The 109,364-nt window shown below is 46.1% G+C and overlaps 5 protein-coding genes and 1 long non-coding RNA gene across 10 annotated transcripts; 5 read left to right on the top strand and 1 right to left on the bottom strand.

Annotated features, from left to right (window-relative positions):
* Positions 1–2,849: 2,849 nt before the first annotated feature.
* On the bottom strand, positions 2,850–4,633 carry LOC111837642 (uncharacterized). 2 transcript variants are annotated; one of them, XR_002836698.2, is made up of 3 exons: positions 4,335–4,633; positions 4,127–4,209; positions 2,850–3,956 (listed from the first exon to the last, which is right to left on the bottom strand). It is a non-coding gene; the product is annotated as an uncharacterized lncRNA (long non-coding RNA). The 2 variants fall into 2 exon arrangements; XR_011991856.1 differs by having other exon boundaries at positions 2,850–3,598.
* A 2,497-nt stretch (positions 4,634–7,130) lies between these two features.
* LOC111837653 (C-type lectin domain family 4 member E-like) lies at positions 7,131–11,430 on the top strand. Its single transcript, XM_023799893.2, has 6 exons — positions 7,131–7,249; positions 7,591–7,692; positions 8,305–8,466; positions 8,750–8,892; positions 9,240–9,346; positions 10,636–11,430. The coding sequence occupies exons 1-6, from the start codon at positions 7,168–7,170 to the stop codon at positions 10,784–10,786; spliced, it is 747 nt and encodes a 248-aa protein (XP_023655661.1). The 5' UTR covers positions 7,131–7,167; the 3' UTR covers positions 10,787–11,430.
* Positions 11,431–30,874: 19,444 nt separating this feature from the next.
* LOC111843699 (uncharacterized) lies at positions 30,875–47,209 on the top strand. 2 transcript variants are annotated; one of them, XM_072712802.1, is made up of 6 exons: positions 30,875–30,981; positions 31,332–31,433; positions 37,349–37,651; positions 38,009–38,151; positions 44,977–45,083; positions 45,415–47,209. In XM_072712802.1, exons 1-6 carry the CDS (start codon positions 30,900–30,902, stop codon positions 45,596–45,598), a joined length of 921 nt encoding a protein of 306 aa, XP_072568903.1. In that variant the 5' UTR covers positions 30,875–30,899; the 3' UTR covers positions 45,599–47,209. The 2 variants fall into 2 exon arrangements, with proteins under 2 accessions (XP_072568903.1, XP_023667250.2); XM_023811482.2 differs by lacking the exon at positions 45,415–47,209 and having other exon boundaries at positions 44,977–45,110.
* A 9,167-nt stretch (positions 47,210–56,376) lies between these two features.
* Positions 56,377–63,757, top strand: LOC111856956 (CD209 antigen-like protein C). Of its 3 annotated transcripts, none has more exons than XM_072712800.1 (6): positions 56,377–56,505; positions 56,856–56,957; positions 60,796–61,017; positions 61,496–61,638; positions 62,454–62,560; positions 62,991–63,757. In XM_072712800.1, exons 1-6 carry the CDS (start codon positions 56,424–56,426, stop codon positions 63,091–63,093), a joined length of 759 nt encoding a protein of 252 aa, XP_072568901.1. In that variant the 5' UTR covers positions 56,377–56,423; the 3' UTR covers positions 63,094–63,757. The 3 variants fall into 3 exon arrangements, with proteins under 3 accessions (XP_072568901.1, XP_072568900.1, XP_072568902.1); XM_072712799.1 differs by having other exon boundaries at positions 62,900–63,757; XM_072712801.1 differs by lacking the exon at positions 56,377–56,505 and adding an exon at positions 56,644–56,691 and having other exon boundaries at positions 62,900–63,757.
* A 3,223-nt stretch (positions 63,758–66,980) lies between these two features.
* On the top strand, positions 66,981–91,237 carry LOC140590819 (uncharacterized). The gene is made up of 6 exons (XM_072711857.1): positions 66,981–67,105; positions 67,462–67,563; positions 70,626–70,847; positions 78,689–78,831; positions 89,630–89,736; positions 90,066–91,237. The coding sequence occupies exons 1-6, from the start codon at positions 67,024–67,026 to the stop codon at positions 90,211–90,213; spliced, it is 804 nt and encodes a 267-aa protein (XP_072567958.1). The 5' UTR covers positions 66,981–67,023; the 3' UTR covers positions 90,214–91,237.
* A 3,909-nt stretch (positions 91,238–95,146) lies between these two features.
* Positions 95,147–104,548, top strand: LOC111856977 (uncharacterized). The gene is made up of 6 exons (XM_072712798.1): positions 95,147–95,248; positions 95,603–95,704; positions 100,424–100,687; positions 101,152–101,294; positions 103,324–103,430; positions 103,770–104,548. Exons 1-6 carry the CDS (start codon positions 95,176–95,178, stop codon positions 103,924–103,926), a joined length of 846 nt encoding a protein of 281 aa, XP_072568899.1. The 5' UTR covers positions 95,147–95,175; the 3' UTR covers positions 103,927–104,548.
* Positions 104,549–109,364: the final 4,816 nt, after the last annotated feature.

The raw sequence follows: 109,364 nt of genomic DNA, 5'->3' as shown, positions 1-109,364 counted from the left end.
TCATTTCTCACGTTTTTTTAAATGCTGGATGTTAGAGCTACTCTTCTTCAGCAGATCCTCCTCTTATCAATCAATCCCCAGCCCGCAGTCATTGCCACTTCCCAGACTAAATAAATGACTGTATACAATCATAGACAGAAATTAATCTTCAAAGACAAGAAAAGCAGTGTAAGTATATGTTTTACCTCCTGCTTAATGTGTAAACTCTGAGGCTCTTAAAGAGCACAGAGACCAACTGCGACTATCATTCGCCACGTGAGGAGCTGGAACACACTGACTTTCAGTGACGTCTCACACACAAATCGGTCTTTAATAACTATTTTGCGCTATTAATTACTTAAACATATAACATATAAGGCAGTTGACACCTGTTAGTCACATCAAACTGTAAGACATAATAACTCTATTAGATGAGTTTAATGGTCCAGATGGAAACTTCATCTATTGTAGTGGCCAAAAAGTGAAATTTTCTGTGCGTGTGTGGTGTGACTTTCCCTGTCAAAAAAAGTGAGAAAAGCAAAACATACTAATTTAGGTGGATGTATATCAAACAATCATGCAACACAACCAATGTTACAAATATACATTTCTTTAGTGCAATTTCTGTTTTTTTGTCCAAAGTTTAACTCCAATTAATTTTAAGTTTAATGATATTGGGTGTAACATTTGAGTTGGCAGAGCACAGACTGCGCTGAGCCGGAGGACAGTCAATGAGCACTTTCAGATGTAATACAGCTCAACATACATTTTTATTGGTGACGGACTAAATGACGCCTCATAAACCATTTGCTGTAGAGAGGTGCAGTAAAAGTACACTGTACACTGTAATTTTATTCAGCCTGCATGAACCAAAGTATGCAGCAGTTCAAAAACATAAAATACATGTGTTTATTTGTCAATGTAGAAAATGTGGATGGAATCACAGAATCTAGACAGATAAAAAGGAATTTACAGTAAAGTGTGAAATATCATGGTTCTAATTAAATCATTTGTCATGTACACTACTCACAATAAGTTAGGGATATTGTGAGAGACTTAGTGGATGTCATACATACGGTGTTTGTTTCACTTCAGACATTTTTGGGATAGGGAGGCAATTGTATTGGGGTGATAGACACACCTCATTTTGTGTTTTCCATGTAATGGTCTCATTGTGTACAGGTGTGCCTTAAATTGGGGCCAATACCAAAAGACAACCCTTTTCAATGTGGCATCAATTTCAACATTCTGTGGGTATAAAAAGCTGGAATTGTCAGTAAGTCATTCCAAGTTCATCATTCAAACAGCCATGAACACACGACGTCACTTAACGGACGAGCAGCGCCACCTGGCCATGGCGCGCCTTCGGGTCGGTGGCAGGCAGTCAGATGTTGCTCGTGAACTTGGTGTGTCTCAAAGTGTCATCAGCAGACTTGCATCAAGACACAGAACTACTGGCAGAGTTCATGACAGACAAAGGAGTGGAGCCCCACGAGTGACAGACCGCGGCGATGACCAGTACCTAAGGACCTATGCACTCAGGCATCGTTATGCAACCTCAGAGACTTCATAGAACCCATCATCATCCCCCAATTCCGCCAGCACACCCCCAACTTTCTGTTCATGGATGATAATGCTCCACCACATCGTGGCAGAATTGTCACAGCTCGACTTCAGGAGGTTGGAGTGCCTCATATGGTATGGCCATCAATGTCCCCTGACCTGAACCCCACAGAGCACGTCTGGGACCAGTTGAAGCACAGACTGAATGATCGTACCCCACCCCACGTGATGTTGCCTCAGAACAACATCATGAGGCTAGTGAGGAGCATGAGACGTCGCTGTCAAGCTGTCATTGCGGCAAATGGTGGAAACACCCGCTACTGACATTGTCAATTGTTGTTATTTGGGGCTGTCCCTGTTATTGTCTAAATTTTTGGGGTAATAAATATTAAACTAATGAAAATGGTGTTTCTTCTCATACATTAATAGTAATATCAAAGGGAACTTTTACTTATTTCATTAAAATTCAGAGCAAATAGGAAAAGCACTCATGTAAATAACAATATCCCTAACTTATTGTGAGTAGTGTGTATGTGGACTCAGGTGGCATTCAGCAGTGATACTCCACCAGACCAGCAGAGGGCAGATGTACTGCATGAAACACCAACACAAACAGTGTAGTGAAATGGATAAACATTATAAACGGTTTTAAAGTTGTTAGTATAGACTTGGGCAGTATTAAGGCAATATGGTTTATCGCGGCATTTTCAAATTTGAAATACTTAGGACGAAATTAGCCGGGACCCCCCCCCCACACCAATGAATTTTATTGGCAGGATTTCAAAATGCCTGAATTGTGCATTTGAAAATACCATATGGGGAGGCATGGTGGTGCAGTGGTTAGCGCTGTTGCCTCACACCCCTGGGACCTGGGTTCGAGTCTCCGCCTGGGTCACATATGTGTGGGATTTGCATGTTCTCCTCATGTCGTCGTGGGGTTTCCTCCAGGTACTCCAGTTTCCCTCCAAAGACATGCTGAGGCTAGTTGGCGTTGCTAAATTGCCCTTAGGTGTCCATGTGTGAGTGAATGGTGTGCGAGTGTGCCCTGCAATGGGCTGGCCCCCCATCCTGGGTTATTCCCTGCCTCGTGCCCGTTGCTTCTGGGATAGGTCTTGGTCTCAAGACCAATTTTTTGTGGTCTCAGTCCTGTCTTGGTCTCGACTCAAATTGGTTTTGGTCTTGTCTTGGTCTCGACTCTATTTGGTCTCGGTCTTGGTCTCGGACATAGCGGTCTCGATGGGATGGGGAAAAAAAGAGAAAACAGCACATCCTCACAGAACAGTATCATTATTTATTACGCGCCTCAATTCAAATGCAACCAGTCAGATGCATCTATTTTAAAAACGTTACATTTTATACCTTTTCTCAAGGGACACTGCCAGTGCTTCACAGTCCACACACATCATACACATCGCATCATAGCGAATTCGGCAAAGAAATGTCCGAAAATGTCCGCAAAGTCTATAGCATAGTTATAATTCAAATAAATTACGTATTTTACATTGATTAGAAAGCACAGAGTCTTGGAGGTGCAAGTCAATCTGGAGGCTCATTCTCTTCAATTCAAAGCAAAGGATCATTACATAGCTGTATTCATAGCTTACCCGAGGCCTCTCTCCCTGGTATAAGAGACTTAATATGAACATCTTTCTGGTACATCCCATCTCTTTCCCTTGACGAGGTCTGATAAAATGGTTATAGGAGAGGATTGCTGAGAATATTATTTTCCATCAGGCCTCGTAACTATGACAAATCTGGGAGATTTAAAATGAGAGACATATGGACATATGGACAATATAATTGAAAAGATAACATGAATTTGATTTAACGAGTAATGACACTTTACAGCAATGCCTTTTTTCTCTACAGTTGATCTGAGTAATGTGATGTCAATTCTAGCCCTAGTCTGTTTTCGGTCTTGGTCTTGGTCTCGCATTAGTGTGTCTTGGTCTTTGACTTGGTCTTGGTACCCTCAAGTCTCGGCAGTGTCTTGGTCTTGATACCCTCCGGTCTCGGCAATGTCTTGGTCTCGGTTTAGGTGGTCTTGACTACAACACTACCAAAAACACAGGTGGGAAAATTTTGTATGAATTGGCCTTTATGCTCCCCCCAGGTTTGTCAGAAGTCCACGATAATTTCTTTCTTCTTATTGATGCTGAGCAGCAGATTATGGGCCTTGCACCACTCCAGCAGCTCGCTTGCCCCCTGTGTGTGTGCAGACTGGTCTCCATCGCTTATGAGGCCCATCATGGTGGTGTGGTCTGCATACTTTATGATGTGGTTAGAGGTGGTCCTGGCAGAGCAGTCTGATGTCAGCAGTGTGAAGATTGGGGGTCTGAGGCAGCAGTGTGAAGAGTGGGGGTCTGAGGCAGCAGTGTGAAGAGTGGGGGTCTGAGGCAGCAGCCTGGCAGGTCCTACAGGAAGCAGCACCCCAAAAGCCAGAATACTTAACATAACTGTGTACTTAACATGCTTCACAGGTATTGGGAGTTCAGAAGGACGACCCCCAAGTCAAGTCTGTTTGTTCACAGAGTGTCACATGTAATACAAAATATCTACATGGAGTGTAGGCAAGTATTCTAACCCCATAGTTCTTTATTTCCAGGGCTGGTTACGAATCGTTGCCATCTTCTTGTGCCGGAAGTCCTGACTAGCAGAAGCTGGATTCTGTTATGTAAGCAAATGCATTGTGTTTTTATCACAGAAACAATGGCTATTTGGAAGATTCTAACAATTTTCCATTTGAATGGACTTCAGGGTACAAATCAGCAGGTTAGAGACATGTACTGTACCTATGACTGGCAGAATGATCATATCACTGTCGGCCCTTCAGCAAGACCCTTAACCCCAACTGGTCCACAGATGCTGGCTGACCTGCTCTCTCATGCTCACCTGTACGTCAACTTGGATAAAAGTCTGTTAAATAAATTAATGTAATGCTCTACTCCTTATGTTTTGTAGTGCTTATATATCAACATATTAAGGGTGTCACGTTTTCGATTTTAAATCAAAATCGATCGAAATTCATGCTCAATCTCGATTATCGAATCAAAAAATGGAATCGTCGATGCTGCCACGCCCCCATGTCACGTCAGCTTGCCTTGCCAAGTGAAAAAAAAAAAAAACACGCTTGTTGAAGTGCTGCGAGTCAACCTAACAGCTACAACAAACAGCCAAAAGATAGCATGACAACTGCAGACGAACAGACAAAATGCAACAATTCCTGTAACAACTGATAATGCAAAGAACATTGTCAATGCCTCACATGCAGCTGGATTGTCTCCACACATTGGATGTTTTGCCCACACTGTGAATCTGGCCTCCCAGAAGGGTTTGGGAGTAAAACAGATTTCCCGTCTTTTGGGCAGAGTCAGGAGGGTGGTCACTTTTTTCCACAGAAGCACCACTGCAGCAGCCGTCTTAAAGTCAAAACAAAACATGCTTCAGCTTCCTCCTCACACGCTGGTTCAAGATGTCAATACAAGGTGGAACTCCAGCTATGACATGATCACATGCTATTTAGAGCAACAAGCTGCTATCTATTCTGCACTTGCAGAAAAAGACATAAAAAAAATGCTAAAGACCTTATCACCCTCTCTGATCAAGATGTGACTGTTCTGGAAGATGTATGTCAGGTACTGAAGCCCCTGAAACAACCTTGATGAGTTCCGAATAGCAGCCTACTGTGTCTATGGTCATGCCCCTACAACACACCATCCTGGCATCTTTGAAACACAGTGACACAGATTCAACGATTGTAAAGGATGTTAAATCTGCTATAGAGGCAAATTTTAAAGAGAGGTATTCAGACCCAAGACTTCAACAGTTCCTGAATGAGAGCACTGCCTTGGATCCTAGGTTTAAAACTTTACCCCACCTGGATGACATATCTCGGAATGAGATCTTCAATTGTCTGGAGGAGAAAATCTTGCAAGAGCATTCCACACAGGTATGTGATGCTAATAGGCTAATGTGATTAAGTTAAAGTAGTTTGTTTTTTGTATTTACATAATTTCACATTCATAATATTTCATGAATAGGACTAATCACAATATCCTTTCTGTTTGTTGTTGTCACACTTAAATATAATTTCTGCCTGTTTATTACCTTAAACAACAGTGTTTTGTGTGTGACTATTTCAATCTCATGCCTCAGGAGAAGGATCCAGCCAAAACCCTGCTGAGGATACAGTCACTGTAGCAACCAGTGGAGGCAGCCCCCCAACAAAGAGAACAGCACTCAGTGAACTGTTTGGTGATTTTTTCAGCACAGCCTCCACTGCATCATCATCAAAAACCAAACCATTGCCTGATGTTGTAAAAGACGAGACCAGCTATACAAAATGGTTAAAGTAATTTCTGTGGATTCAAATCCACTGAAATGGTGGAAAGATAATGAGAACCAGTACCCAAATTTGTCCAAGCTTGCCAAACGTTATCTTGCTGTACAAGCAACAAGTGTGGCAAGTGAACGAGTGTTCTCATCAGCTGGGGACATTGTGACATCACAAAGAGCGGCCCTCTCCACAGAGAATGTGGACATTCTCATTTTCTTAAAGAAGAACATGAAACAAAAAAAAAAAAACATCTGCCCATATTCATGTATGTAAATAGTTAATATTTTTGACAGTATTTTTGCAATATTTTTAGCAGTTCTCTTTTCATATTCCTCTTTAACAAGAACTTGAAACTGCAATTTTTTTTTTGTGAACTTGAATGTCATCATCTGTGAAGAAAACTGCAGTTACAAAAGAGAAATTAGATGGCAGGTTATTTTGTATAAGTTTCCAATTGACTGAAGATATAAGTTATTGTTACATTATATTGTTAATAAACATTTTAAATTTGACAATGTAGTGTGTGTGTCACACCAGCGACAGCGAGCGACCACGCCCCCCTTAGCTAAGCCACACCTCCCTTCGTTATATAAACCCCGCACGACCGTCGTTCAGTGCGAGGTATTGTATTATGCAACTTCCGAGCAATTCTCTCCTTTGTCTGTGTTCCAGCTCCGATCCGCCCGACTCTTCTTGCCCCCACTTCCCGCACTGCCTGCTCCGTCCCACTCCGATCTGACTAGCCCTGATTTTCCCTCGTGTTCTCTCCCGGTGTCTCCCATCTACGTCTTCGGACTGACTCCCCGGCTCCACGACCTCCCTGCACTCGACCAAACTACTCCTACGGCTATTCCTCTTGCTTTGGTATTTTGTGTTGGACTGATTTCGGTTTTGACCCTGCTTGTCTTTCGATCTCCCCTGGGGACTGCCCCGAATAAAGACTGTCAAGCTCTACCAGAGAGTCGTGGTGTTACAGTGTGGTAAATTGCGAACAAAGGTCAGATATTATTATATTATTATATAGTGTGTGCCGTAAGGCACAGAAACTACAGAACTTCTAATGAGCAAGATATGCAAATATCCACAATGCAAATATTCTAATCAGCCGAAAGTGCAACATTAGAGACCATGGAGTGGTGGCATCTGCCAACAGTGAATAAAAAATGGGTGTTTGTTTCACTTCACAGTTACTTTTTTTTGCCAACCGATAAAATGACGTATAGCACAAAAACCTCAGTAGATACAACACAGACACAGAGAGCACAGTGAGGAAGCCAGGAGCTGCAGCCATGTTCAAGGAGAACATCTATGCAAACACGAGCAACACTACTGACCAGATCAGGAAGAGGAGCAACACAACTCAATGTCCAGGTAAAGAGATAAAAGCAAATAAAGCAATAAGGGGGATGATTTAATGCACCTTCATACAATCAGATAAACTGAAATAGACACTTTAGAACTAGAAAAGTTACTAAACTCACTTCCATATGGATGATAAAAGTATTAGATTCGACACCAACAAGGTGGAAGCCAAGTGAGTGTGTATGAAGGTAAGCTAGTCATGCCTGCTAGGTTCTTAAGAAAATGTTCAGTCTGAAGTGAAACACACCATCTATCAGGAAACACAGCGGCATCGATCACTGTGGAAGTGTGTCTCTGATGCCTTGTGTTTTCCAGTGAGCCTCAGCAATGTAGCTGTTTGTGTTTCCCAGGATCTGAGTCTGCAGGGAGACGAGACCACAGACCGGCTGTAGTGTGTCTGGGGCTGCTGTGTTTCCTGCTGCTGACGGCCCTCATAGTGCTGGTTGTTTACCGTGAGTCTGTTAATACTGTGATATTACTGCTAGTGTCCATCAGCTGGGTGAGTTAGGTCACTGTCTGTCTGCTGTGAGTCTGGTAATACTGTGATATTACTGCTAGAGTACGTCAGGTAGGTGAGTTAGGTCACAGTCTGTTTACTGTGAGTTTGTCAGTTCTGTGATATTAGTGCTAGTGTCTGTTAGCTGGATGAGTTAGATCACTGTCTGTCTACTGTGAGTCTGTTAATACTGTGATATTACTGCTAGTGTCCGTTAGCTGGATGAGTTAGTTCACTGTCTGTCTACTGTGAGTCTGGTAATACTGTGATATTACTGCTACTGTCCATCAGGTAGGTGAATTAGGTCACTGTCTGTTTACTGTGAGTTTGTCAGTACTGTGATATTAGTGCTAGTGTCCATCAGCTGGATGCGTTAGTTCACTGTCTGTCTACTGTGAGTCTGGTAATACTGTGATATTACTGCTAGTGTCCATCGGCTGGGTGAGTTAGGTCACTGTCTGTCTGTTGTGAATCTTTTTACTGTGTTATATTTACTAGTTTCAGTTAGGAGAGTTAGGCCATTGATCAGTTTGAATGTTTCAGTAAAATGGTCTATTTTTCCTGACAGATAGCAGAGTTATTCACCAGGCAGAGACACAGCACAACAACCTGAGAAAAGAGAGAGACCAGCTACTGCTGAATTACAGCCTGCAGACTGCAGAGAGAGACCAGCTACTGCTCAATTACAGCCTGCAGACTGCAGAAAGAGAGTTTGATGAATACAAAAAGAGTGAGTGCAGTTTCTTTGCCTTAGATAACTAAATTTAAACCGAAGGGGAGACAAATAAAAGTAATGTGTTTAAACATCTTAAAAGAACAACAAATATGTCTAACCTTAACTCAGTGTGTGTGTGTGTGTGTATGTGTGTGTGCGTGTGTGTGTGTGTGCGTGTGTGTTTGTGTGCGTGCGTGCATGTAAACATACATATGCTATGACTTATCTGAGGTTCTCAGCAAACCCATACTGACAGTCACAGCCATCTTTAAGACCAAGCTGTGTCTCTGGACCGCAGATCATGTCTGTCCATCTGGCTGGAGGAGACTCAGCACAAGCTGCTACTACATTTCCACTGAGAAGAAGAACTGGAATGACAGCCGACAGGCCTGTATGCAGTCAGGAGCCGACCTGGCGATCATCAGCTGCAGAGAGGAGCAGGTGAGATATATATATACATTTAAACGGTATATATACTGTTACTACATTGTTGTCTATACAATCTGTGGTATATTATAATAAGGTGTAATGTAAATGTTAGTCACTTCAATGTCGTGCATTGTAATAAAACAGAAAATGCAGTTGCAAGCCAGGAGAAGGTCCATTTGTTATTTGTCCATAACTTCTGCTCTTGAAGTGATTTGCCGCTGGCTGTCCAATTAGCTACCAGGACAAACCAGAGGCAGAGAATCGCAGTCATTTACAGTCCAAGGTCACCTTTACTTTCTCAAAATAAATAACTTTCATAAAGGGAACTTTCACTAATTGTAATATTTCTTAAACTTCAGATCTTTCTTGAAGGTCTGTCTGGATATTTCTGGATTGGTCTCAGTGAGAGAGAGAGAGAAGGAACCTGGAAATGGGTGGATGGAACAACATTTCCTGTAGATGAAGGGTAAGACCAGCCTGAGCACAATTACAGAGAGACGTAGAGAGAAAGGCCAGGATCAGCATAAGTACACAGACAGACAGTGAATGATCTCATTCATCAATCTTACAGCGAGACTGACTGGAGAAGAATTAACTGAATAGTTTGGTACTTTAAATCCTTCTGCACACAGCTGTTACACTGTACAGTGCTAACTGGTATAGCCAGTCCCCGGGTGAAGAATGACTGACTTACAGACAGCTTGTACTTACAACCTGGCTGCCATAAGGCCTATAAAAAATTTGGGTTAAATGGAGTGGTGTGTAATATAGAATACATGCACTGCTTTGTCACACTCATGCAAACATCCGCTCATCCGCTCGCCTGTCCTGCCAGTCCAGCCCGGCTTGCCAGTCCTGGCCGCGGCTCCGGCTGCACCGCCTGCCGCCACGCCCCCTGCTTTGCCTGAGCCTCCACCCTCAGGGACCTCCCTCTTGACTCCCTCGCCCTTGCCCCGACAAGGCCGACACCCCCCAGGACCTCGCCTTTCGGTGTCCTGGAAGGGACGGGGACATAGGCTCGCCCGTTTGGCCCCTGGCTGTGGCTAGGTGGCTGCCTGCGGGTCCTCCGGCTAGGGGGCGGCGGTCTCCGCCGGGTCCCCCCCTGGTTCCTCGGTGCCGGTCCTCAGTCCCGCCTCCGGCTCCGTGTCGGCCGCCTCCGGGCTCCCCTGCTAAGGCTTGGCGTCGGACGGCGCCTTAGCTTGTCTTTTGTATTTAGTCCGAGTCTCAGTCAGTCTTCCCCAGATCCGTCATTGTATTGTTTCAATGTTTGTGCCTGTCAGCCATCCCGTCGTTAATAAACCCCGTCTGTCCGTATTTACGGCTCCATTCGCCTGCTTTCCGGCTCGCCTGATCCCAATCGTGACACTATGTTGTTAAAATAGGCAGATGTGATAAAGTAAATGCTTTTTAACTTGAAAGTAACCAGGGATGAATATACATTTAGTTCTTCCACATGCATTATATTTATGTTAAATTTTGAAAATTAATTAGAGTGAAAATAATTCACTGTACATTACGATGCTAACTTGGAGTAATCTAATGTAATGTCACAAATTACATTTTAGAGCATGTATTCCATAATCTGCAATGGAATACATTTTAAAAGTCAGCTTCCCAGCAATGTACACAGTACAGCAGTATAATATCTACACCACCCCACGCTAAGTAACACTTCTAATGAATAATGTTACCTACTGAAAAATAAGTTTCTTATATGATAAACTCAGGTAACCATTAACACTGCACTGTCTCTAGGTACTGGGCATCAAAGCAGCCTGATAACTTCAAGGGAAAAGAAGACTGTGTGGAGTTCAGTACCGCAAATTCTGTTCCTTTTCAGAGGTGGAACGACCGTCCATGTGATGATGTTATACAATGGATTTGTGAATCCGTAACCAAGTGTTAACCCACAAATTGAGAGTCTCTCCATCACTCACTGTTATTATAGATTGACAGTCAGGGTGAAATGTTTATTTTCATTGCTGTCGAGAAGAAGTAGGTTAATCTCAGCTCTTCTGCAGCAAGAAGAAAAGTTTTTTTTAAATGTTTTCCGTTATATCCTATAATACTCATGCTTTTTATTCAAATTTAATATTGTAGATCATGGTTTGAGTGATTATTCATATTATTCATATGTTGCCATTGTCATTTATATTTTTTTAGAACTTTTTATACTCACTTAACCCTTTACCTGCTGCACCGACCTCTTATTGTGTAGCATCCTCTTCTGCTTCTACATGCAGTTTATCATATGACAGCTCACAGGTTCAGAGACGCCTTTCTGCACGTTACTGCTGTACTGAGCGGTTATTTCTGTGCTGAGCTGTGACCTTCCTCTTAGCATTAATGAGTTGACTCTTAGTCATTTTTTACTTTTTATAACTTTACCCCCAGTTTCTCTTCTTCTTTTTTGTAACAGAAGCTTGGGGCTTACAGCCAATCAACATGTCAACAACCAACACCTTCTGTTTCCCCCCACCCCTACATAAACACCCACCCGCATTTGGTACACAGCTCTCTTTTTTTCTCTGTGCAACATCCGGTCCATATATAAACTACATTTAATCAGTTTTGTTCCTCACATGGTTGTAAATTGCATAATAAATGAAATAAAATAAAATAAAATAACAACCTAAATAACCTCTGTCTCTTTCCTGACAAAACCACAGTCAGAGATATTGTGCCAAAGTCTGGGTCACATTAAGTCCAGCTGTTCTCCTTTGTCCTTCCTCATTAACACAGTGTACCTACTTCCACGCATCTATCTCCCATAATACAGGGTGGGATGTGTCTCAGCAGGTTAGGTCTCTGTTCCTGTCATTGGAAGTTCCCTGGTTCCAGTCCAGTCCTCAGCAGAATAGTTACATCTGCATTGGATCCTTGACTAAGGCCCTTAACCCTGAAAAAAATGCTCAAGGGACCTTCAAACCCAAGTTTGACCCTCAACTATACATACAGGGTCATGCATAAGTCTTCCCCCTGAGGCCATTCCACATGCTGTCATTGTCACGCCCTCCCTACCTGCCCCCCCCTGTTTAATTAACCTCCTTTGGAAGATCAGCGATGACCCCTGATGTCTGGGGTGAAAGTTGCCCTCTTAATCATCCACTCAATCTAACTGCTGAATTCCCCCCTGCCCCTTTACCCCCCTAGCTACTGTATGTTGAGCAGAATGGCTGCTGTCACATCATCACATCACATGGCCCGCTTCAGTCACCTTAGGAAGTGAAGACACTGCTGAGCCTTCTTGGTGATGGAGGTTGTGTTGGTGGTCCAGGTGAGGTCATCTGAGATCTGAACTCCCAGAAACTTGTTGTTCTTAACAGCCACCGTGGAGCCGTTGATGCTGAGTGGTGTGTGGATGTGGGTGGAGCAGGATTCCCTGAAGCCGATGATCATCTCTTTAGTCTTGGCCACGTTCAGTGACTGGTTGTTCTCACTGCACCAGACAGCCTGGTGTAGAACATCTTCTCTGTATACTGACTTGTCGTTGTGGCTGATGAGCCCCACCACAGTCGTGTCGTCTGCAAACTTGATGATGTGCTTAGAGCTGTGTGTGGCAACTGGCAATGAAGTCGTGCGTCAGCAGTGGGAACAATAGTGGACAGAGAATGCAGCCCTGAGGAGCTCTGATGGTGCTGGAAATGTCAGGCCTCTCTGACAGAAAGTCCAGTATTTTTTTATATTTAGTGATTAATTGTCATTGTTCACACACCACAGCACATAGTGCACAACAACAAAACGTGCCCTCTGCATTTAACCCATATGTAACATAGCAGGGGGCAGCTAATTCAGCACCCGGGGAGCAGTGCTTGGGGGCGGTACCTTGCTCAGGGTACCTCAGTGGTGCCTTGCTGGTTGGGGATTTGAACCTATAATCTTTCAACTACAAGCACAAGTCCCTAACCATTAAGCCACCACTGCCCAATTGCTATCCAGTTGCAGAGAGAGGTGCTCAGTACCAGCTCACTCGGTTTCATGTACAGTCTTTGGGGGGATGATGGTGTTGCATGCAAGACTAACGTCTATGAACAGCATTCTAATGTAAGTGTCTCTCTTGACCAGGTGAGATAGGGAGAGGTGAAGGGCAGCAGATATGGTGTCTTCAGTCGACCTGATTGGCCGATTTGCGAATTGTAGTGGGTCCAGTGAGTGGGGGAGGTTGATTTTGACCTGTGTCATGATGAGTCTCTCAAAGCATTTCATGACGATGGGGGTTAGAGTGAAGTGCGGTAGTCATTCAGGCAGCTTACTGAAGACACACACATCCCCCCATCTACGTACCTGCACATCCCCCAACATACATACAAGGTCTTTGTCAAAAGTAAAACGGCCAACACCAATTAAGTGGTGATCAGAAAAAGCACACAGAGCTATACGTGCCGTTAAAACTTTATTCCGTCTAAACTTTGACACATAAATCCTGTCTAGCCTAGCAGCACTAACCCTGCCAGCTGATACTTTTACCCTGGTGAATTGAAGCCACCCCCTCATGCTTCTCCTGCCACACATCTATCAAGCCCCGCTCCTTCACCACCCAACGCAAAGCCACCCTGCAGACGCCATAGAAGGCTCCTCCCCAGTCCTATCTATAGTGAAATCCGTGGTACAGTTCCAGTCACCCCCGACCACAACATAAACATCACAACCATACCGTTGCAGAGCAGCATCCAACTCTCGAAAAAATTGCAATCGATCTGTCCCACAAGTCTAATTTACCAATCCTGTCCTGGTTATAGACAGTCCATCACAGGGCATAAGGCGGGGCTACACCTCCATCACAAAAATAAAAGCAGACCCCCCAATTGTGGCCTCAACCAGCAGCAATCTGCCCTGCATCACCTCCTACATTTTCACACTTCTCAACCTCACCCTCTCAGAAAATAAAATGGAAACTCCAGCACTCACACAAGTGCCATGGCTCACAAAACTCTCACCCGTCCACCATAACCAAAAATCCACCTCAATATCCCTATCGCTATGAGTTTCCTGCAAACACAGAACATCTATCTTATGTAGCTTCACAAATTCAGCCATCGCCGCTTGCTTGTCCTTATCCCTCCCATCATGTATGTTTAAAGTCTCTATGACTAGCTTCTAACCCTGAAGGTCCCTGTTCCATTTGAGCCAGCTAAACTCCCTCTCCACCACTCCCCACCGCCTCAACTGGGACAAAACAGCCTCTTCTGGCGAATGTCTTCACACTCAAAACATCTTAGACTACCCGTACTGGCATATAACATATACGACCCACCCTCCTGGAGCACCCAAAAGGAAACGTCTAATGCAGGATCGTTCAAAATCATAATCACTTGCCTCCTAAAAGACACCACATGTTTCAGCGCCGGAGACTTACAGTTTAAAGGAAGTTTCCTAAAATCCCCGATGATTCTGCCAAAACGAGAAAGCTCCCGTGCAATACAAAAGGCGATACATTCAAAACCGTAATTTTCACAGATGGCGATACCAGCGGTACGATCGCAACATAACCACCCCGCACCATGACTCCATTCTCAATCAACCGATCGACCAAAATCATATCCCTCAAAAACACCACAACTGCCTTATTCATATGCAACGCTGAAACAATATTGTCACAACCCACTTGCTCACCTACACCCAACAACACGTCCTCCACAGACACCTCGGGATCAGTCTCACACCTGATCCCGTGCCGCAGGGGAGATCCCTGTCTCGCACCCATCTGAGCGGGACGCCATCATAAGAAATTAATAAACAGACAATCGCGCATAACATAGAAACTCACCAATCTCCGGAATATACAAAAGAAACCGAAACCAAAAGTTAGACGGATCACACAGAACTTTCGCACTAGCTACATGTGGCTACCGCACACTCTCACACGCCCCGCCCACTCCCAGCAGTCACTCCAACAGAGAGAGAGAGAGAGGAGGAACCTGCAAATGGCTGGATGGAAGAACAATTCCTGTAGAGAAAGAGTAAGACCAGCCTGAGCACAATTACAGAGAGATGTAGAGAGAAAGGCCAGGATCAGCATAAGTACACAGACAGTGATATGGTGGGTTAGGACACTATGGCTGTGCCTGGAAGGTTGTGGTTCAAATCACAAAGTTGGGACCTGAGCAAGACCCTAACCCCAGTTGCTCCAGTTGATTGAACCTGCTGTCTCAAAAGAAAATGCGCTTCAGAAGCCTTAGGAAGTGAAGACTGCTGAGCCTTCTTGGTGATGGAGGTTGTGTTGGTGGTCCAGGTGAGGTCATGTGAGATGTGAACTCCCAGAAACTTGTTGTTCTTAACAGCCACCGTGAAGCCGTTGATGCTGAGTGGTGTGTGGATGTGGATGTGGATGTGGGTGTGGATGTGGATGTGGGTGGAGCAGAATTTCCTGAAGCTGACGATAATCTCTTTAGTTTTGTCCACCTTCAGTGACTGGTTGTTCTCACAGCACCAGACATCCCGCTGCTGAACCACATCTCTGTATGCTGACTCATCGTTGTGGCTGATTGACTGACCCTGCCGTCTCAAAAGAAAATGCACTTTGTTTTTGATAAAATCATCTGAAAGTGTCTCATCTGAGGGTGAACACTAAATGTGTTGAGTAGAAGATTAAGCAAAAGTGGGGATGGGAGGATAGAAGGAGGGGTAGGGAGAGAGTGATGGTGAGGAGGTGTGTGTCTATGTTTTATGTGTAATAAAGGGTCTTGGAGTGAGAGAGAGAGACAGAGAGAGAATATAAAAGTGATAAAGAGGGGAGGGGTGGGCTAAATGAAAGATGATGGAGAGAGGTCAAGGAAGAGAGAGATGAAAAAGAGATGCAGAGGAGGAGGGACCTAGGGGGCCTTTTCCAGCTTCACCAAGGGGTTTGTTTTGAGGATGTGGGCTGTAAAGGCTGCACTGTGTGTCCTGCTTCCCATCGTAACTAGAGTGTAACGCATCGATCAGTGGAAGACATACGGTGCATCTGTTTGACCCCTGGAAGATGGAGAGAGTGTGTGGGTGGAGCAGGACAGTGCTGAAAGGCGGGAATGCAGCTCGCAGGCTGGTTTATGAACACTGGTCCGGGGTCTTAGTTTATCATGGCTGAATTACCACCAGCAGGGTCTCGCATTGGCTCACAGAGCTGTCTGTCAAGAGCCTGAAGGAAAGCTCCGCCCCTCCTCATAGCGCATATTCATAGATCCCTCCTTGGCTGCAGCAGCCAATCCTAAACACTGACTTAATATTATACTTCTTATAGCACCGCACCTTCAGGGCGGAGAGTTTGATTACTGCTGAGGGACACTGTGCCTAGAAGCTTGTATTCATGCTGCATTTGGTCATGGTTGGTGCTGCATACAGCAGTGATACTTCACCAGACCAGCAGAGGGCAGATCCATCCATCCATTGTCCAACCCGCTTATCCTACTGGGTCGCGGGGGGTCCAGAGCCTATCCCGGAAGCAACGGGCACGAGGCAGGGAACAACCCTGGATGGGGGGCCAGCCCATCGTAGGGCACACTCACACACCATTCACTCACACATGCACACCAAAGGGAAACCCCACGACAACACGGGGAGAACATGCAAACTCCACACACATGTGACCCAGGTGGAGACTCGAACCCAGGTCCCAGAGGTGCGAGGCAACAGTGCTAACCACTGCATCGCCATGCCGCCCCCAGAGGGCAAATGTACTGCAAAAAACACTAATACAAGAAGGGTAGTGAAACAGGTAAAATTTCATAAGGTAATATGGCATAACGTGACATTTTCAAATCTGTAATCAGCATAATACGGCATACAGTGGTATTTTGAAATCCTTACAACAATATTAGCCAGACCCCCCAGACGGGTTTTATCTAAAAAGATTTCAAAATGCGGGAATAGTTTCGCTTTTCAAAATACTGTAAACAGCACAATACAGTCTGGACAGTATAAATAATCAGGATAATAAAAATGTAAACATTAGATATGGGGATAACTCCGCACCTCGTGCAGCTATTCCTCCTCTACTATTTCTTGCTTGACCTTTGCTCTGTGAAAGTCGGTGCTGCCACCTACAGTAACACCTAGTTAATTATCTTGCAAATGCGCAGTCGACGTGCACAGATGCACATGATCCCTGCTGGACAAAAAAATGGGGACTACACATATGCCATCTGCAGCTGCCTGGTGCAAATCGCGGATGATGAAATTAGCATTACATCACCCTGAGTGTGACCAATAGCGACATGACAAAGTGTAGTATTAATTGGCCTTTATGCTCTCCCTGGGTTTGTCAGACGTCCACAATCATTTCCTTCATCTTGTTGATGCTGAGCAGCAGATTGTGGGCCTTGCACCACTCCAGCAGCTCGCTCACCCCCTGTGTGTGTGCAGACTGGTCTCCATCGCTTATGAGGCCCATCATGGCGGTGTGGTCTGCATACTTTATGATGTGGTTAGAGGTGGTGCTGGCAGAGCAGTCTGCTGTCAGCAGTGTGAAGAGTGGGGGTCTGAGGCAACTTATCTGCACTAAACGAGACACTGAAGGGGCAAAGCAAGGCTAACCTACGGCTAACCCAAAATACAGGGTGGGCACGCTCCTCCTAACCTGGGGTGTTTAGACAAACAAGAATGCTACGGGCAATGTAGGTGTTTAGTTTTTAAATCGGCATAAGGTTATTAGAATAAGATGTAGAGTGGTCAAAGCTAGCGGGCAATTTAACCAGGCAATCAGGAAGTGTTAGTAAATGAAACAATTTTAAATTAACACTTATTACTGAATCAAACAATCACGAAACATAGAATGCTAACAGCAGCTAGCAGGACGATGGCACAGTGCCAGTCACAGCCAGAATGCTCATCCGGCTCCTCTGATAACCAGTAACTCCCATTTCGTTGGTTAAAGCACGCTGGGACGGGTTCAAGCAACATACCTTGGTGCCGCGATCAGGAAATCCTGTAAATGGCGGATGAATAAAGAAGAAAAAAGGAAACAAAGACCGGAACCCAACATGCCGTATGACACCCCCAGACCCCTGAGCAAGAACCTTAACTGCAATTGGTCAAAAGATGCTGGCTGACCTGCTCTCTCATACTCACCTGTACATCTACTTGGGTAAAAGTGTCTGTTACATAAACTCATGTAATGCTCCTCTGCTCCTTATATTTCACAGTGTTAATATATCAACATATGATGTAAAACAAGATATTAAAATTTAAGGCAATATAGGGTGGCCTCTTACATTTGCATTTACTTCATTTAACAGATGCTATTGTCCAAAACGGCGTACAAGTCAGACAATTAGCTCATTACAGACATACAGCTGTCTAGGAGCCACGAGGCATAAGTGCGGCTGGGCTGAGCTTCTGATGGATGCCCAGGTACAGTGTGTGCTGTACGGCACAGGAACTACAGAACTTATAATGAGCAAGAACCCACAATGCAGCTATTCTAATCAGCAGAAAGTGCAACATAAACTTGAAGTTGGGGCTTCTTAAAAGTATGAAAAAAAATGTGAATACCTGTTACACTTCACAGTTTCTTTTTTATCCAACCATCCATCCATCCATCCATCCATTCATCCTTCATCTACCACTTTTCTGGGTCGGGTCGCGGGGGCAGCAGTCTCAGTAGGGAAACCCAGACTTCCCTCTCCCCAGCCACTTCATCCAGCTCCTCTGGGGGAATCCCGAGGCTTTCCCAGGCCAGCCGGGAGACATAGTCTCTCCAGCGTGTCCTGGGTCTTCCCTAGGGCCTCCTCCCAGTGGGACATGCCCGGAACACCTCACCAGGGAGGCAGTGTGTATCGTGTGTGTGTGTGTGTGTGTGTGACTTATCTGGGTTTTTGAACAAACATAATGGCAGTCACGGCCATCTTCACAGGAAGGCTGTATCTTTGGACCTCAGGTTACACCTGTCCATTGGGTTAGAGGAGATTCAAATGCAGCTGTTACTACATTTCCACTTAGGAGAAGACCTGGAGTGACAGCCGACAGGCCTGTATGCAGTCAGGAGTCGACCTGGCGATCATCAGCAGCAGAGAGGAGCAGCTGAGACAAATACAGAGTTTAACAGCATTTATGTTTGTGTGAGTGTATGTGTGCTGTGGTAAAAATTCATGACACTTAGTCAGTGCTTTATAGTATGACGTCATTTTATTGCTGAGCTCAGGGAACAACCACTTCGATGACATCTCCGTGGTAATGCTCAAAGAACTTTCTGGTCAACATAACTTTTATTGGTGTACACAGACAGTTCGCACCCCCTCCTCAGAACCAGGTGATACGGGTTCGGGTAGGGCACTCATCTTGCAAGCATGTACACTTCACATGATCAGCATGCTGCAGGCCTGGGACATGTGGGGGGGTCTTCACTTTGCATGGCCTCTGTCTTTGTGGTGTTCCTGCCATTTCTGCTAAGTGTGTCGACGATCACACCTTTGTCCCCCAGTCTGCATTTACTGTGTTCTAAAACACGAGTGCAACACTTAGCTCAAACCTCAATTCAAGTGTCAGCTATCTGTCACCCAGGCGTTCTTGCAAGAATATGAAAAAAATGCATTCCAAAAGCAGTTTATCTAAAAGCTAGTTATAAAAAAAATACCTTATGGTCAATTTTCCTCTCACAGTGCCCTGTGATGGACTTGCATTCCACCTAAGGTGTAGCCCTGCCTTATGCCCTGTGATGGACTGGCATCCCATCCAAGGTGTAGCCCCACTTTATGCCCCGTGATGGACTGGCATCCTACCCAAAGTGTAGCCTCTACACAGCCCTGCACATCCCTCTAACATACACACACATCCCCCCACCTATGTGCCTGCACATCCCCCAACATACATACCCATACATTCCCCCACATACGCGCCTGCACTTCCCCCAACTTACATACACACATCCCTCTCTACATGCGTCATGCACATCCCCCAATATAGATATGCACATACACTTGTGCCATGCACATCGCCCTACAGATGCACTCCCTTAGTGCATATCTGTCTTTTTTCTCAATGGAAAATCAGGTCAACATATAAATTCCATTCTAACATTTTTGGTCCTTACATGATTGTTAGCCATCTGAAATTACCAAAGGAAATACATGAAAGTAAACAAGTAGAAAAAATAAAGTAGACAAGTAATTGGAAATGTTTACATTAATAAATATGTTTTACAGACGAAGGTCACTAAATTTCATAAATGGAACTTTCATTTTAATATTTCAAACTTTGTTCAAGGTCTATCTTGAGATTTCTGGATGAGAGAGAGAGAAAGAGAGAGAGAGAGATAAGGAAGCTGCAAAACACTGAGAAAGAGGAAGAGTAAGACCAGCCTGAGCACAACTGCAGAGAGATGTAGAGAGAAAGGCTAAGATCAGCATAAGTACACACAGTCATATGGTGGGTTAGGACATTATGGCTGTGCTTGGAAGGTTGTGGTTCAAATCACAAAGTTGGGACCTAAGCAAGACTCTTAACCTCAGGAATTGACCGACCCTCCATCCATCCATCCATCCATTAACTTCCGCTTATCCGAGGTTGGGTCGCGGGGGCAGCAATCTCAGCAGGGAAACCCAGACTGCCCGCTCCCCGGCCACTTCCTCCAGCTTCTCTGGGGGAATCCCGAGGCGTTCCCAGGCCAGCCGAGAGACATAGTCCCTCCAGCGTGTCCTGGGTCTTCCCTGGGGCCTCCTCCCGGTGGGACATGCCCGGAACACCTCACCAGGGAGGTGTCCAGGAGGCATCCTAAGCAGATGCCCGAGCCACCTCATCTGGCTCCTCTCAATGCGGAGGAGCAGCGGCTCTACTCTGAGTCCCTCCCGAATGACCGAGCTCCTCACCCTATCTCTAAGGGAGAGCCCAGCCACCCTGCGGAGAAAATTCATTTCGGCCGCTTGCACTCGCGACCTCGTTCTTTCGGTCACTACCCACAGCTCGTGACCATAGGTGAGGGTAGGAACGTAGATCGTCTTGTAAATCGAGAGCTTTGCCTTTTGGCTCAGCTCCTTCTTCACCACGACAGACCGATGCAGTGCCCGCATCACTGCTGACGCCGCACCGATCCGCCTGTCGATCTCCCGCTCCATCCTTCCCTCACTCGTGAATAAGACCCTGAGATGCTTAAACTCCTCCACTTGAGGAAGGACCTCCTCCCCGACTTGGAGAGAGCACTCCACCCTTTTCCGGCTGAGGACCATGGTCTCGGATTTGGAGGTGCTGATTTTCATTCCAGCCGCTTCACACTCGGCTGCGAACTGTTCCAGTGAGAGCCGAAGGTCACGGTCTGATGAGGCCAACAGAACCACATCATCTGCAAAAAGCAGAGACCTAATCCTGAGGTCACCAAACCGGACACCCTCAACGCCCTGGCTGAGCCTAGAAATTCTGTGGGCGTTGGCGCCGCGCATCCGGGCGCGTCGTGCTGGATGCCCGCTGCCCTGTTGCATTACCACCTATTCCCCCACAGCCCCCTACAGCCCACACCCACCTACACCACACTCCATATAGGTACTGGGGGGTGATCAGCTAGTCACCCCCCATCTCTATTAATTCCACTTTAGACACCTGTTACGTCCCGGTCTAGGGACGGGGCGTAAACAGCGATATGGTTCGGGAAAAGGGGAACAGGGAGTCGGGAGGTAGAGGAGAAGGAGGTGAGGGAATAATCAACACCCAAGGCGATGAAGATGATAACACTGTGTATTTCAGGGGGAAAAGGTGAACTTCAGGAGTGACACCGGCCAAAACAATAAACAAAATCCAGTGAATTAACTAACCGCGTACCGACGAACTTCCCTAACCAAAAACAAAAAGTGAAACAAAAGACAAACGCTATCCTAACCCTCGCTAATCACAAAACAGGGACAAAAACGCCGTACACGCAGAAAACAAATGGCAGTCACTCCCTACAACCTTTATCCCCATACACACACACATACAAAAAAAAGAACATATATATATATAACACAAGCAACCAAAACCAATCCGAAATCCTAAGAATAGTCGATAATCAGGCAATAGTCAAAACACGGGTAAATCAATCCAAGCCGAGCAACCAAAATCAAATCGAAAACCAAAAGCGCGAAAGTCGAAAGCCAAAACGGGTCGTAACAGTAAATCCAAAAATACAATAGCAAAAGGCAAAGCAAATACAAATTATGAGCAAGAGCTGGGAGATGGGGTGTGCAGGCGTCTTTTATAATCCGGGGCTGTAGAGGCGGGAAACGGGAATGAAGCGATGATAACCAGTAGATCCAGTTTTGGCACGGCTTGTGTAGAGAGATGGAAAATGCGGAACCGGAATCAGCAACTTGATGGAATGGGATCTGATGGAGAGATGGACTGGACACACACACACACAGACGTAACACACCACACCCACAACACCACACTGCATCACACAGAGGGAAGGGGGGGCGGGGGGGTGACTAGCCACACACCCCCCTCTGTATTATTTTAATTGCACTTCAGACATACATCCATGTCACACCACTCTTTCACATAGGGCATTGGAGGGTGGGGGGAGCTGTGCAGGTCCTGGGTCGGCTGCTGTGGCAGCCCACAGCTGGACAGCGCGACTCCCTTCCCCTCTATTTTAACTCCACTTTAGACATTGAGGGCCTGTGGGGGCTGGGGGGGGGAGGACCGCAGCTCTGGGCGTACATGTCTGTGTGTGTATCTGGTGAGTGTGTGCGTGTGGGCGTGCGTGTCTGTGCGTGTATCTGGTGAGTGTGTGCGTGTGGGCGTGCGTGTCTGTGCGTGTATCTGGTGAGTGTGTGCGTGTGGACGTGCGTGTCTGTGTGTGTATCTGGTGAGTGTGTGCGTGTGGACGTGCGTGTCTGTGCGTGTATCTGGTGAGTGTGTGGGCGTGCGTGTCTGTGTGTGTATCTGGTGAGTGTGTGCGTGTGGACGTGCGTGTCTGTGTGTGTATCTGGTGAGTGTGTGCGTGTGGACGTGCGTGTCTGTGTGTGTATCTGGTGAGTGTGTGCGTGTGGACGTGCGTGTCTGTGCGTGTATCTGGTGAGTGTGTGCGTGTGGGCGTGCGTGTCTGTGTGTGTATCTGGTGAGTGTGTGCGTGTGGACGTGCGTGTCTGTGTGTGTATCTGGTGAGTGTCTGCGTGTGGGCGTGCGTGTCTGTGCGTGTATCTGGTGAGTGTGGGCGTGCGTGTCTGTGTGTGTATCTGGTGAGGGGGTGCTTGTGGGCATGCGTGTCTGTGTGTGTATCTGGTGTGTGTGGGCGTGCGTGTCTATGTGTGTATCTGGTGAGTGTGTGCGTGTGGGCGTGCGTGTCTGTGTGTGTATCTGGTGAGGGGGTGCTTGTGGGCGTGCGTGTCTGTGCGTGTATCTGGTGAGTGTGTGCGTGTGGACGTGCGTGTCTGTGTGTGTATCTGGTGAGTGTGTGCGTGTGGACGTGCGTGTCTGTGTGTGTATCTGGTGAGTGTGTGCGTGTGGACGTGCGTGTCTGTGTGTGTATCTGGTGAGTGTGTGCGTGTGGGCGTGCGTGTCTGTGTGTGTATCTGGTGAGTGTGTGCGTGTGGGCGTGCGTGTCTGTGTGTGTATCTGGTGTGTGTGGGCGTGCGTGTCTATGTCTGTATCTGGTGAGTGTGTGCGTGTGGCTGTGCTTGTCTGTGTGTGTATCTGGTGAGTGTGTGCGTGTGGACGTGCGTCTCTGTGTGTGTATCTGGTGAGTGTCTGCGTGTGGGCGTGCGTGTCTGTGCGTGTATCTGGTGAGTGTGTGCGTGCGTGTCTGTGTGTGTATCTGGTGAGGGGGTGCTTGTGGGCGTGCGTGTCTGTGTGTGTATCTGGTGTGTGTGGGCGTGCGTGTCTATGTGTGTATCTGGTGAGTGTGTGCGTGTGGGCGTGCGTGTCTGTGTGTGTATCTGGTGAGGGGGTGCTTGTGGGCGTGCGTGTCTGTGCGTGTATCTGGTGAGTGTGTGCGTGTCGACGTGCGTGTCTGTATGTGTATCTGGTGAGTGTGTGCGTGCGTGTCTGTGTGTGTATCTGGTGGGGGGGTGCTTGTGGGCATGTGTGTCTGTGCGTGTATCTGGTGAGTGTGTGCGTGTGGGCGTGCGTGTCTGTGCGTGTATCTGGTGAGTGTGTGCGTGTGGGCGTGCGTGTCTGTGCGTGTATCTGGTGAGGGTGTGCGTGTGGGCGTGCGTGTCTGTGTGTGTATCTGGTGAGTGTGTGCGTGTGGGCGTGCGTGTCTGTGCGTGTATCTGGTGAGTGTGTGTGCGTGCGTGTCTGTGTGTGTATCTGGTGAGTGTGTGCGTGTGGGCGTGCGTGTCTGTGTGTGTATCTGGTGAGTGTGTGCGTGTGGACGTGCGTGTCTGTGTGTGTATCTGGTGAGTGTGTGCGTGTGGACGTGCGTGTCTGTGTGTGTATCTGGTGAGTGTGTGCGTGTGGGCGTGCGTGTCTGTGTGTGTATCTGGTGAGTGTCTGCGTGTGGACGTGCGTGTCTGTGTGTGTATCTGGTGAGTGTGTGCGTGTGGGCGTGCGTGTCTGTGTGTGTATCTGGTGAGTGTGTGCGTGCGTGTCTGTGTGTGTATCTGGTGAGTGTGTGCGTGTGGACGTGCGTCTCTGTGTGTGTATATGGTGAGTGTGTGCGTGTGGGCGTGCGTGTCTGTGTGTGTTTCTGGTGAGTGTGTGCGTGTGGACGTGCGTGTCTGTGTGTGTATCTGGTGAGTGTGTGCGTGTGTGTCTGTGTGTGTATCTGGTGAGTGTGTGCGTGTGGACGTGCGTGTCTGTGTGTGTATCTGGTGAGTGTGTGCGTGTGTGTCTGTGTGTGTATCTGGTGAGTGTGTGCGTGTGGACGTGCGTGTCTGTGTGTGTATCTGGTGTGTGTGGGCGTGCGTGTCTGTGCGTGTATTTGGTGAGTGTGTGCGTGTGGGCGTGCGTGTCTGTGTGTGTATCTGGTGAGTGTCTGCGTGTGGGCGTGCGTGTCTGTGCGTGTATCTGGTGAGTGTGGGCGTGCGTGTCTGTGTGTGTATCTGGTGAGGGGGTGCTTGTGGGCGTGCGTGTCTGTGTGTGTATCTGGTGTGTGTGGGCGTGCGTGTCTATGTGTGTATCTGGTGAGTGTGTGCGTGTGGGCGTGCGTGTCTGTGTGTGTATCTGGTGAGGGGGTGCTTGTGGGCGTGCGTGTCTGTGCGTGTATCTGGTGAGTGTGTGCGTGTCGACGTGCGTGTCTGTGTGTGTATCTGGTGAGTGTGTGCGTGCGTGTCTGTGTGTGTATCTGGTGAGTGTGTGCGTGTGGGCGTGCGTCTCTGTGTGTGTATCTGGTGAGTGTGTGCATGTGGGCGTGCGTGTCTGTGGGTGTATCTGGTGAGTGTGTGCGTGTGGACGTGCGTGTCTGTGTGTGTATCTGGTGGGGGGGTGCTTGTGGGCGTGTGTGTCTGTGCGTGTATCTGGTGAGTGTGTGCGTGTGGGCGTGCGTGTCTGTGTGTGTATCTGGTGAGTGTGTGCGTGTGGGCGTGCGTGTCTGTGCGTGTATCTGGTGAGGGTGTGCGTGTGGGCGTGCGTGTCTGTGTGTGTATCTGGTGAGTGTGTGCGTGTGGGCGTGCGTGTCTGTGCGTGTATCTGGTGAGTGTGTGCGTGCGTGTCTGTGTGTGTATCTGGTGAGTGTGTGTGTGTGGGCGTGCGTGTCTGTGTGTGTATCTGGTGAGTGTGTGGGTGTGCGTGTCTGTGTGTGTATCTGGTGAGTGTGTGTATGTGGGCGTGCGTGTCTGTGTGTGTATCTGGTGAGTGTGTGGGTGTGCGTGTCTGTGTGTGTATCTGGTGAGTGTGTGGGTGTGCGTGTCTGTGTGTGTATCTGGTGAGTGTGTGCTTGTGGGCGTGCGTGTCTGTGCGTGTATCTGGTGAGTGTGTGCGTGTCGACGTGCATGTCTGTGTGTGTATCTGGTGAGTGTGTGGCGGGGGCGGCGGGCGCCGGCGGGTGGGCTCGGGGGGGGTCGGCTGCATCTGGGGGGGTGCTGTCGGTCTCCGGCGGGGTGCCCGCTCGCCTGCGATCTGGGGGGGTGGGGAACATACTCTGGGCCGTCCACTGGGCAAGTCCAGGGCATCTGCGGCCGGACCTCAAAGACGAGCAGGTGTGACTGGGAGTGTGTGTCTGAGTGTGTGTATGCATGCATGGATCTGTGTGTCTGCAGGTTTGTCCTGGTACGGGGAGCACATGGATGATGGGGCGGTGTGGGGGCGGCAGTGAGGGGACTTGGGGGAGGGAGGGTGCGGGGGCTGGGGAGGGAGGGTTGGGATCTGGGCTTGGGGGAGGGCGGGTCAGGGGCGGGTGTGCTTGGTGGCTCTCGGGGCGTCCCCCTGGTCCCCCGGGTGGGGGTCTTGGGGGGGGGCGGGTCTCCCCGGGGCTGGCGGGGCCCCCGCGGGGTGTGCGGGTGGTCCGGGGTCCGGGCTCTGTCCGTGCCAGCGTGGCCGGCCTCCCGGGGGGGGGCCGTGGGGTTCCTGGCTCATGCTCGCCGGTGGGGGGCGCCCGGTGCCTCCTTCCCTGCCTTCCTTGGGTGGGCGCGCAGCAGTCCGGTGGCGGGGGCCCGGGTACCTGGCCGCTGTGGGGCGGCTGGGTCCATGACCCGTCGGGGCTCTCCCGGCCGTCTGGGAGCCCCAGGGCGGTGTTGTTGTGGCCTCGCACACACACTGGGAATCATTCCATGTTAACCTGCACACTCATACATACACTCACAACACACAAACATACACACATACACATATGCGTACACACAGATATACACGTATGCATACACACACACATACACGTATGCGTACACACACACACATACACGTACATATGCACACACACACACATACACACACTTTCATATCAACACACATACACTTAGAATGCACACACACACAGACATGCGCGCACACACACACACACACACACACACACACAAGAGAGCCTAGGGCTCTCTTCCCCTATTTTATCCATAAAGTTTATGAACAGAATTGGTGATAAAGGGCAGCCCTGGCGGAGTCCAACCCTCATCGGGAACGAGTCCGACTTACTGCCGAAAATGCGGACCAAGCTCTGACACCGGTTGTACAGGGACCGAACAGCCCTTATAAGGCAGCCCGGCACCACATACTCCCGGAGCACTCCCCACAGGACTCCCCGAGGGACAAAGCACATGTAGACTGGTTGGGCAAACTCCCACGCACCCTCCAGGACCCTGCCGAGAATATAGAGCTGGTCCACTGTTCCACGGCCAGGGCGAAAACCACACTGCTCCTCCTGAATCCAAGGTTCGACTATCCGACGGACCCTCCTCTCCAGCACCCCCGAATAGACCTTACCAGGGAAGCTGAGGAGTGTGATCCCCCTATAGTTGGAACACACCCTCCAGTCCCCCTTCTTAAAGATGGGAAGCATCACCCCGGTCTGCCAATCCAGAGGCACCGCCCCCCGATGTCCACGCGATGCCGCAGATGCGTGTCAACCAGGACAGCCCTGCAACATCCAGAGCCTTAAGGAACTCCAGGTGGATCTCATCCACACCCGGGGCCCAGCCACCGACGAGCTTTTTAACCACCTCAGCGACTTCTGCCCCAGAGATAGTCGAGTCCACCCCCAAGTCCCCAGACTCTGCTTCCTCATTGGAAGGCGTGTCGTTGGGATTGAGGAGGTCTTCGAAGTACACCTTCCACCGACCCACAACATCCCGAGCTGAGGTCAGCAGGGCACCATCCCCACCATAAACCGTGTTGATGCTGCACCGCTTTCCTGCCCTGAGACGCCGGATGGTGGACCAGAATCTCCTTGAAGCCGTCCGGAAGTCGTTCTCCATGGCCTCGCCAAACTCCTCCCATACCCGAGTTTTTGCCTCAGCGACCGCCGAAGCCGCATTCCGCTTGGCCCGCCGGTACTCATAAGCTGCTTCCAGAGTCCCACAGGCCAAAAAGGCCCGATAGGACTCCTTCTTCAGCTTGACGGCATCCCTCACCGCCGGTGTCCACCAACGGGTTCGGGGATTGCCGCCGTGACAAGCACCGACCACCTTATGGCCACAGCTCCGGTTAGCCGTCTCCACAATGGAGGCACGGAACATGGCCCATTTGGACTACATGTCCTCCCCCGGGACATGGGCGAAGTTCTGCCGGAGGTAGGAGTTGAAACTCCCTCTGACAGGGGATTCCGCCAGACGTTCCCAGCAGACCCGCACTATACGCTTGGATCTGCCAGGTCTGACCGACTTCCTCCCCCACCAGCGAAGCCAACCCACCACCAGGTAGTGATCGGTTGACAGCTCCGCCCCTCTCCTCACCCGAGTGTCCAATACATGCGGCCGCAAGTCCGATGACACGACCACAAAGTTGATCATCGAACTGCGGCCTAGGGTGACCTGGTGCTAAGTGCACATATGGACACCCTTATGCTTGAACATGGTGTTCATTATGGACAATCTGTGACGAGCACCGAAGTTCAACAACAAAACACCACTCGGGTTCAGATCGGTGGGGGTGTTCCTCCCAATCACGCCCCTCCAGGTCTCACTGTCATTGCCCACGTGAGCATTGAAGTCCCCCAGCAGAACAAGAGAGTCAGTCCCCGTGGAGGAGTGCTCTCCAATACCCCTTCCAAGGACTCCAAAAAGGGTGGGTATTCTGAACTGCCGTTTGTACATAAGCGCAAACAACAGTCAGGACTCGTCCCCCCACTCGAAGGCGAAGGGAGGCTACCCTCTCGTCCACCACGGTAAATCCCAATGTACAAGCGCCCAACCAGGGGGCAATAAGTATGCCCACCCCAGCTCGGCGCCTCTCCCCGTGAGCAACTCCAGAGTGGAAGAGGGTCCAACCCCCTTTGAGGAGACTGGTTCCAGAGCCCCAGCCATGCGTCGAGGTGAGCCCGACTACATCTAGTCGGAACCTCACAGCCTTGCGCACCAGCTCAGGCTCCTTCCCCACCAGAGAGGTGACATTCCATGTCCCTAGAGCTAACTTCTGCAGCCGAGGATCAGACTGCCAAGGTCCCCGCCTTCAGCCACTGCCTAACTCACACTGCACCCGACCCCTATGGCCCCTCCTACAGGTGGTGAGCCCATTGGAAGGGGGACCCACGTGCCTTGTTTGGGCTGTGCCCGACCAGGCCCCATGGGTGCAGGCCTAGCCACCAGGCGCTCGCCATCGAGCCCCACCCCCAGGCCTGGCTCCAGGGGGGGGGCCCAGTGACCCGTGTCCGGGCAAGGGAAAACGTGGATCCAATATTTTGTTCATCATTAAGGGTCTTGTGACCCGCACTTCGTCTGGTTCCTCGCCCATGACTTGTTTGCCTTGGGTGACCCTACCAGGAGCATAAAGCCCCAGGCAACTTAGCACCTGGGATCATTGGAACACGCATCACGATAAGGTTTCGGCTCCAGGAAAGGTTGACCGACCCTGCCGTCTCAAAAGAAAATGCACTTTGTTTTTGATAAAATCATCTGAAATTGTCTCATCTGAGTGTGAACACTAAATGTGTTGAGTAGAAGATTAATCAATAGTGGGAATGGGAGGATAGAAGGAGGGGTAGGGAGAGAGTGATGGTGAGGAGGCGTGTGTCTATGTGTTTATGTGTAATATTGGGTCTTGGACCAAGAGACAGAGAGAGCGAGAAGATAAAAGCAATAAAGAGAGGAGGGACTGGCTAAATGAAAGATGGGGTTGAGGTCAAGGAAGAGAGAGATGAAAAAGAGATGGAGAGGAGGAGGGACCTAGGGGGCCTTTTCCAGCTTCACCAAGGGGTTTGTTTTGAGGATGTGGGCTGTAAAGGCTGCACTGTGTGTCCTGCTTCCCATCGTAACTAGAGTGTAACGCATCGATCAGTGGAAGACATACGGTGCATCCGTTTGACCCCTGGAAGATGGAGAGAGTGTGTGGGTGGAACAGGACAGTGCTGAAAGGCGAGAATGGCGGTGTGGTCTGTATACTTTATGATGTGGTTAGAGGTGGTGCTGGCAGAGCAGTCTGATGTCAGCAGTGTGAAGAGTGGGGGTCTGAGGCAGCAGTGTGAAGAGTGGGGGTCTGAGGCAGCAGTGTGAAGAGTGGGGGTCTGAGGCAGCAGTGTGAAGAGTGGGGGTCTGAGGCAGCAGCCTGGCAGGTCCTACAGGAAGCAGCACCCCAAAGGCCAGAATACTTAACATAACTGTGTACTTAACATGCTTCACAGGCACTGGGGGTTTATACTGTGTTCGGAAGGACGACCCCCAAGTCAGGCGTTAAGTCTGTTTGTTCACAAAGTGTCACATGTAATGTAAAATATCTACAAAGAGTGCAGGCTAGTATTCTAGCCCTATTGTTGGGGCTGATTACGAATTGTCGCCATTTTCTTGACATGCAGAAGCTGGATTCTGCTATGTAAGCAAATGCATTGTGTTTTGTCTTTTTTGAAGATTCTAACAATTCTCCATTTGAATTAACTTCGGGGTACAAGTCAGCAGGCTACAGACATGTACCTTTGACTGGCAGAGTGATCATATCACTGTCGGACCTTCAGCAAGACCCTTAACCCCAACTGGTCCACAGATGCTGGCTGATCTGCTCTCTCGTACTCACCTGTACATCAATTTGGATAAAATTGTCTGTTAAATAAATTAATGTAATACTCTACTCCTTATGTTTGCAATGCTTATATATCAACATATGATGTAAAACAAGATATTAAAATTTAAGGCAATATAGGGTGGCCTCTTACATTTGCATTTACTTCATTTAACAGACGCTATTGTCCAAAGCGGCGTACAAGTCAGACAATTAGCTCATTACAGACATACGGCCAGGAGCCACGAGGCATAAGTGCGGCTGGGCTGAGCTTCTGATGGATGCCCAGGTACAGTGTGTGCTGTACGGCACAGGAACTACAGAACTTATAATGAGCAAGAACCCACAATGCAGCTATTCTAATCAGCAGAAAGTGCAACATTAGTAGCATTCAGATACTATGGAGTAGTGACTTCTTACAGCAATGAAAAAAATTAGCAAGCTTGTTTCAGTTCACAGTTACTTTTTTAGCCAACCGCTAAAGTTACATATAGCATGAAAAACCCAGTAGACACAACACAGACACAGAGAACACAGTGAGGAAGCTGGGAGCTGCAACCATGTCCAAGGAGAATATCTATGCAAACATCAGCAACACTTCTGACCAGATCAGGAAGAGGAGCAACGCAACTCAATGTCCAGGTAAAGAGATAAAAGCAAATTAAGCAATAAGGGCAATGATTTACATTCCCCATTCCTGATTCAGAAAGCCAGATTAACTGATAGAGACACTTTAGAGCTAGAAAAGTTACTAAACTTACTTCCATATGACTCATAAACCATATGGATCTGCACAGACAAGGTGGAAGCCAAGGAGCATGTATGAAGGTAAGCTAGTCATGCCAGAAAAAGTTTCTTCTGAAAATGTTCAGTCTGAAGTGAAACGCACCATCTATCAGGAAACACAGCGGCATCGATCACTGTGGAAGTGTGTCTCTGATGCCTTGTGTTTTCCAGTGAGCCTCAGCAATGTAGGTGTTTGTGTTTCCCAGGATCTGAGTCTGCAGGGAGACGAGACCACAGACCGGCTGTAGTGTGTCTGGGGCTGCTGTGTTTCCTGCTGCTGACGGCCCTCATAGTGCTGGCTGTTTACTGTGAGTCTGTTAATACTGTTAATATGAAACAATTATTGTTTTCTCCAGAAAATCAAGACCACTTAGTTTAAGTTAATTTAAAATTTTATTTTGATAACAACAAACTGTATATTATTATAGGGCTTTAGATAATGGACGCCGGCTTTTCAGCATTATTTTCGCCCACAATTCGATAAGCAAATTAGCAGTATGCCTAAAATGTTAATGGGATGCGTATTGTGACGCCCAAAACTTAGTAATCTATATAAATTTGCCGTATCCTTGTTCTTATTAAATTTGGTTAGCGGAGAACGCCACCTGTAACTGGTTTGGTAAATCATGGAAGTGATAAGCAATGAAGTCAAGAAAACGACAACAGAGCAACCATGTCTGTCAAAAGAGGAGATATTGTGGATAAACAAAGTGAAAAGATGTTGGTGGTGTGGCGCTAATTTGCTGATTAAAGTCTGACACGTTTTTTCTTTTTTTTTTTGTAAATATAGTTTTCATTTTAATTTTAGCCTAAACATTTTGCCAAAGAATTATTAGATGGAGATTATAAGGTAGCAGACAGACAACTTTATGGCTTTAATGATGAGTGTATTTAGCAACTATAAGGACAAAAATATTAAAATTACAGCAGCGTAGTAGAAGAGTCTGCTTTGTTGATTGGCCTGTCTGCAGTCAAGACCTGTCACCCATTCAAAATATGTGCAATTTACAGTGTTTGGGTCGCTAGTGACCCAGCACTTTTTTGCAAAGTAAATGGCAATAAATTTATTTATATGCTAACATGGCATGCACTGGGAACGGCATCCGCACTGACCCTAACATGGCATGCACTGGGAACGGCATCCGCACTGACCCTAACATGGCATGCACTGGGAACAGCATCCACACTGACCCTAACATGGCATGCACTGGGAACAGCATCCGCACTGACCCTAACATGGCATGCACTGGGAACAGCATCCACACTGACCCTAACATGGCATGCACTGGGAACAGCATCCACACTGACCCTAACATGGCATGCACTGGGAACGGCATCCGCACTGACCCTAACATGGCATGCACTGGGAACGGCATCCGCACTGACCCTAACATGGCATGCACTGGGAACGGCATCCGCACTGACCCTAACATGGCATGCACTGGGAACGGCATCCGCACTGACCCTAACATGGCATGCACTGGGAACGGCATCCACACTGACCCTAACATGGCATGCACTGGGAACGGCATCCGCACTGACCCTAACATGGCATGCACTGGGAACGGCATCCGCACTGACCCTAACATGGCATGCACTGGGAACGGCATCCGCACTGACCCTAACATGGCATGCACTGGGAACGGCATCCGCACTGACCCTAACATGGCATGCACTGGGATCATCATCCGCACTGACCCTAACATGGCATGCACTGGGAACAGCATCCGCACTGACCCTAACATGGCATGCACTGGGAACAGCATCCACACTGACCCTAACATGGCATGCACTGGGATCATCATCCGCACTGACCCTAACATGGCATGCACTGGGAACGGCATCCGCACTGACCCTAACATGGCATGCACTGGGATCATCATCCGCACTGACCCTAACATGGCATGCACTGGGAACAGCATCCACACTGACCCACTATATTGCCAGAAGTATTGGGACACCTGCCTTTACACACACGAACCTTAATGACATCCATCCCATTCTTAATACACAGGCTTTAATATGGAGCTGGCCCACCCTTTGCAGCTATAACAGCTTCAGCTCTTCTGGGAAGGCTGTTCATAAGGTTTAGGAGTCTGTTCATGGGAATTTTTTACCATTCTTCCAGGAGAGCATTCGTGAGGTCAGGCACTGATGTTGAACATGAAAGCCTGGCTTACATTCTCTGCTTGAATTCATCCCTAAGGTGTTCTATGTAGTTCTAGAGTCCAGCTCTACAGTCCAGTGGCAGCGTGCTTTACACCACTGCATCTGACGCTGTTCACTGCACTCGGTGATGTAAGGCCTGGATGCAGCTGCTCGGCCATGGAAACCCATTCCATGAAGTTCTCTATGTTGTGTCTTGCACTTGCCTACAGTAAATGAGAATTAATTCCCAGAGCCAAGGTTCGAACAAACAGGTTCCTTTTATTAGTTTTGCAATAAAACAGAGGTAACAATTAACTAGTTCTCGCTTCTCGGCACCCCATTAATCTCGTATTTTCTGTTGGCGGGCAACCCTATATATCACGCCATTTCAACCAATTACCAAACAGGTCAGAGGTCAACAAATTAACAGTTTTTTGTATTTAAAAATATCCCCCTCCTTTTATTTTAATCTTGTGTGTGTGTATATACATACACCACACTCTACACACTGTTCTTGAGCTAATCTGAAGGCCACATGAAGTTTAGAGGTCTGTAGCTGTTGACTCTGCAGACAGTTGGCGACTTCTGCACACTGTGCACCTCAGCATGCGTTGTCCCCACTCTGTGATATTGCATGGCCTACCACGTCATGGCTGAGTTGCTGTTAGACCCGATTGCTTCCACTTTGTTGTAATACCACTAACAGTTGACCGTGGAATATTTAGTAGCGAGGAAATTTCACGAATGGACTTATTGCACAGGTGGCATCCTATCATGGTACCACGCTTGAATTCACTGAGCTCCTGAGAGTGACCCATTCTTTCACAAATGTTTGTAGAAGCAGTCTGCGTGTCAAGGTGCTTGATTTTATACACCTGTGGCTATGGAAGTGATTGGAACACCTGAATTCAATGATTTGGAGGGGTGTCCCAATACTTTTGGCAATATACTGTAGTGTATGTACATAAGGGTGAAACATATGAATATAAATAAATACAAAATTCTTAAAAATTACAGGGTTAGAATCCTTTGGAGTGAGACACAGCCACACTTTTAGGCATTTTCAGGATTGCCAACTTTCATGCATCTGGTATGACATTTCATCTAGTATGACGATTTCAGACTCACAAGCTTACGCAAGAAATCTGATGGCAAATCTATATTATTCCATTATAAACCTAAAAAATTAGCTACATCAAAAGTGTTTGTGTAGTTTGCAAACCCTACAGACTATTTACAAGATAGTAAAACTTACATGTAAGTGTGTGTGCATGTGTGTGCAGATTTCTTGAAAACCTCATGCCAGGCAGCTAACCAAACGCTGCTGACCTTATGCACAAAAAAAAGTTCATTCCGTGATTGTGACTCCAGTTTTTCTCTACTTGACTGATGCAATATTTGCACATTAATGAACACTGTTTGCATATATCTTTGTTGTTTTCTGTTACATAATTGCACATATTATTGAACTACTCACAACGAAATTACACATCTTTCACTCCTTCTAACTTGCACTTTTTTGAAGATACTGTTATTATTTAAATATCTGTCTGGTTCAAAATGTCATATTGAACGGTAATACTTGCACATACCATCGAAACACCACATGTAACTAATTTGCACATTTTCCATGTCTACTTAGGTTTAGAGTTTATAGTTTTATCTTCTCTACTTAGGTTTATAGTTAATATTTCTATGCTGTATTTATTGTATTTATATATGCAAAATCTATGTGCCTTTTGTTCTGTGTACTATGTAAAACTGGAGCCACGTCGTCCCATTTCTCTGTATACTTGTATATAGCAGAGATGACAATAAACTACACTTTGACTTAACCAAAGTTGGCAACCCTGCTTCGTAAGCGTGTTTAAAGTAGCTACTAGCTAACATTAGCCATCTGCTTTCATCTGGACAAGGGAGGTGCAGTGATACTTCTGTTGACTGAGCAAATATTTCATTCGCTCAGACATTTAAGTGGCACCGGAATCTGCATTGAAATAGGGTCCACTACAACTATGATCCACTGCAGCGCAGAATGACTCAAAAACCCTGAAATGTCTCTGTTAACCCATTTCAGGCAGTTTTGGTGCATTCCATTTGCCCTCGGAACTCGTATTCTCAGTCGGATTCCGAGTTTTGAAGATGGAAGTAACGACATGCGTGCTCCCGTTTCTCGGAGATTTGAGAAATATCTCGGAGCAGCACAGCTCATTTAATGAGCACATTTGTGGCTCATTAAATCGGTTGCACACACTATACCATCCAACTTATCTGTGGACGTATTGCTACAGAGTTTTATACGTAAAGCACCGCGTGTAATGTGTTAACAACTGATATTGCTAACAATGGAAATTAACCGGGCTAGAATTGGATTTCATGATTAGTCTGATTATTTGTCGGATTTATGGTAGTTCGGGCTAATTGCAAGTGAACGAAGATAAAGACCATTTAAACTGAGGTACCTTAAATCCTAAAAGTTGTCCCGCTAAGCAAAAAATCTTGCTTTTTGATATGGGTCCATGGTATTCTGTGGCAGATGGAATGCATCCGACTTGCGTTCAAGATGTTCAATAAACATGTTAAGTGCATATATATTCCCTTTTTTCTTGAGTCTGTTTGCTCATGCAAAATGAAATGCGATTAATATAGATTAAAAATGAAGGCTATTTAATCGTGATTAATCGAAATTAATCCACAGCAACCCTGTGATTAATCTGATTAAAAATTTTAATCGTAGCACTAATATATACACTCACCTAAAGGATTATTAGGAACACCTGTTCAATTTCTCATTAATGCAATTATCTAATCAACACATCACATGGCAGTTGCTTCAATGCATTTAAGGGTGTGGTCCTGGTCAAGACAATCTCCTGAACTCCAAACTGAATGTCAGAATGGGAAAGAAAGGTGATTTAAGCAATTTTGAGCGTGGCATGGTTGTTGGTGCCAGACGGGCCGGTCTGAGTATTTCACAATCTGCTCAGTTACTGTGATTTTCACGCACAACCATTTCTAGGGTTTACAAAAAATGGTGTGCAAAGGGAAAAACATCCAGTATGCGTCAGTCCTGTGGGCGAAAATGCCTTGTTGATGCTAGAGGTCAGAGGAGAATGGGCCGACTGATTCAAGCTGATAGAAGAGCAACTTTGACTGAAATAACCACTCGTTACAACCAAGGTATGCAGCAAAGCATTTGTGAAGCCACAACACGCACAACCTTGAGGCGGATGGGCTACAACAGCAGAAGACCCCACCGGGTACCACTCATCTCCACTACAAATTGAAAAAAGAGGCTACAATTTGCACAAGCTCACCAAAATTGGACAGTTGAAGACTGGAAAAATGTTGCCTGGTCTGATGAGTCTCGATTTCTGTTGAGACATTCAAATGGTCAGAATGGTCAGAGTCAGAATTTGGCATAAACAGAATGAGAACATGGATCCATCATGCCTTGTTACCACTGTGCAGGCTGGTGGTGGTGGTGTAATGGTGTGGGGGATGTTTTCTTGGCACACTTTAGGCCCCTTAGTGCCAATTGGGCATCATTTAAATGCCACGGCCTACCTGAGCATTGATTCTGACCATGTCCATCCCTTTATGACCACCATGTACCCATCCTCTGATGGCTACTTCCAGCAGGATAATGCACCATGTCACAAAGCTCGAATCATTTCAAATTGGTTTCTTGAACATGACAATGAGTTCACTGTACTAAAATGGCCCCCAGAGTCACCAGATCTCAACCCAATAGAGCATCTTTGGGATGTGGTGGAACGGGAGCTTCGTGCCCTGGATGTGCATCCCACAAATCTCCATCAACTGCAAGATGCTATCCTATCAATATGGGCCAACATTTCTAAAGAATGCTTTCAGCACCTTGTTGAATCAATGCCAAGTAGAATTAAGGCAGTTCTGAAGGGGTCAAACACTGTATTAGTATGGTGTTCCTAATAATCCTTTAGGTGAGTTTATATATATACATATTTGTACACCTCTACTATTCATACAGCTGGGTGAGTTCACCATCTGTTTACTCTGTCTACTCCCCATAATGATTTATTTTTCCTGACAGACAGAAGAGTAATTCATCATGCAGAGACAGAGCACAGCACCCTGCAAAAAGAGAGAGACCAGCTGCTGCTGAATTACAGCCTGCAGACAACAGAGAGAGACCAGCTTCTGCTTAATTACAGCCTGCAGACTGCAGAGAGAGACCAGCTACTGCTCAGATACAGCCTGCAGACTGCAGAGAGAGACCAGTTACTGCTCAATTATAGCCTGCTGACTGCAGCGAGAGACCAGTTACTGTTCAATTTCAGCCTGCAGACTACAGAGAGAGACCAGCTACTGCTGAAGTATAAATACTGCAACAAGAGTGAGTACAGTTTAATTAAATAAAATATGTAAATGTAAATCGCCCTGCGATGGGCTGGCCCCCCGTCCAGGGTTGTTCCCTGCCTCGTGCCCATTGCTTCCGGGATAGGCTCCGGACCCCCCGCAACCCAGTAGGATAAGTGGGTTGGACAATGGATGGATGGATGGATGTAAATGTAAATCCAGGGGAGACAATACACAATGATGCACTTAGATATCCTAAAAGAACAAAAGTATATTTAATCTTTACTTTGTGTGTGTGTTTGCACATACATAAGCTGTGACATATCAGGGTTTTTGAACAAACATAATGACATCACATCCATCTTCAAGGCCAGGATGTGTCTTTGGACCACAGGTTACACCTGTCCATTGGGTTGGAGGAGATTCAAATGCAGCTGTTACTACATTTCCACTGAGAAGAAGACCTGGAGCGACAGCCGACAGGCCTGTATGCAGTTAGGAACCGACCTGGCGATCATCAGCAGCAGAGAGGAGCAGGTGAAATAAATATAGTGTTTAAGGGCATTTATGTTTGTGTGTGTGTGCACTGTAATCCCGGATTAAAGAGTTTACTAGAAATTTGCGTGTATACCCGTTCCCCTTAAACCACTTTAGTTTTAACACATTCTGAAACTAAACATATTAAGTTGTATTGACATGGACAATCATTAGTTTTTACTAAAAATGATTAGTTCACTTAACTAATTTTCTTTGCATCCCCAAGTTATTTGAAATAACCATAAGAACATAAGAAATTTACAAACGAGAGGAGGCCATTCGGCCCATCAAGCTTAACTAATAGCTCAGAGTTGTTAAAATCTTATCTAGCTCTGATTTAAAGGAACCCATGGTTTTAGCTTCCGCTACACTAGCAGGAAGACTATTCCATACTCTAACTACACGCTGTGTAAAGAAGTGCTTCCTCAAATTTCTTTTAAAATGTTCTCCCGCTAATTTCCACTTATGGCCACGAGTTCTAGTATTTATACTAATATTGAAATAGTCATTTGGCTGAACAGCATCCAGACCCTTTAGAATCTTATAGACCTGAATCATATCCCCCCTTAGTCTCCTTTGCTCAAGGCTAAACAGATTCAGATTTAGTTCCGCTAACCTCTCCTCATAAGACTCCTCTTAAGCTAAACTTACATACACATTGTATTTATCACTACTTATATTCATTTGTTAATATAAATAATGTGGTTTCTTCAAATGTAATACCATTTTTTGTAACAAATGCTTTAAACAAAATTGTATGGAAGAAAAGCAATGAAACATTTAAATATTCAGAAAAACATTTATTTTTTCACAAAATATTGCAAGATAATATTCTGCAGTATTGCACAACCCAAAAAAAAAAAACAACAAACTTGTTTCTAAACAATTGCATATTTGCAAGAGGCACAGCAAAAATTATTTGTATGGCAAAGGCCTCCTTTAAGAACACCAAACTGTATAACAACCTACATTCAACACCTTGACTTTGGCCACATCTGAAAGTGACTGAAAATGATAAAATTATGGCTGTTCACAGCATACTTGACACACTTCTTTATATTTTAAGCTGGTTTTTCAGTGTTTGTAGCCTTGGTTTCAGTTCACTCTGACCCAACATGAGAACAACCTGTTGGATGAACTGAAAATTGAGCTTCATAAACTTGGGGTAGTTTAGATACAGTATTTACACTTACACTGCATCTTCACAAGAAACCTGCAAAACAGAAAATGAGCCAACTATTAGCTCAAGCTGCAATTACAAATCACTGTGTTAACACCCGACTAATATTACCATGATAGCCCTGCTAACGGTCGTGTCCTTTGCAAAGTTACATTAACAGTATTGATATAAATGCAAGAATCACCTCTGATACCAAACACGGGTTAACCGTGATAGCCCGCCAGCCTGCGGTTAGCATTAGCTACAAGCTCATACAATCATGCACGTTATTGTAAACACTGACTGAACCGACAGATAACCGTCTTCTTAAGACATAGCTGAGGTTAGCGTTTAGCTAAGTCCTTATCTGCACTGATCTTATGCGTCTATTAAGTCTCTATTAAGATATCAAATTTAACACTCACCAGCTTTCTTCTGATTCCCGCCCAGACAAACTCCAGTGCTCACTCCTCAGCTCCTCAGCGCGGTTCGTGAACACATGACTCGAGACACGTTTTTTTTTTTAAAAACGTAATATGTTGAGTTATCTTTGCTAATCATGATTATTGCACTGCACAAAGTTGAAAAGTATTACATACAGCTTATTCTGGTTTAGTAATTAGACACTCTTTTAACAAAACATGAAAGAATAATTAATCATTACTAAATAGTTTATGTTGAAACAAAATCCGAGTTTAAAGTGTGTGTGTGTGTGTGTGTGCCCTTTGATGGACTGGCATCCCATCCAAGGTGGTACAGTATAATAAGAGGGTGTAATGTAAATGTTAGTCACTTCATTCTAGTACATTTGGGAGCTCTGGGGAGGTCGCTGGCGTGCTGTGTCGCCACTTTCCTGCCGTTTTTCCCTGCTGTTCTTATACAGTTTTGCCTAAATACTGAATCATTCCTATAATCTGTAATCCGTTACCTGCTGCACTGTTCGTCTTACCTGCCGTTGCCATAAGTATTCACTTACCCTCCGGAAACTCTGGGCATGTCGATTGACTACTCCGCTGCACATCTCGTGAGTCTGAATACATACAGCCGACCAGCGTGTATGTCTATTATCAAGGAGCTTGGACTTCTATGCCGACCTCGTTACATCCATAGAAGCTCCCGGAGAAAGTTTTTCTACTACCATCACTCCAACCACGTTGCCTCAGGAATCCCGGCTCTCTGGTCGCCAACCAGCACGCGCTGCACACGTCATCAGAACACTGTTGCATGTGATCTATGTAACATGGATACTGCTGTGAGACGGCTACCCTCTGGGCTTGGCCAAAAACCTGGAGCACATCGGATCCACAGAGTGGATCTGACTGTGCTACAGACGCTACAACAATTTGCTGCCTCTTCTTTGGTCAGAGTTGAGCTTTTTAATACACAGTCCTTGTCAAACAAAGCATCCTTCATACAGGATCACATTATTGAAAAGTAATTAGATCTCCTGTGCCTTACTGAAACATGGAGCCTGGAGTATTCTTATCTCTAAATGAAGCCTGCCCCCCTGGTTACTTTTACATCAAGAGGGCACGCAGCACTGGACGTGGTGGTGGTCTTGCTGTCATACATCGTCAGGACCTGGAATTCTTCTCCTTTCCGTTACCTGTGTTGTAATCATTTGAATGCGTTGCGTTCAAATGTAAGAATCCTCTGTCATTAACCATCTTTCTCATCTATTGTCCACCTAAAATTAACTCAGCTTTCTTTCCAGAATTTCAGGACTTTCTCAGTACACCCTGCACAATCTCTGCCAACATTCTGATACTTAGAGATCTAAACATTCATGTTGTACTCGACAGTCTAAATCTGCAGCAACATGTTGATGCTCCCACTCATTCTAGGAGGCACATGCTTGATCTGATGATAACCAACTCTGTTCCGACCACAAACCTGCAAGTATGTGACCTTGGGCTGTCAGACCACAAAGCCATTTTCATGGAGTTGCCTCTTTCCTGCTCATCCCACTGCAAAGCGAAGCGGCAAATCCACTTTAGATCTATGAAGAACATTGATCCTGATGCCCTGGCTCTGGACCTACAACGTGTATTGTCTGGCTCTGCTGCTCTTTACACAGTGACAGAAACAGTTTACAAGTCTCTGTCAAGCCTTCTTGACTGCCACGCTCCCACCAGGACCCGTACAGTCACCTTCTCACGCTCAGCACCCTGGTACACTACTGAGCTTCGGAGGATGAAGTCAGTCAGACGTGTCCTCGAATGACGTTGCAAGGCCTCAGAGTTGACTGTACACAAGCAGGCCTTTAGGGAACATCAGAAGGCCTATGCTGAATCGCTTAAAGACGCACGGTCCCAGTTCTATTCCAACACCATCAACAGCAATCCTGGCAATTCCAAACAGCAAATTTACCATGCCGACCGACTCACTGCAAGAGCCTATCAGTCCTCTCAGCTACCTCTCCACTGCCATACAGCAGGAGGTTGAGGCTATCATCACAAAGATGAAACCATCTTCAGTCTGGTTTTCGTCAAGGCCACAGCACAGACACAGCACTGGTAAGGGTGACAAATGACTTGTTGATGACAGCTGATGCTGGCTCTCCTTCCCTTCTTATTCTTCTGGATTTGTCCGCCGCTTTTGACACTGTCGACCACAACATCCTATTGCACCGGTTACATGCCACCATTGGCCTCTCTGACTGCGCTTATAATTGGTTCTTCTCCTATCTCTCAGGGAGAACCAAGTATGTTGCCCTGGGAAAAGCTACATCTGATTCCCACAATGTTATTTTTGGTGTCCCCCAAGGCTCGGTGCTAGGACCGACTCTCTTCACCTTATACCTGCTTCCCCTCGGTCACATTATCACCAGACATGGTTTATCTTTCCACGGTTATGCTGATGACATGCTGATAAAGGCATGTGGAGATAAAGTTGTGGATGAAGCTTAACTTTCTTCAGCTTAACACCTCCAAGACGGAGGCCATTATAGTCAGCACTCTGCACCAGGTTCACACTTCCACCATCACTAGTATCACTTTCTCTAATCAAGATATTCCACTATCCTCGGTTATCACCAATCTTGGTGTAAAAATGGACCCCCACCTCACTTATGAACCCCACATCCAACAGATATGTAAGACCTCATTCTTTCATCTCAAAAACATTTCCAAACAGTCATCAAGAAGTGGACAAAATATGGGACAGCAGTGACGTTTCAGAGACTGGGACGTCCCTCCAAAATTGATATAACGACAAGAGGAAAACTGGTCAGGGAGGCTGCCAAGAGGCCTACAGCAACACTGAGGGAGCTGCAGGAATTTCTACATGTGACAACAATCTCCCATGTTCTCCATATGTCTGGACTGAGGGGTAGAGTTGCAAGATGGAAGCCTTTTCTTACAAAGAGAAACATCCAGGCCCAGCTAAATTTAGCAAAAAATTATATCAAGTCTCCCTAAAGCATGTGGGAAAATGTGTTATGGTCTGATGAAACCAAGGTTGATCTTTTTGGCCACAATTCCAAAAGGTACGTTTGCCGCAAAAACAACACTGTACATCACCAAAGAACATCATACCCACGGTGAGGCACGGTGGGGGCAGCATCATGCTCTGGGGTTGTTTTCCTTCAGCTGGAACTGAGGCCTTAGTCAAGGTGACAAGGGAATTATGAACAGTTTCAAATACCAGTCATTTTTGGCCCAAAACCTTCAGGTATCTGCTAGAAAGCTGAAGATGAAGAGGAATTTCACATTTCAGCACAACAATGACCCCAAGCATACAACCAAATCAGCAGAAGAATGGCTTCACCAGAAGAAAACTAAAGCTTTGGAACGGCCCAGTCAGAGCCCAGAGCTGAATCCAGCTGAGAACCTGAGGGGTGACCTGAAGAGGGCTGTGTACAGGAGATGCCCTCACAATCTGACAGTCTGAGAACCTGAGGGGTGACCTGAAGAGGGCTGTGTACAGGAGATGCCCTCACAATCTGACAGTCTGAGAACCTGAGGGGTGACCTGAAGAGGGCTGTGTACAGGAGATGCCCTCACAATCTGACAGTCTGAGAACCTGAGGGGTGGCCTGAAGAGGGCTGTGTACAGGAGATGCCCTCGCAATCTGGCAGTGTGAGAACCTGAGGGGTGACCTGAAGAGGGCTGTGTACAGGAGATGCCCTCGCAATCTGACAGTCCGAGAACCTGAGGGGTGACCTGAAGAGGGCTGTGTACAGGAGATGCCCTCGCAATCTGACAGTCCGAGAACCTGAGGGGTGGCCTGAAGAGGGCTGTGTACAGGAGATGCCCTCGCAATCTGACAGTCCGAGAACCTGAGGGGTGGCCTGAAGAGGGCTGTGTACAGGAGATGCCCTCGCAATCTGACAGTCCGAGAACCTGAGGGGTGGCCTGAAGAGGGCTGTGTACAGGAGATGCCCTCGCAATCTGACAGTCCGAGAACCTGAGGGGTGGCCTGAAGAGGACTGTGTACAGGAGATGCCCTCGCAATCTGACAGTCCGAGAACCTGAGGGGTGGCCTGAAGAGGGCTGTGTACAGGAGATGCCCTCGCAATCTGACAGTCCGAGAACCTGAGGGGTGGCCTGAAGAGGGCTGTGTACAGGAGATGCCCTCGCAATCTGACAGTCCGAGAACCTGAGGGGTGACCTGAAGAGGGCTGTGTACAGGAGATGCCCTCGCAATCTGACAGTCCGAGAACCTGAGGGGTGACCTGAAGAGGGCTGTGTACAGGAGATGCCCTCGCAATCTGACAGTCCGAGAACCTGAGGGGTGACCTGAAGAGGGCTGTGTACAGTAGATGCCCTCGCAATCTGACAGTCCGAGAACCTGAGGGGTGACCTGAAGAGGGCTGTGTACAGGAGATGCCCTCGCAATCTGACAGTCCGAGAACCTGAGGGGTGGCCTGAAGAGGGCTGTGTACAGGAGATGCCCTCGCAATCTGACAGTCTGAGAACCTGAGGGGTGACCTGAAGAGGGCTGTGTACGGGAGATGCCCTCACAATCTGACAGTGTGAGAACCTGAGGGGTGACCTGAAGAGGGCTGTGTACGGGAGATGCCCTCGCAATCTGACAGTGTGAGAGATCGGTTATATCCTGGGCGCCGATGTGTCAATCATAGAACGCAAGGGCCTCTATGCTTTATATTTATTTTAGTTGTAACCTTCAAAAAAAGTTGACAGAAGTCATTTGTAGGCTTCTTCTACAAAAGATTTTTTTCGCTCTCTAATTTTGATTGCATGCCTTCTTCAAATTTCTTGTTCAAACTATTTATTTAGTGAGGTGGCATAGCTTTCACTGATGATATACTGTATGATTAAAATACATTTCTTCTATTCATGTTAGAATAACTATTTGGATAAGTTGTGACTTTGTATATTACAAAAACGTCTCTTGTTGTAATGTCATTTTGATTGCCACTGCAAATGTTTGTCACTTCATTCTAGCACATTATGAATAGTTAACAAACAGAAAATTTAGCTATTAATGCAGACTATAAGATGCTAGAAACTCACCTGTACGATATTGTTCAAAACATCTTCTTGCCTTGAACTACCTTGCCTCTGGCTGTCCAATAAGCTACCATGACAAACCAGAGGGAAAAAATCACAGTTATTTACAGTCCAATATCATCCCCACTTGCTCCAAATGAATAACTTTCATAATGTGAGTCTTCACTCATTGTGATATTTCTTAAACTGTAGGAGTTTATGAACAGCATTCCTGGAGGATTCTGGATTGGTCTCAGTGACAGAGAGAGAGAAGGAACCTGGAAATGGGTGGATGGAACAACAATTCCTGTAGAGAAAGGGTAAGACCAGCCTGAGCACAATTACAGAGAGACGTAGAGAGAAAGGCCAGGATCAGCATAAGTACACAGACAGACAGTGAATGATCTCATTCATCAATGTTACAGCGAGACTGATAGGAGAAGAGTTAACAGAGCCCTTCTCCATACAGCTGTTGCACAATATATATATATGCTACTGTAACAGTCTGTATATTACAGAAACCAGTAGCCTGACTGCTGCTCCACCTTGATCACCACACTACTCTCCACACCATTATTGTTACTTTACCATTAAACAGTACAGTACTCTGACCTGGAGATCAGATAATCTGAACCACTGACCTGTCTGCAGATACTGGTGGTCTAATCCAAAGCAGCCCGACTCCAATGGAAATGAAGATTGTGTGGAGCTCAGGACCAGAGACTCTGATTCTGGATGGAACGACCGTCCATGTGGTGGTGTTTGGAAATGGATGTGTGAATCCTTACCCATGGTGTTAACCCACATATTAATGATCACTCACTGTTCACTATAGACAGAGTCAGGGTGAAATTAATTTTATCTTTTCTTTTGCTTCAGACAAAGTCTTTTTCATCTAAAATAGGAAAACAGCCCTTTTCTTTGTTTCTATGCGGTTAAGAGATTGTTGCTCTTTTTTCTTTGTATTTCCCATAATACTTAAAATGCTTTTTAAATACCATGTGCAGCTACCAGTCATATTAGCATATCTGGAAGCCAAAACTTGTCTTGATCAAAATTTAGGTTATTGTGAAATTTCAAGACCTACACCATTAATAGAGATCTTAAAAATGTCTGATACATACTCTGCTTCCTGAAATCTGTTTGTCAAAATACACAGACACACACATAAACACACACATGCACGCACATTCATATGCACACTCACACATACATTTGTATTCATATCTTTGTGGGGACTCTCCATTCATTTCTATGGGGAAAACTCTAATTAGTCCCAACAATGACAACCTTATGCCCAACCCAGCCATAACATTAACTATAAGTAACCAAACAAAATACAATTTTAGTATTTTGATTGCAGTCACAGATTTTAATTAAATTGCCCGCACAACATAAAAAGTTACAGGTTTTTAAAACATTGTGGTGAAATCAGGTCCTCACAAAGTAATAACTACACACACACACCATACACACACACATACATACACACACATACACCATACACACACACATACCACGCACACACACACACATACATACACACACACACACACTGTCACCCTCACCAGGACTAGCTCAAGAAGGAGGCAGGATTATGAAAAGAACCACATAAGGCGGAAGGAAGATGGATTGTATTCAGGACAGGGGTGTAAACAATCATAACAAAATCAGTGTGAGGGTTCAGAACATGAAGATCTATCTGCACCAATGCATCATGGGTAGACGTGAAGAGTCCAGCCGAGCCGGTCTGTGAGAATACAGACATAATACATGTCAATGGAACAGCACTGGGGGAGTTAATCTCACCTTAAAGTTTAAAGGCTTTGGTCAGAAAAATGAAAGAGGTGTCAGCTGCCAAGTGAGTACAGGGATGAGGCCTTAGTGTCCAGGATCAGTGAGGGCCAGGAGAAGCAAAAGCCGGCCTCTGAGAGGGAACAGGAGTAAGGAAGAGGCAAAAGGAACAGGTTTTGACATGTAAAATCGAAGCTCATCAAGAAATTGTTGAATGTTTAAAAAAGGTAATATTTAAATGGAAGAAAGTATATAAAATTACAAGATACTGTAGCATGCAGTTCCACTCCTAGAAGCTAGATGGTGTTTAGTCATTTTGTTGTAATCGCTTTATGCTGAGCTTCTCACAGGAACTCTCAGTCTTCATGTATTGGGTACAAGTTAAGGAGTGGTTTGCTTCATCTAGTACATATGTAGTACAGTTTTAAGCCATCCACTTAAGATATGCTCCCAAGATGTTTCAGAATGCAGTAGTAATGTGTTTCAAAACATGTTTTGCCATTTTATATGTTTTATTTGTGGTAATTCATTGTTGTTGATATGGAAGGGTTGTAAGAAAACCACTGAAATATTTTGCTTATTAAAATTTAGTACAGTTTTCATTTAAAAGTGTTTTATGTATCTGATTTTAATGTTTTAAGAAAGTAACAGTCTTTATGTGCACAAGAAATAAATCAAAGAGTGAGCGGATTTTCAAGAGCACGGAACCCCCATGTGTCTGGTTGTCCCTTTGTCCACAACAAATGACACAATGCAGAGCGGCCAGAAACACCAAGGAGAGGTGATGCAGTGCGTTTGCCGGCTACGTGCATGGAGAGGTGATGCAGTGCATTTGGCGGCTACGTGCATGGAGAGGTGATGCAGTGCATTTGGCGGCTACGCGCATGGAGAGGCGATGCAGTGCGTTTGGCGGCTACGCGCATGGAGAGGTGATGCAGTGCGTTTGGCGGCTACGTGCATGGAGAGGTGATGCAGTGCATTTGGCGGCTACGCGCATGGAGAGGCGATGCAGTGCGTTTGGCGGCTACGCACATGGAGAGGTGATGCAGTGCGTTTGCCGGCTACGTGCATGGAGAGGTGATGCAGTGCATTTGGCGGCTACGCGCATGGAGAGGTGATGCAGTGCGTTTGGCGGCTACGCACATGGAGAGGTGATGCAGTGCGTTTGGCGGCTACACGCATGGCACAGTTTGGGTAACAGGACCTTGATTATTGTCTTCTGCGCAAACCACATACAGATGTAGTCAATTGAAGAGCAAATTTCCAAAGTTCACTCCATCCAATGGATATGTTTTCAAGAACATTCCTGAACATTCATTCTACTTGATGAGGTTTGAACATTTAACATACGTTCTTCACTGGATTACATTAGTCAATACTGTAACTTGCGATGGAGAAGCACGACTTTATTCACAGTAAAAAAAAAATGGACTAAGTGAGTTTTGGAACTATGCTCTAAAATTTGAAATCTCTGTAACAGGTACTTTCCTTTTGAATGAAACAGCCTTAAAAAGGTTGTGGTTCAAACCACAAAGTTGGGACCTGAGGAAGAACCTTAACCCCAGGTGCTCCAGTAATTGACTGAACCTGCCTTCTCAAAAGAAAATGCACTTTCCTTTTGATGAAAGAATCTGAAAGTGTCACATCTGAGTGTGAATACTAACTGTGTTGAGTAGAAGATTAAGCAACAGTGGGAAGGAGGGGTAGGGAGAGAGTGATGTGAGGAGGTGTGTGTCTATGTGTTTATGTGTAATAATGAGTCTTGGAGCGAGAGACAGAGAGAGAGAGAATATAAAAGCGATAAAGAGGGGAGGGGTTGGCTAAATGAAAGATGCGGTTGAGGTCAAGGAAGAGAGAGATGAAAAAAGAGATGCAGAGGAGGGACCTAGGGGGGCTTTTCCAGCTTCACCAAGGGGTTTGTTTTGAGGATGTGGGCTGTAAAGGCTGCACTGTGTGTCCTGCTTCCCATCGTAACTAGAGTGTAATGCATCGATCAGTGGAAGACATACGGTGCATCCGTTTGACCCCTGGAAGATGGAGAGAGTGTGTGGGTGGAGTGGGACAGTCCTGAAAGGTGGGAATGCAGCTCGCAGGCTGGTTTATGAGCACTGGTCCTGGGTCTCAGTTTATCATGGCCGAAATACCACCAGCAGGGTCTCGCATTGGCTCACAGAGCTGTCTGTCAAGAGCCTGAAGGAAAGCTCCGCAGCTCCTCATAACACATATTCATAGATCCCTCCTTGGATGCAGCAGCCAATCCTAAACACTGACTTAATATTATACTTCTTATAGCACCTTATAGCACCCTTCAGGGCGGAGAGTTTGATTACTGCTGAGGGACACTGTGCCTAGAAGCTTGTATTCATGCTGCATTTGGCTGCTGATGGTCGTGGTCGGTGCTGCATACAGCAGTGATACTCCACCAGACCAGCAGAGGGCAGATGTACCGCAACAAACACTAATACAAGAAGGGTAGTGAAACGGGTAGACTTTCATAAGGTAATATGGCATAACGTGACATTTTGAAATCCTTACAACAATATTAGCCAGACCCCCCAGACGGGTTTTATCTAAAAAGATTTCAAAATGCGGGAATAGTTTCGCTTTTCAAAATACTGTAAACCGCGCAATACAGTCTGGACAGTATAAATAATCAGGATAATAAAAATGTAAACATTAGATATGGGGATAACTCCGCACCTCGTGCAGCTATTCCTCCTCTACTATTTCTTGCTTGACCTTTGCTCTGTGAAAGTCGGTGCTGCCACCTACAGTAACACCTAGTTAATTATCTTGCAAATGCGCAGTCGACGTGCACAGATGCACATGATCCCTGCTGGACAAAAAAATGGGGACTACACATATGCCATCTGCAGCTGCCTGGTGCAAATCGCGGATGATGAAATTAGCATTACATCACCCTGAGTGTGACCAATAGCGACATGACAAAGTGTAGTATTAATTGGCCTTTATGCTCTCCCTGGGTTTGTCAGACGTCCACAATCATTTCCTTCATCTTGTAGATGCTGAGCAGCAGATTGTGGGCCTTGCACCACTCCAGCAGCTCGCTCACCCCCTGTGTGTGTGCAGACTGGTCTCCATCGCTTATGAGGCCCATCATGGCGTTGTGGTCTGCATCCTTTATGATGTGGTTAGTGGTGGTGCTGGCAGAGCAGTCTGATGTCAGCAGTGTGAAGAGTGGGGGTCTGGGGCAGCAGCCTGGCAGGTCCTACAGGAAGCAGCACCCAAAGGCCAGAATACTTAACATAACTGTGTACTTAACATGCTTCACGGGCACTGGGAGTTCAGAAGGACGACCCCCAAGTCAGGCGTTAAGTCTGTTTGTTCACAGAGTGTCTCATGTAATGCAAAATATCTACACGGAGTGTAGGCTAGTATTCTAGCCCTATAGTTCTTTATTTCCAGGGCTGGTTACGAATCGTTGCCATCTTCTGGTGCCGGAAGTCCTGACTAGCAGAAGCTGGATTCTATTATGTAAGCAAATGCATTGTGTTTTTATCACAGAAACAGTGGCTATTTGGAAGATTCTAACAATTTTCCATTTGAATGGACTTCAGGGTACAGATGCTATTGTCCAAAGCGGCGTACAAGTCAGACAATTAGCTCATTACAGACATACGGCTGTCTAGGAGCCACGAGGCATAAGTGCGGCTGGGCTGAGCTTCTGATGGATGCCCAGGTACAGTGTGTGCTGTACGGCACAGGAACTACAGAACTTATAATGAGCAAGAACCCACAATGCAGCTGTTCTAATCAGCAGAAAGTGCAACATTGGTAGCATTCAGATACTATGGAGTGTTGGCTTCTTACAGCAATGAAAAAAATTAGTAACCTTGTTTCACTTCACAGTTACTTTTTTAGTCAACCACTAAAGTTACATATAGCATGAAATCCCCAGTAGACACAACACAGACACAGAGAACACAGTGAGGAAGCTGGGAGCTGCAACCATGTCCAAGGAGAATATCTATGCAAACATCAGCAACACTACTGACCAGATCAGGCAGAGGAGCAACGCAACTCAATGTCCAGGTAAAGAGATAAAAGCAAATAAAGCAATAAGGGGGATGATTTAATGCACCTTCATACAAGCAGATAAACTCAGATAGACACTATAGAACTAGAAAAGTTACTAAACTCACTTCCATATGGATGATAAAAGTATTAGATTCGACCCCAACAAGGTGGAAGCCAAATGAGTGTGTATGAAGGTAAGCTAGTCATGCCTGCTAGATTCTTGAGAAAAAGTTTCTTCTGAAAATATTCACTCTGAAGTGAAACGCACCATCTATCAGGAAACACAGCGGCATCGTTCACTGTGGAAGTGTGTCTCTGATGCCTTGTGTTTCCCAGTGAGCCTCAGCAATGTAGCTGTTTGTGTTTCCCAGGATCTGAGTCTGCAGGGAGAAGAGACCACAGACCGGCTGTAGTGTGTCTGGGGCTGCTGTGTTTCCTGCTGCTGACGGCCCTCATAGTGCTGGCTGTTTACTGTGAGTCTGTTAATACTGTGATATTACTGCTAGTGTCCATCAGCTGGGTGAGTTAGGTCACTGTCTGTCTACTGTTAGTCTGTTAATACTGTGATATTACTGCTAGTGTCCATCAGCTGGGTGAGTTAGGTCACTGTCTGTCTACTGTGAGTCTGGTAATACTGTGATATTGCAGCTACTGTCCATTGACTGGATGAATTAGGTCACTGTCTGTCCACTGTGAGTCTGCTAATTAGGGCAACCACTAATGACTATTTTTCTATGAAGTAATCTATCAACTATTTTACCGTTTGGTTGATTAATCTAAACAATAATTTTTTTTCTCCAGAAAATCTAGACCGTTTAAGTTTAAGTTCATATAACCTCCTTATCGTGTTAGGGTTGGCCCGACCCGTTTGTAAGTTTAAAATGCATAAAAGCACCACATAAAAATCTACCCCTAGGTCCACTACAACTATATTTAACCACTGTGGAAATGAACTTAGAAAACCAAAAAAATGTATATTAAACTAAAAGATACTGTAGATCAATAAATATCCTAGCTTGATATTGAATAGGCCAAATTTTAAAAAACATTTAATCAAGAAAACATATATATCTGTTCACCTCTGCTATTAATACTGTGAAGTTACTCCTGGGGTCCATCAGCTAGGTGAGTTAGTTCACTGACTGTTTACTCTCTGTCTAATGTCCATATGTATTTATTTTTCCTGACAGATAGCAAAGTTATTCACCATGCAGAGATAGAGCACAGCACCCTGAAAAAATAGAGACCAGTTACTGCTGAATTACAGCCTGCAGACTGCAGAGAGAGACCAGCTACTGTTCAATTTCAGCCTGCATACTGCAGAGAAAGACCAGCTACTGCTCAACTACAGCCTGCAGACTGCAGAGAGAGACCAGCTATTGATGAAGTATAATACATACTGCAACAATAGTGAGTAAACATTTTAATTAGATTAAAAATGTAATTGTAAATCCAGGGGAGACAATACAAAATGATGCATTTTGATATCCTAAAAGAAGAAAAGTACATGTAATCTTTACTTCTTGAGCTTGTCCTGGTGAGGGTGACAGTGTGTATCGTGTGTGTGTGTGTGTGTGTGTGTGTGTGCCCACATGCATAAGCTATGACTTATCTGGGTTTTTGAACAAACATAATGACAGTCACGGCCATCTTCACAGGAAGGATGTATCTTTGGACCTCAGGTAACACCTGTCCATTGGGTTAGAGGAGATTCAAATGCAGCTGTTACTACATTTCCACTGAGGAGAAGACCTGGAGTGACAGCCGACAGGCCTGTATGCAGTCAGGAGCCGACCTGGCGATCATCAGCAGCAGAGAGGAGCAGCTGAGACAAATACAGAGTTTAACAGCATTTATGTTTGTGTGAGTGTATGTGTGCTGTGGTAAAAATTCATGACACTTAGTCAGTGCTTTATAGTATGACGTCATTTTATTGCTGAGCTCAGGGAACAACCACTTCGATGACATCTCCGTGGTAATGCTCAAAGAACTTTCTGGTCAACATAACTTTTATTGGTGTACACAGACAGTTCGCACCCCCTCCTCAGAACCAGGTGATACGGGTTCGGGTAGGGCACTCATCTTGCAAGCATGTACACTTCACATGATCAGCATGCTGCAGGCCTGGGACATGTGGGGGGGTCTTCACTTTGCATGGCCTCTGTCTTTGTGGTGTTCCTGCCATTTCTGCTAAGTGTGTCGACGATCACACCTTTGTCCCCCAGTCTGCATTTACTGTGTTCTAAAACACGAGTGCAACACTTAGCTCAAACCTCAATTCAAGTGTCAGCTATCTGTCACCCAGGCGTTCTTGCAAGAATATGAAAAAAATGCATTCCAAAAGCAGTTTATCTAAAAGCTAGTTATAAAAAAAATACCCTATGGTCAATTTTCCTCTCACAGTGCCCTGTGATGGACTTGCATTCCACCTAAGGTGTAGCCCCGCCTTATGCCCTGTGATGGACTGGCATCCCATCCAAGGTGTAGCCCCACCTTATGCCCTGTGATGGACTGGCATCACATCCAGGGTGTAGCCCTGCCTGATGCCCTGTGATGGACTGGCATCCCATCCAAGGTGTAGCCCCGCCTTATGCCCTGTGATGGACTGGCATCCCATCCAAGGTGTAGCCCCGCTTTATGCCCTGTGATGGACTGGCATCCCATCCAAGGTGTAGCCCTGCTTTTGAATAGTGTATACTGACTCGTTGTTGTGGCTGATGGATTCTGTCTAGAAACATGATGATGTGGTTAGAGCTGTGTGTGGCAATGCAGTCGTGGGTCAGCAGTGTGAACAATAGTGGACTGAGAACGCAGCCCTGAGGAGCTCCTGTGCTCAGTCTAATGGTGCTGGAAATGTTTTTCCCGATACGGACGGACTGAGGCCTCTCTGACAGAAAGTCCAGTATCCAGTTGCAGAGAGAGGTGCTCAGTACCAGCTCACTCAGTTTCATGTACAGTCTTTGGAGGATGATGGTGTTGCATGCAAGACTAAAGTCTATGAACAGCATTCTAATGTAAGTGTCTCTCTTGTCCAGGTGAGATAGGGAGAGGTGAAGGGCAGCAGATATGGTGTCCGCAAGTCCGATGACACGACCACAAAGTCGATCATCGAACTGCGGCCTAGGGTGTCCTGGTGCTAAGTGCACATATGGACACCCTTATGCTTGAACATGGTGTTCATTATGGACAATCTGTGACGAGCACCGAAGTTCAACAACAAAACACCACTCGGGTTCAGATCGTTGGGGGCGTTCCTCCCAATCACGCCCCTCCAGGTCTCACTGTCATTGCCCACGTGAGCATTGAAGTCCCCCAGCAGAACAAGAGAGAGAGTCCCCAGAAGGAATGCTCTCCAACACCCCTTCCAAGGACTCCAAAAAGGGTGTGTATTCTGAACTGCCGTTTGGCGCATAAGTGCAAACAACAGTCAGGACCCGTCCCCCCACCCGAAGGCGAAGGGAGGCTACCCTCTCGTCCACCGCGGTAAACCCCAATGTACAAGCGCCCAGCCAGGGGGCAATAAGTATGCCCACCCCAGCTCGGCGCCTCTACCCGTGAGCAACTCCAGAGTGGAAGAGGGTCCAACCCCCTTGAGGAGACTGGTTTCAGAGCCCAAGCCGTGCGTCGAGGTGAGCCCGACTACATCTAGTCGGAACCTCACAGCCTTGCGCACCAGCTCAGGCTCCTTCCCCACCAGAGAGGTGACATTCCATGTCCCTAGAGCTAACTTCTGCAGCCGAGGATCAGACCACGAAGGTCCCCGCCTTCAGCCACTGCCCAACTCACACTGCACCCGACCCCTATGGCCCCTCCTACAGGTGGTGAGCCCATTGGAAGGGGGACCCACATGCCTTGTTTGGGCTGTGCCCGACCAGGCCCCATGGGTGCAGGCCTAGCCACCAGGCGCTCGCCATCGAGCCCCACCCCCAGGCCTGGCTCCAGGGGGGGGGCCCCAGTGACCCGCGTCCGGGCAAGGGAAAACGTGGATCCAATATTTTGTTCATCATTAAGGGTCTTGTGAGCCGCACTTCGTCTGGTTCCTCACCCAGTACTTGTTTTCCTTGGGTGACCCTACCAGGGGCATAAAGCCCCAGGCAACTTAGCTCCTGGGATCATTGGAACACGCAAACCCCTCCACCACAATAAGGTTTCGGCTCCAGGAAAGGTTGACCGACCCTGCCGTCTCAAAAGAAAATGCACTTTGTTTTTGATAAAATCATCTGAAATTGTCTCATCTGAGTGTGAACACTAAATGTGTTGAGTAGAACATTAATCAACAGTGGGAATGGGAGGATAGAAGGAGGGGTAGGGAGAGAGTGATGGTGAGGAGGTGTGTGTCTATGTGTTTATGTGTAATATTGGGTCTTGGACCAAGAGACAGAGAGAGCGAGAAGATAAAAGCAATAAAGAGAGGAGGGACTGGCTAAATGAAAGATGGGGTTGAGGTCAAGGAAGAGAGAGATGAAAAAAGAGATGCAGAGGAGGAGGGACCTAGGGGGCCTTTTCCAGCTTCACCAAGGGGTTTGTTTTGAGGATGTGGGCTGTAAAGGCTGCACTGTGTGTCCTGCTTCCCATCGTAACTAGAGTGTAATGCATCGATCAGTGGAAGACATACGGTGCATCCGTTTGACCCCTGGAAGATGGAGAGAGCATGTGGGTGGAGCAGGACAGTGCTGAAAGGCGGGAATGGCGGTGTGGTCTGTATACTTTATGATGTGGTTAGAGGTGGTGCTGGCAGAGCAGTCTGATGGCAGCAGTGTGAAGAGTGGGGGTCTGAGGCAGCAGTGTGAAGAGTGGGGGTCTGAGGCAGCAGCCTGGCAGGTCCTACAGGAAGCAGCACCCAAAGGCCAGAATACTTAACATAACTGTGTACTTAACATGCTTCACAGGCACTGGGAGTTCAGAAGGACGACCCCCAAGTCAGGCGTTAAGTCTGTTTGTTCACAGAGTGTCACATGTAATGTAAAATATCTACACGGAGTGTAGGCTAGTATTCTAGCCCTATAGTTCTATATTTCCAGGGCAGGTTACGAATTGTCGCCATTTTCTTGACATGCAGAAGCTGGATTCTGCTATGTAAGCAAATGCATTGTGTTTTTAATCACAGAAACTGTTTTGAAGATTCTAACAATTCTCCATTTGAATGGACTTCAGGGTACAAGTCAGCAGACTAGAGACATGTACCCATGACTGGCATAGTGATCATATCACTGTCAGCCCTTCAGCAAGACCCTTAACCCCAACTGGTCCACAGATGCTGGCTGACCTGCTCTCTCATACTCACCTGTACATCAATTTGGATAAAATTGTCTGTTAAATAAATACTCTACTCCTTATGTTTGCAATGCTTATATATCAACATATGATGTAAAACAAAATAAATATTAAAATTTAAGGCAATATAGGGTGGCCTCTTACATTTGCATTTACTTCATTTAACAGATGCTATTGTCCAAAGCGGCGTACAAGTCAGACAATTAGCTCATTACAGACATACGGCTGTCTAGGAGCCACGAGGCATAAGTGCGGCTGGGCTGAGCTTCTGATGGATGCCCAGGTACAGTGTGTGCTGTACGGCACAGGAACTACAGAACTCATAATGAGCAAGAACCCACAATGCAGCTGTTCTAATCAGCAGAAAGTGCAACATTGGTAGCTTTCAGAGACTATGGAGTATTGGCTTCTTACAGCAATGAAAAAAATTAGTAAGCTTGTTTCAGTTCTCAGTTACTTTTTTAGCCAACCACTAAAGTTACATATCGCATGAAAAACCCAGTAGACACAACACAGACACAGAGAACACAGTGAGGAAGCTGGGAGCTGCAGCCATGTCCTCGGAGAACATTTATGCAAACATCAGCAACACTACTGACCAGATCAGGAAGAGGAGCAACGCAGCTCAATGTCCAGGTAAATAGATAAATGCAAATTAAGCAATAAGGGCAATGATTTACATTCCCCATTCCTGATTCAGAAAGCCAGATTAACTGATAGAGACACTTTAGAGCTAGAAAAGTTACTAAACTTACTTCCATATGACTCATAAACCATATGGATCTGCACAGACAAGGTGGAAGCCAAGGAGCATGTATGAAGGTAAGCTAGTCATGCCAGAAAAAGTTTCTTCTGAAAATGTTCAGTCTGAAGTGAAACGCACCATCTATCAGGAAACACAGCGGCATCGTTCACTGTGGAAGTGTGTCTCTGATGCCTTGTGTTTTCCAGTGAGCCTCAGCAATGTAGCTGTTTGTGTTTCCCAGGATCTGAGTCTGCAGGGAGACGAGACCACAGACCGGCTGTAGTGTGTCTGGGGCTGCTGTGTTTCCTGCTGCTGACGGCCCTCATAGTGCTGGCTGTTTACTGTGAGTCTGTTAATACTGTGATATTACTGCTAGTATCCATCAGCTGGGTGAGTTAGGTCACTGTCTGTCTACTGTTAGTCTGTTAATACTGTGATATTACTGCTAGTGTCCATCAGCTGGGTGAGTTAGGTCACTGTCTGTCTACTGTGAGTCTGGTAATACTGTGATATTACTGCTAGTGTCCAGTGTTATTTTTTTTCTCCAGAAAATCAAGACACTTTAATTTAAGTAAATTTAAAATTTTATTTTGACAATAACAAACTGAATGTTATTATAGGGCTTTAGATAATGGACGCCGGCTTTTCTGCATTATTTTCACCCACAATTCGATAAGCAAATTAGTAGTATGCCTAAAATGTTAATGGGATGCGTATCGTGACGCCCAAAGAGCAAGTTGAGGGAGGCGTAAAAAAGAATTTCCCCACGGGGATTAATAAAGTGTAAATTATAATTAGTATATAAAAACTTAGTAATCTATATAAATTCGGCATATGCTTGTTCTTATTAAATTTGGTTAGCGGAGCGCGCTGCATGTGACTGTTTTGGTAAATCAAGGAAGCAATAAGCAGTGAAGTCAAGAAAAGGACAACAGAGCAACCACGTCTGTCAAAAGAGGAGATATTGTGGATAAAAAAAGTGAAACGATGTCGGTGGTGTGGCGCTAATTTGCTGATTAAAGTCTGACACGTTTTTTTCTTTTTTTTTTTGTAAATATAGTTTTCATTTTTATTTTAGCCTAAACATTTTGCCAAAGAATTATTAGATGGAGATTATAAGGTAGCAGGCAGACAACTTTATGGCTTTAATTATGAGTGTATTTAGCAACTATAAGGACAAAAATATTAAAATTACAGCAGCGTAGTAGAAGAGTCTGCATTGTTGATTGGCCTGCCTGCAGTCGAGACCTGTCACCCATTCAAAATATGTGCACTTTACAGTGTTTGGGTCGCTAGTGACCCAGCACTTTTTTGCAAAGTAAATGGCAATAAATTTATTTATATGCTAACATGGCATGCACTGGGAACAGCATCCGCACTGACCCTAACATGGCATGCACTGGGAACAGCATCCGCACTGACCCTAACATGGCATGCACTGGGAACAGCGTCCGCACTGACCCTAACATGGCATGCACTGGGAACAGCGTCCGCACTGGCCCTAACATGGCATGCACTGGGAACAGCGTCCGCACTGACCCTAACATGGCATGCACTGGGAACAGCGTCCGCACTGACCCTAACATGGCATGCACTGGGAACAGCGTCCGCACTGGCCCTAACATGGCATGCACTGGGAACAGCGTCCGCACTGACCCTAACATGGCATGCACTGGGAACAGCGTCCGCACTGACCCTAACATGGCATGCACTGGGAACAGCGTCCGCACTGACCCTAACATGGCATGCACTGGGAACAGCGTCCACACTGACCCTAACATGGCATGCACTGGGAACAGCGTCCGCACTGACCCTAACATGGCATGCACTGGGAACAGTATCCGCACTGTCCCTAACATGGCATGCACTGGGAACAGCATCCGCACTGACCCCAGGAGAGCTGTAAACATGACATCTGGGTCACTAGCCAGTTAAGCTACACTATATTGCCAAAAGTATCAGGACACCTGCTTTTAAACACACATGAACTTTAATGACATTATTCTTAATACATTAGCTTTAATATGGAGTTGGCCCACCATTTGCAGCTATAACAGCTTCAACTCTTCTGGGAAGGCTGTTCATAAGGTTTAGGAGTCTGTTCATGGGAATTTTTTACCATTCTTCCAGGAGAGCATTTGTGAGGTCAGGCACTGATGTTGAACATGAAAGCCTGGCTTACATTCTCTGCTCGAATTCATCCCAATGGTATTCTCGAATCCTCGAACGCACAGTCTACAACCAGCTCTCTCTTTACCTCTCTCAGAACAACCTCCAGGATCCTAATCAGTCTGGCTTCAAAGCAGCTCACTCTACAGAGACTGCCCTCTTAGCAGTCACTGAGAAGCTGCATGCTGCTAGGTCAGCCAAACTGTCATCTGTCCTCATCCTCCTTGACCTATCAGCAGCATTTGACACGGTTAACCAAAAGACTCTCCTGTCCATCCTTAGGAGTCTTGGCATTGGTGGTTTGCTTGGCAATGGCTTGCATCCTACCTCGAAGGCCGATCATACAGAGTGACATGGAAAGGACTCACATCTACCCCACGTAGTCTCTTCCCTCAGGGCTCGGTTCTTGGCCCACTCCTGTTCTCCCTCTATACCAAATCTCGGTGAGGTCATATCCTCTCATGGCTTCTCTTACCACTGCTATGCAGATGACACTCAACTCATCCTCTCCTTCCCTCCTTCAGACACTCGTGTCTCCACTAAGATATCTGCATGTCTAGCAGATATCTCATCTTGGATGACCGCTCACCAACTGAAACTTAACCCTAGTAAAACAGAACTGCTCTACATCCCCGCTGACTCATCCCCCGTCCTGGACCTTGCGATCTCCCTCGACAACTCCCTGATCCGTCCTTCGGTTACTGCTCGTAACCTTGGGGTTACCATGGACAATCGTCTGTCCTTTTCCTCTCATATCGCCAACGTTTCCCGCTCTTGTCGGTTTCTCCTGTTCAATATCAGCAGGATACGTCCATTTCTTTCTACACAGGCTACCCAGATACTCGTTCAGTCCCTCGTCATCTCCCGCCTTGACTACTGCAACTCGCTTCTAGCGGGTTTACCACTGAGCATCATTCGTCCCCTCCAACTGATTCAGAATGCAGCTGCTCGGCTTGTTTTCAACCTTCCCAAGTTCTCCCACACCACTCCTTTGCTGCGCTCCCTACACTGGCTTCCTGTGGCTCAGATTCAAAACACTGATGCTCGCATACAAAGCCAAAAATGATCTGGCTCCATCCTACCTAAAAGACCTCATCACACCCCGCACTGCACCACGATCTCTCCGATCTTCCAGCACTGCTCGACTGGTCCCACCACCCCTCAAGGCACAAGGAAGACACACCTCTCGGCTCTTCTCTGTTCTGGCACCAAGTTGGTGGAATGAACTCCCCCTAGATGTCCGAACAGCTGAGCCACTTAATGTCTTCAAAAGACGACTTAAAACACACCTTTTCCAGAAATACCTGAATTAGCACTTCTGGCATTATACTTTCTGGCATTCCTTTAAAAAAAAAAAAAAAAAAAAAAAGCACTTTTCCAACAGAGTATTAGATCGATGGTGTTCATAGCCTTGGTTTTTACTGAGCTAGTATCGGGAAAAATTAATTGTAGAGTCTTAAAGCACTTATGTAAGTCGCTCTGGCTAAGGGCATCTGCAAATGCTGTAAATGTAAATGTGGGAGGAGCTTTGAGCTCCCCAGTACTAACAGTATCCAATCCAAAGCTCCAGTTAGCGTAATGTTTTCCATGTTGAACATCAACTTGTGAATTTAGATTTCACACGTCAAGAAATTCATTAATTTGTTTCATTACAGCATGCTGGAATCGAAAGGCATATGATGAATACGTGTATCGCTACAGCCCTTGTCTTTACTTTAAATGTTGATCTGAAAAGCTCTTCATCAAAATCTGTTTAAAAATTGCAATAAATTCTCAATCGGCAGACATATATTGATATGATATCGATTATGGGGGTCACTGCCGATTCCCAACCCTACTGTTAATAATACTGTGATATTACTGATCGTATCCATCAGCTGGGTGAATTAGGTCACTGTCTGTTTATCATGAGTCTTATTTCTGTGTTATTGCTAGTATCAATTAGGGCAGTTAGATCATTGATCTGTTTGCATGTTTCAGTAAATTTCAAAATGGTCTGTTTTTCCTGACAGATAGCACAGTTACTCACCATGCAGGGATAGAGCAAAACAACCTGAGAAAAGAGAGAGACAAGCTACTGCTGAATTACAGCCTGTGGATTGCAGAGAGAGACCAGCTACTGCTCAATTACAGCTTCCAGACAGCAGAGAGAGACCAGCTACTGCTGAATTACAGCCTGCAGACTGCAGAGAGAGACCAGCTACTTATGAAGTTTGATAAATGCTGCAACAAGAGTGAGTAAATGGTTTGTTTAAATCTAGAAGAACCCAAAGATAAAGTTATACATTTGGATATGCTAAAAGTACAACATGTTACATTGTGGGGACCAAATGTCCCCTACAGTGTGATAAAAAAAAAACTGTGATTTTGACGTTGTGGGGACCATTTTAAAGGTCCCCACAAAGATCTGTGAATGCAATCAAATAACTAAAAATGCCAAAAGTATCATATTATGTTTGGTTACTTATGGTTAAGGTTAGGGCTGGGTAGGGGTTAAGGTCGTCATGTTGGGATTAGAGTTTCCCCCATAGAAATGAATGGAGAGTCACCACAAATATATAATTACAAAGCTGTGTGTGTGTGTGTGTGTGTGTGTGTGTGTGTGTGTCTGTGCAGACACATACATACGCTATGACTTATCCGGGGTTCTCAGCAAACCCATACTGACAGTCACAGCCATCTTCAAGGTCAAGCTGTGTCTCTGGACCGTAGGTGGTGTCTGTCCATCTGGCTGGAGGAGACTCAGTACAAGCTGTTACTACATTTCCACTGAGACAAAGAACTGGAGTGACAGCCGACAGGCCTGTATGCAGTTAGAAGCCAACCTGGTGATCATCAGCAGCAGAGAGGAGCAGGTAAGATAAATATGAAGTTTGATGATATCTATATTTGTGTGCCCTGTGATAGACTGGCATCCCATCCAAGGTGTAGCCCCGCCTTATGCCCTGTGATGGACTGGCATCCCATCCAAGGTGTAGCCCCGCCTTATGCCCTGTGATGGACTGGCATCCCATCCAAGGTGTAGCCCCGCCTTATGCCCTTTGATGGACTGGCATCCCATCCAAGGTGTAGCCCCGCCTTATGCCCTTTGATGGACTGGCATCCCATCCAAGGTGTAGCCCCGCCTTATGCCCTGTGATGGACTGGCATCCCATCCAAGGTGTAGCTCTGCCTTATGCCCTGTGATGGACTGGCATCCCATCCAAGGTGTAGCCCTGCCTTATGCCCTGTGATAGACTGGCATCACATCCAAGGTGTAGCCCCGCCTTATGCCCTGTGCTGTGTGGGAGGGGCTCCAAACCCCCCTGAGTCCCTGGATGGGATTGATACTTAAAGCTATAAAATATACCCTAAAGTATATAAGCTCTGTGGTATAGTATAACAAGGTATAATGTAAATATTAGTAATTTCATTTTAGTACATTGTGAATAGTGAATAAACAGAAAATTCACCTTTGAATGGAGACTGTAATATGGTAGAACGTCGCCTCTAGTGTTTTGTTCAAAACATCGTCTCTTGAAGTGATTTGCCCTTACTGTCCGATTAGCTGCCATGACAAACCAGAGGCCAAGAATCAGTCATTTACAATCCAATGTCATTTCCACTTTCCCCAAACAAATTACTTTCATAAAAGGAACTTTCACTCATTGTAATATTTCTTAAACATCAGGTCTTTGTTGAGGGTCTGTCTGGAGATTTCTGGATTGGTCTCAGTGACATTGAGAGTGAAGGAACCTGGAAATGGGTGGATGGAACAACAATTCCTGTAGAGAAAGGGTAAGACCAGCCTGCACACAATTACAGAGACGTAGAGGCAAAGACTAGGTTCCCCCACATCACTGTAGCATCCTTTAAACTACATAGTACAGTAATGTAATATGTACTCCATACGCTATTGTGCTCTTAAGAGTAAACTGCACAGTACTCTAAGCACTGCTTCCTACTGCTAACTTCAGTACCGTTGCATTCTTTCCCTTATAGTACAGAACTATAATATCTCTGCCACTCTGCTGTAGCTGCTACTTCTAACTAACAATGTTAGCTACTGTTAAATAACAAATGATTGTATTGCAAACTGTGGATGTCAGAAAACCATTAACACTGCACTGTCTCCAGGTACTGGCGAGCAAATCCACAGCAGCCTGATAACTACGGAAATGAAGACTGTGTGCATACATATAATACCATACATTCTGTTCCTTTTCAGACATGGAACGACCGTCCATGTAATGATGTTATACAATGGATTTGTGAATCCGTACTCAAGTGTTAACCCACAAATGGAGGGTCTCTCCATCACTCACTGTTGACTATAGATGGACAATCAGGGTGAAATGTTTATTTTCATTGCTGTCGAGAAGACGTAGGATAATCTCAGCTCTTCTGCAGCAAGAATTATTTTTTTTTAAATGTTTATGTGCTAAATTATATCCTATAATACTCATGCTTTTTATTAAAATTTAATATTGTAGATCATGGTTTGAGTGATAATCCTTATTCATATGTTGCCATGGTCATTTATGTATTTTAGAACTTTTTATACTCACTTAACCCTTTACCTGCTGCACCGACCTCTTATTGTGTAGGATCCTCTTCTGCTTCTACATGCAGTTTATCATATGACAGCTCACAGGTTCAGAGATGCCTTTCTGCACGTTACTGCTGTACTGAGAGGTTATTTCTGTGCTGACCTGTGACCTTCCTCTGAGCGTTGAGTTGACTCTTAGTCATTTTTTACTTTTTATAACTTTACCCCCAGTTTCTCCTCTTCTTTTTTGTAACAGAAGCTTGGGGCTTACAGCCAATCAACATCTCAACAACCAACACCTTCTTTCTCCCCCCACCCCTACATAAACACCCACCTGCCTTTGGTACACAGCTCTCTTTTTTCTCTGTGCAACGTCCGGTCCATATATAAACTACATTTAATCAGTTTTGTTCCTCACATGGTTGTAAATTGCAAAATAAATGAAACAAAGTAAAATAAAATAACAACCTAAATAACCTCTGTCTCTTTCCTGACAAAACCACAGTCAGAGATATTGTGCCAAAGTCTGGGTCACATTAAGTCCAGCTGTTCTCCTTTGTCCTTCCTCATTAACACAGTGTACCTACTTCCATGCATCTATCTCCCATAATACAGGGTGGTACGTGTCTCAGCAGGTTAGGTCTCTGTTCCTGTCATTGGAAGTTCCCTGGTTCCAGTCCAGTCCTCAGCAGAATAGTTACATCTGCATTGGGTCCTTGACTAAGTCCCTTAACCCTGAAAAAAATGCTCAAGGGACCTTCAAACCCAAGTTTGACTCTCAATTATACATACAGGGTCATGCATAAGTCTTCCCCCTGAGGCCATTCCACATGCTGTCATTGTCACGCCCTCCCTACCTGCCCCTCCTGGTTAATTAACCTCCTTTGGAAGATCAGCGATGACCCCTGATGTCTGGGGTGAAAGTTGCCCCCTTAATCATCCCGTCTATCTAACTGCTGAATTCCCCCCTGCCCCTTTACCCCCTTAGCTACTGAGTGGTGAGCAGAATGACTGCTGTCACATCATCACATCACATGGCCCGCTTCAGTCACCTTAGGAAGTGAAGACACTGCTGAGCCTTCTTGGTGATGGAGGTTGTGTTGGTGGTCCAGGTGAGGTCATCTGAGATGTGAACTCCCAGAAACTTGTTGTTCTTAACAGCCACCGTGGAGCCGTTGATGCTGAGTGGTGTGTGGGTGTGGATGTGGGTGGAGCAGGATTTCCTGAAGCCGATGATCATCTCTTTAGTCTTGGCCACGTTCAGTGACTGGTTGTTCTCACTGCACCAGACAGCCTGGTGTAGAACATCTTCTCTGTATACTGACTCGTTGTTGTTGCTGAGGAGCCCCACCACAGTTGTGTCGTCTGCACACTTGATGATGTGGTTAGAGCTGTGTGTGGTAATGCAGTCGTGGGTCAGCAGTGGGAACAATAGTGGACAGAGAATGCAGCCCTGAGGAGCTCTGATGGTGCTGGAAATGTCAGGCCTCTCTGACAGAAAGTCCAGTATTTTTTTATATCTAGTGATTAATTGTCATTGTTCACACGCCACAGCACATAGTGCACAACAACAAAACGTGCCCTCTGCATTTAACCCATATGTAACATAGCAGGGGGCAGCTAATTCAGCACCCGGGGAGCAGTGCTTGGGGGCGGTACCTTGCTCAGGGTACTTCAGCGGTGCCTTGCTGTTTGGGGATTTGAACCTACAATCTTTCAACTACAAGCACAAGTCCCTAACCATTAAGCCACCACTGCCCAATTGCTATCCAGTTGCAGAGAGAGGTGCTCAGTACCAGCTCACTCAGTTTCATGTACAGTCTTTGGGGGGATGATGGTGTTGCATGCAAGACTAACGTCTATGAACAGCATTCTAATGTAAGTGTCTCTCTTGTCCAGGTGAGATAGGGAGAGGTGAAGGGCAGCAGATATGGCGTCTTCAGTCGACCTGATAGGCCGATACGCGAATTGTAGTGGGTCCAGTGAGTGGGGGAGGTTGATTTTGACCTGTGTCATGATGGGTCTCTCAAAGCATTTCATGACGATGGGAGTTAGAGTGAAGTGCGGTAGTCATGCAGGCAGCTTACTGAACCCCAAAAGCTTTTTCCTGGTCAATGGAAACAACCCTCAAGTCAAGTGAATCTAGGCTACACAGAGCCATCACATCAGGCATCATAAAAAGATTACAATAGGAACACAATAGGCCTGACCAGGTTGCACCAAGTCCCCCATGCAGCTTGCCGACCTATTAGAAAGGCAGTAAGACAGGATTTTACAGTCAGTGCACATCAAGGACAAGGGCCTCCAGTTCGACAACAATCCCAAATCCCCCTTCTTTGGGAGGAGAGTCAGCACAGTTCTCATGCAGCTATTCCGCAGCCTTCCGGCCCTCAGAGTCCAGTTAGAAACCTCATAAAGATCCAGACCCAATAAATCCCAGAAGTGTTTGTAAAATTCTGCTGGTACCTGTAGGCCATTGATGCCCGGCGCCTTCCCAAGCGACAAACGCTGAACCGCCAACGTCAGTTCATGGAGCCGAAGGTCCCCATCTAAGGTCTCCCTCTGCGTTGTCCCCAGGCTGGTCAATGTGTCTGGACAGTATAAATCATCAGGACAGTAAAAATGTTAAAGTTATATATCTGGATTCCTCCTCGTACAGCTATTCTGCCTCTTTTCTTTCTTGGTTGACCTCTGCTCTGTGAAAGTTTTGGTCAGGGCTACATTCACGCCATATCTGGGTGTTCAGCACAAATCCCTGATGAGGAAATTTACGTCACATCATCCAGTGTGCGACCAAAAGCACAGGCGGGAAGATTTTGTATTAATTGGCCTTTATGCTCCCCTGGGTTTGTTAGACGTCCACAAACATTTCCTTCATCTTGTAGATGCTGAGCAGCAGACTGTGGGCCTTGCACCACTCCAGCAGCTTGCTCACCCCCTGTGTGTGTGCAGACTGGTCTCCATCGCTTATGAGGCCCATCATGGTGGTGTGGTCTGCATACTTTATGATGTGGTTAGAGGTGGTGCTGGCAGAGCAGTCTGATGGCAGCAGTGTGAATAGACATGTACCCATGACTGGCAGAGTGATCATATCACTGTCGGACCTTCAGCAAGACCCTTAACCCCAACTGGTCCACAGATGCTGGCTGACCTGCTCTCTCATACTCACCTGTACATCAACTTGGACAAAAGTCAGTTAAATAAATTAATGTATTGCTGTACTCCTTATGTTTTGTAATGCTTATGTATCAACATATGATGTAAAACAAGATATTAAAATTTAAGGCAATATAGGGTGGCCTCTTACATTTGCATTTACTTCATTTAACAGATGCTATTGTCCAAAGCGGCGTACAAGTCAGACAATTAGCTCATTACAGACATACGGCTGTCTAGGAGCCACGAGGCATAAGTGCGGCTGGGCTGAGCTTCTGATGGATGCCCAGGTACAGTGTGTGCTGTAAGGCACAGGAACTACAGAACTCATAAAAAAGCAAGAACCCATAATGCAACTATTCTAATCAGCAGAAAGTGCAACATTAGAAACCATGGAGTGGTGGCATCTGACAAAAATGAACAAAAAATGGGTGTTTGTCGGTTTCACGTCACAGTTACTTTTTTAGCCAACCACTAAAATGACATATAGCACGAAAACCCCAGTAGATACAACACAGATGCATAGAGCACAGTGAGGAAGCTGGTAGCTGCAACCATGTCCAAGGAGAACATCTATGCAAACATGAGCAAGACTACTGACCAGATCAGACAGAGGAGCAACACAACTCAATGTCCAGGTAAAGAGATAAAAGCAAATAAAGCAATAAGGGGGATGATTTAATGCACCTTCATACAATCAGATAAACTCAGATAGACACTATAGAACTAGAAAAGTTACTAAACTCACTTCCATATGGATGATAAAAGTATTAGAGTCGACACCAACAAGGTGGAAGCCAAGTGAGTGTGTATGAAGGTAAGCTAGTCATGCCTCCTAGGTTCTTGAGAAAAAGTTAGTTCTGAAAATATTCACTTTGAAGAGAGACGCAGCATCTATCAGGAAACACAGCGGTATCGTTCACTGTGGAAGTGTGTCTCTGATGCCTTGTGTTTTCCAGTGAGCCTCAGCAATGTAGCTGTTTGTGTTTCCCAGGATCTGAGTCTGCAGGGAGACGAGACCACAGACCGGCTGTAGTGTGTCTGGGGCTGCTGTGTTTCCTGCTGCTGATGGCCCTCATAGTGCTGGCTGTTTACTGTGAGTCTGTTAATACTGTGATATTACTGCTAGTGTCCATCAGCTGGGTGAGTTAGGTCACTGTCTGTCTACTGTGAGTCTGTTAATACTGTGATATTACTGCTAGTGTCCATCAGCTGGGTGAGTTAGGTCACTGTCTGTCTACTGTGAGTCTGTTAATGCTAAGGGTGTCACGATCCTCCAAATCCTCCATTCGATTACATTTTCGATTCTAAAGTCACGGTTCGATTCGATTCTCGATTTAAAAAAGAAAAATTTGAAAGCACAAGCTATGCCATTTTAAGACTTTTAAGCAATATAATAATATCTGACCTTTGTTCGCGATGTACCAGACACTACATTGTCAAATTTAAAATGTTTATTAACAATATAATGTAACAATAACTTATATCTTCAGTCAATTGGAAACTTATACAAAATAACCTGCCATCTAATTTCTCTTTTGTAACTGCAGTTTTCTTCACAGATGATGACATTCAAGTTCACAAAAAAAAAATAGCAGTTTCAAGTTCTTGTTAAAGAGGAATATGAAAAGAGAACTGCTAAAAATATTGCAAAAATACTGTCAAAAATATTAACTATTTACATTTATATGGGCAGATTTTTTTTTTATAGTTTCATGTTCTTCTTTAAGAAAATGAGAATGTCCACATTCTCTGTGGAGAGGGCCGCTCTTTGAGATGTCACAATGTCCCCAGCTGTTGAGAACACTCTTTCACTTGCCACACTTGTTGCTTGTACAGCAAGATAACGTTTGGCAAGCTTGGACAAATTTGGGTACTGGTTCTCATTATCTTTCCACCATTTCAGTGGATTTGAATCCACAGAAATTACTTTAACCATTTTGTATAGCTGAATCTCGTCTTTTACAACATCAGGCCATGGTTTGGTTTCTGATGATGATGCAGTGGAGGCTGTGCTGAAAAAACCACCAAACAGTTCACTGAGTGCTGTTCTCTTTGCTGGGGGGCTGCCTCCACTGGTTGCTACAGTGACTGTATCCTCTGCAGGGTTTTGGCTGGATCCTTCTCCTGAGGCATGAGACTGAAATAGTCACACACAAAACACTGTTGTTTAAGGTAATAAACAGGCAGAAATTATATTTAAGTGTGACAATAACAAACAGAAAGGATATTGTGATTAGTCCTATTCATGAAATATTATGAATGTGAAATTATGTAAATACAAAAAACAAACTACTTTAACTTAATCACATTAGCCTATTAGCATCACATACCTGTGTGGAATGCTCTTGCAAGATTTTCTCCTCCAGACAATTGAAGATCTCATTCCGAGATATGTCATCCAGGTGGGGGAAAATTTTAAACCTAGGATCCAAGGCAGTGCTCTCATTCAGGAACTGTTGAAGTCTTGGGTCTGAATACCTCTCTTCAAAATTTGCCTCTATAGCAGATTTAACATCCTTTACAATTGTTGAATCTGTGTCACTGTGTTTCAAAGATGTCAGGATGGTGTGTTGTAGGGGCATGACCATAGACACAGTAGGCTGCTGTTCGGAACTCATCAAGGTTGTAACTGTTTTCAGGGGCTTCAGTACCTGACATACATCTTCCAGAACAGTCACATCTTGATCAGAGAGAGTGATAAGGTCTTTAGCATTTTTTTTTATGTCTTTTTCAAAAAGCAAAATAGATAGCAGCTTGTTGCTCTAAATAGCATGTGATCATGTCATAGCTGGAGTTCCACCTTATAATGACATCTTGAACCAGCGTGTGAGGAGGAAGCTGAAGCATATCTTGTTTTGACTTTAAGACGGCTGCTGCAGTGGTGCTTCTGTGGAAAAAAGTGACCACCCTCCTGACTCTGCCCAAAAGACGGGAAATCTGGTTTACTCCCAAACCCTTCTGGGAGGCCAAATTCACAGTGTGGGCAAAACATCCAATGTGTGGAGACAATCCAGCTGCATGTGAGGCATTGACAATGTTCTTTGCATTATCAGTTGTCACAGGAATTGTTGCATTTTGTCTGTTCAACTTCCATTCCAGTGCCACTTCCCTCAGCACTTCTGCTAAATGTTCACTTGTGTGAGCTTCATATACTGTACGGGGCGAGTTTGAAGTACTGGATTTTGAATTTCCCAGTCATCATTAATGTAATGCGCTGTGACAGTCATGAAGCTCTGTGTTGCTCTGGAGGTTCAGCAATCTGTAGTCAAGGCTACTAAATGTGCACTGCTAAGACCTTCAATAACTTTCTCCTTCACATTATTGTACATGGAGGGTATCACCGTAGCTGTGAGATGCGTTCTACTTGGGATTTCGTAGCACGGTTCTAGCACGCTAATTAAATGCCTAAAACCAGAGTTTTCTACCACTGAATAAGGTCGCATGTCCGCGGCTATAAATACTCCTACCGCGCTTGTACTTGCCTTTGCACGTGTTGAGTTACTTGGAAGTTTTATTCCAAATGAAGACGGGAGAGTAGTTTGTGTTACACTTGTCGGTTTAACAGATACATCTATGTTTTTGTGGTGCCTGGGGAGATGCCCTGCCATGTTAGTCGTGCTGCCGGTGGAATAATGTGGTATACGTACATAGCAGAGCTTGCAAACTATGTTTTTTTGTCGACAACACGAACGTTGTCAACATAACTCACTGGAAATCCAAAATACTTCCACACCGGCGACTTCAGTGAAAGAGGAGGGGGTTCAAGTTCTGTCGACGGGTCTCCTGCGTCTGCAGTTGCCATGCTATCTTTTGGCTGTTTGTTGTAGCTGTTAGGTTGACTCGCAGCACTTCAACAAGCATGTTTTTTTTTTTTTCGCTTGGCAAGCCAAGCTGACATGACATGGGGGCGTGGCAGCATCGACAATTCCATTTTTTGATTTGATAATCGAGATTGAGCATGAATTTCGATCGATTTCGATTTCAAATCGAAAACGTGACACCCTTAGTTAATACTGTGATATTACTGCTAGTATCCATCAGCTGGGTGAGTTAGGTCACTGTCTGTCTGCTGTGAGTCTGTTAATACAGTGATATTGCTGGTTGACCAGTTTGAATGTTTCAGTAAATTTCAGAATGGTCTGTTTTTCCTGACAGATAGCAGAGTTATTCAGCATGCAGAGACAGAGCACAGCACCCTGCAAAAAGAGAGAGACCAGCTACTGCTCAATTACAGTCTGCAGACTGCAGAGAGAGACCAGCTACTGCTCAATTACAGTCTGCAGACTGCAGAGAGAGACCAGCTACTGCTCAATTACAGTCTGCAAACTGCAGAGAGAGACCAGCTACTTATGAAGTATAATAAATACTGCAACAAGAGTGAGTAAATGATTTATCTAAATTGGGGGACCCAAGGTGTAACATTTGTGTGTAACCTTTACTTACTGTAATGCCCAGGTTAATGTAAGTACCCGATTCATAAGTAATCGATTCAGTTTTGATTTGATTCAGTTTTGATTCGATTCAATTCACCTTTAAAACACATTCATAAGAACATAAGAACTATACAAACGAGAGGAGGCCATTCGGCCCATCGAGCTCGCTTGGGGAGAACTTAACTAATAGCTCAGAGTTGTTAAAATCTTATCTAGCTCTGACTTAAAGGAACCCAAGGATTCAGCTTGCACTACATTATCAGGAAGACTATTCCATACTCTGACTACACGCTGTGTAAAGAAGTGCTTCCTTAAATCCAGTTTGAAATGTTCTCCCGCTAATTTCCACCTATGGCCACGAGTTCTTGTATTTGAACTAATGCTGAAGTAACTATTCGGTTGAACAGCATCCAAACCTGTTAGAATCTTATAGACCTGGATCATGTCCCCCCTCAGTCTCCTTTGCTTGAGGCTGAACAGATTTAGCTCAAATAACCTTTCCTCGTATGACATTCCTCTAAGACCAGGAATCATTCTTGTGGCCCTACGCTGCACCTTTTCTAAGGCCGCTATGTCCTTTTTAAGATATGGTGATGTTACGGCCAAAGCAATGACCGCAACATAAACAAAACCAAAACCGACTGGTTTTAGGGTTTTTATTTTACAACAAATAAATATAAACACCAACGCAAATGTCCAGGAACCACGAGAGAACAACAAAACAAAAGATCAACTCAACAAAAATCTCAGCAGCAGGAACACTCAGCGTGGCATCGAATATCCTACAAATCTCTCTCCGGTCCAGGTAGACCCAGGGCCCAGGGCTTTAGTAGGGAAAACTCCACCCATCCAACAGGTCTCACCTGTAAACAATTAGAGATTGAAACCACCACCTGCAATCTAAGAAAACCTATAATGCAGTCCTAAACAAAATAAACAAAAACCCAAAGAGGGGCGTAACACCCCCACACTAAAATGGTGACTCCAGTCTCCATAACCAAGGAAAACCCCCAATGCCGATATTCCCCCCTGCAAAAGAAAAACACAAGTTTAATAATTTAACATACCTGTAAAACTACAGAAAAGAACCCATCACAAAGGCACCCTAGATAAAGTATCAGCAATAATATTATCTGTGCCTCGAATATGCCTGATCTCTAAACTAAATGGTTGCAAGATCAAACTCCACCGCATCAACCGATATTAGCATTTCTCATACGATCCAAAAATTTTAAAGGATCGTGATCACTGTACACCACAACCTTATGGGAAGCACCTATATAAACCTCGAAATGCTGAACTGCCAGGACAAGAGCCAAGGTCTCCTTCTCTATGGTGGAATACCACTGTTGATGACAATTAAACTTTAGAAAAGAAGCAAACAGGGTGATGAATGTCTTCCTCAATAGGGCTTTAACATATTGATGTGACAAACGCCTCTTTTGGCGCCGATCTGGTGTTGCTATGACATAATCTCGATCAGAGATCCTCCGTTCTACCACATAAGGACCACTGAAACGAGCCTGTAAAGACGACCCAGGTATAGGCAATAACACAAAAACTTGCTCACCCACTTAGAAACACTTGGCCAAACACACGAGACGTAAAGTTGGAACCCTGGTCAGTTTGAATAACCTTAGGGAGACCAAACAATGTAAAAAATTTTAACAGTTCCTTAGTTACAGCCTTAGCAGTGATCTTCCTCAAAGGAACTGCCTCTGGAAAACGGGTGTTTACACACATCACTGTTAATAAATATTGATAGCCATCCTTAGACCGCTCAAGTGGGCCAACAACATCCACAATCACAAGGCTGTCCAATCACAGGAATAGGGTACAAAGGAGCAGGAGGAATAGTTTGATTAGATTTTCCAGTGATCTGACATACTCTACAAGTCTTACAAAACCGAACCACCTCCTTCTTCACCCCAGGCCAAAAGTAGTGTTGTAATACACGGTTAAGCGTTTTAGTGACACCAAGGTGTCCAGCTAGACCATCATGAGCAACTTTTAATACATCACCCCTGTAACAAGTTGGAATTACAACTTGGTATACAAAGCTCCACTCTTCGGGGGCATTATAAGGCCTCCATTCCCTCATCAGAAGTCCATCACGCAGAAAATAACAGAGAGGCTCTTTATCAACCTCAATCTCAGATACCACAGACTGGAACAGAGTGGCTAAAGAGGGATCTGCCTTTTGGGCAGTAATGAAGTTTACCTTAGAAAGAGGATTCACACCATCAGTTTTACCTACTTTCCCCACAGGACCAGATAGAGAAACAGGGGAAGAAAGCTCAGATTTCAGAACCTCTCCTGGGGAAACAAAGAAAGTATCAGACAGATCAAATACGTCCCTATGTAGAGGAGTCCCCCACAACATTTACATTCCGCTTTGTCATCGAACAAGTTACAGCGCAAGCAGGAAAGACGTCAGGATGTTTTAAAACACACTCATGAACGTCGAAACGATCAGGAACTGTAACGACATGAGGAAAGACAGAACCAGGATTACCCCACACATTACTACCGGCCAGATCATTCCCCAATATAAAAGTTACACCAGAAATAGGTAAACTTTCACGAACCCCAACAAGAACCTTACCTGTAACCATGCTAGATTGCAAATAAATCAAATGAAGTGGGACAATAGTGGAGCCCATTTCAAACCCACGCACTAAAACGCTAATATCGGTTTTGGTTTTGTCCGATAGAGGCAAAACCCCAGCCAAAATAAAAGACGGTGCTGCACCAGTACCACGCAGTATACGGACAAAGGTAAACTGCTTACTACTGGGAAGTGGAACAAACCCATCACTCATAAAAGGCGCATACCCCATCCTTACATGCTTAACTTGTCAACTCAATATCGAAATACTCCGCAAGACTCAGAAGTTGTTCGTTAGTTAGAGACTCAAACACCTCCGGAGATGGATTCTCCACAAACTCCCACACTACCGAAGCCATGTTTTTTTTTTTTTTTTTAAAACCCAAAACATACAAACAAACGGCTGCATTTTAACAACTTAATCTAAAGTGGTCATCAAAATTCCCTACAAACACATGACCACAAGTTGTCCAATCAAAAAACCACGCCACTAAAACTGACAAACTGCCGGGTTAGGTCAACTAATCGGGTAAAACCCAAACAAAGCAGCCAACAAAGACCCAACCCAAAATACAGCTTGTTAATCGCTACACTCAATAGCGCACAACAAAGCGACCACAAAGTAGGCTATGCTGGACGTAAAACAGCCCGTCACTGCCACATCCCAAGCCTGACTTACAAAGCAAAAAATAAAAAAATCTAACTCACCTTCCCCACTAGTCTTCAATGGTTCCCCGACCCGGCGACTTTAAACATTAAACTCGCGAGCAGGGAGCCGACCGAAAACACAGTCTACTCCCATACCCCGAAACGTACCGAGTCAGAAATCCCATCAAAAACAACAAACTAAAAAAATAAAATGACAGACTCAGTCTGCCCGCCGGCTGCCTAATTGGGATGTGCAACGACTCAGCGGTCACCACCTATCAGCAAACTCACCACAGGGTCGCACGCGAACGGCTACTGAGATTAACTCAAAAGATCCCGGATGAGCCCCCAATTTATGTTACGGCCAAAGCAATGACCGCAACATAAACAAAACCAAAACCAACTGGTTTTAGGGTTTTTATTTTACAACAAATAATAAATATAAACACCAACGCAAATGTCCAGGAACCACGAGAGAACAACAAAACAAAAGATCAACTCAACAAAAATCTCAGCAGCAGGAACACTCAGCGTGGCATCGAATATCCTACAAATCTCTCTCCGGTCCAGGTAGACCCAGGGCCCAGGGCTTTAGTAGGGAAAACTCCACCCATCCAACAGGTCTCACCTGTAAACAATTAGAGATTGAAACCACCGCCTGCAATCTAAGAAAACCTATAATGCAGTCCTAAACAAAATAAACAAAAACCCAAAGAGGGGCGTAACAGTGACCAAACCTGTACACAATATTCTAGGTGAGGTCTCACCAAGGAATTGTATAATCTTAGCATTACCTCCCTTGACTTAAACTCCACACACCTGGAGATATACCCCAACATCCTATTGGCCTTTTTTATTGCTTCCCCGCACTGGCGAGAATGAGACATGGAAGCATCAACATACACACCAAGGTCTTTCTCATAATCAGCTACCTTTATTTCAGTAGGTCCCATAAAATACCGGTACTTTATATTTCTGCTCCCTACATGGAGTACCTTACATTTGTCTATGTTAAATTTCATCTGCCAGGTGTCAGCCCAGTCACTAATTAAATTTAGATCCCGCTGTAGCTGCTGAGCCGCTAGATCAGTATCTGCTACACCACCCACCTTGGTGTCATCTGCAAATTTCACCAGTTTACTGTATATATTGGTGTCTATATCATTTATGTAAATTAGGAACAAAAGTTCACTTATTTAGCTGGTCATTCACTTATTTGCAAAAAAAATTACATGTATTGTAACAACAAGAACAGTCACAGCACCATTAACACTGCAGCACAGAGCAATGTAACTCTTGAAGTGATCATTACATGATGCAAACAAGAGAATGATAAAAACTATATAATAAATGAACAATAAGCATTATAGTTATAGTCCTACTTACCCATAAATAGACCAAAAGACACTCAGTGACAAAAAAAGTTAAGGACCCAGATGGAGTGGTGGAAATGAAATGAATCTGCACGCGGTGAAAGGTCATGTGACTGTATCGTAATGATTATAGTGTCAGATCAAACAGAAAACAGAGTTGGCAGTATGGGCACACTGCTGGTGTCATGTCAGTAGGGTGTGGCACCCCCCCAGGCCTGGATATATGCGTCGTTATGGTGCGGGAGGGAGTTGTACAGCCATTGTATTCTCTCCTGAGGCAAGTCGACCCATAGCTGTTGTAACTGGCCCTTGAGATCCTGCAGATTGGCACTGGGTCTGAGTTGACGTCTGAGCTGATCCGACACATGTTCAATCGGGGAAAGACTGGGGGACCTGGCTGGGCACAGGAGGACCTCAACATGACATAGACAGTCCATAGACACATGTGCCATGTGTGGACGGGCGTTGTCTTGTTGAAAGACTGTACTTGCAAATCGAATTCTTTACATACCTATCGCTGGTCCGACCAAATTTCATCCATATCGGACCTTTTCTCCTGAGTGCTTAACGTTTTTTGTCACTTAGTGTATTTTGTCCACACATTTCCCTCTGTAATTCTTGTACCCAGCCAGAAATATAGAATAGAATAGAATAGAATCTTTATTGTCATTGTAGCAATGAGACATTGTACAACGAAATTAAAGTGCAATTCTCCAGTGCAAAATAAAAACAGTCACTCTGAAAGAGCCTGAACGCTACTTTCTTTCGTACCTACAAACAAACAGTTACAAACAAACTACGTATTGCACTTGTTTCCTTAGCCAGTTTTGGCATGAAACATAAGGCTGTAATGTAAACAAAATAACACTGTAGTAATGTAAACATGAACGGTGCCCTGGCTCAAATTGACCACCTAGCAGTGTTCAGCATGGTAATGACTGAGGGGTAAAAACTGTTTCTCAGTCTGTTTGTTTTGGTTTTTATGGATCTGAAACGTCTGCCTGCCTTGCGTTCCTGAGACAACAGGAGCTGTGAAATTCTTCAAGTGAGGAGAGAGGACAGTCAACTATCCTCTGAGCAACCTTAATGACCCTGTGAAGCTCTTTTCTGTGTCCCGCTGTGCAGCTGGTGAACCATGCACAGAGACAGTAGACCATGATGCTCTCTACTGTGCAGCGGTAGAAGGACACCATCAGTTTCTCTGCGATGTTGTTCTTCCTGAGAACCCTCAGGAAGTAGAGTCTTTCTTGGGCCTTCTTCACTACCTCTGCAGTATGTGTCCCCCAGGTCAGCTCCTCGCTGATGGTGACTCCCAGGAAGCGGAAGTTTGAGACTATAGTTTGAGAATATAGAAAGTAAACCAGGCTTTTAGTAGCTTTCAACATATTTTTATCAAGTATTTTTGTTGGATTTTCAAAGAGAGAAAATACAGGCACTGACAAGAAGACCCGCATCATAATTTACACCTGAAGAGAGTTAGGAAAACAATTAACCAGCCATACATCCATACGTACCCCCCAACCCTCCCTACCCAAAAAACCTGAGCAGCCCCACCTCTGTCAAAAAAGGGAGGAAGCAAAGAAAGAAAAAAGGGGTAATTAAATGGACTGTTGGCTCTCTGTGGATTCTAATTAGCTGAACTCTAAACAAGGGACAGAATTTACAAACGAGAGAATCCCAAGTCCTATTGAATTTGTCAGAACAACCCCTCATAGCAAACTCGATTTTCTGTAAGCAGAGAAAAGACTTTAGGTCTGCCAGCTAAGAATTTGAAGGTTGGAGCTTTTTGTTTTTTCACTGTAGCAGTAAACATCTACGGGCAACTAGGGAGGCAAAAACTATCAAATTCTTCTCTCTAACTGTAAAAAGGGCATGGTCTTCAGGAACTCCAAAAATAGATGTTGAAAGGCTTGGAAATACAGGCTTTTTAGGGTCTTTTGAAAGTGTGTCATAAAAGGAGAACCAAAAGAGATTCAGATTTGGAGAAGAATAAAATATAACTGGCCAATGGCAGAGAACATCCGTCTCAGGTGTTGCTTATGTTAAAGAGCCTAAGTGTAATTTTGATTAAGTGAATCTTATCTTAAATTTAAGACAAGACCTTAAATATAATCAATGTCAAACTAGAGCAAAACGAGGTAGAATTCACTGTAACAAGGACATCCCGGCACTGTTCCTCTGAATGGATAATTCCAAGTTCTCTCTGCAGATTCTCCCTAATTGTTAGAGATGATGAAAAAGAAGGGAGTCATAGTAGCAAATCCATCACACCTGAGATGATTCTATGAGTTGCAGGGAGAGTAAGTGTCATGCCATGGTCGTCCGATCCTCTCGTGTTGCATGCCCCCTCATCTACCCCGTGTGGAATCTCCATGTTACCAGCTGTTTCTCATTGTTGCATATAATATATATATAGTCTGGTGTATATAAGTCTGCTTTAGAGTATGTTTCCCCAGTCCAGTCATTGATGTCAGTCTCTCATCTGATCCATGTTCCTGATTTGTCTTCCTCCTAATAAACCCTATGTTCTCCCGACTCCTTGACTCCTGTTCCTCTTTCCCTGCTTCGTGCTGTTCGCTGCACAACAGTAAGAATTTTTATCAATAAGAGAGTAGGCAAAATATTTTTATATTTTAAATATTTTAAAAATATTAAAAAATATTTTTATATCCAGTCAGCACACCCCAGGAGCAGTAGGGGAAATAAAATGTGCAATTAGCCAAAGTAGGGGAGACTAGAGGCAGTGCAAACACTTAGGTGAGGGCAGTATGTAAGGCTATGGCAGCATAAGTATGAGGCAGGTGGGAATGCAGGCATGGGGAGTCCCTGAACGTCAGCACTCCAATTCCATAAGGGGGGGTGGGGGTGAAGCTAGAGTGACAGACTGACAGTTCAGCTCATCCAAAGCCAATGGCACCGATCCCCACCCAGCTCTACACCTCACACTGTTGATATAGTGGTGATGTCACATGTGAAGGGAGAGACACGACCCAACCGCAGCTTTTGATGGAGCTGCTATGGGTATTTATTTGAAACCAGGGGTGTGTGGTTGTGGCTGCAGAGGTGGCAGACTCGAGCTCTGACTTATCTGAGTGAACAAACGCATAATGAAAATCATAGCAATCTTCAAGACGGGACTGTGTGTTTGGTCCTCAGGTTACATCTGTCCATTGGGTTGGAGCAGATTCAAATGCAGCTGTTACTACATTTCCACTGAGGAGAAGACCTGGAGTGACAGCCGACAGGCCTGTATGCAGTTAGGAGCCGACCTGGCGATCATCAGCAGCAGAGAGGAGCAGGTGAGATAAATACAGGGTTTAACGGTATTTATGTTTGTGTGCCCTGTGATAGACTGGCATCCCATCCAAAGTGTAGCCCCGCTTTATGCCCTGTGATGGACTGGCATCCCATCCAAGGTGTAGCCCGCTTTATGCCCTGTGATGGACTGGCATCCCATCCAAGGTGTAGCCCCGCCTTATGCCCTGTGATAGACTGGCATCCCATCAAAGGTTTAGCCCTGCCTTATGCCCAGTGATGGACTGGCATCCCATCCAAAGTGTAGCCCTGCCTGATGCCCCGTGATGGACTGGCAAACCCTTCCAAGGTGTAGCCCTGCCTGATGCCCTGTGATGGACTGGCATCCCATCCAAGGTGTAGCCCTGCCTGATGCCCCGTGATGGACTGGCATCCCATCCAAAATGTAGCCCTGCCTGATGCCCCGTGATGGACTGGCATCCCATCCAATGTGTAGCCCTGCTTGATGCCCCGTGATGGACTGGCATCCCATCCAAGGTGTAGCCCTGCCTGATGCCCTGTGATGGACTGGCATCCCATCCAAGGTGTAGCCCCACCTCATTCCCTGTGATGGACTGGCATCCCATCCAAGGTGTAGCCCCACCTCATTCCCTGTGATGGACTGGCATCCCATCCAAGGTGTAGCGCCGCCTTATGCCCTGTGATGGACTGGCATCCCATCCAAGGTGTAGCCCCGCCTTATGCCCTGTGATAGACTGGCATCCCATCAAAGGTTTAGCCCTGCCTTATGCCCAGTGATGGACTGGCATCCCATCCAAAGTGTAGCCCTGCCTGATGCCCCGTGATGGACTGGCAAACCCTTCCAAGGTGTAGCCCTGCCTGATGCCCTGTGATGGACTGGCATCCCATCCAAGGTGTAGCCCTGCCTGATGCCCCGTGATGGACTGGCATCCCATCCAAAATGTAGCCCTGCCTGATGCCCCGTGATGGACTGGCATCCCATCCAATGTGTAGCCCTGCTTGATGCCCCGTGATGGACTGGCATCCCATCCAAGGTGTAGTCCCGCCTTATGCCCTGTGATGGACTGGCATCCCATCAAAGGTTTAGCCCTGACTGATATAATGACAAGAGGAAAACTGGTCAGGGAGGCTGCCAAGAGGTCTACAGCAACACTGAGGGAGCTGCAGGAATTTCTGGCAAATACTGGTTGTGTTCTACATGTGACAACAATCTCCCATGTTCTCTATATGTCTGGACTGAGGGGTAGAGTTGCAAGATGGAAGCCTTTTCTTACAAAGAGAAACATCCAGGCCCAGCTAAATTCCCACTGAGGAGAAGACCTGGAGTGACCAGAGACACTCGTAATATGTGGAAGGGCATACAAGCTACTACGGACTATAAACCATCACCTTCCCCCTGTGACAGCGAAGCTACTCTCCCAGACACCCTGAACACACGTTTTGATGCACTAAACTGCGAACCCACAAGGAAATCTGCTCCTCTCCCTGATGAGCAGGTAATCTGCCTGACCACAGCCACAGTGAAACACACTCTATCCAGAGTGAACCCACGGAAAGCTGCTGGCCCAGACAACATCCCGGGGCGAGTGCTTAAGGAGTGTGCTGACCAGCTGGCCGTCGTCCTCACCGACGTATTCAAGACCTCCCTGACTCAGGCCATTGTTCCAGTGTGCCTCAAGACCACAACTATCATACCAATCCCAAAGAAATCAGCGGTGACCTGCCTCAATGACTACTGTCCTGTGGTCCTTACTCCGGTCATCATGAAGTGCTTTGAAAGACTGGTCATGAATCATATCAAAGCCACCCTACCCAGCACTCTGGACCCACTCCAGTTTGCCTACTGCCCAAATCGGTCAACCGATGATGCGCTTCACCTGTCGTTAATGTGCCTGGAATAGAGAGATTCTCATCTAAGGATGCTGTTCATCTACTTCAGCTCAGCTTTTAACACCATCATCCCTCAGAGACTGTTTCTCAAACTGAGCGGGCCGGGCCTCAGCACCCCTTTGCTGAACTGGATACTAGATTTCCTGACTGACAGGCTTTCCGCATACATGGAGGAGGTGGCGAGAGTGGCTCAGTGGTGTAAGAGCAACAACCTCTCTCTAAATGTAGACAAAACCAAAGAAATGATCATCGATTTCAGGAGATCCAGCACTGTTCACCCACCTCTCACCATTGACGGCGCTGTGGTTGAGAGGGTGAAGAACACCAAGTTCCTGGGTGTCCACTTCACCAAGGACCTCTCCTGGTCCCTCATCTCCACCTCCATGAGGGCTCGACAGCGTCTGCACTTCTTGCGGAGGCTGAAGAGAGCAAGCTTCCCCTGACCGATCCTCACCACATTCTACACCAGCACCATCGAAAGCCTGCTCTGTACCGATCCTCACCACATCCTACACCGGCACCATCGAAAGCCTGCTCTGTACCTATCCTCACCACATCCTACACCGGCACCATCGAAAGCCTGCTCTGTACCGATCCTCACCACATCCTACACCGGCACCATTGAAAGCCTGCTCTGTACCGATCCTCACCACATCCTACACCGGCACCATTGAAAGCCTGCTCCAAAGCTACATCACTGTTTGGTACGGGAACTGTAACGTCTCGGACCGTAACACACTTCAGCGGGTAGTGAGAGCAGCTGAGAAGATCATCGGTGTGCCCCTACCCCCCCATAAAGACATTTTCCAGAACCGCTGCTACAACAGAGCCGATAACATTGTTAAGGACCCTTCCCACCCGCTACACAGAATCTTTTCCTTCCTACCGTCCAGAAAACGGTATCGAAGCTTCCGCTCCGCCTCTACCAGGCTGTGCAAGAGCTACATACCACAAGCCATCAGAACTCTGAACACACACTGATATCTGGACTGACTCTCTTTAAATTCCTCCTAAACACCATATACAATCTACCTCTAAACAGCATATACAATCTACCTCTAAACAGCATATACAATCTACCTCTAAACAGCATATACAATCTACCTCTAAACACCATATACAATCTACCTCTAAACACCATATACAATCTACCTCCAAATTGCAACTGCACTTTACTTACTTATGAAGGTTACATCTTTGCACTATTTATTCATTATCTCGATTGTCGATTGGGCGCCGACGCGAGTGGCAGCATGTCCTTTAGCTCCGTGTCTTTGTGTGTTCTCTACGTCTTTTTGTTTACTTTTTTTTTACTCTGTAACTTTGTATTACACAATCTGAGGAGTGTCTTTATTCTATCCTGTGGATATGGAACTGGAATTGCAACGCTCTGGCAGCAAGAAACTTGTTTTTACAAGGAATCAGCTGGTCACGCTACGGAGGAATGCTCGCGACGTTCACGTTAACATCCCCGAGGAATTGTGGTGTTTTCGGGGCTGCCGAGCCGGAGTCAAGGTGAGGGCGAGGCGACGGGAGAGAAAGTGGAGATACAAGCCCTCAATTCCATCGATAGTGATGGGGAACGTGAACTCACTTGCTAACAAGACTGATGAACTGGCTGCTTTGGTAAGGAACCAGAAGTTGTTCAGAGAATGTAGTCTGATATGCCTGACGGAGACGTGGATAACTAGCTGCATCCCCACTGCTAACATAGAGCTACCGGGATTCAGCGTGGTTCGCTTGGACAGAGATAACAAACTTTCCGGCAAGAAGAAGGGAGGGGGACTGGCGCTGTACATAAATAATAAATGGTGTAATCCTGGTCATGTTACAGTTAAAGAGACTGTATGCAGTAAGGATGTGGAGTTACTAGCGGTTAGTCTCAGACCGTATTACATGCCGAGGGAGTTCTCGCACGCCATTTCTGTCTGTGTTTACGTTCCGCCACGAGCCCTTCCGGAGACAGCGTGTGACGTCATCCACGCTACAATTGCAAGGCTCCAAACTCAACACGCAGATGCCTTTTTTGCGATCTCTGGGGACTTCAATCATGTAACACTGGATTCTACCCTCACTAATTTTTATCAGTTTGTTGAATGCCCGACTAGGAAAAATAGGACAATAGACCTCATGTATGCAAACGTGAGGGATGCATACAGCTCCACCCCCCTACCCCCACTGGGAAAGTCGGACCACAACCTCATTCATCTTCAGCCAAGGTATAAGCCACAAGTACAGAGGCTACCAGTTGCTACACGCACCTTCAGGAAGTGGACACCAGAAGCAGAGGAGGCCTTGAGAGACTGTTTTGAATCAACTGACTGGAGTGTGCTACAGAATGGAGAGGATCTAGAGGAGGTCACACATTGCACAACGGACTACCTGAACTTCTGCATGGACGTTGTAGTTCCCACAAGGACTGTGCGCTGCTTCCCTAATAATAAACCTTGGGTGACCAGTGATGTCAAAAACCTCCTTAATAAGAAGAAGAGGGCGTTTAAGGATGGTGACTTAACTGAACTGAGGCGTGTGCAGAAGGAGCTCAAAGAGTGTCTGAAAGAGGCAAAGGAGTCTTACAGGAGAAAGGTTGAAAGGAAACTGGAAGAAAACAACATGAAGGAGGTATGGAAGGGGATGAAGCAGATCACAGGATGCGGGAAAAACAGCACCAGGGCGGAGGGGGATGTGGCTAGAGCAAATCAACTAAATAATTTCTATAACCGTTTTGAAGACTCTGCTACTACTGCGAATGGCCTTGCCATTGTAACTGCTGCAGCGACCACCCCAACACACCCCCCACCATTGTCTGCTGGCTGCACAGCTAGCAGCCCAACGCCTCCATCAACAACCTGGGACATTCCACTGGACACTGATTGCTGGGCATTGTCTGCTGACGTCTCAGCCATCAAACTCACACCTCCGTTACCAACCTGTGACATTCCTGTGAACTGCGGGGCAGTGTCTGCTGATGGGTCTGCTGGTGGAACAGCCATCAAACCCACACCTCCTTTGTCAACCGGTGACATTCCACCGCAAACTCCCCCCTCCCCCCCACCACTACTACCAGACTCTGCAAGTGTCCCCTCACCCCCCACTATTACTGTGGACCAGGTGAGGAGAGAGTTGAAGAGGCTGAAACCGAAAGCTGCTGGGCCAGATGGCATCTGTGCAAGATTGCTGAAGGCTTGTGCTGTGGAACTGGGGGAGCCACTCCAACATATCTTCAACTTGAGTCTGCGTCTGGGGAAGGTACCTACACTGTGGAAAACATCATGCGTGGTACCGGTTCCCAAGAAGCCACACCCCAAAGAACTCAACGACTTTAGGCCTGTTGCCCTCACCTCACACATAATGAAGACCCTTGAGCGGCTGCTGCTCCACCTTCTCCTTAAACCCCAGGTTCGCCATGCACTTGACCCCCTACAGTTTGCTTACCAGGAGAACGTGGGAGTGGAGGATGCCATCCTCTATCTGCTACACAGGGTGTACTCTCACTTGGACAATGGAGGCAGTGCTGTGAGAATCATGTTTTTTGATTTCTCCAGCGCTTTCAACACCATCCAGCCCCTTCTGCTGAGAGACAAACTGCTGCAGATGAGAGTGGACCCAAGCCTGGTGACCTGGATTACTGATTACCTCACTGAGCGGCCCCAGTTTGTTAGACTGGGGGACATCACATCTGGGGCTGTGGTCAGCAGCACTGGGGCGCCACAGGGAACTGTTCTCTCTCCTGTACTGTTCGCCGTGTACACCACAGACTTCAGGTACAACTCTGAGTCGTGCCATATGCAGAAGTTCTCTGATGACACGGCAATTGTAGGCTGTATCAAGGATGGGCAGGGGGCTGAGTATAGGAGCCTTGTGGAGGACTTTGTGGGATGGTGTTGTTACGATCCAGTCTAGGGTTGGACCGCAACAAAGTGAAAGGGAAGGAGGGATTGGGGAGGACAGGACAACTAGGGCTAGGAGAAGGGAACACGGGACACAGAGGGAGTCTTTTTTTATAGTTTTTTTTATAGTTTTTCACAAACACAATACAAACACTAGGTGTAACGAACGTCAGGAGTGACAAAGGCCAAAGAAACAAACAAAAGCACATCTACCGAGTAACCCAAGCTGAGCTACCTAAGTGAACACAAAGAAAATGGTGAAATGAAACAACAATGCCTAAATCTATCTCCCTGACCAAACAAACAATAATCCCCACGTTAACGAATAAACAAAAAGGCAGACACTCCCTACACACCTAGTGAAACACGAAACACCAAGCCGAGGCAAAGGTATCAAAAGGGAAAACCGAGAGGCGAAGTCGAAACACAGGCGAAAGTCCAAAACCAATCAAGCAATCAGAAACAAAGGCGAAAGTACAAATAAGGGCGAGGCGAGAATCGGAAGTCAAGGGCAAAACAGTCATACACGATCAATCAAACAAAGCAAAAGCGAACAGAGAGCGAGCTAGCAGGCGAGAAGCAAGTAGCGGGCCTCGAAGGGACGAAGCGGCGAACTCTTCAGCCGGTGAACCGGAAACAGCTCCGAGGGCAAGGGAGGCGGGGGCAGGTCCTGAGGGCGGAGTCGAGGGGGCGGGCGACCAATCGGCGAGTGGGCAGGACGTCCGAAGGACCTGCAGGCATCCTCCTAAACTTACGGCACGTAACACTTACGGCACGTACCCGAAACTTACGGCACAAATTCCTTACGGCACGTAACCCGAACTTACGGCACGTAACACCCCCCCACACAAGAGTGAACCCACACGGGTCACCAAAATACACAGATCCCAAACAAAAAACAACAAAAACCACAAAATAAACATAAGAAAACAAACAGAACGGAACTTCAGGGGAGGTAACAGAGTGATTAGGATCCGGGGTCACAGACTCAATCTTCGAAGGTTTATCCAGCAACGGCACAGACATGAACGTGTCCTCGAGGTCAATGTCGGCAAGCTGGCGCCGCTGTGCACGAGTAAGCACACACGCAGGAAACACCGTCGGGTGTTCCACCGCTACATCATTTTCACACAGCACAGGGTCCAGAACGACTTCGGGTAGAGGAACGATTCTCTTCCCCGCTATGTCATTCCCAAGAATAAACGTAATGCCTGGGACAGGTAACTGGGGCTGGACAGCTACCCGCACGTATCCCGAGAAATCGGGAGTACACAAATAAACGGTGTGCAGGGGAACTCCAGCCACACACAAATCAATTCCCTGCACTAACACATCCGTACCACAGTACGTATTGACAGACAGGGGAATAACCCCTTCCACCAAGAAGGACTGAGCGGCTCCCGTATCCCGCAGGATAGTCACAGGGTGCCGAGCATCAGTCACACTGAGCGAAACCAACCCAGGAAATACAAATGGTTCGAAAGCAGCGTCAATACGAGAGGACGAGGGCGAAGAACTGTCGGGGCAGGCAGCAACATTTACTTTCCTAGCTGCTGATCGAGCTTCCTTGCGCTTTAACACAGGACAAACAGATATAATATGGCCCACTTCGTGGCAATAGAAACACTCGCGTTTCTCCACGGGTGGTGGAGACGATGCTGACGAGGGGGAGGATACGACTGGACGAGTTTTACGTGGCAAAGGAATCGGAGTAAACACAGGTTTGTGGGTCAAAACGAACTCGTCAGCGAGGGTGGCAGCTTCAGTTAGCGAAGTGACCTTTTGCTCATTCAGGTACACTACCACTCGATCAGGAACACAGTTCTTAAATTCTTCTAACAGGACCAGTTCCTTAAGCTGGTCGAAGGTAAACACACCACTAGCGCCGCACCACTTATCAAACAAGACGGCTTTCTCGCGTGCGAACTCCACGTATGTTTGGCTGGCGGATTTGGGAAGATTTCGAAAGTTCTGCCGATAAGCTTCCGGCACTAACTCATAAGCGCGAAGCACAGTAGCCTTCACAATGTCGTAATCCAGGCTCTGCTCTAACGCAAGAGCCGAACAAACTTCCTGTGCCTTACCCACAAGCTTACATTGCAGTAACAGTGACCAAAGGTGTTTGGGCCAGTTCAATGTCATAGCAATGCGCTCAAAAATGGAAAAGTAGGCGTCTACCTCATTTTCCCGAAACACAGGAACAAGACCGATGTGTCGGCTCACATCAAAGCTCGATCTACCAATTTCCGGGGAGACAGGCGAGCTCAAGGGAGACCGGGGACGGGGTCTAGGAGCGTCTTGGGCGTCAGCCTGGTCTCGGGCGGAGCGAGCTGCGGGTGGAGGTGTACCTGGTGTGGGTACCTTACGCGGAAGAGGCATTGGTTTTTGGTCGCCCATGCTCATCCGACGTAACTCCAGCTCCTTCTCAGCCTCCATCTCCATAGCCCGGACACGGAGTAGCTGAGCCTGGTACTCCTGTCTCTTAATCTCAAGCTCGAGCTCCCGTAGCTTAATCGTCAGCAGTAGGTCCTCCCTGGTTGAGCGGGGATCTCCAAGATCCATGCGGTGTCCACTCCCTGGATCGTCGCTGCTGGCCTCCGCTACAGCAGACATCCGAACCGGGGTGGCAGCAACACTAGGGGATCCACCCAACTCAGGCAGTATACCTTGCTGAACCAATTCATCGAGCAGAATTTGCTTAACAACCCGCTTGGAAGCCTCAGCGGGAACCAAAATGTTAAAGAAGTCTGCTATCTGTAGCAGATCATCCTTGCGGCACACATCAAATTGTTCGAGTGTGGGGTAAAGGGTGAACGCAACAAGGTCGAATTGGGCCATCACGATTACTGCAATCACCACAACACCCCCCCACACAAAAAAAATCCGCCAGACAAGCACGAAAGGGAAAGAAGGAAAGGACGAGCCCCCAATTTTGTTACGATCCAGTCTAGGGTTGGACCGCAACAAAGTGAAAGGGAAGGAGGGATTGGGGAGGACAGGACAACTAGGGCTAGGAGAAGGGAACACGGGACACAGAGGGAGTCTTTTTTTATAGTTTTTTTTATAGTTTTTCACAAACACAATACAAACACTAGGTGTAACGAACGTCAGGAGTGACAAAGGCCAAAGAAACAAACAAAAGCACATCTACCGAGTAACCCAAGCTGAGCTACCTAAGTGAACACAAAGAAAATGGTGAAATGAAACAACAATGCCTAAATCTATCTCCCTGACCAAACAAACAATAATCCCCACGTTAACGAATAAACAAAAAGGCAGACACTCCCTACACACCTAGTGAAACACGAAACACCAAGCCGAGGCAAAGGTATCAAAAGGGAAAACCGAGAGGCGAAGTCGAAACACAGGCGAAAGTCCAAAACCAATCAAGCAATCAGAAACAAAGGCGAAAGTACAAATAAGGGCGAGGCGAGAATCGGAAGTCAAGGGCAAAACAGTCATACACGATCAATCAAACAAAGCAAAAGCGAACAGAGAGCGAGCTAGCAGGCGAGAAGCAAGTAGCGGGCCTCGAAGGGACGAAGCGGCGAACTCTTCAGCCGGTGAACCGGAAACAGCTCCGAGGGCAAGGGAGGCGGGGGCAGGTCCTGAGGGCGGAGTCGAGGGGGCGGGCGACCAATCGGCGAGTGGGCAGGACGTCCGAAGGACCTGCAGGCATCCTCCTAAACTTACGGCACGTAACACTTACGGCACGTACCCGAAACTTACGGCACAAATTCCTTACGGCACGTAACCCGAACTTACGGCACGTAACAGTGTAGAACCAACCAGCTGCAGCTGAACATCACCAAAACCAAGGAAATGGTAGTAGACTTCAGGAGGTCTGCCCCTCCACTGCTGTCTGTCACCATTGACGGGGTGAATGTGGAGACTGTCAGTACATACAAGTACCTGGGGGTCCACCTTGACAATAAACTGGACTGGTCTGCCAATACCGAAGCACTTTACAAGAATGGACAGAGCAGGCTCTACTTCCTTAGGAGGCTGAGGTCCTTCAATGTCTGCAGCAAACTCCTGCTCATGTTCTACCAGTCTGTCATGGCCAGTGTCCTTTTCTATGCTGTGGTATGCTGGGGAGGCAGCACTAGGAAGAGGGATGCTGGACGATTGGACAGGCTGGTGAGGAAAGCTAGCTCTGTGGTGGGCATGGAGCTGGAGTCACTCACATCAGCTGCAGATAAGAGGACCCTGAGCAGACTGCTCTCAATATTGGACAATGACCATCACCCCCTGCACACCACTTTCTCCAAACAGAAGAGCATGTTCAGTGATAGGCTCCTGTCTCTGTCATGCAGAACTGACAGGCTCAGAAGGTCCTTTGTCCCTAGGGCCATACAGCTCTTCAACATCACACTGAAGGGAGGAGTGTGATGGCCTGTATAACACACTGCCCCCCTGTTTTTTTCCCTTTGTATTGTTGCAGTATGTATGTGTGTGTGAATGTCATAGGTCTGTGCGCCTATATGTATGTACAATGTGTATAAGCTACTGGACACCTAAATTTCCTTCTGGATAAATAAAGTATCTCTATCTATCTATCTACTTATTTATTGCCTGTTTGCACCTTGCATGCCCTGTTTACTGTGATGTTAAGTGTTACTATATGTTACTCTATGTTACTATATGTTGCACCGGGGCCATAGAGAACCGTTGTTTCATCACTCTTTGTACATGTATGAAGCTGCTGATAACAATAAAGTGACCTCCTTGAAAAACCTCCTCCTTGAAAAACCTCCTCCTTGAAAAACCTCCTCCTTGAAAATGTTTGTCACTAACAAACAGAAAACTTAGCCATTAATGCAGACTGTAAGATGGTAGAACCTCACCTGTACAATATTGTTCAAAACATCTTCTTGCCTTGAACTACCTTGCCTCTGGCTGTCCAATAAGCTACTGTACCATGACAAACCAGAGGAAAAGAATCACAGTTATTTACAGTCCAATATCATCCCCACTTGCTCCAAATGAATAACTTTCATAATGTGAGTCTTCATTCATTGTGATATTTCTTAAACTGTAGGAGTTTATGAACAGCATTCCTGGAGAATTCTGGATTGGTCTCAGTGACACAGAGAGAGAAGGAACCTGGAAATGGGTGGATGGAACAACAATTCCTGTAGATGAAGGGTAAGACCAGCCTGAGCACAATTACAGAGAGACGTAGAGAGAAAGGCCAGGATCAGCATAAGTACACAGACAGACAGTGAATGATCTCATTCATCAATGTTACAGCGAGACTGATAGGAGAAGAGTTAACAGAGCCCTTCTCCATACAGCTGTTGCACAATATATATATGCTACTGTAACAGTCTGTATATTACAGAAACCAGTAGCCTGACTGCTGCTCCACCTTGATCACCACACTACTGTCCACACCATTATTGTTACTTTACCATTAAACAGTACAGTACTCTGACCTGGAGATCAGATAATCTGAACCACTGACCTGTCTGCAGATACTGGTGGTCTAATCCAAAGCAGCCCGACTCCAATGGAAATGAAGATTGTGTGGAGCACAGCACCAGAGACCCTGATTCTGGATGGAACGACCGTCCATGTGGTGGTGTTTGGAAATGGATTTGTGAATCTGTACCCTGGTGTTAACCCACATATTAATGGCCACTCACTGTTCACTATAGACAGAGTCAGGGTGAAATTAATTTTATCTTTTCTTTTGCTTCATACAAAGTCTTTTCCATCTAAAATAGGAAAACAGCCCTTTTCTTTGTTTCTATGCGGTTAAGAGATTGTTGCTCTTTTTTCTTTGTATTTCCCATAATACTTAAAATGCTTTTTAAATACCATGTGCAGCTAAACAATCGTAACAAAATCAGTGTGAGGGTTCAGAACATGAAGATCTATCTGCACCAATGCATCATGGGTAGACGGGAAGAGTCCAGCCGAGCCTGTCTGTGAGAATACAGACATAATACATGTCAATGGAACAGCACTGGGGGAGTTAATCTCACACGACCTTAAAGCTTAAAGGCTTTGGTCAGAAAAATGAAAGAGGTGTCAGCTGCCAAGTGAGTACAGGGATGAGGCCTTAGAGTCCAGGATCAGTGAGGGCCAGGAGAAGCAAAAGCCGGCCTTTGAGAGGGAACAGGAGTAAGGAAGAGGCTAAAGGAACAGGTTTTGACATGTAAAATCGAAGCTCATCAAGAAATTGTTGAATGTTTAAAAAAGTTAATATTTAAATGGAAGAAAGTATATAAAATTACAAGATACTGTAGCATGCAGTTCCACTCCTAGAAGCTAGATGGCGGTTAGTCATTTTGTTGTAATCGCTTTATGCTGAGCTCACAGGAACTCTCAGTCTTCATGTATTGGGTACAAGTTAAGGAGTGGTTTGCTTCATCTAGTACACATGTAGTACAGTTTTAAGCCATCCACTTAAGATATGCTCCCAAGATGTTTCAGAATGCAGTAGTAATGTGTTTCAAAATATATTTTGCCATTTTATGTTTTATTTGTGGTAATTCATTGTTGTTGATATGGAAGGGTTGTAAGAAAACCACTGAAATATTTTGCTTATTAAAATTTAATACAGTTTTCATTTAAAAGTGTTTTATGTATCTGATTTTAATGTTTTAAGAAAGTAACAGTCTTTATGTGCACAAGAAATAAATCAAAGAGTGAGCGGATTTTCAAGAGCAAGGAACCCCCATGTGTCTGGTTGTCCCTTTGTCCACAACAAATGACACAATGCAGAGCGGCCAGAAACACCAAGGAGAGGTGATGCAGTGCGTTTGCCGGCTACGCGCATGGAGAGGTGATGCAGTGCGTTTGGCGGCTACGAGCATGGAGAGGTGATGCAGTGCGTTTGGCGGCTACGCGCATGGAGAGGTGATGCAGTGCGTTTGGCGGCTACGCGCATGGAGAGGTGATGCAGTGCGTTTGGCGGCTACGCGCATGGAGAGGTGATGCAGTGCGTTTGGCGGCTACGCGCATGGAGAGGTGATGCAGTGCGTTTGGCGGCTACGCGCATGGAGAGGTGATGCAGTGCGTTTGGCGGCTACGCGCATGGAGAGGTGATGCAGTGCGTTTGGCGGCTACGCGCATGGAGAGGTGATGCAGTGCGTTTGCCGGCTACGTGCATGGAGAGGTGATGCAGTGCGTGGCACAGTTTGGGTAACAGGACCTTGATTATTGTCTTCTGCGCAAACCACATACAGATTTATCAATTGAAGAGCAAATTTCCAAAGTTCACTCCATCCAATGGATATGTTTTCAAGAACATTCCTGTAGACTTGATGAGGTTTAAACATTTAACATACGTTCTTCACTGGATTACATTAGTCAATACTGTAACTTGCGTTATACACGACTATATTCACAGTAAAAAAAAAAATGGACTAAGTGAGTTTTGGAACTATGCTCTAAAATTTGAAATCTCTGTAACAGGTACTTTCCTTTTGAATGAAACAGCCTTAAAAAGGTTATGGTTCAAACCACAAAGTTGGGACCTGAGGAAGAACCTTAACCCCAGGTGCTCCAGTAATTGACTGACCCTGCCTTCTCAAAAGAAAATGCACTTTGCTTTTGATGAAAGAATCTGAAAGTGTCACATCTGAGTGTGAATACTAACTGTGTTGAGTAGAAGATTAAGCAACAGAGGGAAGGAGGGGTAGGGAGAGAGTGATGTGAGGAGGTGTGTGTCTATGTGTTTATGTGTAATAATGAGTCTTGGAGCGAGAGACAGAGAGAGAGAGACTATAAAAGCGATAAAGAGGGGAGGGACTGGCTAAATGAAAGATGCGGTTGAGGTCAAGGAAGAGAGAGATGAAAAAAGAGATGCAGAGGAGGGACCTAGGGGGGCTTTTCCAGCTTCACCCAGGGGTTTGTTTTGAGGATGTGGGCTGTAAAGGCTGCACTGTGTGTCCTGCTTCCCATCGTAACTAGAGTGTAACGCATCGATCAGTGGAAGACATACGGTGCATCTGTTTGACCCCTGGAAGATGGAGAGAGTGTGTGGGTGAAGCAGGACAGTGCTGAAAGGCGGGAATGCAGCTCACAGGCTGGTTTATGAACACTGGTCTGGGGTCTCAGTTTATCATGGCTGAATTACCACCAGCAGGGTCTTGCATTGGCTCACAGAGCTGTCTGTCAAGAGCCTGAAGGAAAGCTCCGCCCCTCCTCATAGGGCATATTCATAGATCCCTCCTTGGCTGCAGCAGCCAATCCTAAACACTGACTTAATATTATACTTCTTATAGCACCGCACCTTCAGGGCGGAGAGTTTGATTACTGCTGAGGGACACTGTGCCCAGAAGCTTGTATTCATGCTGCATTTGGTCATGGTTGGTGCTGCATACAGCAGTGATACTCCACCAGACCAGCAGAGGGCAGATCCATTCATCCATTGTCCAACCCGCTTATCCTACTGGGTCGCGGGGGGTCCAGAGCCTATCCTGGAAGCAACGGGCACGAGGCAGGGAACAACCCTGGATGGGGGGCCAGCCCATCGCAGGGGGCACTCACACACCATTCACTCACACATGCACACCTAAGGGAAACCCCACGACAACACGGGGAGAACATGCAAACTCCACACACATGTGACCCAGGTGGAGACTCGAACCCAGGTCCCAGAGGTGCGAGGCAACAGTGCTAACCACTGCACCACCATGCCGCCCCCAGAGGGCAAATGTACTGCAAAAAACACTAATACAAGAAGGGTAGTGAAACGGGTAAAATTTCATAAGGTAATATGGCATAACGTGACATTTTCAAATCTGTAATCAGCATAATACGGCATACAGTGGAATTTTGAAATCCTTACAACAATATTAGCCAGACCCCCCAGATGGGTTTTATCTAAAAAGATGTCAAAATGCGGGAATAGTGTTGCTTTTCAAAATACTGTAAACAGCACAATACAGTCTGGACAGTATAAATAATCAGGATAATAAAAATGTAAACATTAGATATGGGGATAACTCCGCACCTCGTGCAGCTATTCCTCCTCTACTATTTCTTGCTTGACCTTTGCTCTGTGAAAGTCGGTGCTGCCACCTACAGTAACACCTAGTTAATTATCTTGCAAATGCACAGTCGACGTGCACAGATGCACATGATCCCTGCTGGACAAAAAAATGGGGACTACACATATGCCATCTGCAGCTGCCTGGTGCAAATCGCGGATGATGAAATTAGCATTACATCACCCTGAGTGTGACCAATAGCGACATGACAAAGTGTAGTATTAATTGGCCTTTATGCTCTCCCTGGGTTTGTCAGACGTCCACAATCATTTCCTTCATCTTGTAGATGCTGAGCAGCAGATTGTGGGCCTTGCACCACTCCAGCAGCTCGCTCACCCCCTGTGTGTGTGCAGACTCACATGCATCGCTTATGAGGCCCATCATGGCGGTGTGGTCTGCATCCTTTATGATGTGGTTAGAGGTGGTGCTGGCAGAGCAGTCTGATGTCAGCAGTGTGAAGAGTGGGGGTCTGAGCCAGCAGTGTGAAGAGTGGGGGTCTGAGCCAGCAGTGTGAAGAGTGGGGGTCTGAGGCAGCAGCCTGGCAGGTCCTACAGGAAGCAGCACCCAAAGGCCAGAATACTTAACATAACTGTGTACTTAACATGCTTCACAGGCACTGGGAGTTCAGAAGGACGACCCCCAAGTCAGGCGTTAAGTCTGTTTGTTCACAGAGTGTCACATGTAATGTAAAATATCTACAAAGAGTGCAGGCTAGTATTCTAGCCCTATAGTTCTATATTGCCTGGGCTGGTTACGAATCGTTGCCATCTTCTTGTGCCGGAAGTCCTGACTAGCAGAAGCTGGATTCTGTTATGTAAGCAAATGCATTGTGTTTTTATCACAGAAACAGTGGCTATTTGGAAGATTCTAACAATTTTCCATTTGAATGGACTTCAGGGTACAAATCAGCAGGTTAGAGACATGTACCTATGACTGGCAGAGTGATCATATCACTGTCAGCCCTTCAGCAAGACCCTTAACCCCAACTGGTTCACAGATGCTGGCTGACCTGCTCTCTCATACTCACCTGTACATCAACTTCAACAAAAGTGTCTCTTAAATAAGTTAATAAAATGCTCCTCTACTCCTTATGTTTTGCAGTGTTTATATATCAACATATGACATAAAACAAAATAAATATAAAAATTTAAGGCAATATAGGGTGGCCTCTTACATTTGCATTTACTTCATTTAACAGACGCTATTGTCCAAAGCAGCGTACAAATCAGACAATTAGCTCATTACAGACATACGGCTGTCTAGGAGCCACGAGGCATAAGTGCGGCTGGGCTGAGCTTCTGATGGATGCCCAGGTACAGTGTGTGCTGTACGGCACAGGAACTACAGAACTTATAATGAGCAAGAACCCACAATGCAGCTGTTCTAATCAGCAGAAAGTGCAACATTAGTAGCATTCAGATACTATGGAGTGTTGGCTTCTTATAGCAATGAAAAAAATTAGTAACCTTGTTTCACTTCACAGTTACTTTTTTAGTCAACCGCTAAAGTTACATATAGCATGAAATCCCCAGTAGACAAGACAGACGCAGAGAACACAGTGAGGAAGCTGGGAGCTGCAACCATGTCCGTCAATGCAAACACGAGCAACACTACTGACCAGATCAGGAAGAGGAGCAACGCAACTCAATGTCCAGGTGAATCGATAAAAGCAAATAAAGCGATAAGGAGGATGATTTAATGCACCTTCATACAAGCAGATAAACTCAGATAGACACTATAGAACTAGAAAAGTTACTAAACTCACTTCCATATGGATGATAAAAGTATTAGATTCGACAGCAACAAGGTGGAAGCCAAGTGAGTGTGTATGAAGGTAAGCTAGTCATGCCTGCTAGATTTTTGAGAAAAAGTTTCTTCTGAAAATATTCACTCTGAAGTGAAACGCACCATCTATCAGGAAACAGCGGCATCGTTCACTGTGGAAGTGTGTCTCTGATGCCTTGTGTTTTCCAGTGAGCCTCAGCAATGTAGCTGTTTGTGTTTCCCAGGATCTGAGTCTGCAGGGAGACGAGACCACAGACCGGCTGTAGTGTGTCTGGGGCTGCTGTGTTTCCTGCTGCTGACGGCCCGCATAGCGCTGGCTGTTTACTGTGAGTCTGTTAATACTGTGATATTACTGCTAGTGTCCATCAGCTGGGTGAGTTAGGTCACTGTCTGTCTACTGTGAGTCTGGTAATACTGTGATATTGCAGCTACTGTCCATTGACTGGATGAATTAGGTCACTGTCTGTCCACTGTGAGTCTGTTAATACTGAGATATTACTGATAGTATCCATCAGCTATGTCCTGGGTATTGTGTTGGTGTCTTGGGTATGATGATAAACTGCATCTGCAAGCAGTCCTCTAACCTTCAAGGAAAAATCTGAGGGTTGGTGGCAGGATTGGCACCGTAAAAACTCCACACAGCTCCGACTAAGGAGATGGGACTCCTATCTGCTCTCCCCAGGAGTAGCTCTGCTGCAGCCCCCCACATTAAAGCTGCACGCATTATGAGGGGGGTGGGGGAAAGCTTCTGGGAGCTTCACCCCCGGAAAAGTCAAAACTGCCAGAGAACCAATGGGGTCAGGCCTGTTGGGGATCAGGGCTGCTGTGGTGCTGAGGTGTCACTCGCTGCACGGCGGCACTCGGGTCCCGATCTGAGGCAGCCCATCCAGGTAGGCGCGTGGAACGTCTCGTCTCTCTGGCATGATGGACGTCTTTTTTTGCTGTTGGAGGAGCTTCATGAACTCCGCATTTCAGTGGTGCCACTCTCTGAGGTATGCAGACTGGGGAGTGGCCAGATCTCCGCAGACCAGAAGTCAACAATTAGTGCTCGATGAGGGAGCACAAATGCGAATATTGGCAGAGTTTCTTTCAGACATTGTCAGTTTTTGTAAAGCGTTTGACACAGATGATCGAGCTGCCCTGTGGGACTTCTTGAGACCTTACGGGATCCCCCCCGATGGTCCTGGATGTCATATCTGGCCTGTACACTGGTACTGTGAGTGCTGTGTAGAGCGGAAGCAGAACCTCTGCGTTCTTCCCAGTGGATTCTGGGGTTCATGAAGGGTGTGTTCTTGCTCCTACTCTGTTCAATGCTTGCATGGACTTGGGCAGGTTCGTGGGGTCCAGCGGTTGTGGGGCGTCTGTTGGTCAGGAATGATTCACCGATCTTGACTTTGCTGACGATGCTGTGATCATCACAGAGTTAATGGAGAATGTGATTGGAGATGTTTGAACTCGACGCAGTTTGTCTGGTACTAACATGTAGCAGCTAAGCCAGCTAAGCTCTACAAACCTGTAAAATGAATCATTTTAACAGTTTTAATAAAATACGTAGCTAAATAGCTAAATGTATATAATCTATGTATAACACGTTGTTAGTGCACTGTCAACATTCAAGGAATCCACGCAAGTATATCGCCATGGCTCCTGTTCCGTGTTCGCAGTGCAGTATGTTTAGCTATTCTTCCCCTGTCATTAGCGGTACGTTTATTTGTGAGAAATGCCAGCAGGTTGCCAGTCTGACGGAGAAGACTGCAGTGTTAGAGGGACGTATCCAGACGTTACGGGACGACCCAGCTGCATAGTCGTAAATCCAAATCTAACTCATACCGGCACCATTCGCTCATTCGCGTCTCTAGCAGGTTCTCCACACTCAGTGAAACACCCACGGAGACGCCTGTTGAAAGCGCTCTAGTAATTGGAGATTCTATTCTAAGAAATGTGAGAGTAGCGACTCCAGCGACCACAGCAAACTGTCTCCCTGCTGCCGGAACGACCGACATCTCAGCAAATTTAAAAGTGCTGGCTAACAGTGAGTGTAAATATTATCAGATTGTTATCCATGTTGGCACTAAAGATGTCTGTTTGAGGAAATTGGAGATCATTAAGACATATTTTATAGAGGTGTGCAACCTTGCGAAGAAGATGTCTGTGTCAGTAATGCACTCTGGCCCCATCACTGCTAGATGTGGTGATAAAATATACAGCAGATTATCGTCGCTGCATCACTGGCTGTCGGAATGGTGCCCAATACATACTGTGGGTTATATAGACAATTGGCAGATGTTTGGGGGCCTGGGCTTTTGAAGAGGGACGGTATTCGCCCCTCGCGGGCTGGTGCTGATCTCCTGTCCAAAAGCATAGCTCATAGTCTCCAGGCAAATCGCTGACTAGCCAGAGCCAAGTCCAGGCGGCAGGCAAACCAGCATAACCGACCGCCTGCTAGTCGCTTAGAGTCGTCACCTAGGGTTCATGTTACTGGGACTGTGTCTGTTCCCCGCACTTTTAATCATGGAGGTTTATTCCATGGTGGAGTATGTCATAATAACTCAGTAAAAATGAAACCAAATACATTATTAGAAAATCAGTGTAATGCAAGGCTAAAACTGGCTCCTAAGGTGTTACTAATAAATGAAATGATTACTGATTTTAGTCTTGGACCTTATGCCTAACTGAGACCTGGCTTAGACCGAATGAATTCATGGCACTAAATGAATCTACTCCAGCTGATTACAGCATAACCTTGGTCCAGATGGTAAAGGTGCTGGTGCTGCTGCAATATTTCAGTCTAACCTAGGAGTGTCTGAGCAAAGTGCTTGTAGCTTCAGCACATTTGAAATTCTTCTTCTTAGTCTTACTGGCTCATCTCTTTGTAGTTCTTCACTACCAATCGCCATTGTAATGTTATTGTTATTGTGTATAGACCGCCTGTGGCCTGTACTACGAAACGAGGTTACTGGCTTATCGGGGTAACTTGTCGGATTTAAGGTAGTCTGGGCAAAATGTAAGTGAACGAATATATACTGTATGAAGTCCATTTAAACTGTGGTACCTTAAATCCGACAAGTTACCCCAATAAGCCAGTAACCCCGCTTCGTAGTACAGGCCACTGGTCCCTAACCTCCAATCACCATTGTTATTGTGTATAGACCGCCTGGTCCCTAACCTCCAATCACCATTGTTATTGTGTATAGACCGTCTGATCCCTAACCTCCAAGCACCATTGTTATTGTGTATAGACCGCCTGGTCCCTAACCTCCAATCACCATTGTTATTGTGTATAGACCGCCTGGTCCCTAGCCTCCAATCACCATTGTTATTGTGTATAGACCGCCTGGTCCCTAACCTCCAATCACCATTGTTATTGTGTATAGACCGTCTGATCCCTAACCTCCAAGCACCATTGTTATTGTGTATAGACCGCCTGGTCCCTAACCTCCAATCACCATTGTTATTGTGTATAGACCGCCTGGTCCCTAGCCTCCAATCACCATTGTTATTGTGTATAGACTGCCTGGTCTCTAACCTCCAATCACCATTGTTATTGTGTATAGACCGCCTGGTCCCTAACCTCCAATCACCATTGTTATTGTGTATAGACCGCCTGGTCCCTAGCCTCCAATCACCATTGTTATTGTGTATAGACCGCCTGGTCCCTAACCTCCAATCACCATTGTTATTGTGTATAGACCGTCTGATCCCTAACCTCCAAGCACCATTGTTATTGTGTATAGACCGCCTGGTCCCTAACCTCCAATCACCATTGTTATTGTGTATAGACCGCCTGGTCCCTAGCCTCCAATCACCATTGTTATTGTGTATAGACTGCCTGGTCTCTAACCTCCAATCACCATTGTTATTGTGTATAGACCGCCTGGTCCCTAACCTCCAATCACCATTGTTATTGTGTATAGACCGCCTGGTCCCTAGCCTCCAATCACCATTGTTATTGTGTATAGACCGCCTGGTCCCTAACCTCCAATCACCATTGTTATTGTGTATAGACCGCCTGGTCCCTAACTTCCAATTACCATTGTTATTGTGTACAGACCACGTGGTCCGCACAATAATTTTCTTAAGGAGTTTGCAGATTTTTTTAACAATCCTGGTGATCATTACTGACAAAGCCGTGATTGTTGGTGATTTTAATATTCACAAGGAAAATGACAGTGATCCTTTAACAACAACGTTTGCTGCTATTATAGACTCTGCAGGTGTATGTCAGGATGTAGTCGGACCTACTCATGCCTGTAACTGAACATTGATTTGCCTCTGATTTGTTGCCAGTTGCTAAAAACTTTTGGCAAGCACAATAACAACATTTTTTTTAGCCTGTTCTGAATTTCCTGGCAAAACTACATACTTTGATGATATCGTCTAAAATGAGTTAGCATGTTGGATGTGTTTCCAGAAAAATATCCAAGTGCGATACAACAGAGTCAACAGCCGTTGTAGTATTATCAACTAATCATTCTCTCTCTCTGGTGTTGCCATAATTTATTGGGAGCCAAAATGTTCCCAAACTACTGATTTATGTGATGTGGGAGGAGCTTTGAGCTCCCTAGTACTAACAGTATCCAATCCAAAGCCACATTTAGCGTAATGTTTTCCATGTCGAACATCTACTTGTGAATTTAGATTTCACACATCAAGAAATTCATTAAGTTGTTTCATTTTGTGTTCTAAACAAATGCTGTAATCGAAAGGCACATGATGAATATGTGTATCGCTACAGCCCTTGTCTTTACTTTAAATGTAGAGCTGAAATTCTCTTCAGTAAAATCTGTTTAAAATTGCAATAAATTCTGAATCGGCAAACATATATTGATATAATATCAATTCTGGGGGTCACTGCCGATTCCCATCCCTACTGTTAATAATACTGTGATATTACTGATCGTGTCCTTCAGCTGGGTGAATTAGGTCACTGTCTGTTTATCATGAGTCTTATTTCTGTGTTATTGCTAGTATCAATTAGGGGAGTTGGATCATTGATCAGTTTGCATGTTTCAGTAAATTTCAGAATGGTCTCTTTTTCCTGACAGATATCAGAGTTATTCGTCAGGCAGAGACAGAGCAAACCACCCTGAGAAATGAGAGAGACCAGCTACTGCTCAATTACAGCCTGTGGATTGCAGAGAGAGACCAGCTACTGCTCATTTACAGCTTCCAGACAGCAGAGAGAGACCAGCTACTGCTGAAATATAGCACGCAGACAGCAGAGAGAGACCAGCTACTGCTGAAATATAGCACGCAGACAGCAGAGAGAGACCAGCTACTTATAAAGTTTGATAAATGCTGCAAAAAGAGTGAGTAAATGGTTTGTTTAAATCTAGAAGAACCTAAAGATATGTATTTGGATATGCTGAAAGTACAACATGTTACATTGTGGGGACCAAATGTCCTCTACAGTATGATAAAAAAAAAACTGTTATTTTGACGTTCTGCGGACCATTTTAAAGGTCGCCACAAATATCTGTGAATGCAATCAAATAACTAAAAATGCCAAAAGTATCATATTATGTTTGGTTACTTATGGTTAAGGTTAGGGCTGGGTAGGGGTTAAGATCGTCATTTTGGGATTAGAGTTTCCCCCATGGAAATGAATGGAGAGTCCCCACAAATATATAATTACAAAGCTGTGTGTGTGTGTGTGTGTGTGTGTGTGTGTGTGCAGACACATACATACGCTATGACTTATCCGGGGTTTTCAGCAAACCCATACCGACAGTCACAGCCATCTTCAATGCTGGACTGTGTCTTTGGACCACAGGTTACATCTGTCCATTGGGGTGGAGGAGCTTCAGCACAAGCTGTTACTACATTTCCACTGAGAAGAAGACCTGGAGTGACAGCCGACAGGCCTGTATGCAGTCAGGAGCCGACCTGGCGATCATCAGCAGCAGAGAGGAGCAGGTGAGACAAATACAGGGTTTAACGGTATTTATGTTTGTGTGCCCTGTGATGGACTGGCATCCCATCCAAGGTGTAGCCCCGCCTTATGCCCTGTGATGGACTGGCATCCCATCCAAGGTGTAGCCCCGCCTTATGCCCTGTGATGGACTGGCATCCCATCCAAGGTGTAGCCCTGCCTTATGCCCTGTGATAGACTGGCATCCCATCCAAGGTGTAGCCCCGCTTTATGCCCTGTGATAGACTGGCATCCCATCCAAGGTGTAGCCCTGCCTTATGCCCTGTGATGGACTGGCATCCCATCCAAGGTGTAGCCCTGCCTTATGCCCTGTGATGGACTGGCATCCCATCCAAGGTGTAGCCCTGCCTTATGCCCTGTGATGGACTGGCATCCCATCCAAGGTGTAGCCCCGTCTAATGCCCTGTGATGGACTGGCATCCCATCCAAGGTGTAGCCCCGCCTTATGCCCTGTGATGGACTGGCATCCCATCCAAGGCGTAGCCCCACCTTATGCCCTGTGATGGACTGGCATCCCATCCAAGGCGTAGCCCCGCCTTATGCCCTGTGATGGACTGGCATCCCATCCAAGGCGTAGCCCCGCCTTATGCCCTGTGATGGACTGGCATCCCATCCAAGGCGTAGCCCCGCCTTATGCCCTGTGATGGACTGGCATCCCATCCAAGGCGTAGCCCCGCCTTATGCCCTGTGATGGACTGGCATCCCATCCAAGGCGTAGCCCCGCCTTATGCCCTGTGATGGACTGGCATCCCATCCAAGGCGTAGCCCCGCCTTATGCCCTGTGATGGACTGGCATCCCATCCAAGGCGTAGCCCCGCCTTATGCCCTGTGATGGACTGGCATCCCATCCAAGGCGTAGCCCCGCCTTATGCCCTGTGATGGACTGGCATCCCATCCAAGGCGTAGCCCCGCCTTATGCCCTGTGATGGACTGGCATCCCATCCAAGGTGTAGCCCCGCCTTATGCCCTGTGACGGACTGGCATCCCATCCAAGGCGTAGCCCCGCCTTATGCCCTGTGATAGACTGGCATCCCATCCAAGGCGTAGCCCCGCCTTATGCCCTGTGATAGACTGGCATCCCATCCAAGGCGTAGCCCCGCCTTATGCCCTGTGATAGACTGGCATCCCATCCAAGGCGTAGCCCCGCCTTATGCCCTGTGATAGACTGGCATCCCATCCAAGGCGTAGCCCCGCCTTATGCCCTGTGATAGACTGGCATCCCATCCAAGGCGTAGCCCCGCCTTATGCCCTGTGATGGACTGGCATCCCATCCAAGGCGTAGCCCCGCCTTATGCCCTGTGATAGACTGGCATCCCATCCAAGGCGTAGCCCCGCCTTATGCCCTGTGATGGACTGGCATCCCATCCAAGGTGTAGCCCCGCCTTATGCCCTGTGATGGACTGGCATCCCATCCAAGGTGTAGCCCCGCCTTATGCCCTGTGATAGACTGGCATCCCATCCAAGGTGTAGACCTGCCTTATGCCCTGTGATAGACTGGCATCCCATCCAAGGTGTAGCCCCGCCTTATGCCCTGTGATGGACTGGCATCCCATCCAAGGTGTAGCCCGGCCTTATGCCCTGTGATGGACTGGCATCCCATCCAAGGTGTAGCCCCACCTTATGCCCTGTGCTGTGTGGGAGAGGCTCCAAACCCCCCTGAGTCCCTGGATGTGATGGATACTTAAAGCTATAAAATATACCCTAAAGTATATATGATCCATGGTATAGTATAATAACAAGGTATAATGTAAATATTAGTCATTTCATTCTAGTACGTCATGAATAGTGAATAAACAGAAAATTCACCTTTGAATGGTAGAATGTCGCCTCTAGTGTTTTGTTCAAAACATCGTTTCTTCAAGTGATTTGCACCTTACTGTCCGATTAGCTGCCATGACAAACCAGAAGCCAAGAATCAAAGTCATTTACAGTCCAATGTCATTTCCACTATCCCCAATCAAATGACTTTCGTAAAGGGAACTTTCAGTCATTGTAATATTTCTTAAATTTCAGGTCTTTGTTGAAGGTCTGTCTGGAGCATTCTGGATTGGTCTCAGTGACAGAGAGAGAGAAGGAACCTGGAAATGGGTGGATGGAACAACAATTCCTGTAGAGAAAGGGTAAGACCAGCCTGCACACAATTACAGAGACGTAGAGGCAAAGACTAGGTTCCCCCACATCACTGTAGCATCCTTTAAACTACATAGTACAGTAATGTAATATGTACTCCATACGCTATTGTACTCTTAACAGTAAACTGCACAGTACTCTAAGCACTGCTTCCTACTGCTAACTTCAGTACCGTTGCATTCTTTCCCTTATAGTACAGAACTATAATATCTCTGCCACTCTGCTGTAGCTGCTACTTCTAACTAACAATGTTAGCTACTGTTAAATAACAAATGATTGTATTGCAAACTGTGGAGGTCAGAAAACCATTAACACTGCACTGTCTCCAGGTACTGGCGAGCAAATCCACAGCAGCCTGATAACTCCGGAGGAAATGAAGACTGTGTGGAGTTCAATACTGTACATTCTGTTCCTTTTCAGAGGTGGAACGACCGTCCATGTGATGATAATATAAAATGGATTTGTGAATCCGTACGTAGTTGTTAACCCACAAATGGAGGGTCTCTCCATCACTCACTGTTCACTATAGATTGACAGTCAGGGTGAAATGTTTATTTTCATTGCTGTCTAGAAGAAGTAGGTTAATCTCAGCTCTTCTACAGCAAGAAGAAAAGTTTTTTTTAAATGTTTATGTGCTTTTCCGTTATATCCTTTAATACTCATGCTTTTTATTCAAATTTAATATTGTAGATCATGGTTTGAGTGATAATCCTTATTCATATGTTGCCATGGTCATTTATGTATTTTAGAACTTTTTATACTCACTTAACCCTTTACCTGCTGCACCGACCTCTTATTGTGTAGGATCCTCTTCTGCTTCTACATGCAGTTTATCATATGACAGCTCAAACGTTCAGAGACACCTTTCTGCACGTCACTGCTGTACTGAGCGGTTATTTCTGTGCTGAGCCGTGGCCTTCCTCTGAGCGTTGAGTTGACTCTTAGTCATTTTTTACTTTTTATAACTTTACCCCCAGTTTCTCTTCTTCTTTCTTGTAGCTTGGGGCTTACAGCCAATCAACATCTCAACAACCAACACCTTTTTTCTCTCCCCCCTACATAAACACCCACCCGCCTTTGGTACACAGCTCTCTTTTTTCTCTGTGCAACGTCCGGTCCATATATAAACTACATTTAATCAATTTTGTTCCTCACATGGTTGTAAATTGCAAAATAAATGAAATAAAGTAAAATAAAATAACAACCTAAATCACCTCTGTCTCTTTCCTGACAAAACCACAGTCAGAGATATTGTGCCAAAGTCTGGGTCACATTAAGTCCAGCTGTTCTCCTTTGTCCTTCCTCATTAACACAGTGTACCTACTTCCATGCATCTATCTCCCATAATACAGGGTGGGATGTGTCTCAGCAGGTTAGGTCTCTATTCCTGTCACTGGAAGTTCCCTGGTTCCAGTCCTGTCCTCTGCAGAATAGTTACAGTACATCTGCATTGGGTCCTTGACTAAGGCCCTTAACCCTGATATAAATGCTCAAGGGACCTTCAAACCCAGGTTTGACCCTCAACTATACATACAGGGTCATGCATAAGTCTTCCCCCTGAGGCCATTCCACATGCTGTCATTGTCACGCCCTCCCTACCTGCCCCTCCTGGTTTATTAACCTCCTTTGGAAGAACAGCGCTGGTTCCCTGATGTCTGGGGTGAAAGTTGCCCCCTTAATCATCCCCTCTATGTAATTGCTGAATTCCCCCCTGCCCCTTTACCCCCTTAGCTACTGAGTGGTGAGCAGAATGGCTGCCATCACATCATCCAGGTGGGGGCTACACGGGGGTGGTGGTTGAAGCGGCTCCCCATTGGTTCTGTAAAAACCCTTTGGGTGTCTTGAAAAGTGCTATATAAATGTAACATTCATTCATTATGCAGTAATGTGAACAGTAGTTATCCCCTGTGGTTTTTATGAATTTATTGCAATGCATTTTTTTTTAATTGCTAAGTGCATCACAAGACCTTTGATGTGTAAAATGCAGGGGAGCAATGCTTAGAGTCACTTCACGGTCTGGGTGTGTGTGAGGTAGTGGTGGGCAGGCAGTGTGTTTAGGAGTCCAATGGCTTGTGGGTAAAAGCTGTCATGCAGTCTGATGGATCAGGCCCTGATGCTGTGACAGCGTCTGCCAGATGGGAGCAGTGTGAGCAGTTCCTGTGAGGGGTGTGAGGAGTCGAGCACAATGCGGGAGGCCTTCCTGATGCAGTGTTTCCGGAAGATCTCCTGCAGAGACACGTCAATGATGTTACTGGCTGCTTCTACAATCCACTGCAGGCTTTTCCGGTCAGCAGAACTGGCACTGCCGAAACAAACGGAGATGCAGCTGGTCAGGACGCTCTCTATGGTGCCCCTGTGGAACACGGTGAGGATGGGGGGGGGCAGGGGGGGCTGGCCCGCTTCAGTCACCTTAGGAAGTGAAGACACTGCTGAGCCTTCTTGGTGATGGAGGTTGTGTTGGTGATCCAGGTGAGGTCATCTGAGATGTGAACTCCCAGAAACTTGTTGTTCTTAACAGCCACCGTGGAGCCGTTGATCCTGAGTAGTGTGTGGATGTGGATGTGGGTGGAGCAGGATTTCCTGAAGCTGATGATCATCTCTTTAGTTTTGTCCACCTTCAGTGACTGGTTGTTCCCACAGCACCAGGCATCCCGCTGCTGAACCACATCTCTGTATGCTGACTCATCGTTGTGGCTGATTGACTGACACTGCCGTCTCAAAAGAAAATGCACTTTGTTTTTGATAAAATCATCTGAAAGTATCTCACCTGAGTGTGAACACTAAATGTGTTGAGTAGAAGATTAAGAAACAGTGTGAATGGGGGGATAGAAGGAGGGGTAGGGAGAGAGTGATGATGAGGAGGTGTGTGTCTATGTGTTTATATGTTATATTGCGTCTTGGAGCGAAACAGAGAGAGACAGAGAGAGAGAAGATAAAAGCGATAAAGAGGGGAGGGGTTGGCTAAATGAAAGATGATGGAGAGAGGTCAAGGAAGAGAGAGATGAAAAAGAGATGCAGAGGAGGAGGGACCTAGGGGGCCTTTTCCAGCTTCACCAAGGGGTTTGTTTTGAGGATGTGGGCTGTAAAGGCTGCACTGTGTGTCCTGCTTCCCATCGTAACTAGAGTGTAATGCATCGATCAGTGGAAGACATACGGTGCATCCGTTTGACCCCTGGAAGATGGAGAGAGTGTGTGGGAGGAGCAGGACAGTGCTGAAAGGCGGGAATGCAGCTCGCAGGCTGGTTTATAAACACTGGTCCTGGGTCTCAGTTTATCATGGCTGAAATACCACCAGCAGGGTCTCGCATTGGCTCACAGAGCTGTCTGTCAAGAGCCTGAAGGAAAGCTCCGCCCCTCCTCATAGCGCATATTCATAGATCCCTCCTTGGATGCAGCAGCCAATCCTAAACACTGACTTAATATTATACTTCTTATAGCACCGCACCTTCAGGGCGGAGAGTTTGATTACTGCTGATGGACACTGTGCCCAGAAGCTTGTATTCATGCTGCATTTGGCTGCGGATGGTCGTGGTCGGAGCTGCATACAGCAGTGATACTCCACCAGACCAGCAGAGGGCAGATGTACTGCAACAAACAGTAACAAATAGTAACTAATAGTTTTGCTTTTGAAAAGACCGTATACTGTGGTATGATGCCTGGGCAGTAAAAATGTTCAGGACAGTAAACATGCAAAAAATTATGCATGTGGATTCCTTCTCACCTCGTACAACTATTACAATCTCTGCTAGACAAAAAACATCGGGGCTACATGCATGCTGTCTGTGTCTGTCCTGCACAAATCCCAGATGAAGAAATTTACGTCACATTACCCTGTGTGTGACAAAAAGCACCGGCAGGAAAGTGAAGCAGTGTGAAGAGTGGGGGTCTGAGGCAGCAGCCTGGCAGGTCCTAACAGGAAGCAGCACCCAAAGGCCAGAATATACTTAACGTAACTGTGTAGTTAACATGCTTCACGGGCACTGGGGGTTTACACTGTGAGTGCAGAGTTCAGAAGTAAGACCCCCAAGTCAGGTGTTCAGTCTGTTTGTTCACAGACATGTAATGCAAAATATCTACACAGAGTGCAGGCTAGTATTCTAGCCCTATAGTTCTATATTTCCAGGGCTGTTTACTAATCGTCGCGATTTTCTGGTGCCAGAAGTCCTGACCAGCAGAAGCTGGATCCTAGGGACCTGTGTCCATATCTGGAAGATCATGGATGGAAATCTTGTGACTGGTAGAGTGAAAGTAATGATATTACCATGTTATGACCTCCTTAGTCAGATGTCATAAATATCTGACGTCAGAGGGAACCAGAGAAGATAATCAAAAGATGAACAGATAAGATTCTACGCATTTAATGCTCATGAACTACAATCTATAGAATAAGTTAAATTGTTCCAGCAGGTTCTCCCCTGAGAAAGGCAGCATGGGAAAGGAAAAAAAAGCCTTTAGCAACTTATCCGCACTAAATGAGATACTGAAGGGGCAAAGCTAGGCTAACCAACGGCTAACCCAAAATACAGGGTGGGCACGCTCCTCCTAACCTGGGGTGTTTAGACAAACAAGAATGCTATGGGCAATGTAGGTGTTTAGTTTTAAAATCGGCATAAGGTTATTAGAATAAGATGTAGAGTGGTCAAAGCTAGCGGGCAATTTAACCAGGCAATCAGGAAGTGTTAGTAACAATTGGAAATTAACACTTATTACTGAATCAAACAATCATGAAACATACTGTAGAATAACAACAGCTAGCAGGACGATGGCACAGTGCCAGTCACAGCCAGAATGCTCATCCGGCTCCTCTGATAACCAGTAACTCCACCCATTTCATTGGTCAAAGCACACAGAGACTGGTTCACAGTCCTGCACGGGTCCACTTTTGGAGACCTGCACCCGCCCGCACCCGCACAGTACAGCACCACAACCTCCCGTGCACCCGTGATTATTTCTAAGTTAAATCCGCACCCGCCCGGGCCCGTTAACATTCTGCCCGTTACCCGCCCGTACCCGTGATAAATTACGCACAATTATTTTTCTATGCACCTCTCAACGTGACAGGCGCGAGGCCTACATGAATTTTGAATTGAAACGAAAAAGTCCATTTAACACAAAACCAAATCAGGTAGATCTAAGCTATGTATTCATACTGTGACGAGCGTGAAAGAGAGAACATGGCGACACGCTTCAGCAAGGATTCAGACGTGTATGTGAATGTTTGTCGAGGTGGTTATCTAATGGTGCGTTCATTTTTCTCTCGGAACTCGGAAATTCCGAGTTGAGTGACATCACGTCCGACAGTCTCCCGTTCAAGCTACCACATCTCGGAACAAACATGGCTGCCTCCATGAATGCGCTGCTGTGTTGTTGCTTTATATTTTAGCAGATTTGGAGTGAGATTATTTTTTCTGAGAGACAAACAAACAAGAAACAAGAACTAATCAAACACATTAAAAGCTTTATAAAATATTTTAGCACATTCATAGCAATAATCTTTTTTCAAGAGGCAAACAAACTACAAACAAACCAAAGACACTAACAAGTCTGGTAAAAATCTGATTTTGCATGATAGGATACTGTTTACGGTCATAATATGGTATTCTCTAAATTCTAAGACATGCAGTTACATTTATAACTATTAATACATTTAACAAAATAAACATTTTTTAAGATTTATAAATAGACTTACTGTTGAGTGTGTAAGCCGGCATGTTGAAATTACGTCACAGGGGAAACTCGGACAACAAAATCTTGTCCGACATCAACGTGATAAAAGAGGCATGTTTCCCATGGGAAGTGACGTTTTTCGTGACGTTTCATGACGTTTTCATCCGAGTTAAGACTTGGAGAGAAATACAGTAATCGAAAGCACCATAAGGTACCTCCGACATACTGAACACACTGTGATGATGACAATTTGTACA

Source organism: Paramormyrops kingsleyae, chromosome 5 (assembly GCF_048594095.1).
Source record: "Paramormyrops kingsleyae isolate MSU_618 chromosome 5, PKINGS_0.4, whole genome shotgun sequence".
Taxonomy (NCBI): domain Eukaryota; kingdom Metazoa; phylum Chordata; class Actinopteri; order Osteoglossiformes; family Mormyridae; genus Paramormyrops; species Paramormyrops kingsleyae.
This window is presented reverse-complemented; position numbering and strand designations above follow the sequence as displayed.

Coding starts and splice junctions, on each gene's coding strand:
- LOC111843699 (XM_072712802.1), top strand. CDS start 30,900: ATGTCCAAGGAGAATATCTATGCAAACATCAGCAACACTTCTGACCAG. Junction 37,652..38,008: donor GTATAAATACTGCAACAAGA/GTGAGTACAGTT, acceptor TTTGGACCACAG/GTTACACCTGTCCATTGGGT. Junction 38,152..44,976: donor TCAGCAGCAGAGAGGAGCAG/GTGAAATAAATA, acceptor CTTAAACTGTAG/GAGTTTATGAACAGCATTCC.
- LOC111856977 (XM_072712798.1), top strand. CDS start 95,176: ATGTCCGTCAATGCAAACACGAGCAACACTACTGACCAGATCAGGAAG. Junction 95,705..100,423: donor CATAGCGCTGGCTGTTTACT/GTGAGTCTGTTA, acceptor TTTTCCTGACAG/ATATCAGAGTTATTCGTCAG. Junction 100,688..101,151: donor TGATAAATGCTGCAAAAAGA/GTGAGTAAATGG, acceptor TTTGGACCACAG/GTTACATCTGTCCATTGGGG.
- LOC111856956 (XM_072712799.1), top strand. CDS start 56,424: ATGTCCTCGGAGAACATTTATGCAAACATCAGCAACACTACTGACCAG. Junction 61,018..61,495: donor TGATAAATGCTGCAACAAGA/GTGAGTAAATGG, acceptor TCTGGACCGTAG/GTGGTGTCTGTCCATCTGGC. Junction 62,561..62,899: donor ACAATTCCTGTAGAGAAAGG/GTAAGACCAGCC, acceptor CACTGTCTCCAG/GTACTGGCGAGCAAATCCAC.
- LOC140590819 (XM_072711857.1), top strand. CDS start 67,024: ATGTCCAAGGAGAACATCTATGCAAACATGAGCAAGACTACTGACCAG. Junction 67,106..67,461: donor CAACACAACTCAATGTCCAG/GTAAAGAGATAA, acceptor TGTGTTTCCCAG/GATCTGAGTCTGCAGGGAGA. Junction 89,737..90,065: donor ACAATTCCTGTAGATGAAGG/GTAAGACCAGCC, acceptor ACCTGTCTGCAG/ATACTGGTGGTCTAATCCAA.
- LOC111837653 (XM_023799893.2), top strand. CDS start 7,168: ATGTTCAAGGAGAACATCTATGCAAACACGAGCAACACTACTGACCAG. Junction 7,693..8,304: donor CATAGTGCTGGTTGTTTACC/GTGAGTCTGTTA, acceptor TTTTCCTGACAG/ATAGCAGAGTTATTCACCAG. Junction 9,347..10,635: donor ACATTTCCTGTAGATGAAGG/GTAAGACCAGCC, acceptor CACTGTCTCTAG/GTACTGGGCATCAAAGCAGC.